This window comes from Hemiscyllium ocellatum, chromosome 22, assembly GCF_020745735.1.
Source record: "Hemiscyllium ocellatum isolate sHemOce1 chromosome 22, sHemOce1.pat.X.cur, whole genome shotgun sequence".
Lineage (NCBI taxonomy): Eukaryota > Metazoa > Chordata > Chondrichthyes > Orectolobiformes > Hemiscylliidae > Hemiscyllium > Hemiscyllium ocellatum.
This window is the reverse complement of record NC_083422.1, coordinates 56428980-56573158: the sequence shown is the minus strand read 5'-3', so window position 1 is coordinate 56573158 and position 144179 is coordinate 56428980. Positions and strand designations below refer to the sequence as shown.

The window sequence follows — 144179 nt, the reverse complement described above, 5'->3', positions numbered from 1 at the left end:
AACATGGTCTGCATGGATTGGTTGGACCAAAGGGTCCGTTTCTGTGTGGCATGACTCTGACTCATAATGATGTGAGTATTAGAGAATAAGATGAAAAATCTTGCTAGTGCTTTCAGGGAGAACTCCTCCATGAAACTAAACAAAACTCACACTTAAGCACTGGTAAAATTTGCCCCAAAATGTTTTAGATTAGATTACTTACAGTGTTGAAACTGTAACAAATCCACACTGATCTTCTGAAGAGCAACCCACCCAGACCCATTCCCCTACATTTACCCCTTCACCTAACACTACGGGCAATTTAGCATGACCAATTCACCTTACTTGCACATTTTTGGACTGTGGGAGGAAACCCACGCAGACAATGTGCAAACTTCACACAGACAATTGCCTGAGGCGGGAATTGAACCCAGGTCTCTGGCGCTGTGAGGCAGCAGTGCTAACCATTGTGCCCCTATGCCACCTGGAAGCTAAGCTGAAATACAGTAGAATACATGTCAGATTGTTATTTAGAAACCCAATTTGTTCACGGATGTTCATCAAGGAAGGGAAACTCTGTTTATCTAGCCTAAACGTGATTTTCATCCCTACTGTGCAGTTGATTCTTGGTGCTCAGTCAAATGGCCCAACCAGAAAGTAATTTCTAAATAAATCACTTCAAAAGTTTAATAAAATTATGAAAACAAACTAAAATATGGTCTCCTCTACATTAGTTAGGCTAAACACATACTGGATGGTCACTTTACAGAAAGCCTCTGCTGTCTCCACAACAATGATACTGACCTTCCAGATGTTTGCCAGGAAAATGCACCATCTTGGCCCTGTGCCCGTTTCTGTGCAGGGCTTGCTGTAGCGCCCTACTGAAGCTCAACACAAGCTGAAGAAGCAGCATCTCACTTCTCCAGTTAGGTGCTTTACAGCTTTCAGGACTCGGCATTAAGCTCAGACCATGAACATTGATCTCCATTCTGCTTTGAGCCCTTCATACCTTCCCCTCCTCCCCTCGCTCTTCCCCCCATGTTTTGTTTGCTCTCAGCAAAGCTGGCCTATTTTCGATTATTGACACCTACCTGTTTTGCATCTTTATCCAAGTTCTACTACCATTAGCACCACAGTTGTCTTTTATTCTGGGCAGCTTCACAATCAGTTCCACTCTTTACTTTTCTTCTTTTGTCAGCAACTCTAAAACAATTTTTTTTCTCAGCCCCCTTCACTTTTGAAGAAGATTCATACCAGATTTGAGACATTCACTTGGTTTCTGTTTCCATAGATGTTTTGGAGGTGCCGGTGTTGGACTGGGATGAACAAAGTCAAAAATCACACAACACCTGTTGGACTATAACTTGGTGTTGCGTGATTTTTAAACTTTGTCCACCCCAGTCCAACACCGGGTCCTCCAAATCATTAAATAAATCAGGCAGCTCTGTCTCATACTATAGCAGGACCAACATCACCATTAGAACTGCAGTGGTTTAAGGAGTCAGGCCACCATCATTCTGGGACTTTATATGGAAGTTCTGGGATTTACATATTAATGAATTGAAACCTGCAACCCATTCTAAAAAGATGAAAGACATAACAACATTCTAGGTTTGTTCAAAATATCGTATCAGTTGTAAGACACTATGATCTTTTGCTATAAATTCTGTGTCCTATGGTCCTGCCCCACTAGCTATCTGACAAAGGAGCAGCACTTCGACAGCTTGTACTTCCAAGTAAACCTATTGGACTATAACCTGGTGATGAGTGACTTTTAACTTTGTCCACCCAGTCCAACACCAGTACCGCCATATCATGACCATCAGCATTGTAGCACAACTAAAATTAGAAAAACATGACATTTGAGCTGGAAAGACCTGAAGTGGTTAACCTCAACACACAGGAGGATGAAATAACTGAAGCCTTGGCTCGCTCTAGATTGAGAGAACAAGTCCAATAGGAAGGGTCATTGCATCCGAAACATTAACTCTGATTTTTCTTCTTGATGCTGCCAGACCTGCTGATTTGTTTATATCCAATAGGCAACTGAAATTGCAAAGTGTGATTGAGGGGGTATGAGAGGAGTATTTACACCTCAATCAGCTTTGACCCAAGTGACCCTTATCATGGGGAGAGGATCATATTTTGCTCTGCAAACAGCAAAACAATTGTCCATGCTTTTGCCTAGGCCAAGTTATTAAAAAGGCCAAAGGCAAAGAGATGAAGGAAGCCAGACAATACAGCAGAAAATTAATAGAATCTCTGCCTGAGGCCTGGCTGTGTGATAGTGTGACTTGAACACAATGAAAAGAGTCAGTAAAAGGTAAAGTCACCATAGTCCTGCTCTGGTTTAACCAGAGGCCACAGCACCTTGGGTGAGGGGAGAGATTGAGGAGAGTGTTTCACAGTAACCTCAGTTGGTGCAGCAATCGAACCCAGGCTGCTGACATCACTTTGCATTGCAAACAAGCTGTCCATATAGCTAACAAGAAAATGGTGGCTGCCACAGTCAGGCTAGGAAGACCATTCATCTCCAGATCCAGGCATGATATCAACTCCAGTATCAAGTCAGTGATTGTAAGTATCAGTCAAATCACAGAGGGATTTGTACTGTGGTTTTTGCGGCTTCAATAAATGAGCAAGCTGAAGCTTGAGCCAAATCTTCTTGTTTCATGCATTTTAATCTTGTAATTTGAGGGTCCAAGAAACACGAAGTCAGAAGTGGGTGGAATCTATTGTAGGTTGGACAACAAGTATGGCCTTGTGCAAATCCTGAGAGCAGTCATTCAAATGTCAGTGCCTTAAAATTATCTGTAATGATTATAGTGCCAAAAATAAATAGATCTAAAGTGGGAGGTAAATATCAGTTCTATTATCAAAGCAATTAAACAGCCATTTATTATTAATGCACAAATAATACATTCTTTGGAAGCTAAAATACAATTTCCCCTCAAGTAATCTTGTAATTGTTTTCCCATCCTTTGTCACCTCACTTAGAATGCGTAGCCGCATGAAATTACAAAGCAGCAATGTAAAGCTGCTGAAATTGAACAGCAAAGGTCTTACAGAGTCATTTGTGGTCCTGATTACTATTGTTACTCCAATATTTCACATGATTGCGATCTGGAGTCACTTAACAACAGATGCAATTAACTCTGTCTCTTGCTAGATTGCTGCAGAGCCCCAAACCACCACGTTACCTTCAGCCAGATCTCGTAGTAGCTTCAAGTTAAAGAGCTGAAAACAACTAACTGAATTAAGATATGAAGCAACAAAGTTTAAGAATAATACAATGTCTTAACTCATCCCCTCATTGACTAAACTCTAATGATTATTTCACTTTGATCCCTGAAAACATAAAAGGCCCTAATCAGATTGATTTTTTTTGCATTGCTATATCATGTTTTGCAATTTAATATATAATTTGATATTAAATTGGGAGTGTTTTGCAGAATTCCAAGGTATAAAGGGATCTAGGTGTTCTCATGCATGAATCACAAAGGCTTAGACAAAGTCATTATAGTCCCAGAGGACCATAGAGTTATTCTCTCATTAGAGAGCGACAATTAGTGGCGATTTAAATCTAAGGGTCACCGCAGGCCCAGACGAGGGAAGAGATTGAGAAGGTGGGACCTTCATGGTGACCTCCGCTAGTGCAGGAATTAAACATATCACTCAGCTGTCTGGACAACTGGGCTAGTCAACCTTCAAAGGCTTAGTATGTAAGAGTAAAAAAGAATCATGAAGGTTAATAGAATTTCCCATAGAAGGCAGGCATTAGACAACTCTGAGTAAAGAAATTTCTCCTTATCTCACTCCTAGCTCTCTCTCTCTAACAGTCCTGAAGTTGTGGAGCTTACTTACTGATAAACTGACTAGTTGAAACAGACTGTTCTTCTCTACCCTGTCAAAATTATTCATAGTTTTGAACACCTCAATAAAGGTCACCACTTAACCTTTTCTGCTCTAAGGAGAATAATAATAATATCAAGCCCACTCTCTCCAATCTTTCCTTGTATCTAAAATCCCTCATTCCTGATATCATTCCACTAAATCTCCTTTGAACTCTCTCTAGGGCTTTAACATCTTTTCCTAAATAAGGTGCCCAGAACTGAACACAATATTCCAAATGTGGTCTGACCAATGACTTGTGGAGGTGTAGTATCAGTTCCTTGCTTTATACTCCAAGCCTCCATTTATAAACCCAAGGATCCTATCAGCCTTCTTAACGACTGTTTCAACTTGCCTGGCCACCTTTGGAGAATGATGTATGTGAAGCCTGAGGTCCCTCTTCTCCTGTGCTTCCCTCAACGTTGTACCCTTGAGCCTGGGGTTGTGTCTCCATGTTTCTTCTACCAAAATATATTACCTCACATTTCTCCACATTGAAATGCATTTGCCAGCTACCTGCCCATTTGGCCAACTTATCAATATCTCTTTTAAGTCACTCAACATCATCCTCACAATTCATTGATCTCCCAAGCTTTGTATCATTGGCAAATTTAGAGATTTTGCCCTCAACACCCATCTTCAAATCATTTAAATAAATCAACAATGAAGGGCCTCAACACTGATCTCTGGGGAACACCAGTTTCAACTTATTTTTTCCCAAGTGCATATTTACCTTATTCTGTGTATGGCCTCAATCAGTTTTCCTACTATTGATGTCAAATTGACAGGTGTGTAGTTTCCTGGGTTATCCTTTTCACTTTTCTTAAATCACAATGTCAGATTTGCAATTCTCCAGTCCCTTGTTTAGAAAGGCCTGGAAAATTTCTATCAATGCCTTTGTGATGTGCTCCCTTAATTCCCTAAGCAATCTAGAGAGCATCCCATGCCAGCCTGGTGGCTTCTCTACCTAGAATGTTAGCCTTTCACACCTATTCTTTATCCATCACTGCTCTACAGCCATGTTCTCAATCAGGCCATTGTCACCATCTTCTAATGGGATGCTATCCTTAATTACAAAATGAATGAATATATAAAAAAAAGAATGTTATGCTTCAGTTATGTAGGACATTGGTGAAAGCACAACTCGAATACACTGTGCAGTTTTGGTCTTCTTATTTAAAGATGAATGCAAATGCTTTGGAATTGGCTAAGAGGAGATTCACAAGATTGTTACGTGAAATGAGAGGGCTGTCATATGAGGAAATTTTGGAAACTGGGCTGGTTTGCTCTCAAGTTTGGAAGAGTGAGGGGTGATTTGATTGACACGTATAAGATCCTGAATACACCTCTGCATACCTCGACACGGTCCTGTCACCCTTAGTCCAAGAACTCCCCACCTACGTTCGGGACACCATCCACGCCCTCCAGCTCCTCCATGATTTTCACTTCCCTGGCCCCCAAAGCCTTATCTTCACCATGGACATCCAGTCCCTACACACCTCCATTCCCCATCACAAAGGCCTCAAAGCCCTCTGCTTTTTCCTTTCCTGCCGAACCAACCAGTATCCTTCCACGGACACCCGCCTTCAACTGACTGAACTGGTCCTCACTCTGAACAACTTCTCTTTCCAATCCTCCCACTTCCTCCAAACCAAAGGAGTAGCCATGGGCACCCAGATGGGCCCCAGCTATGCCTGCCTCTTTGTCAGATATGTGGAACAGTCCATCTTCCGCAGCTACACTGCCACCACCCCCACCTTTGCTTCCGCTGTATCGATGACTGTATTGGCGCTACCTTGTGCTCCCACAAGGAGGTTGAACAGTTCGTCCACTTGATCAACACCTTCCACTCCAACCTCAAATTTACCTGGACCGTCTCAGACTCCTCCCTCCCATTCCTAGACCTCTCCATTTCTAATTTGGGCGACCGACTCAACACGGACATTTACTATAAACCGACAGACTCCCGCAGCTACCTAGACTACACCTCCTCCCACCCTGCACCCTGTAAAAACGCCATCCCATATTCCTAATTTCTTCACCTCCGCCGCATCTGCTCCCATGAGGACCAATTCCAATACCGAACAACCCAGATGGCCTCCTTCTTCAAAGACTGCAATTTCCCCTCAGATATGGTTGATTATGCTCTTCACTGCATCTCCTACACTTCCCGCTCCTCTGCCCTTGAACCCTGCCCCTCCAATCGCCACCAGGACAGAACCCCACTGGTCCTCACCTACCACCCCACCACCCTTCAGATACATTGTTTCATCCTTCGTCATTTCCGCCACCTCCAAACAGACCCCACCACCAGAGATATATTTTCCTCCCCTATCAGTGTTCCAGAAAGACCACTCCCTCGTCAGGTCCACACCCCCACCAACCCAACCTCCACTCCCGGCACCTTCCTCCGCAACCGCAAGAAATGCAAAACTTGCTCCCACACCTTCCCCCTTACTTCCCTCCAAGGCCCCAAGGGATCCTTCCATATCTGTCACAAATTCACCTGCACCTCCACACACATCATTTACTGCATCCGCTGCACCCGATGTGGCCTCCTCTACATTGGGGAGGCAGGCCGCCTACTTGCGAAACGGTTCAGAGAACACCTCTGGGACATCAGCATCAACCAACCCAACCGCCCCGTGGCTGAATACTTTAACTCCCCCCTCCCACTCCGCCAAGGACAGGCAGGTCCTTGGCCTCCTCCATCATCAGACCATGGCAACACAACACCTGGAGGAAGAGTGCTTCATCTTCCGCCTAGGAATCCTCCAACCACAAGGGACGAATGCAGATTTCTCCAGCTTCCTCATTTCCTCTCCCCCCCTACCTTATCTCAGTCCCAACCCTCGGACTCAGCACTGTCTTCTTCCCGACCTCTCCGCCCCCACCCCCTCACCTTAACCTCCTTCTACCTATCGCATTCCCAACACCTCTCCCCCAAGTCCCTCCTCCCTACCTTTTATCTTAGCCTGCTTGGCACACCTTCCACATTCCTGAAGAAGGGTCTATGCCCGAAACGTTGATTCTCCTGCTCCTTGGATGCTGCCTGAACTGCTGCGCTTTTCCAGCAACACATTTTTCAGCGATATAGAAAGGATGTTTACTTTTGTACTTAAGTCCGAAACTAGAGGGCACTGTTTAAAATCAGCTCTTCTTGGACAGAGGAAGGAATTTTTTTCTGAGGGTTGTGAGACATTGGAACCCTGCTTCAGAAGATAGTGAAAGTGGGACTGTTAATTTTTTTTTCAGGCAGATCTAGGTTGATTCTCCTCTCTAACAAGAATCAAAGGTTATCAGGGATCAATGGGAATGTGACGTTCATACATAAACAGAGCAGCCATGATCTTATTGTATAGCAGAATAGGTTTGAAGGGATGAACAGGCTACTTCACCTCCCATTTCAGATGTTCCTCTGTTTCGGGGGTAGAACTCGGTGAAGCAACATATTGAATGGATTTTCCAGAGGGAAGCTGCAAGTGGTTGATAGTCGGCACAATTCCTTACGGTTTGTGAAAGATCCCAGCACCCAATGCCTGATGAAGAAGACTTTCCAATGCTGCCTTAAGTGCATTTGGGATGCTCTGAGGCTGTGAAAGTGGTACAAGTACCGCTCACCTCAGTTGAGATATCCTACATGTCATTTGAAGGTTTGTTTAAAAACCATAAAATTTTGACTTAGGGTCACATTTGACTTGAGACACACTTTTTTTAATTTCACAATTATTTTACAATTCATACGGTTCTACTTTCAAATTGATTGATTGGAAAATTTACCTCAATGTGACCCCTTGCTATAATGCATGTTGATTTTAAATGAACCTTTAATAATATAAATTATAACCTTTGAAAGTACAAATGCAAGCAACAAAGACAACTTTGGGTGTCAACAAAGTTAACTTAGGATGAACGACTAAGAAGGTTGAACATGTCCTCTTTGGAAAAGAGGTGGTAACCTCATTAAATTCAACAGAATCATACTGAAGATTATCAAAGGCAAATAGTGTATTCCGGCATAAGGTTCAAATGTCAAGTTGCCCAAGTTAAAAATTAATAAGTAGGAGTAAGAAGGGATGTCAGGTGAAACCATTTCGCTCAAAAGATAATAAGGTTGTTGAATAAGTTACTAGGAGGGCTATTGAAGCAATCAGTGTAAATAGTTAATTATGAATGAGATAGGATCATATTCAGCTTTGATGCCTTTGTAGTCATTTAACTGGCTGGTACTGGAAGATTCAGACATGAATAGTAGTCAGATGGCAGAAGTGATTTATGACAACAGGCAGCTGTGGAACCATATTCCATCAAAAATAACAAAACTGAGGTGAATATATATTTTAAATATGAGACGGGGAAGAGGATTAATGAAAGAAATTAGGGTCTGCTGCAGCGGCATATTGTAGGCACTATTACTGACCACATGGTGGCAGCTTCAACCAGAAACAAACTGTTTTAATACATGTTGCAGTTTTGGATAAATATATTGTACTGTATCAGAAAGATATTTCGATAGATTCTTGGCAGTTGCCTTTTTATGGAGCTGTTACTCTTTTCCGGGTGAAAATTTTACTTGTGGAAGTAAATGTTTGACGACACAGAGCAAATAAAAGATGCATTCATCATAAGGTGCCAGCCTTAAGTAATACATAATGTACATCCATAAGAATGTGCATTTACAATGGAGGCACTTTTTTTGTATGCAAACATGGCAGCCAGTTTGTGTACAATAAGATCCCACAAAAAAGCATTGGACTGCAGATGATGGAGATCTGAAATAAAAAGAGAAAGTGTTGGAGAAACTTAGCGAGACTGGAGGAGGCAATGGCTTAGTGGAAATATCGCTAGACTGTTAGATCAGAAACTCAGCTATTGTTCTGGAAACCCTGATTTGAATCCCTGTATGGTAGGTAGTGGAATTAGAATTCAATGAAAATCGGGAATTAAGAGTCTAATGACGACCATGAATCCATCGATTGTTGGAAAAACCCATCTGGTTCACAAGCGTCCTTTTGGGAAGGAAACTGCCATCCTAACCTGGTGTGGCTTACATGTGACTCCAGACTCTCAGCAATATGTTTGACTCTTCACTGCCCTCTGGGTAATTAGGGATGTGCAATAAATGGTGCCTAGCCAGAGCTGCACACATACCGTAAGTGAATAAATGGAAAACAAAACTGGCTACATCAGTGGAGAGAGAAGCAGAGTTAACATTTAAAGTCCAATATGACCCTTCTTTGGAATCCTAGGAAAGTCATTTCAAACTTGAAATGTTAATTTGTTTTCCTCTTCACAGCTCGAGAGATTGGAGTTCTCCCACATATTCTGTTTCTATCCCACAAAAGGCAACTTAGGTAAATGACCATGATACATTTCTGGTGTTGCTTCAGGTAAGAATGTTGGCCTAGGTATTGAGATCTCTCCTTCTTACTCTTTTTCAAACAGCACTACTAACTGGACCTTTGAAATCCATTTGAACAGATAGTTGGTGTGTCTCCCAAAAGCTAATAGTGCTTCAGTGTTGGAACAGAGATATCAGTCCAGATTGTAAACTTGAACATAGAATCTTCTCACTCAAAGCCTAACACTGATTGAAATTCTCACCTACTCATTTGCCCGACTTTGAAAAGTAGTCATGCAAATACCACAAACTGTCTGACTTTACATGAAGCTTTCACAAAGAAAATCTTTTACATCACCATAAAAGTGTCATGGAGAAGGAAGTAAAGAAAACATTGCATACTCATACTTATGACATCAGGACATTGCAAAGTCTTTACATCCTGTAAGTTAATGGTGAAATATTTTCATTATTGTGTGGCATTTCTTCTCTATTCCTAAAAAGTAGGAAACTTTGTGTTGCTAGGCACCGTAATAGAAAAATATAAATCATTTGGAAAAAAGTATATATCAGTAATGAAGGATGCAGGAAGTGAAACAATCTCAACTGTAAGTGGACACCATGGGGGCTGGAGTGCATTATAACTCAACTAGGTTGAAGGTTAATAGAGCTGAACAGCTGCTTAGGAATACTAATATTGGATGACATTAGAATGCAGGTAGCCCTAGTAACCTGAAATTCTATGTGAACCAGTGGAGCACTGCAATTTTACTTGGTCAAGATATTTAAACTGTTCTCCAGGTGTTGAGTTAGACAGCAAAAGCTGTTCAGCGATATGTAAAGATTTTATTAAAAATCTAGTATAACACAAACACTGGTCTCCAACCTTTGCTTTTGGACCCTACCCATACTGGGGAAGGACTCAAGCTCTTTTCCTTAAAATAAACCCAATTTCCAAATTAAAAACTATTGTCCACAAGGGGCTATGTGACAAGAACCAAAATAAACATCAAAAACTAATATGCCAGAGAGCAGAAAATAAACAATGGTGGGGCTAAATCAAAAAATTGTATTGGAGGGAATAATAATGCACCCCAGTCCCAGTGCACCCACCCATACAGATAGGATTCCAGTGAGCACAGTGTGCTCCCTCTCCATGGACACCATGAGCAGACATAACAGTGAAGAGAGACAGGTGAGTTACAACCTTCTTCATGGCCTGCTGGACTTACTGATGGCTACTTTGGACAGGCTCATAAGGAGTTCCTCTGACCTGCCTGTACTCCTCACCCCCTGCATCTGGTGCCCAAAGATCAGAGGGTGGGGCTGAAAATGCAACCAAAAAAAAACGCAATTTTTTTTAAGTAACCGAAAAGGTGGTCCAATTTCCGACAACCAAACTAGGCGTTGTCCACAGCTCTATCCCACATCCCTGATGAAAAAGGAGAGGACTCCTGTGTAGAGAGCACTCACACAAAAAAAGAAATGCCAAGGTGTGTCTAGGTGGTGAATAAAAGTCAAGTGAAGGCTAAGAACTCTGTTTATCTTAGATAAATAAATTAACCATCCAGTTAATGAAACACTTAATAAATGGGCTCCAGGACATCTCTGCAGGAGTTCCTCAGGGTAGTGTCCTAGGCCCAACCATCTTCAGTTGCTTCATCAATGACCTTCCCTCCATCATAAACTCAGAAGTGGGGATGTTCAATGATTGTGCAATGTTCAGCACTATTCACTACTCAGACACTGAAGCAGTCTGTGTCCAAATATAACAAGATCTGGATAATATCCAGGCTTGGGCTGACAATTGGCAATTAACATTCACACCACACAAATACCAGTCAAGACCACCACCGACAAGAGACAATCTAACTGCCATCCCTTGACATTCAATGATGTTAACATCAATGAATCCACCACTATCAACATCCATTGAGTTATCATTGATCAGAAACTCAACTGGACTTACTCCATAATTGCAGTGGCTAGAAGGTCAGACGCTAGGAATACTGCAGCAATTAACTCACCTTCTGATTTCTGAAATCCTGTTCACCATCTATAAAGTCAGGAGTGTCATGGAATACTCCCCGCTTGCAGCCCCAATAACACCCAAGAAGCTTGACACCATCCAGGACAAAGCTGCCCACTTGATTGGTACCATGGCCATTCCCTCCACCATTGAGACTCAGTACTAGCAGTGTGTACTAGCTACACAGGTGCAATGCAGAAATCCATCAAAGATCTTCAGCACCTTCCAACCCCATGACCACTTATATCTAGAAGGACATGGGTAGCAGATAAATGGGGACAGCACCACCTTCAAGTTTCCCTCCAAGCCACTCACCATCCTGACTTAGAAATATAATTGCTGTTCCTTCACTCTCACTAGATCAAAATTCTGCAATTCCCTTCCTAATGCCATTGTGGTCAACCCACAGCAGGTGGACTGCAGCAGTTCAAGAAGGCAGCTTACCACCACCCTCTGAAGGAGCCACAAAATGACTAAATAAAAAACATTAACAAATAGCAAACCCTGCAGTGGGATTTTAAAAAAATTACATTCAAAACAGGAGCAGTTAAGTAGGCTTAGCCAAAATGGTGTGGGTGAGGGGAAGGAAAAAGAGAGAGAGAATCTACCTCATCCCACCTAAGTGTAAAAGGTTCAAGGATGGTTCTGAACACCAGATGCTCCCTCTCCAAGGACAAATGCACTCAACCCTTTATTTCATATAAACTAGCACTACCAAATTAACAAGTAACCCAATTAACAAATTATAAACAGGGACACAATGCTTTTTTTAAAAAACTAGACACATCAAATTAAAAAAAACATTTCAATTAACAAATTACCAACACTCCCCACCAGGGGCAGTGTGCCAATAACAAAAAGTATGGGGAGAGATAAATATAAAATGGTTTTAGTGGAAGAGATCACAAACTTCATGCCCCGTGGCACCCACCTCTAAAAGGTTCAAAGAACTCTGCTCATCTTAGAAACACACTACAAACTGAACCACTCACTTATAACCACTACCCAGCCAATGAATAAACTCAAAACAGAAGAGACAGTCTAACAATAACACAACTCAACAAGGTGGAGAAACAATGGAAAAAAATATCAAAACAGTATTGGAGGTGGAGTACCCACCACTTGCTAGGTATTTTCTAATCAACCTGTTCAGAAATGTTATTGCACCCCTCTAGAGCAGGTGGGGCTTGAACCCCTCCTCTCTCTAAATGCCAGATCTAGTTTTGTTTAAATAATCCATCAACAAATCACCCAATTAAAACAACTAACAATTAACAATTTACAAGCTCTGCAACAAGAACTAAAGTGAAGGAAGCTTAATAAGAGAGGAAGGGACTAAATTAAAATGGTGTTGGAGGGGGTGATAATGCACTCCAGCTCCTGTGGTACCTGCTTCTCTCCAAAAGCTTTGACAGTGTTGGTGGATACTGCATGTTCCCTTTCCAAGGGCACCTGAGCACAGATGTAGCTGCAGAAGAGAGGCATCAATTTACCCAATGATCGAATTTTAAAAAACAGCAATTTTCACATTCCCCAGAATTGGAAACAGAGAACTCAGAAAAGGAGAGGGCAGAGATGGTCCATGTGAAAGGCAGTTCTATCCTTACCCTTGACCTCCTTCCTAAACAACAAGAGGGTTCCCCATTTTTAAAATTTATCCTTCCACTAGTCTTCATATTCACTGGGTCATCCACTGTCACTTTCATCACCACCAGCCCTATCTTACCCTCCATTCCACAGGGACTGTTCTGTCTGTGACACCCATGTCCACTCCTCCATCACTACTGACACCTCCTGACTCCCCCGTAGCATCATCTCATGGAATTGCAGAAAGTGTTACAGTTGCTCATTCACTTCTTCCCTCACTGTCCAAAGCTCCAAACACACTGTCCAACTGAAACAACATTGTATTTGTACCACTTTCAATCTCGTCTACCATATTCACTCCTCACAATGCGATCTGTTTTATGTTGTCGAATCCAAACACAGACTGAGTGACTGCTTTGCAGACCTCCACTCTGTCTGTCAGATTGACCTCCTACCTCCAGACCTTGCCATTTCAAAGCACCTTCTTGATCTCATGCTAACATTTTTATCCTGGGTCTGCTACAAGGTTCCAATGAATCACAACACAACCTCGAGGAACAAGACTACATTTATAGGCACTTTACAGCCTCTGGACTTCTATATTGAATTCCACAACTTTAGAATTGTTACAGGACATCTGTCCTCATTATTCTTATATTCTTTCCCTCCATCCCCCAAATATGGTCTTGTCTCATTTGTGACATGTTTTCTTTGCTGTCTGTAGAGAAGGCCCATTCACCCCATTTTACACCTTAATTTCCATAATTTTACATCTCTTATTTTTCTTTCACCAGAATTAGCAACCTCTTTGTCTTGCATCAAACCGCAAAGCCACCTGTCCTCCTCGATCTTCCTCTTCCAAAAGTGTAGAAAACACAATCTTCCAATACTGTTCAGTTCCAAAGAAGAGTCTTTAAGGCTCAAAATGTTAACTCTGTTTCTCTCTCCATAAGCTGCCAGACCTGCTGATTATCTCCAACATTTTCTGTGTTTGTTTCCAATAGATTTGTGTTGAGTGAAGACATCATTCATTGACTGTAACTTTATTGCTGCATGAATTACAAGCAGTTCCTGTTTAGTCCCAGGGGCAAATGCAGATTTTTTTTGTTTATTCTTTCTTCACTTTTCTTGATTTTTAAATAAATGTTAACATTAACAACTCCATTTGAAGGCTTCACAGCATCTTATGTTTTCACAGTCAAGAATGGCAAACAGAAATTGCTGGAAAAACTCAGCAGGTCTGGCAGCAACTGTGGAGAGAAATCAGAGTTAATGTTTTAGATCGACCCTTCCTTGTCAACACTGATTTCTCCCCACGCATGCTGCCAGATGCACTGTGCTTTTCCAGCAATTTCTGTTTTTTGTTACTGGTTTACAGCATCTGCAGATCTTTTGGTTTTTATTTGGCAGAACGTTATGTTCTGATGGGCATTAAGGAAAGAGGAGCACTCCTTCAGATAGAGTTCCAACATCATATGGTGCTAAGGAAGATCATATTGTAATTTATTCTTGGTCCTATAGTTAAACTGATAGTAAGGCAGGTGATGTGGTATTTCATCTACAATAAAATGATATCTGTGCCACTCATGTGCCCCCAGCAGCTTTTCTTTACCTTGCCCTCTCTAACAATGTCATGGTACAGCCCTGAGGTCCACAGATGGGGGAAGGAACCTTCCCTATAAAGGAGTCTGTTGATTGTGAAGGCCAAGATCATTTGTGTTCAGACCATCAGACATGATGAGTGCTCTGCCCAGACGCACCTTCCTCTGCGCCAACGTCCACAGGGTTAGAATCAGCGTGCCTGGTCACCTTTGGAGTGTCCTGAGAGGAGACTGCTAGCAACCCATTGTCTCCTCAAGAGAAAGGGGGATCCAGTATGATGCCAAGTTCTCTATTCCCCTTGTTGTTGATGCAATGCAGCAATGACTAAGGAAATACAGGACTGTGTGCAACTCTTGCAGCTACTGAGTGTTCTGTTAGACCTGGTTGTCCACACCAGACTATCCATGGAGACAGTCTGACCCATAGAGTCATAGAGTCTTCGAGATGCACAGCATGGAAACACCCTTTGATCCAACTCGTCCATGCTGACCAGATAGCTTAAATTAATCTCATCCCATTTGCCAGCCCCAAAATGGAGTTTCTATTGATATGTAAGAAAGAGTGCAAGTCCTTCTGGCCCATCAAATAACGGCTGTACTAACTATTGTGGATTGACAATATTTTATTACCTGTGTTTATAAACCAAAGATAAATTAATAAGTAAGATCTTATTGGATAAGACAACAGCAGGTTGACGATGCATGCTGTTATAAAGAGATATACTTGGAATTGTGAATCTTCAGAGCCAATGCTCACTTTACTCTGGTTCACTATTTGTTTTGTGCGAATGATATTATGATAACAATATACTGGATTTGCATAATATTTGCCTAGTTTCGCTATAGGAAAGTAAGTCTGCAATGCCAATCATCCTCACTGACTCAAAAATTAAAGAAGTTAGCTAGCAAATTCTCATTTCTTCAGGTGGTAATATGTTACTGATTTTAAAAATGTATTTTAATTTTCTTGCCTAGTTTTCTTTATCAAAAACACTGCAGATGCTGGAATGCAAAGTAGGGTATTGAAGAAGGGTTACACCCGAAACATCGACTTCTCCACCTCCTGATGCTGCTTGGCTTGTTGTGTTCTTCCAGCCTCCTGCCTATCTACTTCGCTTTTCTTTGTCACCTTCTTCTTTCTCTCTTTTTTAATTCATTTTTCTTTCTTTCACTTAATTTCACTTTTTAATTTTATCTTATTTTACTCACCTTTTCTATTCCTCTGTTTCTTACTGAAATCACATTGATCACAGTGTTCCCACCATTGGATTCCCAAGTGCCATTATCAGCTGGTACATCTTTTGAGCTGAAGGATGTAGAAAAAGTATAATTAAAGGCATGATGCAACCATGACATACAACCATGTAAAAAGTGTGAATGGTCATCAAATAAAAGCAAAATACTGTGAATGTTGGAAATCTGAAACAAACACACAATGGAATGCTGGAGACACTCAGCAAGATTAGGCAGCATTTGTGGATAGAGAAACATGATAACATTTTGAATTATGGTATAACTTCTGTAAAAAGAATCTTACCCCGTATCCTTCCACACAAAATCCCCTTCACTTCACCCTTTTAGCGTAAACAAATGGGCTGTGTGTTATGGGGTTCATTCTACTGATTTTATGACCTTGTTTCACAATCCTTGTTTCTTCAAGCCTGTCCTCACTAACCTGTAGCCTGGTGGTTACCCCAAAAGCAGTCCTTTTCTTCTGTTTGGCATGGTTACAGCCTTCCTCCTCTTTTGGTCTGACAGACTCTCAGATTCTGAATCCGCACATAGCTATTTGTCTGCTTCTCCCCTTCTGGAAGGTACCTATGTCTTCTAATAAGGCTTGACTTGAGCCTCCCTTCTGCACAGCAATCAGATCATGTGAGCATGTTACCAGTAAATTGCTGTACAACTTCACAGGGAGACCTAGGGGTTCAGGTATATAATTCTTTGAAGTTTGCCTCAGTTATGGATAGGGTGGTTAAGCATTTAACATACTTGCCTTCACTCTTCACACCTTTGAGTATGTGAGCTGGGATGTCATGTGGAGATTATACAGGATATTGGTGAGGCCTTTTCTGGAGTACTGTTTCCAGTTCTGTTATAGGAAAAATATTATTCAGCTGGAGAGAATTCAGAAGAGATTTAACAATATGTTGCCAGGAGTGGATGGTTTGAGTTATGGGGAGAGGCTGGATAGGCTGGGTAACTTTTTTGATTGAAGCTTAGGAGGTTGGGAAATGACATTATAGAAGTTTATGAGGGTATGTATAAGGTGAATCACAGACGTCTTTTCCCTAGATGAGGGATTTTAAGACTGAGAGCATTTTTTAAGGTGAGAGGAGAAAGACTTAAAAGAGCCACAAGGGACAATTTGTTTTGTACAGAAATAAACTTCCCAAGGAAGTGGTGGATGCAGGTATAGTTATAACATTTAAAAGACATTTAGATAAGTACATGAATAACAAATAACAAGTTTTGAGAAGATTTGTAGTTCATGTTGAGGTTCTGGATGTAAGTTTGCTCACTGAGCTGGAAGATTCATTTTTAGACATTTTGACACCATACTAGGTAACATCATAAGTGAGCCTCTGGTGAAGCGCTGGTGTTCTGACCTGCTTTCTATTTATGCGTTTAGGTTTCCTTGGGTTGGTGAAGTCATTTCCTGTTCTTTTTCTCGGAGGGGGTAGTTGGGGTCTAAGGTGATGTGTTTGTTGAAAGCGTTCCGGTTGGAATGCCATGCCTCTAGGAATTCTCGTACGTGTCTCTGGCTTGTCCGAGGATGGATGTACTGTTCCAGTCAAAGTGGTGTCCTTCTGCACTTATGTAAGAATACTAGTGAGAGAGGGTCATGTCTTTTTGTGGCTAGCTGATGTTCATGTATCCTGGTGGCTAGTTTTCTGCCTGTTTGTCCAATGTAGTGTTTGTTGCAGTTCTTGCAAGGTATTTTGTAAATTACGTTTGTTTTGTGTTTTGTCTGTACTGGGTCTTTTCAGTTCTTTAGCTGCTGTTTTAATGTTGTTGGGTTTGTGGGCTATCATGATGCCAAAAGATCTAAGTAGTCTGGCAGTCATTTCCGAGATGTCTTTGATGTAGGGGTGAGTGGCTAGGGTTTCTGGGTGTGTTTTATCTGCTTGTTTGGGTTTGTTGCTGAAAAATTAGTGGACTGTATTCATTGGGCACCAGCTCTTTTTGAATACGCTGTATAGGTGATTTTCATCTGCTCTTCATAGTTCCTCTGTGCTGTAGCATGGTGGCTTGTTGAGCTTTGTTTGTATCCTTACACACAGAGGAGGAAGGACACCACTTTGACTAGGACAACACATCCATCCTCAGACAAGCCAAACAGAGACACACACGAGAATTCCAACCAGAACTCTATCAACAAACACATCAACTTGGACCCCATCTACCAACTTTGGAGAAAAAGAACAGGAAATGACATCACCAAGAAGGAAATGACATCAACACAGTAAATGGTGTCACCAACCCAAGGAAACCTGAACACAATGCTCTGAAAGCTTGTGATTTTAAATAAATCTGTTGGACTTTAATCTGGAGTTGTGGGACTTCCGACTGTGTAAATTCAAGTGGCTGCTCTTGTCATATATACTGTAAAGATCATCTATCATGGGGCTCATGCAGTGCAGTTGTGTCCATACCTATGGGCCAGGAATCATCAGTTCATGCCCCACTTATTCAGGGATGTATAACAACATTTCTGAACAGATTGATTTGAAAATACCGAGACATACTTCTACCCACAGGCTGAAAGATCAAGCACACTGCTCTGCCCCTACCCTCACCTCAAAGTACCTACATTTGCTGGATTATTGTGCAGAATAATTACTCTTGAATTCAAATCCCAGTCCACTGCCAATATAAGCCCAAATCTGAGGAACACATGAAGTCCAGTTGCAAGAATACCTAAACTTGGCCTCAGTATGTAAATATATTCAACTTCTAGTTTCAGCCTCTTTACCTTCGAGCCAGAAATGTTCAGTTCTATTTTGGACCTGAGGAAGACCTCCAACTAGTATCTTGGACCCTGGATTGCTGGTCCCATATGCCAATTAAACATAAGTGTCTCCACTCCCAACATGCCTCTCATGTCTTACATTTCCCAATATTCCAAACAGTCACATGTCCAATTGGTGCTTGATTCCAGTACAACAATCATTAGACACAAGCCACCACTCACCATCCTGACTTGGAAATGTATCGTTGTTCCTTCAGTGTCACTGACTTAAAGTCCTCACATTCCTTCTCAAGGGCATTGTGGGTCAACTGACAGCACATAGACTTCAGTGGTTCAGGAAGGCAGTAAATCACTACCTTCTCAAGAGCAACTAGGGATGGCAATAAATGCCGGGCTCAGTGAGCAACAACCATGACCCATGAGAAAATAAAAATTAAAATTACAAGTGCATGTACAAATAGCTAGTATGCACCCTGATTCTGAATTTGAGTGTGACTTTTTAACAGCATATTGGGAAATATCTTCTTGCAGTGGTTCCATGCAAGTGAATGACACTAGAATTTGTTGAATAAGGTGTTAGGTTCTGGAAGGATTAATGCTGAGGAATGCAATATGATGATCCCATAAGGACTTGAGTGGGAGAACAGCCTTTGACGTAGCAAGAGCTACCAGTGAGGTCTCTTCATAGACTTAGTAATGATATGTATTATATTGATGTGACTTGGACTTGATTGCTGTTATAAAATAAACAATATCTTGTTTAAGACAAGAGCCTCTTCTCATTAGACTATCCAATGGTTTCTGTTTAAACAAAGCAGACAGTGTAGATTCTAACCTAAAGAGACCAGATGGGCCAATGGGCTGAGAAGTGACAGATGGAGTTTAATTCAGATAAATGCAAGGTGCTGTATTTTGGGAAAGCAAATCTTAGCAGGACTTATACACTTAATGGTAAGGTCCTAGGGAGTATTGCTGAACAAACAGATCTTGGAGTGCAGGTTCATAGCTCCTTGAAAGTGGAGTCGCTGGTAGACAGGATAGTGAAGAAGACATTTGGTATGCTTTCCTTCATTGGTCAGAGTATTGAGTACAGGTGTTGGGAGGTCATGTTGCGGCTCTACAGGACATTGGTTAGGCCACTGTTGGAATATTGCATGCAATTCTGGTCTCCTTCCTATTGGAATGATGTTGTGAAACTTGAAAGGGTTCAGAAAAGATTTACAAGGATGTTGCCGGGGTTGGAGGATCTGAGCTACAGGGAGAGGCTGAACAGGCCGGGGCTGTTTTCCCTGGAGCATCGGAGGCTAAGGGGTGACCTTATAGATGTTTACAAAATTATGAGGGGCATGGGTAGGATAAATAGACAAAGTGTTTTCCCTGGGGTCGGGGAGTCCAGAACTAGAGGGCATAGATTTAGGGTGAGAGGGGAAAGATATAAAAGATATAAAAGGGGCAACTTTTTCACGCAGAGGGTGGTACGTGTATGGAATGAGCTGCCAGAGGATATTGTGGAGGCTGGTACAATTGCAACATTTAAGAGACATTTGGATGGGAATATGAATAGGAAGGGTTTGGAGGGATATGAGCCAGGTGCTGGCGGGTGGGACTAGATTGGGTTGAGATATCTGGTCGGCATGGATGGGTTGGACCGAAGGGTCTGTTCCATGCGGTACATCTCTATGACTCTATGACTCTGGTGACCAAGAATCCAGCTAGCTCACCCCACATGATCAACTGTGGAAAGGATCTATCATAGAACAGGTGCCAGTTGTGGACATTGCTTCATCTTACAACAAAGAATTACAGTTTTATACTTTAATTCAGTGAGTTTCTAAATTGAGCCACACTGCCACACTTATGAGGACCTCAATGAACTGCTTTCACACTGTTTATGGGCAACTAACCAAGAGCAATATGAGTGGCATCTGGAAACACGTTGCTCATCTTTCCCTCTTGGGCATATGATAGGTGAAAAGAAGTTGAAGATCAGTGAAATGAGAGAACCAAGATTACCATGAGAATGGGCAAAAATTCACAACACACAAATATGTTCTGTGTCTTTCTAACTTACATTACAAAGGCTAGGGAGCTTGAATTTAAGGCTTCACTTTAAGTCTGTTGACGTATTTATAGATTTAATGAAAATATTGACTAAGTTTCACCTTTGGAGTTTTTTCTATTCTTCTGAAATAAGATTGCTGATTTGGCACTCAAGTACTCTAATGCATATGCGATCATGTTTCAGTATCTTTCTCTCTGTTTTCCTGGACAATTAATACCTACAAAGATTTACCTGATCATTACCAAAGTGCTGCTTATAGGACTTTGCAGCGTTCACATTGGCTGCTCTGTGATGAAATTGTCTGACAGTCCTTCATTGTCTATTCATTGCTAATAAGAATAAATGTTTAATATGTATATGATTGGTGCATTACACCATAAAGGTATTTCATGCAATCTCAGACCCACTGGCGCCAACAGCTGACAGTTTTAGGCAGTGATGCAATAATTGAATAGAAAGAGAAGCAAAACAATTAAAAGACAATAATAACTAGACTGGGTAGAATTACATGAAAAAGTCAGCTTTCAACAGAAGTGGGGGAAAATTGAATAGTAAATGGAGGCAGCTATGTTAGTTTTTTAACAAAGAATAGACATGTAAATTATCGATTTTAGATGTGATCAAAAGAATCAAACTTTACATCGTGAAGATTCTTTATACTACAATAGCTCTATTGGTTAATCAATTTAGATGCCATCAGAACAATCCAAAGTTCTTCTTTTGTAGAGTGATTGTTTTTATAATAGGACACTGCATTGGTAACAGTCCCTATGGTTAAAAAAAAGTGAGCAAAACTCAAGCAAGCATGGCATTGTTTATTGGTTTTTCTGTGATTGGAAAGTGATATGATGGGTATGGATTAATGATTGCTTTGGCAGAGCTCATTGGTTTTGAATTATAGAAAAGGGTATGAAAACGGGATGTGAACAGTAAAATGTAGAGAACTTCAGGAAGAAAGACACACCAAGAAGTTAGTGTTTTGAGGTATGGGTCAGAGGCATGTTGTGAATGCTCATTATGTATCATTATTAATTGAGAACTTTGGTTTTAAAGTGGAAAAATTGATTTTAGTTTTCAGTTTTGTGAAGACTTCACTTGTCTTAAAGTTCAGAAAGTCATTTTGAACACTGAGTTACTCCAGTGTCTTAGGAGTCACAGATTGTGTTGAACATTGTGCAATCATCAGTGAATGTCCTCACCTCTGAATCTTATGATGAAGATAACTAGATTATTGAAACAACTGAAAGACAGTACCTTGAAGAACTCCTGCAGTGATATCCCGAGATGTCTAACTTCCAACAATGACAACCATCATCCTTTGTGTTAGGTAAGACTCCAACCAGTGAACAACCAGTATTGCTAGGGTTCCTTGATGCCACACTGAGCCAAATTCAGCCTTTGTTGTCAAGGACCATTACCCTAATGTCCTCCTTCAGATTAGTACCTTCTTCCATGTTTGGACCAAATCTGTAATGAGATCAAGAGCTGAATGGGCCTGGCAAAAACCAAACTATGCATCAATGTGCAGGTTAATGTTGATTAAGTGACATTTGATAGTACTGTTGATGATGCCTTTCATCACTTTGTTGATGACTGAAGGTAGACTGCTGTGACTGTAATTGGCCAGGTAGGATGTGTCATTTTTTTTGTGGACAGGATATTTATCCTGCGCAATTACACTATTATTTCCATCTGCATCTCTTCTCATCACACATTACCAAGACTTTTTGCCTTACACAACTTTAATTGTCAGCCATACTGTGCACTTCTCTTATGAATTAGGATGTTGTGGCTTCAAGGCCAACTCAGAAGATGTTGGTTAGCTACACATTGCACGCCCACATGCTGTGTGGATTCATTAACAACTCAGATCATCCGATACAAAGACTAAGTGAACCACTTGATTAATATCATTGCAAAATACAAGTCACTGCTGTCACCTCTAACCAGATTCCATGGAGACTGCAGTTGAATTAACTATTTTCTAATGCAATTGAGAGCTCTGCTGTTGATTCAGATCAACTGTGAAACTGCATGGCTCAGAAGCTATTGTTATTAATAAAACTTTCCAACATTGAGTTACATATAAACCATTTATGTCAGCTAATCCAATGCTAATGCAATTGAAGTATATTTTGAAGTAATCAGTTACTTTTCTTTACCATAGTTGATTAACCCCAATGGTTAATTGGCTTGACTACAATTTAAAAATGTGTCAAAATATACAGTACCATTAAGTTAACCAGTAGAAAATTCTGGAATTTTGTGTCAGCAATGACTCAGATGTTAACACTTCACCTTTTGAGTCAGGAATTTGGGGATTCACATCCTACTCCATGACTTGAGCAGTTTGAGACTCCTGTGCAGTGCTGAGGGAGTGCTACTTTGTTCAAGCTATCAGCTTGCTGCTGAGATATTAAACTGAGGCCCCTTCCACCAACTTTCTGGCCTATGTGAATGAACTATAGGACAATTATTTCAATACTTATCTCTCAATCAACCTTACAACAAAACTTTGTCACATGTAGGGGTTTGATGTGTGCAAATCAGTTTACACATTTCCTACACTTGAAAAAAAGTAATTTATTGACTACAAAGTGCTTTGGAAATAATGAAAGGCATCATATAAATGCAATTAATTTTGAAACATTTCACAAATGCAAGATAGATTAACATATCTGGTATTTGATATTGATCCTTGTCCTACATTTTAATGCCTCATCAGTAAAACAGATTATTTGGTGAATATAATATTCCTGTGTGCAAATTCTCTTAACTTTGCCATGTTATATCAGTTTGGATTGTATGTTGGTCAAGAAAGATGCAAGTTATTGTTTCTTTTCTCAGACTTGGTATAAAATTACCACTTCACAGCATTAATTTGAAAGTGTATAAAACACTGAATAATATAGAATGGCCATCTCAGTCAACCTATTGGACAGGATCAGGAAGACAAAAGTCAAGCAAAACAGCTCTGAGATGGTAGGGAGTTTAATGGACTATGAACAGAAAAATTAAGTAGAGAAACTTGGGAGGCAGCTGTTCAAACACGTAGATACTTACACCCACACACTCTCAAGCTGCAAATCCTTCCCACAAATTGTGGTGTACAGATATTTTGAACAACCTGTTCAGACACATTGTGACATATCTTGGGCAGGTGAGACTTTAACAGACTTTTTGGCCTAGAATTAGGGACACTAGGACAGTGCCAAGAATCCTTACTTGTGGTCAAGTGGTTTTCGACTAATGTCCTGCAACAAAGTGAGTAGTATGCTGCAAACTTTTCAGGAAGCATCATCGCTTTACGTGAGTGTTGAGGCTGTATGCATGCTTCTGATCCCTTCCAGAGTGCAAGTATATATTATTGAAAGCAGTATGTACTAACACTAGGTGCCCTAATCAATTGTACATGCACAAGCCTCCAGCGCTACACGTGTAGACTCATGTGGTATGAAACAGTCAATGTGCCATGACATTATTTGTCTCCTTGAAATGTGCCTTGATATTGCAAAGATTGGGAATTGCTGGCTTATACTATCAGTGTAACTAGTTGATTTCTCTGGCCTGACTTAAAGTTTTGTACATCCCATTTGTTGGGCTTGTGTGTATAATCATTTCCAATAATAAGGTATTATATTTGTCACAAATAAGAAAAATAAAAGTAGTTCAAGATAGGACTTGTAATTGCCAGAATACCACAATTAGTAAATTTCTTGGACCAAACAGTAAATAAAGAAAGCCTTGCAGTTACATTTTTGCATTTTCACATTCAACAGACCAGAAGCAATGTTTTCATTCTGCATTAGAGGTTTTAGTGTTTTTAATAGTAATAATTAGATGTTACTATGGAAGGCTAATGGAATACGGACATTTATTTCAAGGGCGTTGGAGTGTAAGTGTAGGGAAATCTTACTGCAACTGTACAAGGTGCTGCTGAGATCACATCTGGAGTACTGTGAGTGTAAAGATTTAAAAGGGACTGAAAAGGCAATATTTTCACACAGAGGGTGGTACGTGTATGGAATCAGCTGCCAGAGGAAATGGTGGAGGCTGGTACAATTACAACATTTATAAGACATCTTGATGGGTACATGACGAGGAAGGGTTTACAGGGAAATGGGAATGGGACTAGATTAATTTAGGATATCAGGTCAGCATAGATGAGTTGGACCTAAGGGTCTGTTTCCATGCTGTAAAGGTCTATGACTCTACTGTGAGCAGTTGTGGTCCCCTTAGGCGTAGAGTCATAGAGATGTACAGCACGGAATCAGACCCTTCAGTCCAACTCATCCATGCTGACCAGATATCCCAACCCAATCTAGTCCCGCCTGCCAGCACCCAGCCCATATCCATATAAACTCTTCCTGTTCACATACCCATCCAGATGCCTCTGAAATGTTGCAATTGTACCAGACTCCACCACTTCCTCTGGCAGCCCATTCCACACATGTACCACCCTCTGCATGACAAATATGCCCTTAGGTCCCTTTTCTATCTTTCCCCTCTCACCCTAAACCTATGCCCTCTAGTTCTGGGCTCCCCGACCCCAGGAAAAAGATTTTATCTATTTATCCTATCCATGTCCTTTACGATTTTACAAACCTCTATGAAGTCACCCCTCAGCCTCTGACCCTCCAGAGAAAACAGCCACAGCATATTCAATCTCTCCCTCTAGCTCTAATCCTCCAACCCTGGCAATATCCTTGTAAATCTTTTCTGAACCCTTTCAAGTTTCACAACATCATTCCAATAGGAAGGAGACCAGAATTGCATGCAATATTCCAACAGTGGGCTAACCAATGTCCTGTACAGCCACAACATGACCTCCCAAATCCTGTACTCAATACACTGTCCAATAAAGGAAAGCATACCAAATGTCTTCTTTGCTATCCTATCTACCTGCGACTCTACTTTCAAGGAGCTATGAACCTGCACTCAAAGGTCTCTTTGTTCAGCCAAACCCCTAGGACCTTACCATTAAGTGTATTAATCCTGCTAAAATTTGCTTTCCCATTTGCAGCATTTTGCATTTATCTGAATTAAACTCCATCTGCCACTTCTCAGCCCATTGGCCCATCTGGTCCAGATCCTGTTGTAATCTGAGGTAACCTTCTTCGCTGTCCACTACACCTCCAATTTTGGATACATCTGCAAACTTGCTAACTAAGCCTCTCATGCTCACATCCAAATCATTTATATAAATGATGAAAATAGTGGACCCAGCACCGATCCTTGTGGCACTCCACTGGTCACAGGCCTCCAGTCTGAAAATCAATCCTCCACCAACAGCCTCTATCTTCTACCTTTGAGCCAGTTCTGTATCCAAATGGCTAGATTTCCCTGTATTCCATAAGATCTAACCTTGCTAACCAATCTCCCATGAGGAACCTTGTCGAAAGCCTTACTGAGCTCCATATAGATCACGTCTACCGCTCTGCCTGCATTTGGCCCATATCTCTTCAAACCTTACCTATTCATGTACCTATCTAAATGTCTTTTAAATATTGTAACTGTATCCGCATCCATCACTTCCTCTGGAAGTTCATTCCACACACAAACTACTCTGTGAAAAAGAATTCTCCTCTCACCTTACAAATATGCACCCTAGTCTCGAAACCCCCAACTCGAGGGAAAAGACACTTGACACTCACCTTATCTATACCCCTCATGATTTTATGAACCTCTATAGGGTCACCTCTCAACCTTCAGTAAAAAAAGTCCCAGCCTATGCAGCGTCTCCTTATAGCTTAAAACCTCCATTGCCGGTAAATCTCTTCTGAACTTTCTCTAGCTTAATAATATCCTTCCAATAACAGGAAGACCAGAACTGGACATAGTACCTGTACCCCTGAAGAGGCCTCACTAACATCCTGTACAACCTTAATAACATCCCAACTCCTATACTCAAAGGTCTGAGCAATGACAATAAGCATGCTAAATGTGGTTTTTTAAACAAATATTTTTATTGAAAACCTTTTAAAATCATTTACCAAACACTTATATACAAACAAAAGAATAACACTATCAAAACAGAAAAAAAGGCAGTACAAAAAAAGCCATAACACAGTACTATTGTTAATAAACTACCTACAATTCTACCAGAACAAGTATATGTACTTAACTTAAACTAAACTACAAACATATTAAACAAATACTAATTTAAACTAAATTCAAATAACTTAAATTAAATTATATCCCTCTCCTTTATTCCATCTCACTCATCACACCTCCACTGAGGCTTCCATCCCTGGGAGCACCATCTACAGTACCCGTATTCTCTTTCCCCCAGTCTCCTCCTGGGGCCCCACAGGTACCCATACTGATATCACAGCTATACCACGGCCCTAATTAATATTGCTAAAAAAGGCCACCACGTCTTGTAAAAGCTAAATGCATTTTTAACCATCCTATCTATATTTGATGCAAACTTCAAAGAATTATGTACATGAAGTGAAGGTGCCGGTGTTGGACTGGGGTGGATAAACTAAAGAATACATACAGACTAACCTCAACTTTAATGCATTGTCTGAGCTGAGATGCCTTTTTTTCATAAAACCTGAAATTATCTCCGGAGTGTGACTTGAAAGATGTTCCGGTATTTACATATTAGTGAATCAAAACCTGCAACCCATTCTAAAAGACAAAAGATTTAACAGCAATCTATCAATATATCGCATCAGTGTATGACACTATGATCTTTTGCAATAAATTCTGTCTTCTATGATCATACTCCACTAGCTACGTGATGAAGGAGCAGCGCTGTGAAAGTTTGTACTTCCAAACAAACCTGTTGGACTTTATCCTGGAGTCGTGTGATTTTTAACTATGTACATGAACCACTAGTCCTCTGTTCTACAGCACTACCCAAGGCCCTACTTTTTGCACAGTGAGAGCCAAGGGACATTGAGAGGGTTGGGTTTGGCAGTAAGAGGGCAGTTGACAGGTCAAGGGGGGGAACAAAAGACAGTGTGGAAGGGGACAGTTTGCAGCACAGACAGGACAATTAGTTGTGATAAGGGGGCAGTTGGCAGTGTGAGAGGGCAGTCAGTAGCTGCAGCAGCACAGGAGGGGCAATTGGGAATATGAGGGAACAGTGTGGGGGGGAGGTCAGTTGGTAGGGAGGAGTTACAGAAAGCAGTTGGTAATATGAGAGGAGGACAATGTGAAGGGGGCAGTTAGCAGTGTGAGGAGAGGACATTGTGAAGTGAGGGGCAGTTGGCAGTGTGAGGGGAGGACAGTAAAGGGCAGTTGGCAGTATAAGGTGAGGGGAGGACAGTGAAGGGGCAGTTGGCAGTGTGAGGGGAGGACAGTAAAGGGGCAGTTGGTAGTGTGGAAGAGGGACAGTGGGCAATGTGAGGAGAGGACATTGTGAAGTGGGGGGCAGTTGGCAGTGTGAGGGGAGGAAGTAAAGGGGCAGTTGGCAGTGTGAGGGGAGGGCAGTTGACAGTGTGAGGGGAGGACATTGTGAAGTGGGGGGCAGTTGGCAGTGTGAGGGGAGGAAGTAAAGGGGCAGTTGGCAGTGTGAGGGGAGGACAGTAAAGGGGCAATTGGCAGTTAGCAGTGTGGGCAATTGGCAGTGTGAGGGGAGGGCAGTTGGCAGTGTGGGGGAAGGGCAGTGTTATGGGGGCAGTTGGCAGTGTGAGGGGAGGGCAGTAAAGCGGCAGTTGGCAGTGTGAGGGGAGGACAGTAAAGGGGCAATTGGCAGTTGGCAGTGTGGGGGAAGGGCAGTTGGCAGTGTGAGGGGACGGCAGTTGGCGGTGTGGGGGAAGGGCAGTTGGCAGTGTGAGGGGACGGCAGTTGGCAGTGAGGGGAGGACAGTAAAGGGGCAGTTGGTAGTGTGGAGGCAGGCAGTTAGTAGTGTGGGCAATTGGCAGTGTGAGGGGAGGTCAGTTGGCAGTGTGGGGGAAGGGCAGTGTTATGGGGGCAGTTGGCAGTGTGGGGGAGGGGCAGTTGGCAGTGTGAGGGGAGGGCAGTGTTATGGGGGCAGTTGGCAGTGTGGGGGAGGGGCAGTGTTGTGGGGGCAGTTGGCAGTGTGGGGGAGGGGCAGTTGGCAGCTGCGGCAGCGCGAGCGGGTGGCGGTTACGGAGCGAATCAGAGCGAGCGCGGGCGGAGGGGGGGTGAGTGGGAGTGGGGGAGGGGGAGATCGTGGACGCTCCGGACGAAGTGGATACGGAGTTAATGCTGCGCTTGGGCCGAGTGCGGTAGACGCCCAAATTCCACAGACAGACAGGACCGACCCTCGGGACGAGGGACACTTGCAGCATTCCCGGTCGCGAAGCCTGTAAACCGGCGCCGGGTTATAGCCGAGTCAATGGAGGAGTTGCGGCCTAGCGGCCCCGGCATTGCGGCGCTCCTGCCCCCGGGCTTGCACGCTATCTATCAGGAATGCAGACGACTTTACTCGGACCAGCCGAACCCGCTGCAGGTCACCGCCATCGTAAAGTACTGGTAAGTCCCCGCCTCCTTCACCCACTCTTCACCAGTTGGTCTCCAGCCCGTTTCCCGAGGCCCCATGTCTGAGAAGCATTAACTTACTTTAAAAATCGTTTCATTTCGGAAATGTAAACGCACACTTTTTATTCGCAATATTTGAAGTTTGCCTCATTCACTTTGTTTGAAAACGTTTGTGGCAGCTTCGAAAATGAAGTTTTCATTATTTTGTGTTTTGATGATGGGGGTGGGGGCTGTACTGTTTACCTTTTACAGACTCAATATTTTGCAGAAAATGCTATTTGAGTAATCATCTATTGAACATCTTTGAAAACAACTGGATCCACAGCAAAACTATAAACAAACAACGGCAATTTTAAACATGAGAATTTGAAGCTTGCTATGCACATTGTTGTGGAAGAACTTTTGTTTGTCGTACTGAGTTTATTTCAACGTGAAATGGTCTTATGAAGTCGGAACGAAGAGGGGTAGTCGATTTAATCCTTTCAAGTCATTTTTTCCACAACAAAAACGGTAGTCAGCAAACCTTTTTACCATCAGCACTCACGCCAATCCAATCATTTTTTCTAATTCCAAAAAAACTATATGCTTTAAGAATTTTCAGCTTGAATTGGTAAAACTGTCAGTAACTTTGCTGCATTTCTTTTAAACATGAAAAATACATAGCCCAAAATTTAACTTGTTTAAGAGTATTTCACTATACTTTTTAACTATATGTGATAGAAATATTGAATCCATTCACAGCCGACTAAGAATAAATTAAGATTTCATAAAAGTTGATTTTGAATTTTAAACTGCCACGTATTTTCATTGACTGTTGTTCAAATACCAATTTGTGCTATGTTATCATAATATAGTTGTTCCGTGCTGCAGTATAACATTCAACACTTGTGAATTTGATCGGGGAGAAGTTTTGATTCATTTCAGTAGCTTTGCATCTAATGCAGGTTCACTTGTGGTTTTATGTTTGGGACATAGCTCCCTACGCAGGTCAAGGATGGTGTATCCATTGATGGCATTTAATTTTGAATTTTAGTGTTTCCATATGCTAAGACATCCTACACAGCATGTGTGCTATTCCATAGTTTTGGGTAATCTTGTCTTTTTATACTAGGCTATATATATATATATATTCAGAAAACATTGGGAAGTTTGATTACTTTGGAAATTCACTGAATATATACAAGGAAATTGTGATGAATGATTCTAACCTCTTTGTACACAAATCTACCTAAATTTGTTTCTGTCTGATTTTCCTCTTATTGTTGGTTTCTGCATTGTCTTTATCTTTAGTGACCTTTCTCTTACATCAAGGCCTAGCATGAGCACCTAACTAACAGAGAACAAAGAGTTTTTGTTAGGGTAGCATAGATCATGAATTCTGTTAGATGTTATGGAAAGTTTTATGATGGGGGGGAAAAAATGACTGCATAGTTAATGGTGGGGAAGAAATTTGTAGACTTTCACAAAGTCCCTGGTGAATGTAATTTTCTCAAGTCCCTCCTTCCTTTTCCAATTTCAAATTCAATGAGACTGATGTCTGTTGTTAATTTCCAAGACGCACACAATATAGGACCAACACTCACTTTAGCTATTTTTTTTCCATAAGATCTATAGAATCTGTTGTAATCTACATTTATACTTCTAGCTAGCTTTCTCTCGAAATCCTTTTTCCCGAATTACTTTTTAAGTTTTCTTATGTTCTGTCCAGTCTTTTGACGTGCCATCCATATTTGCATAAGTTAATGATTTTTCACGTTTTGTTTAATTACAAGTGGTGGGTGTCCCCTTGTAATTTTTCTTTTTTGGTTGAATGTACCTATTCTTTGTATTCTGAAATACCCTGTTAAATGTCTGCAACTGTATTTGTTTTGAGTAAACCCTTATTCTATGTTTGTTAGTTCACTTTAGACTGGTCCTTCTTTCATTCCCTTATTTAAGTTTGAAATGCTGCTCTTGGACTTGCTCTTCTCTCCGTTAAACTGAATGCAAAATTCAATCATGTTATGATCACTGGTACCAAGTGGATCCCTTCCTACAAGGCCAATAATTAATTCTATCTCATTGAACAATATCAGGTTCAAAACGTGCTGTTCTAAAAAAAAAACTAACCTGCAAATATTCTCTGAACTCCCTCTTTAGGCTACTACTGCTTATCTGAATTGTTAATTGTGTGTAATTTTGGTTTCCTTGCTTGAGCAAGGATGTCTGTTGAGGGAGTGCAAAGGAGATTTACCAGACTGATTCCTGCGATGGTGGGACTGATGTACGGGGGAGAGGCTGGATTATTTGGAACTGTATTCACTGGAATTTAGACGATTGAGGGGATCTCGCAGAAACCTATGAAATTCTAACAGGATTAGACAGTTTAGATGCAGGAAAGATGTTCTTGATAATTGTATAGCTCAAAACCAGGGGTCACAGTTGAAAGGGTAGGCTTTTTAGAACACAAATGAGGAAAACTTTCTTCATCTGGTGAGTGTTGAGCCTGTGGAATTCTTTACCATAGGAAACTGTGCAGGCCTTTCAAGAAAGATATAAATATTGTTCGTAGGATGAAAGGGAGTATGGAGAGAAAATGAGAACTGGGTAACGAGTTTGATGATCAGACATGATCATATTGAATGATGGAGCAGGCTTGAAGGGGTGAATGGCTTGCGTCATAGAGATCTACAACACAGAAACAGACCCTTCGTCCAACTCGTTCATGCCAACCAGATATCCCAACCCAATCTATTCCCACCTGCCTATTCCCCGTCCGAATCACTCCAAACCCTTCCTATTCATATACCCATCCAGATGCCTTTTAAATGTTTAAAATCACACAACACTAGGTGATCGTCCAACAGGTTTAATTGGAAGCACACTAGCTTTCGGAGCGCTAATCCTTCATGAGGTGGTTGTGGAGGACACAATTGTAAGGCACAGAATTTATAGCAAAAATTTACAGTGTAATGTAACTGAAATTATACATTGAAAAATACCTTGATAGTCTGTTGAGTCTTTCATCTGTTCAAATACCATGATAGTTTCACTTCTTTACACTTCTTTAATGTGTAAATGACAAAACATTTTTTTTAAAAGTTGCATTCTCAGGTTAACTGAGTAATTTGGTGTTAGCTAGACAATATGTTGAACGTGTTAGCCCCCTGTGTTCTCTGTATATGCCATGGTGTAACTCTGCAGAGTTACATTGTACTTTGCTCAAATCCTGCATGAATTCATGTAAAACTCTGATTCTAATCTAAAAAGTGAGAACAATCTAAACATCATGAGACGATAGGATGGCCGGGGTTAGTCAGACCTGTGGATTTTGGGTAGGAGGTAGAATCGGGTGGTGCGGGGTTCCCGAACTATGAGGTTGGAACTGTGGGTGGGAGATCCCCTGAGGTGATGAGGTTGTGTTTGGTCTGGGAAATGATGGTTTGCTGCTGGGGGTTGAGGTCATGGTCGAGGGGGGCGGTAAGAGTAGGTGCCTTTGAGTTGGAGGTCACTGTGCCAAACTACCACTGCACTCCCTTTGTCCACTGGTTTGATGGTGAGGTTGGGGTTGGAGCGGAGGAAGTAGAGGGCTTCGTGTTGTGAGGGCCAGAGTTTGGAGTGGGTGAGGCAGTTGGACAGGTTGAGGCGGTCGATGTCACGGCAGCAGTTTGAAATGAAGTGGTCAAGGGTAGATGTCCAAGTGGATGAGGTGTATTGGAGGCAGGAGAAGGGGTCCTCAGTGGGTAGGTGGGTGAGTGGGTGTCTTATTTAAAAAGTAGGCACGGAGACAGAGATGGCGGAAGAAATGTTCAAGATTGCAGTATGTGTCGAACTCACTCATTAATCTGAAACCGTAGAGGGATAAAGGTGAAGCCTTTACTGAGGACTAACTGGTTGTCCTCAGTGAGGGGGAGGTCTGGGGGAAATGGTAAAGACACGTCAGGGAATGGTGCTGGGACCTGGAGTGGGACTGGAGTTGGAGGTGGGATGGCATCTGGGACCTGGACTGGGGCTGGGGTTCGAGGTGGGGGCGGTGCAGTGGGCATGGTTATGGGGTCAGTCGTGACATGCCCAAAGGTGGTGACGCTGGCCTGGTTATGGGGTCAGTAGTGACCTCCCGACAGAGGTGATGCCTTTTTGTTTGAGTCCACTTCAGTGTTGGCTGAAAACGCCAAAATAAATATTTGATGTGAGTATAATTTTTGCAGGAGGCTTTCTGTTGATACAGGATAATTTGAGGTTATGAATATGAAATCATCAAAAAATAACTTGAGCCTACTGTTGACAATTTGTAAAATTGCCAAGAAACTGCTTTTCACACACACTTTCATGTTAGTCTTAAAAGAACACAAACCTTTCACTAAGTTGAATAAGTTTATGGTTTTAGTATTGTATTTGTAAAGTTAAAGTTTTGTTGCTAAATTAGAAAGATAAAGATGCTAAATTAATGAAGCTCTGGTGGCAAATAGATCACTGTCTTTTAAGGGGAGGCAATGGCCTAGTGGTATCATTGCTAGACAATTAATCCAGAAACTCAGCTAATGTTCTGGGGACCTTTCCAGTCCCACTATGGCAATGATGGAATTTGAATTCAATATAAAATGTCTCGAATTAAGAATCTACTGATATGGAGATGCTGGTGTTGGACCGGGGTGTAGAAAGTTAAAAATCACACAACACGAGGTTCTTGACCAATAGGTTTGATTGGAAGCACTAGCTTTCGAAGCACTTCTTCGTCAGGTGGTTGTGGAGTATAAGATCGTAGGACACAGAATTTATAGCAAAAGTTTACAGTGTGATGTAACTGAAATCATACATTAAAAAATACCTTGATTATTTGTTAAGTCTCTCATCTGTTAGAATGATCATGTTAGTTTCACTTCTTTCATTTGTAAATCACAAAACTTTTCTTTAAAAGTTACATTCTCGAGTAAACTTTAACAATTGGTGTCAGACCAAACAATATATTGTGTATTAGCACCCCTCTGTGTTGTTGTCTGTGCCATAATGTTTAGACTGATTCTAATCTAAAAAATGAATTAACAGAATCTTACATGGACTCATGCAGTTTTTGAGAAAAGTACAATGTAACTGTGCAAGTACAAATTCACCCCACAAGATGACCGTGAAACCATTGTGACTGTTGAAAAACCCATATGGCTCACTAATGTCCTTTTAGGGAAAGAAATTGGCCATCCTTAACTTGCCTGGCCTGTATGTGACTCCAGAGCCACAGCAACATAGTTGTCTCTCAACTCCTGTGAGAAACAGCTGAGCAAATGACGCAGTTGTATCAGTTGCTTTGAAGTTTCAGCGACAAAATGAAACTGGACTCACCACTTGGTACTGATCTCGGCACTGGAAAAGACAACAACAAAAACAGCCCTGTTGATCCTACAAGTTCCTCCTTACCAACATCTGAGAGCATGTGCCAAAATTGAGAAAGCTGTCACATAGATAGGTCAAGCAACTGCTGGACATAGTAATACTTATGGAATTGTACCTTACAAACAATGTTCTCGACACCACCCTGATATGTCCTGTCCCAGTGGTGCAGTGATATACAGTTGGGAGGGAGTTGCTGTGTGAGTCTTCAATATTGACTACGGGCCCCATGAAGTCTCATGGCCTCTGGTTAAATATAGGGAAGGAAGCCTGCTGATTATCATGTACTGCCCTGCCTCAGCCCCCATGTTGAACAACACTGTGAAGAAGCACTGAGAGTTGCAAGGGTGCAAAAAGTACTTTGGGGATTTCAGTGTCCCAATTGATCGAACTGGTCGAGTCCTAAAGGACGTAGCTGCCATACTGGGTTGGCAGCAGGTGGGGAGGGAAACAACATACTTGACCTCATCCTTACCAATCTGCCCACATGCATATGTCCATAACAGTATTGGGAAGTGACCACTACACAATAGACAATAGGTGCAGGAGTAGACCTTGTGAAGATTAGGTCCTGCCTTCACTTTGAGAAATCCTTCCATCACATTGTATGGTTTTATTGCCCATGCAAACTTGAACAGATCGAGCAACTCCAGACTGGGCTTCCATGAGGAGATGTGGGCTCTCAACAGCAGCAAAATTGTACTCCTGCACAATTCGCAACCTCTTGTCCTGGCATATCCCCTGCTCCAACATTGCCATCAAGCCAAGGAAACTACCTGGTTTCGTGGAGTGTGCAGGAGGGCATGTGAGGAGCACCATGAGGCATACCATGATGAAGCTATCAAACAGGACTAGTGAATGGAAGTGGACAATTAAACAACTCCCAGGAGGAGGTGGCTCCACAAATATCCCCATCGTCAATGATGGAAGAGCCCAAAACAACTGTACAGAAGATAAGTCTGCAACATTCACAGCAATCTTCAACCAGAAGTGTCAAGTGGATGATTAAACAAATTGGTCCCCAGTAATATAGATTTCAGCCTTTAGTCAATTTGATTCACTCCATGTGATTATTAACAAACATTTGGATATGCTGGATACTTCAAAATCTATGAGCCCTGACTATGTTCTGGCAATAGTACTGAAGATGTGCTCCAGAACTCACCGCTCCCCTAGCTAAACCCTTCCTGTACAGTAACAGCACTGGTATCTACCTGACAATATGGAAAATTTGCTTGGTATTTCTTGTATATTAAACAGGACAAATCCAACCTGGCTAATTACTGCCCCATACGTCTGCTCTGTCATCAGTAAATGTTGGAATGTGTCTTCAACAACGCTATCAAGCAGCGTCTACTCAGCAATAACCTACTCATTGATGCCAAGTTTGGGTTCCACCATCAGGGCCACTCAGCTCCTGATGTCATTACAGCCTTGGTTCAAACATAGACAAAAGCTCAGAATTCCAGAGATGAGGTGAGGGTGACATCCCTTGATGTCAAAACCGCATTTAACTGAGTGTGGCATCAAGAAGCCCTAGCAAAACTCAAATCAGTAGGTATCGGGGCAAACGTTCTGCTAGTTGGAATCATGTTTGGCACATAGGAAGATGGTTGTGGTTGGTAGGGGTCAGTCATCTCAGCTCCAGGATATCTGCAGGAGTTCCTTAGCATAGTGTCCCAGGCCTAACCATCTTCAGCTGCTTCATCAATGACCTTCTTTCCATCATAATGTCAGAAGTGTGGATATTTACTGTGCAATGTTCAGCATAATTTGTTGACTTCTCAAGATACTGAAGCAGTACATATTAAAATGCAACAACATCTGGACACACTCCAGGCTTATGCTGACAAGTGGCAAGTAACATTTGCAATGCACAAATAGCAGGCAATGATTATCTTCATTTAGAGACAATCTAACCACCACCCCTTGACATTCAATAGTGTTACCATCACCGAATCCTCCATTATCAACATCCTTGGGGTTATCATTGGTCAGAACAGTGGCTACAAGAGCAGGCCAGAGGCTAGGAGTATTGCAACGAGTAATGCACCTCCTGAATCCCCAAAGTCTGTCCACCATTTACAGGCACTAGTCAGAGTGTGATGGATTAAATTAGATTACTTAGTGTGGAAACAGGCCCTTCGGCCCAACAAGTCCACACCGACCTGCCGAAACGCAACCCACCCATACCCCTACATTTACCCCTTACTTAACACTACGGGCAATTTAGCATGGCCAATTCACCTGACCCGCACATCTTTGGACTGTGGGAGGAAACCGAAGGACCCGGAGTAAACCCACGCAGACACGGGGAGAACGTGCAAACTCCACACAGTCAGTCGCCTGAGTTGGGAATTGAACCCGGGTCTCAGGCGCTGTGAGGCAGCAGTGCTAACCACTGTGCCACCGTGCCGCCCGTAAATACTCCCTACTTGCCTGGATGGGTGCAGCTCAAATCACACTCAAGCTTGACACCATTCAGGACAAAGCAGCCCGCTTAATGACCATAGATCTATAAGCATCCACTCCCTTCACCACCAATGTTCAGTAGCAGCAGTCTGTACTATTTACAAGATGCAGTGCAGAAATTCTCCAAAGATCCTTTTGAGAGCACCTCCCAACCTCACGACCACTTATATTTAGAAGGTCAGCAGATATGTGGGAACAGCCTCCCTACCTTTTATCTTAGCCTGCTGGACACACTTTCCTCATTCCTGATGAAGGGCTTATGCCCGAAACGTCGAATTTCCTGTTCCTTGGATGCTGCCTGACCTGCGCTTTTCCAGCAACACATTTTCAGTTCAGATATGTGGGAACACCACCACATCCAAGTTCCCCTCCAAGCCAGTCACCTTGCTGACCTGGAAATATATTGTCGTTCTGTCACTGTTGCTGAGTCAATCTTGGAATTCCTTCCAAGGGCATTGTGGGTCAACCTACAGCATGCAAACGTTTAGTGGTTCAAGAAAGTTTTCACTACCCACCTTGCAGGCAACTAGGGATGGGCAATAAATGCTGGTAGCTGAAAATGTGTTGCTGGTCAAAGCACAGCAGGCCAGGCAGCATCTCAGGAACTTATGCTCGAAACGTCGAATTCCCTGTTCCTGAGATGCTGCCTGGCCTGCTGTGCTTTGACCAGCAACACATTTTCAGCTGTGATCTCCAGCATCTGCAGACCTCATTTTTTACTCTAATAAATGCTGGTAGAACCAGCGAAGTCCACCCAAGTCCCATGAGTGATTTATTTTAAAAAAAACTTTAACATGACCAAGTATTCTCTACTTCATGCTACTTCATTCTTCTACTTCTCTTTTGCAGTTATACTGCAGTATAATGTAAATATAAATGACCATGAGAGTCAGATACAAAGAATAACAGTGGACCTGGGTTAGAAGAATTGTAAACCTGAAAATGTCACCAGTTTTCTAACAAAAGCAAAATGCCACTGAACATCTGTTGTGCAGAATTGCAATGAGAATAGGATACAGGAGTGGGCATTAAATTTTTTTGAAGCAAGAATCTATTGGCTTTCACTAAGCAATAGCAATGTAGTTCAAATAGACAATTGACAGAATTTTTGATTTTTGGGCTGAGGCTGCATGTGAATATTCTGCATTCACCAAGAAAAAAATCAGTTTAATGTGATCGTGTTAAACTTCTGTGACAGTACTGTTTCCAGATGCCCTCACCACCTGAAATTCTGCTGCTTAAATTTTAAAGTTATTCAACTTTGATTGTTGAAGCGGTTTATGCTCACACCAATTCTTATGATATCTTGTTCTTTGACCTTTAAAGCCCACTAACTAATTTACCAGATACTAGCTTAACTTATTTCTTGATCACTTATTTGGTCTGATTGAATGTAGGCCAACAGATTTAGGAAAGACTGTGGTTAATATAGCTGATTTATTAATGGAATACATTCTGAATCAGAACTGCAAAGTCTAATGGTCACAGTTAAATACATATATAAGTTAGTGAGATACTGTGACTGGCATGAGAGGTTTTATACTAGACATGTAAGTGCCCTGTGAAGCCAAAACAATTCACCATCTCTTCCCTGAAATCTCCCTGTACCACCAGCACTAAAAGATGTCTGGGAAATTTCTGTTCTGACTTTTGATTTTATATTGGCGTTTTATTAGGTGTTACTGGATTAAGAATTTATCCACATGAATCTGATTTTATTGTTGTAGCTTTGTCTTATTATAGCTGTTATGCAAAATAATCTCTTAAATTAAAGAGTCATAGAGATGTACAGCACAAAAACAGACTCTTCAGTCCAACTCTTCCTTGCTGCCCAGATATCCTAAATTAATATACTCCCATTTGCCAGTACTCAGCCCTCTAAACCCCTCCTATTCATATACCTATCCAGATGCCTTTTAAATGTTGTAATTGTACTCTCCTCCACCCTTTCCTCTGGCAGCTCATTCCATACACACACCACACTCTGCGTGAAAACGTTGCCCTTCAGGTCCTTTTTAAATCTTTCCCCTCTCACCCACCACAGGAAAAAGACCATGTCTTAATTACTCTCTCCATGCCCCTCATGATTCTATAAATCTCAAAGGTCACCCCTCGGCCTCTGATGCTCCAGGGAAAAACAGCCCCAACCTATTCAGCCTCTCCCTTTAGCTCAAACCCTCGAACTCTGCAAAATCCTTATAGATCTTTTCTGAACCCTTTCAAGTTTCACAAGTTTCTTATAGGAGGGAGACCAGAATTGCACATGATATTTCAAAAATGGCCTAACCAATGTCCTATAGAGCCACAACATGAGCTCCCTACTCCAATACTCAGTGCTCTGATCAATAAAATACCAAATGCCACCTTCACTATCCAATCTACCTGCCACTTCACTTTCAATGAGCTATGAACCTGCACTTCAACATCTTTGTTCAGCAACACTCTGCAGGACTTTACCATTAATTGTGTAAGTCCTGCTCTGATTTGCCTTTCCAAAATGCAGCATCTCACATTTATCTAAATTAAACTCCATCTGCCACTCCTCAGCCCATTAGCCCATTTGATTAAGATTCCGTCATACTCTGAGGTAACTTTTGCTGTCCATTACACTTTCAATTTGGTGTCATCTGCAAACTTAGGAATATACCTCCTTTGTTCACATCCAAATCATTTATATAAATTACGAAAAGCAGTGGACCTGGTATTGATCTTTGTGGCACATGACTGGTCACAGGCCTCCACCACCCTCTGTCTTCTACGCTTGAGCCAGTTCTGAATGCAAATGTCTAGTTCTCCCTGTATTCCATGTGATCGAACCTTATTTTTGGACCTGATTGTTTTTTCTCCTTCATGTATTTGACTGGAAGGTGCCACTAGGTTTTAATATTCTGACTGAAATTATCTCAACAATATTTTAGTGACTTAAAAATAATACGGTTTTAAAAAATTTGCTTGACTAAGCATAATCTTGCTTTAAATGTATTTTATCCAGGCTCCCAAGCCAGGTTTTATTTATTTCTTAACTCCCCATGCCCTGCCTTTTCAAGTGCATTTGCAATCAATGAGTAAAATCCATTCTCAGTTCTCTTGTTTTTGCTGTCTGAAGGTTGGGAGGACCAGATCCACTGGATTACATCAGCATGTACAGAAATCCGGGGAGCCCAACACAGGATGTTCCAGAACACTGGCATTATGTCAGCTTTGGATTGAGTGACTTGTATGGTGACAATAGAGTCCATGAGTAAGTACCAGAAAATAAAAATCTCTATTTTGGAATGCCAGTATTTAAGGAAAAGTTATTGAAGGTTCGATCCAAATAATTGGTTCATTTTTGTGAATGTGGATTAATCTATTCACTATTCCAAGTATACTCTGTTTTATAGCTAAGTGGTTACAATGAGTTAAAGTAGGGAAGTTTTTATTTGAATGCATTTCAGAAAAAAATCTGAAAAATGAACGCTATTTTTCATTTATATATATGTTAAAGGTGTCCGTGAAATTGACAAGAAATCAGTTTTCGTGTTAATAATGTATGTGCTGCATATCTCATGTTTATGAAAGTTCTGAAGATTCATTCAGCACAGTGGATTGCTTAACCAAAATCGTCAAGGGAAGAGACTTCAAATCTGATTTGTTGTTGATTAAGACACCTGAAACTAAATGTAATAGCATTAACTCCTTCAAGAATTGACCTATGGAAATGGGCTGAAAAATGTGTTGCTGGAAAAGCGCAGCAGTTCAGGCAGCATCCAAGGAGCAGGAGAATCGATGTTTCGGGCATAAGCCCTTCTTCAGGAATGAGGAAGGTGTGCCAAGCAGGCTAAAATAAAAGGTAGGGAGGTGGAACTTGGGGGAGGGGCGTTGGGAATGCGATAGGTGGAAGGAGGTTAAGGTGAGGATGATAGGCAGGAGAAGGGGTGGGGGCAGAGAGGTCAGGAAGAAGATTGCAAATCAAGAAGGTGGTGTTGGGACTGAGATAAGGTGGGGGGAGGGGAAATGAGAAAGCTGGAGAAATCTGCATTCATCCCTTGTGGTTGGAGGCTTCCTAGGCGAAAGATGAGGCGCTCTTCCTCCAGGTGTCGTGTTGCCATGGTCTGATGATGGTGGAGGCCAAGGACCTGCATGTCCTTGGCAGAGTGGGAGGGGGAGTTAAAGTGTTCAGCCACGGGGTGGTTGGGTTGGTTGGTGCGGGTGTCCCAGAGGTGTTCTCTGAAACATTTCGCAAGTAGGCGGCCTGTCTCCCCAATGTAGAGGAGGCCCTCTCGGGTGAGCGGATGCAGTAAATGATGTGTGTGGAGGTGCAGGTGAATTTGTGATGGGTATGGAAGGAATCCTTGGGGCCTTGGAGGGAAGTGAGGGGGAAGGTGTGGGAGCAAGTTTTGCATTTCTTGCGGTTGCAGGGGAAGGTGCCGGGAGTGGAGGTTGGGTTGGTGGGGGGTGTGGACCTGACGAGGGAGTCACAGAGGGAGTGGTCTTTTTGGAATGCTGATAGGGGAGGGGAAGGAAATATATCCTTGGTGGTGGGGTCTGTTTGGAGGTAGCGGAAATGACGAAGGATGCTACAATGTATCTGGAGGTTGGTGGGGTGGTAGGTGAGGGCCAGTGGGGTTCTGTCCTGGTGGCGATTGGAGGGGCGGGGTTCAAGGGCAGAGGAGCGGGAAGTGGAGGAGATGCGGTGGAGAGCATAATCATGTCTGAGGGGAAATTGCGGTCTTTGAAGAAGGAGGCTATCTGGGTTGTTCGGTATTGGAATTGGTCTTCCTAGGAGCAGATGCGGCGGAGGCGAAGGAATTGGGAATATGGGATGGTGTTTTTACAGGGGGCAGGGTGGGAGGAGGTGTAATCTAGGTAGCTGTGGGAGTCGGTTGGTTTATAGTAAATGTCCGTGTTGAGTCGGTTGCCCGAGATAGAAATGGAGAGGTCTAGGAAGGGGAGGGAGGAGTCTGAGACGGTCCAGGTAAATTTGAGGTCGGGGTAGAAGATGTTGGTAAAGTGGATGAACTGTTCAACCTCCTTGTGGAAGCACGAGGTAGTGCCGATACAGTCATCGATGTAGTGGAGGAAAAGGTGGGGTTGGTGCCAGTGTGGCTATGGAAGATGGACTATTCCACATATCTGACGAAGAGGCAGGCATAGCTGGGGCCCATGTGGGTGCCCGTGGCTACTCCTTTGGTTTGGAGGAAGTGGGAGGATTGGAAAGAGATGTTGTACAGAGTGAGGACCAGTTCAGTCAGTCAAAGGAGGGTGTCAGTGGAAGGATACTGGTTGGTTCAGCAGGAAAGGAAGAAGCAGAGGGCTTTGAGGTCTTCGTGATGGGGGATGGAGTTGTATTGGGACTGGATGTCCATGGTGAAGATAAGGTGTTGGGGTTTGGGGAAACGAAAATCATGGAGGTGGTGGAGGGCATGGGTGGTGTCCCGAACGTAGGTGGGGAGGTCTTGGTCTAAGAGGGACAGGACTGTGTCAAGGTATGCAGAGATGAGTTCGGTGGGACAGGAGCAGGCTGAGACAATGGGCCAGCCGGGGCAGTCAGGTTTGTAGATTTTGGGCAGGAGGTAGAAACAGGCGGTGTGGGGTTGTGGGAATCAGGTTGGAGGCAGTGGTTGGGAGATCCCCTGAGGTGATGAGGTTATGGATGGTCTGGGAGATGATGGTTTGATGGTGGGTGGACAGGTTGAGGCGGTTAATGTCGCGGCGGCAGTTGGCTATGAAGGGATCGACGGCAGGTAAGAGGCCAGCACGGGGTGTCCAGGTGGATGGGGTGTATTGGAGGTGGGAGAAGGGGTCGTCAGAGGGTGGGCGAGAATCCTGATTGCTCTTTACACAAATGTACATTGTGTAAAGAATATGCTGTTTACACAAATGCACATAGTATTTGGAACAAAATAAAGAAATTAATGGCACATATACAGGTTAATGGGAATGATTTTAAACCTGCTACAGTGGCATGGTTATAAGGATATCAAAGCTAGGAACAAAATATTCTGGGTTTTTAAAAGGACAGACTGGGTGGGTAAGTTGATGAGGAAGCTTTGTTATTACAGGATAGAATAAGTATGACAGCATAAAGTGATCTTGGATTGGTTAATGTGAAATCCATATGAGTGGAAGTCAGGAATAACCAGAGAAGAACTACTGGTGGGTGTAGTCTATAGGTCCTCAGGAAAAAAATAATCAGGAGATGATGAGGACATGTAAAAATGGCATTAATCATTGGGAAAATAAAGTTGGCAAAGGTAGACATCAGAAAGCATTCATAGAGTATATTAAAAATACTTTCCTGGAACAATGTTATGGATCCAACCAGGGATCAGCTTATTTTGGATCTGATGATGAGGCAGATTTAATAAATCATCTCGGAGTAAAAGATCTTCTTTTAGGGATCAGTGACCATGAAATTGGTGGAATATAGCATTTAAGTTGAGTGCGAATCTTAGATCAGGTATAACTGAGCTAAACTTAAATAAATATAATTAATAGGGATGACAGCAGAGTTGGTTGGTGTGGACTGTAGAAGGAGTTCAGAAAAGTTCAGTTCAGGAACAATGCAGACTTCTAAGAATATACTTCATTCCTCACTGGGATACATCTTTTCTGAGTAATGAGGATTCTAGGAAGGAAAGAATCAATGACGATTAACCAAGGAAGTTAAAGATGGTATCAAACTGAAGCAAAAAAATAGAATGTGGCAACGATTACTGATAAACCAGAGGATTGGGAAACTTGTAAAAGTCAACAAAAGATGATTGAAAAGTAATTAAAATTGACAAAATAAATTGAAGCTGAAAATGTGTTGCTGGTCAAAGCACAGCAGGCCAGGCAGCATCTCAGGAATAGAGAATTCGACGTTTCGAGCATAAGCCCTTCATCAGGAATGAGAGAGAGTAGCCAAGCAGGCTAAGATAAAAGGTAGGGAGGAGGGACTTGGGGGAGGGGCGATGGAGGTGGGGTAGGTGGAAGGAGGTCAAGGTGAGGGTGATAGGCCGGAGTGGGGTGGGGGCGGAGAGGTCAGGAAGAAGATTGCAGGTTAGGAGGGCGGTGCTGAGTTGAGGGAACCGACTGAGACAAGGTGGGGGGAGGGGAAATGAGGAAACTGGAGAAATCTGAATTCATACCTTGTGGTTGGAGGGTTCCCAGGCGGAAGATGAGGCGCTCCTCCTCCAGCCGTCGTGTTGTTATGTTCTGCCGGTGGAGGAGTCCAAGGACCTGCATGTCCTCGGTGGAGTGGGAGGGAGAGTTAAAGCGTTGAGCCACGGGGTGGTTGGGTTGGTTGGTCCGGGCGTCCCTGAGGTGTTCTCTGAAGCGTTCCGCAAGTAAGCGGCCTGTCTCACCAATATAGAGGAGGCCACATCGGGTGCAGCGGATGCAATAGATGATGTGTGTGGAGGTACAGGTGAACTTGTGGATATGGAAGGATCCCTTGGGGCCTTGGAGGGAAGTGAGTGTGGAGGTGTGGGCGCAAGTTTTACATTTCCTGCGGTTGCAGGGGAAGGTGCCGGGGGTGGAGGTTGGGTTGGTGGGGGGTGTGGATCTGACGAGGGAGTCACGAAGGGAGTGGTCCTTGCGGAACGCTGATAGGGGAGGGAAATATATCCTTGGTGGTGGGGTCCGTTTGGAGGTGGCGGAAATGACGGCGGATGATACGTTGTATGCGGAGGTTGGTGGGGTGGTAGGTGAGAACCAGTGGGGTTCTGTCTTGGTGGCGGTTGGAGGAGCGGGGCTCAAGGGCGGAGGAGCGGGAAGTGGAGGAGATGCGGTGGAGGGCATCGTCGATCACGTCTGGGGGGAATCTGCGGTCCTCGAAGAAGGAGGCCATCTGGGCTGTGCGGTGTTGGAACTGGTCCTCCTGGGAGCAGATGCGGCGGAGACGAACGAATTGGGAATATGGGATGGCGTTTTTGCAGGGGGCAGGGTGGGAGGAGGTGTAGTCCAGGTAGCTGTGGGAGTCAGTCGGTTTATAATAGATGTCTGTGTTGAGTCGGTCACCCGAGATAGAGATGGAAAGGTCTAGGAAGGGGAGGGAGGAGTCTGAGACAGTCCAGGTGAATTTCAGGTCGGGATGGAAGGTGTTAGTAAAGTTGATGAACTGTTCAACCTCCTCGTGGGAGCACGAGGCAGCGCCGATACAGTCATCGATGTAGCGGAGGAAAAGGTGGGGGGTGGTGCCAGTGTAGTTGCGGAAGATGGACTGTTCCACATATCCTACGAAGAGGCAGGCATAGCTGGGGCCCATGCGGGTGCCCATGGCAACTCCTTTAGTTTGGAGGAAGTGGGAGGATTGAAAAGAGAAGTTATTCAGGGTGAGTTCCAAAGAATCTCAACCCTTTGAGGGAAGAAATCTCAGTCTTAAATTAGCAACCTTTGTTCTGAGACTATACCCTCTGGTCCTAGACTCTCCCGTGAGGGGAAATATCCTCTCAATATTTAACCTGTCAAGCCCCTTCAGAATTCTATATGTTTCAACGAAATTAGCTTTTGTCCTTCTAAACTCCAGTGAGTAGAGCCCTAGCATGTTTAGATGTCACTCAGGATAATTCCTCCATACTAAAGATCATCCTGATGAAGGGCTTATGCCCAAAACGTCGAATTTCCTATTCCTTGGATGCTGCCTAACCTGCTGTGCTTTAACCAGCAACACATTTTCAGCTGTGATCTCCAGCATCTGCAGACCTCATTTTTCACTCGAAAATAAATTGAAGGCAAACTAGCAAGTAAACTAAAAATGGAAAATAAGAGCTTCTTTAAATGTATAGAAAGGAATTAGGGCCAAAATAAACATATGCCCCTTAGAGGTTGAGGCTGGTGAACTAATAATAAAGAATCAGGAATTGAAAGAGGATTTGAACAAACACTTTGTATCAGTCTTCACGGTAGAGGACATGACTAGCATTCCAAAAATACTAAATAATCAATAGGACCAAGAGAAGGTAGGATGGGGGAGGATGTGGCGAATAAACACGATGATAGTCACTAGAAAAGAGTACTTAGGAAATTAGCGGGACTCAATGCTGGTAAGTCCCTTGGACCTGAAATGTTGCATCTTCAGATTTCAAATGAAGTAACTACAGAGATAATGGGGGAATGCACTGGCAGTAATCTTTCAAGAATCTTTAATTTTGGGGAAAGGTCCCAGTGCTTTGCATAACTGCCAAAGTGATGCCCTTTCTCAAAAAGGAAGAGAAACACAGCAGATAACCATAACACAATTAGCTTAACATCTGTCATTGGTAAAATGCAAGAGTCTATTGTGAAGGATTAATAATGGAGCATTTAGAAATATATATTATAAGCAAGTAGGGTTGTGAAGAGAGCCAGTGGATGTAATATATTTGGATTTCCAAAAGATGTTCAATAAGGTACTGTATGTCAGGCTACTTTATAAGATAAGAGCCTATTGTGTTGAGAGTAGTACATTAGCACGGATGGAAGATGGTAAGTTCCACCACAGAACACACCAGATGGCCTCCTTCTTTAGAGACCGCATTTTCCCATCCCACGTGGTTAAAGATGCCCTCCAACGCATCTCGTCCATATCCTATACCTCTGCCCTCAGACCCCATCACTCCAACCGTAACAAGGATAGAACGCCCCTGGTGATCAGCTTCCACCCTACTAAACTTCGCATAAGCCAAATCATCCGCTGACATTTCCGCCACCTCCAAATGGACCCCACCACCAGAGATATATTTCCCTCCCCACTCCTTTCCGCCTTCCGCAAAGACCGTTCCTTCTATGACTACCTGGCCAGTTCCACGCCCCCACCCACAGCCCACCCTCCCATCCTGGCACCTTCCCCTGCCACCGCAGGAATTGCAAAACCTGCGCCCCTACCTCCTCCCTCACCTCCATCCAAGGCCCTAAAGGATCCTTCCACATCCATCGAGGTTTTACCTGCACATCCACCAATATCATTTATTGCATCCATTGCTCCCGATGCGGTCTCCTCTACATTGGGGAGACTGGATGCCTCCTAGCAGAGTGCTTTCGGGAACATCTCTGGGACACCCGCACCAATCAACTACACCGCCCTGTGGCCCAACATTTCAACTCTCCCTCCCACTCTGCCGAGGACATGGAGGTCCTGGGCCGCCTCCACCGCCACCCTCACCACCTGACACCTGGAGGAAGAACGCCTCATCTTCCGCCTCGGAACACCTCAACCCCAGGGCATCAATGTGGACTTCAACAGTTTCCTCATTTCCCCTTCCTCCACCTCACCCCAGTTCCAAATGTCCAGCTCAGCACTGTCCCCATGACCTGTCCTACCTGCTTATCTTCTTTTCCAGCTATCCACTCCACCCTCGTCCCTAACCTATCACCTTCATCCCCTCCCCCACTCACCTATTGTACTCTATGCTACTTTCTCCCCATCCCCACCCTCCTCTCATTTATCTCTCCACCCTTCAGGCACTCTGTCTGTATTCCTGATGAAGGGCTTTTGCCAGAAACGTCGATTTTACTGCTCCTCAGATGCTGTCTGAACTGCTGTGCTTTTCCAGCACTAATCCAGAATCTGGTTTCCAGCATCTGCAGTCATTGTTTTTACCTGATAGTAGAAGGAGAAGGAGAAGGAGAAGGAGACGACTTAGCGTGGCGTTTGAATTAACCAGTGGAGTGCCACAGAGACCGGTGCCGGGTCATAATTATTTATGATATATAATAATGAGGAAGATTAATGTGCTATCGCCCAGATTGCAGGTGATACAAGATTAGGTGGGAAGGCAAGGAATTAGAATGACATCAGGTCTGTAGAGGGATATAGACAGGTTAAGTGAGTGGGCAGAAACTTAGCAGGTGGAATATAATATGGGAAAATGGGGTGTTTTGTGCTTTGACTAGAAGAGCTGAATATCATTTATTCTGCAGAAGTTCTGCAGAAGTTCTGCAGAAAGCACGGAGGGAATTGGTGGTCCTCGAGCATAAATCCCAGAAAGCTTGCATCCATGTTCAATGGGCAGTAGGCAAAGCAAATGGACTATTTTTGTTTCAAATGGAGTGGAATGTAAAAATAGGAAAGTCTAGCTAAAAATATATAAGGCACTAGTCAAACCACAGTTGAAATACTGAGAACAGTTTTGGTCCCCTTACCTAAGAAAACACATACTGGCATTGCAGGCAGTCCAGAGCAGATTCACAGTACAAACAGATCTTTCTTATGAAGATAGTTGAATAGATTAGTTTGTATTCATTGGAGTTTTGAGAGAGGAGTGGTGCTCTTATTGAAATATAAAGTTTTTGGGGGGCTTGACGAGGTAGATGCACAGAGCCTATTTCCCCAAAGTTTAGGACCAGACAACATAATTTCAGAATAAGGGTTCACCCATTTAAAATAGAAAATATAGAAAATAGAGAATTTCTTTAGGGGTAGTAAATCTCTGGAATTCTTAACCGCAGGATGCTGTAGAAGCTGAGATGGACAAATTTTTAACTACTAAGGAAATTAAAGGTTATGTAGGTAAAGCAGAAATGTGATGTTGAAGATCTCATTGAATGACAGAACAGGGTTAAAGGCTCCTGTTCTTATTTTGTGTTTCTGCTCCTGTGTCTTATGATCTAACCATTTCTTCAGGTTTTAGATTCTCTGGTTGAACTAAATTTACAATTGAAGCAAAGTTTATTCAAATCTGGATTGAGATGCTGCTTGTGGATGAAATTAGTTTTTAAAAAATGGTTTTGTGTTCTATTTGTCATTCATTGAATTGAAGTAATCTGTTGTGCCTTTGTATACACTTGAGACAGAATTTTTAAAATGTTCTTATGCGATGAGTGCTTAACTGACAAGACCAGCTTTTGTTGCCCATCCATAATTGCTCTTGTAACTGAGGGGCTTGTGGAGCCATTTCAGAGGGCATTAAGGGTCAGCCACACTGCTGTGAGTCTGAACTAAAATCTAGGCCAAACCAGGCAATAATGGTAGAATTCCTTCCCTAAAGGGAAGCAGATTGGTTTTTTACAACCATTATGCTCCTCTTTACTGATGTTAATTTTCAATCCTGGAATTTGTTAATTGTATTAAATCTACAGAGATGGGGTTCAAAACCATGTTCCCAGATCTTTAATCTGAGCCTCTGGATTACTCGGCAAATGACATTATTGCTATGTCACCATCTCCCCATTTGTCTTTGTATCTCCTGACGTCTTCAATATTTTGTTTGTGATCCATATAACTGCTGTGAAACAAATTAATTTCTAGTGCAGACCATTCTGAATTTATTTTTTTTTAAAGATATTTTTATTAGAAATTTAATATTTTGACAGATTTACAAAAATAAACAGAACTTTCAAGCACAAACATTAATATAAAAATAGATCTTAAATATATAATCATCAAAATTCAAAGGAATGATACTAAAGAAGAAAGAAAAACAATGAAACTCAGTTAACTACTAATCTAATCCACAATTATCCAGAGTGTATAGTTGAGTCACTTACATCCTTCAAACAAGAGAAAATGTTCTCTAATACACTCATAACAGTATAATAAAAAGGAAACTATTTCCAAACAATAAGAACAAAAAAAAACATGTTTGAATGGAGATCCTCCCCCTTGTTCTCAGGGGGCCTTACTTCCTTTCTAAAGGTCCACCATATCCTCTCCCAAACAGTGTCCCACCCTTGACCCGGGCGCTCCTTAATAGGATTTAGATATAATACCGAGCTAGAGTTAACAGTGAGCGCCCCACCCCCACCCCTCCCCACCCATACCTGAGTATATCTAATAGCATCAATGCCACGTACAAACACACATAACTATAAAATTACAACTCCAACAAATTACAATTAAGTATAATAACATAAAATAGCAAGGGAAGACAACCCTGCTCCCAGAAGCAAAAGTAAAGTAGAGTAAAGTATCCACTTCTCCCCACGGAGTGTGGGAGAGGCAAGCCAACATAAATTGTCTCTTACGATTTATTTAAACGAGTCTAAAAGTTCCTTAGCCTCTTCTGGTGATCTAAAATTATACTCGGATCCTTCGTGGTTAAAGCATAACGTCGCTGGGTAGCGTAAGGTGTATTGAATATTTAAGTTCCTTAGACATTTTTTCACCTCATCAAACGCCTTCCTCCTTCGGGCCAAAGCCGGGGAGAAGTCCTGAAATAACATAATCTTGGATCCTTCATGGATCATGGCTTTAGGATCCTTTCCAAGATTTCTGGAGGCATCCAGGAGTATCTGCCTCTCCCTATAACTCTGCAGCCGGAACAGGACCGGGCGTGGGCGCTGGTTTGGGCCAGATCCGCGTACTGCGACCCGGTAGGCCCACTCCACCCTTACCCGGTCAGTTTCAGCCCCCAGGTTTAAAAGCTGGGGCAGCCATCGCTCCAGAAATACTGCTAACTGTCCCTTCTCTTCTTGTTCAGGGAGGCCCAGAAGACGGATATTCTTTCTCCGATTTCTATTATCCAGGTCATCCATGTAGATTTCAAAGGCCCGGACTCTCTGCTCCAGAGCTCGCACCTGTTCTGCAGCGGTTTGTGCTGCAGCCTCGGAGGTCGTGGCCTTTAGCTCCGCCCCCTTCACTCGGCCCTGTAATTCCTCAATAGCCTGGCTGTGCTTTTGTAACTTTTCTTCGAATGAGTTCCATCTCTGTCGGGATTCTGCGATGAAATTGACGAGTGTCGTTTCCAGCCTGGCAATCATCTCTTCAAGGCCTGTTTTTACATCAGCTGCAGCAGGAGGAGGAGAGGAGGGTGGGGGAGGGGTCTTTGTTTTCTGAGAGCTGCGGGATCCCTTTGGTTTACTCATTATCCACTTAATATTAAACTGCTTAAATATAATAGTAAGCAGCTAATTAAGGTTAGAAAATTTTTTTGGGTGGTTTGGTAAGTGTGGTGGGGGTGAGTAACTCACTTTACCCAGGCTTTGGGAAGAGCACTGTAAACTCAGACTTGCTGAGTCGCCGCCATCTTGGATCCCCTGAATTTATTTTTAAATATGCTGATTTTCCTAGTTTCAAGGTACATCATATTTTTACCAGCAGTGGATCTTCCCTCAGGCTGATGTTTGGTCTTTTTCTAGATTTTAGTCACTTGCTCACAGCATTTCTGATTAAATACACGTGTTCAAAAATTTAGTACTTCCCTGTTTAGGGAAGTAAAAATAACGAATAGATTATGACATTGCAACATTTTTGAACTTTTAAAATGAAGGAAACAGCCAAAATATTCATGTCTAATTTTATTGCATATTCATGTCTTTTGTGTATTTTTAGAGTTAAGCCATTTTATGTATATCTATAGTACAGTTGTGGTTATTGAAAATAATAATTGTTGTATAAAGGTCTGAAATGATTATTACTTGATTGAATGTAGTAAGCATCGCCCATTGTGATTATGCCACTGGAGTTTGGTTAAGGTAAAGAAGGAGTTTGCAGGAGACAGACCTGGGGCTAGTGTGCTCTAAGCATCTCTATGGTAATCTGGGTTATAGTCATATAAACTGGAAATTGTTGCAGTAATGCAATAAACCTCACATTATGTACTCAGCAAGAGTCTTCTAGTTAAACCACAAAGTTGGCTATCCTCATCAGAGCTAGATCACTTCAAACAATAATTAGTAATTAATAATTTAATAATTGGAGGAGGAGCAACACAGGTGATTATATTTTCTTAATGAACTATCCTTCTAAATCCATGAAAGATCCTAATTTAGAACATTGATTTTGCAAGATCATAGTTACATTGTGCTTCTTGTTAAAAGAGTGGGGTATTGCTTGGGTTGCCATCTCATTTGCAAAATGGCTAAGACTTAATTGTATCTAAAACTAGCCTAATTTTGTTGTCCACACTCTGTTTTTGAGAATCACACATTGTCTGACTTTATATCGATTGCACCTTTAAGTTACCTTGGGATAGCAAATTGAAAGAAATTCTTGGACTTGCATATTAATCAATTAAAACCATAAACACATAAGTATACCATAAACATACCCTTGGCAAAGGCAAATTCAGTAAATCAGATTTTCTCACATGCAATCACCAGTCCAGGAGAAAAGAACACTGAAAGAAACAATCTAACAGCAGAGAAAGAACTCAAACTTTTAACTGCAGCAGAGAGAGACCTGCATCTAGCAGCTTCAACTCTTTTTTAAAAAAATCCTCAATTTTCCAATGAAAGCAAAACAAAACCCCGAGTCTGTGAGAGCCTGACTCCACTCAATCATTAATTTAAAATAACTCTGTGCTTAAAACTCTTTAACTACTGCTTTTGAAGTAGACGTTCCAGCATCACTGGCAAAATCTCTCTACAATAGAAACAGCACAGAATAAATCTCTCAAAGGCACAGTACTGTTACAGGTGGGATGATCTTTAGTAGGTCAGTGCAGACTTAATGGGCTAAATCTCTGCTCTGCAGGGATTCTATGATTCATTTGAGGAGCAATTGAGGAGTCCGGGTCTGTACTTGGAACTTAGAAGGTTTGAGATTGGGGTGGAAGGGGATATCCGCTTGAAACTTTGAGTATACTGAAAGGTTTGGATAGAGTGGACGTGGATAAGATGTTTCCACAAGTAGCAGAAATTGACCCAAGGGCACAGCTTCAAGATGAAGGGACTCTTTAGAACTGAGATGAGGAGGAATTTCTTCAACCAGAAGGTTGTTAATCTGTAGAACTCATTCCTGAAGAGAGCTGTGGAGGCCAAGTCATTTAGTGTATGTAAGACAGAGATACATGGATCCTTGATTAGTAAGGAAATCAAGGGGTGCTGGGAGAAGGTTGGAGAATAAGGTTGAGGAAGCTATCAGCCATGATCAAACGGCAGACTTGATGAGCCGAATAGCCTAATTCTGCTCTTATATCTTATGGTCTTATATTTCATTGTTGATTGACTAATAGTTCATAGCGTTCAAGAGGGAATCCTCTGACCCAATACCCTTGATCATAGGGGAGATCTGATATTGGTCATTTAATATGATAGGCACTCCTCAATGAAGACAATATGGTGTTCTCGATGGCAGGAAAGCCCCGGTCATGTGGACTAAATTGGTGTGGGATAGGAAACTGGCTGCAGAGTTCTGAATGAGGATTGAAGTTTTGTTACATATGAGGTGTTGGCATTTTTGTTTGGACCGTTCATTTACTTCTATTAAAAGTACATTCCTTGTGACATAGGAATATTTTCTTGTTCGATGTGCATGTTATCCATCCCACAACTTGGGATAGAGTCATATAGATTAGATTAGATTACTTAGTGTGGAAACAGGCCCTTCGGCCTAACAAGTCCACACCAACCTTCCAAAGAGCAACCCACCCAGACCCATTCCCCTACATTTACCCGTTCACCTAACACCATGCTAAACACAGTTTAGCATGGCTATTTAACCTAACCTGCACATCTTTGGATTGTGGGAGGAAACCCACGCAGACACGGGGAAAATGTGCAAACTCCACACAGACAGTTGCCTGAGACGGGAATTGAACCCGGGTCTCTGGTGCTGTTTAAGCAACAGTGCTAACCACTGTGCCGCCGGTGCGGACCAGACATCCCAATCTGACCTAGTTCCATTTGCCAGCATTTGGCCCATATCCCTTTAAACTCTTCCTATTCATATACCCATCCAGATGCCTCTTAAATGTTATAATTGTACAAGCCCTCGGCACTTCCTATGGCAGCTTGTTTCATAAGTACACCACCCTCTGCTTGGAGAAGTTACCCCTCATATCCTTTTTAAATCTTTCACTCTTATCTTAAACCTATGCACTTTAATTTTGGCCTACTCCACTCTCGAAAAAAGACCTTGGCTATTTGACCCATCCATGCCTCCCCGATTTTATAAACTTTCATAAAGTCACCCCAATAGCCTCCGATACTCTGGGGGGGGGGGGCGGGGGGAGGAATACCCAGCCTGTTCAGCCTCTTCCCTATAAGTTAAACACTCCAGTCCTGGCAACATTCTTGTAAACTTTTCTGCACCCACTCAAGTTTAGCAACAATCTTCCTGTAGAAGGGTAACTACAATTAGAGTCATTGAGATGTACAGAATGGAAACAGACACTTCAGTACAACCCATCCACGCTGACCAGACATCCCAACCCAATCTAGTCCCACTTGCCAGCACCCGGCTCATATCCCACCAAACCCTTCCTATTCATAAACCTGTCCAAATGCCTCTTAAATGTTGTAATTGTACCAGCTTCCACCACATCCTCTGGCAGCTTATTCTATACATGTACTACCCTCTGCATGGAAAAAGTTGCCCCTTAGGTCTCTTTTATATCTTTCCCCTCTCACCCTAAACGGTGACACAGTGGTTAGCACTGCTGCTTCACAGCACCAGAGACCTGGGTTCAATTCCCGCCTCAGGCGACTGTCTGTGTGGAGTTTGCACATTCTCCCTGTGTCTGCGTGGGTTTCCTCCGGGTGCTCCGGTTTCCTCCCACAACCCAAAAGATGTGCGGGTCAGGTGAATTGGCCATGCTAAATTGCCCGTAGTGTTAGGTAAGGGGTAAATGTAGGGGTATGGGTGGGTTGCGCTTCGGCGGGTCGGTGTGGACTTGTTGGGCCGGAGGGCCTGTTTCCACACTGTAAGGAATCTAATCTAAACCTATGCCCTCTAGTTCTGGACTCCCCAACCCCAGGGAAAAGACTTTGTCTATTTATCCTATCCATGCCCCTCATAATTCTGTAAACCTCTATAAGGTCATCCCTCAGCCTCCGACGCTGCCGGGAAAACAGCCCCAGCCTGTTCAGCCTCTCCCTATAGCTCAAACCTTTCCAACCCTGGCAACATCCTTGTAAATCTTTTCTGAACCCTTTCAAGCTTCACAACATATTTCCGATAGGAAGGAGACCAGAATTGCAGGCAATATTCCAACAGTGGCTTAACCAATGTCCTGTACAGCCACAACATGACCTTCCAACTCCTGTACTCAATACTCTGACCAATAAAGGAACCGCCTTCTTCACTATCCTATCTACTTGCGATTCCACTTTCAAGGAGCAATGAACCTGCACTCCAAGGTTCAGCAACACTCCCTCGAACCTTACCATTAAGTGTATAAGTCCTGCTAAGATTTGCTTTCCCAAAATGCAGCACCTCGCATTTATCTGAATTAAACTCCATCTGCCACTTCTCAGCCCATTGGCCCATCTGGTCCAGATCCTGTTGTAATCTGAGGTAACCCTCTTCGCTGTCCACTACACCTTCAATTCTAAAAGTGGCCTCACATTTATCTCTCCAACTCCAAAGCTCCCAGCCTCAATCCTGGCGAAGGGCTTTTGCCCAGAACATTGATTTTCCTGCTTCTCAGATGCTATCTGACCTGCTGTGCTTTTCCAGCACCACTCTGATCTTGACTTTAAAATAATCAAGTCCATTCAGTGTCATGAAAGTCGAAATTTCCTTTGCTCTTTCAGATAAAGGTACATGCCAGTATCCTCTGAGTAAACTAGGATTAGAAAAATAAATTGATTGTCTCACCTCCTCAACGCTGTCTTCCAAAACTGACATAAGGTACGAATTGGATTTTGTAACTGACGTTTTGGTAGCCCACAAACAGTCATTGGATAGCCATCTGGTTTTCGTACCGTCACTATGGGTGAGCTCCATTTGCTGCAACTCACTTTGATGGAATGTTCCCTTTCTGTCTTGCAACCCCCAGCTGGTCAAATGTAAGTTTCAGTATTTAGTGATACTGAGGAAAGAGAAATTGCGGTTAGCCGTGTTTTGTGTTTGATTCCTTGATACCTGATATATAAAAATATACACATGCTAATTAATAATTCCTCAACAGTGCTTACTCAACAAGACTGAGGTGATTAGTACAACATTCAGTTAGCTTCTTTCTGGAAATGTGTCAAAAGATTGTTTAATTTATTATGGATAGCTGTTAAAGCTTAAATGTTTACATTTGTAAGAGAGTTGTCATTTAGATATTGCTGTAAATGCTACTTTTATGATGCAAAGATTGACTCAAGTATAAACATTGAGGTTAACTTGTGAGTTTATCAAACATAAACAGAAAAAGTAATTATTAGATTACTTACAGTGTGGAAACAGGCCCTTCGGCCCAACAAGTCCACACCGACCCGCCGAAGCGCAACCCACCCATACCCCTACATTTACCCCTTACCTAACACTACGGGCAATTTTAGCATGGCCAATTCACCTGAATTCACCTGACCCGCACATCTTTGGACTGTGGGAGGAAACTGGAGCACCCGGAGGATACCCACGCAGAGACGGGGAGAACGTGCAAACTCCACACAGTCAGTTGCCTGAGTCGGGAATTGAACCCGGGTCTCAGGCGCTGTGAGGCAGCAGTGCTAACCACTGTGCCACTGTGTCGCCCACTTATAGTACCAGTATTTATTCAACTTCTCTATTTTAAAAATGATATAATTTTTAATTAAATAAAAAACTTATTTTGTGAAAGATGGTTTAAAATCTTTGAGAAGGAATACTACTTCAGTATGCCTGACTGACACTATCTTGGAGTTCAATATATACTGCAAATGCTGTCAAAGTGCATTTGAAATTAAGCCCACCTTTTGAGCGTATGGCAGTTATATCAATTTAACAGAGGTGTAGGTTGTAAAGCTCTCAATAAAGAATTAAAAATACAAATGATGGTTAGGTTTAATCATGTAATTGTGAAATATGCAATTTAAAAATGTTTCTGCACTTAAAGCTTTATACTAGAATTTTTAGAACTAAAAGTGTAGCGATTGGATGGGGGAAGGTAGGTGATAGATTAGGGATGTGTTTTGAGCTACTTCTTGGAGCTTTATAACCCCAGCTGTGACTGAATATACTTGTGTATGGTGGAGAACTGTTGCAGTTTTAACACTCAAAAGAAACCTGTTACATTGTTACTATATGCTTCATGGGCTTTGCCATATTTAAAATAATGTGAAGTGCATCTATGTACCGGATCATGTGTACAACAAAAAAATTGATTTTTTAATTTGTTTTTTTTATTCTCTAGGATTGCTAAGTGTACTGAAGACATTGTGCATGTTGACAGTTTGTGGCTTCTTTTTAGAATTTGTGGGTTGCTTATTTGTTGAAGTGTAACCTTGGCATTTAAAAAAAGTTTTTGGATTTGTGTTTTTGCCGCTCAGCTGAGTTCCTCAAGTTGTTGTTTAGCATATTTTGTATCTGATTCTTGGATTAAGAATGCGTAGTTATGACATTATAGACTTTTGTAACAGACTAGAAGCACATTTTAAATATTGACACTATGGACCTTTAAAAAGTGGCTTGCAAATGTCACTTGACTTCTATTTTAGATTTAGCTACAATTGGAACCAGAATGAGTACTGATCAGAAGAGGTACATGAAATTTACTGACCTTATCCAAAGGTAAATAGAAACTCGTTGACATGACTTCTCTGGAGGTGTGAATGGCTCTTTATTATCTCCCCAGAAGAAAATAAAATCAACAGAAATTGGTAGAAAACCATGTCTGCCGTTAACAAGAATAATCACTTTATTCTGAGAGCAGCGAGAAGAACCAGGAACTCCAACCAGAATTAACTTTGCCTAAATATAAAGCATTGGAGTATGGGATGCTCATTAAACAAGTTGGCGCAGATAGGATAGGTTGAATGACCTCTTTTCTTTTAATAATAATTGATTCTCTGATTCAAGTCTTCCCCATCAATGCCCCAGGCCTCACCTCTTCTTTCCAGTCAGCTTCTCATAGACCTCAGCTTCTTGATATTTCAAAAATCTGCCTACTTCCTTTTTAACTATTTACGATCTAGCTTTCATAACTCTCTGGGATAAAGGATTCAGATATTCACTACCTTCTGAAAGAAAAATTTCACGCACGTCTCAGTTTGAATGAGCGTCCTGTTATTTTCCGACTGTGTTCCCTAATTTGAGATTCCCTTATTGGTGGAAACACTATCTCAACGTTTACCCTGTCAAGCCCCCTCAGAGTCTTGTACATTTCAAGAAGATCATCCCTCATTCTTATAAATTCTAATGACATGATGCCTAACATAAGACCTTAAGGAATAGGAACAAGAGTAAGCCATTTGGCTCCTTGAGTCTGCTCAGCCATTCAGTAGGATCATGGCTGATCGGGCAATCTTTACATGCCTTTTTCAATAATCCTTGACTCCCCTGATGATCAAGAATCGATCTATTTCAACCTTGAATATACACAAGGATTCTGCCCCCATAGCTGTCTGCGGCAAAAGTTCCAAAGAATCTCAACCCTTTGAGGGAAGAAATCTCAGTCTTAAATTAGCAACCTTTGTTCTGAGACTATACCCTCTGGTCCTAGACTCTCCCGTGAGGGGAAATATCCTCTCAATATTTAACCTGTCAAGCCCCTTCAGAATTCTATATGTTTCAACGAAATTAGCTTTTGTCCTTCTAAACTCCAGTGAGTAGAGCCCTAGCATGTTTAGACGTCACTCAGGATAATTCCTCCATACTAAAGATCATCCTGATGAAGGGCTTATGCCTGAAACGTCGAATTTCCTATTCCTTGGATGCTGCCTAACCTGCTGTGCTTTAACCAGCAACACATTTTCAGCTGTGATCTCCAGCATCTGCAGACCTCATTTTTTACCCCATCATCCTGGTGGATCCTAGCAATAATTTTATGTGGTAACTCATTGAATAACTTTGGGAAATGCAAATGCATTACATCTACCTGTTCTCCTTTATCAACTTTTCTTGTTGTGCTCTTAAAGATCTATGCACATTTGTGAAACATGATTTACCTTTCACAAAGCAATGTTTAATATGATTATATTAATTAAAATTCCTTCGGCCCAGCAAGTCCACACTGACCCTCCAAATAGTAAGCCACCCAGACCCATGCCTCGACCTTCTATTTGCCCCTGACTAATGCACCTAACCTACACATCCCAGAACACTTTGGGCAGTTTAGCATGGCTAAATCATCTAACCTGCACATTTTTTGGATTGTGGGAGGAAACCCACACAGACACTGGGAGAATGTGCAAACTCCACACATAGTCACCCGAGGCTGGAATTGAAAACGGATCCCTGGCTCTGTGAGGCAACAGAGTTAACCACTGAGCCACTATGCCGCCCCATGCTTTAAGCTTTTCTAAACGCTCTATTTCCTCAATAATGGATTTTAGCATTTTCACAGCCATTGATGTTAGGCTCACTGGTTTATAGTTTACTGCTTTTTTTCCTCTCTCTCCTTTCTTTAATAGGATCTCACATTAACAGTTTTCTAAACTACTGGAAGCCACCTGAAATGTAGTTAAATTTGGAATATTTCGATCAATGGCTCTACTATTTCTGCAACCACTTCCTTTAGAAGCCTTTAAAGTCCCATGAGTTTCTCAAAATGTTTTGTTCCTCGTGATAGAGTGTATGAGACCCTCCCTCCCATTGGCATCTTGCTTGTCTGATCCTTTGGATGTTTAAAATGTCTTCCATAGTGAAGATTATTGCAAAATGTAGGTTTAGATCTTCCATTTCTCTGCTACTCATTAGCAATTCCTCAGTTACATCCTCTAAAGAGCCAACATTCACTTTAGCTGCTGTCTTTCTTTTCATATACCCGTAGAAGCTCTTGCTGTTTGTTTTTATACTTGTTGCTAATTTACCTTCATAATCAAGTTCTTCCTTTTTTATTAGCTTTTTAGCCATCTGTTTTTGGTTCTTAAATATTCCCAACCCTCAGGCCTACTGCTGGTTTTGCTGCTTTGTGTACTGTAGTTTTTGATTGGATACTGTCCTTGACAGCCTTGCAGACCATAGGTGATTCATTCTTCTCATTGATTCCTTCTTTTTGACTGGAATATTGGTGCAAGTGTCCCATGAATCAGCAATCCTTTCTCTCATCTTTTGAGCCACGTATTTACCTCTCTAATCTTATTTACTGTAAATGCCAATTTATACATGGCTTAGTTAGTAACCTGAGATTATTATCTTGTAGTTTTGCTTTTAAATTAAGCCTTGTTATGCTTGTAATTCCTTACTGCAGCCTCTTTCTTAGTCCCACGATGTCATTGGTGGATTATGATGTCTGGATCCTTCCTCTCCCAGTCCAAGTTCCCCACCAGCCCTGAAGAGATATCTTGAACCTACCTTTGCACTAGGTAGGCAATGCAGCCTTCTCGACTCTGTCCTCGCTGCAGAGAACAGAATTTTCTTCCCTTTATTAGTTACTACATTTCTCTTTTCTTTCCTAACTTGAATGGAGCTCTGTACCATAGTACATTGGTCTGTTTGTTCATCTTCCCTGCATTCTTTGCCATGCCCACACTGGGAACAAAAACCTTATACTCATTGGACAAGGGAATGGAATGAGACTCTTCCAAAGCTAAAATTTTCACTTGTAGTCACACCATCTTGTCTTAGAGTCATAGAGATTAACAGCATGAAAATAGACACTTAGTCCGACTCATCTATGCTGACCAGATATCCTAAACTAATCTAGTCCCATTTACCAGCATTTAGCCCATATCCCTGTAAAACCTTCCTATTCGTATACACATTACCCTTTGCGTTGAAACGTTGCCCCTTAGGTCTCTTTTCAATTTTTATCCTCTCATCCTAAACCTATGCCTTCTAGTTCTGGACTTTCCCACCCCAGGAAAAAGGCCTTGTCTATTTACCTTATCCATTCCCCTCATGATTTTATAAACCTGTTATAAGGTCACCCCCTCAGCTTCTGATGCTCAAGGGAAAATAACCCCAGCCTATTCAGCCTCTCCCTATAGCTCACACCCTTCAATTCTGGCAACATCGTCGTAAATCTTTTCTGAACCCTTTCAAGTTTCACAACATCTTTCCGATAGGAAGGAGACCAGAATTGCACGCAGTATTCCAAAAGTGGCCATGACCATGGACAAAATTTGATACAGTTAATCTAAGGTGTGTAATGCATCAAGTCCAGATAGTGTAATGTATAATTTTCTTCAAGGTAGTACTGTGCAATGAAATAAAACTGGGTCTCACATGTCTTTATACTGTACACTGACAATAACTCTGTTTGAATTTGGTAAATAATTTGAATAAATACTGTATACAGTGCAACTCCGTCACAATCGCAAAAGTGTCTGAAGTTTTTTTTGTTTTATCCATTTTAAATAAATTGTGGCATTTAAACTTTAACTATTTAGATTAGGTTTTGAATGGCTATACAGTTTTGGAATTCATTATTGTGGCAACACTGAATGGTCGCAATAGCCATTGGAAGCTGGCAAAATGGATTTCACAAATTTCTACTTTAAGTGGTAGGTCCTGTGTCAGATCAGCATACCTTTTGTGATGGCAAGAAGAAATGTGCAGTATTTGTTATTTGTGCACTCTGTCAGGGAAGAAAATAATTGACAAATGTGCGTGATAGTGTAGGAATTTCTGCCACTTATCTTTACTGCTTGCTTTTACTGATGTACGATTTTTAAAACAAATTTTGCATCAAAAATAATTTCACTGATGAATTGTTTTTCTTAAGTACCCCAAACCTCCTACATTACAAATGCCATCGTAAAAATAATGGTTTCTGTAAATAGCAGTTTTCAGTATCTTTGTACTAAGTACAAGCAAAATTTGGATTGTCTTTTTCACTTAAACTTTTTTTAATATAACTTCAGCTCCATGCTCAGTAACAGTTTTGCCTTGTAACAGTTATAATGATTAGATGGATAAAGAATTATTACGTTTCTTAAAGACTGTTGTATTTTGTTTAGATTTACAGGACTGGAAGGGCCAAGTGGCTTTGGTTTTGAACTGACCTTCCGGCTGAGAAGAGAAACTGGGGAAACAGCGCCACCAACCTGGCCAGCTGAGCTGATGCAAGGTCTGGCGAGATACGTGTTCCAATCAGGTAAAATTCATTTAGAGTTAATTTGTTGATTTGTGTAAATTGAGGTAATATTGTATCCAGATTTTGCTTTTGACAAAACAATGCACCTTCTTCATGAAGAACTCAATTTTTAAAACATACTAAATTTTTGTTCTTTCTACTTTGAAGTGTCCAATTGAGCTACTTACTGGTGTGCCTAAACAGTAATTCCTCCTGCCTCTCATATAGTTGGGAACCCTCATGAAGGACTCCTTACTATCTAAGTCAAATGTGATCTCTTGTGAACTTATTTTATCCTGTAAAACAAAAAGAAAGGCAACGAGAAATGTTGTAACAGATGAGGAAACATAATAATTTGGAATTTTCAAGTAGTTAGACTGTGAAATCATTGCTCCTTTCAACAGATTTGGTCGAGTGATGATTTAAGGCTCTCAGGATATATATAGTAAAATATATTGTAACAAAACACAAAGCAACATGGCCAGTCTAAACCAACTTTTCTCCCATAAATGAGGTCAGTATGTTTTTGGTACTGCATTGGTATGCTATAAACGGTTTAACATTTTACTAGTTTTTCTGATGGCTGATATGCTTCACATACAACTTTTTGATGCTTTGTTTGCCTGATACAGTGTGCAATGCCAACTTTTGCTTCTCTGCAATCTACCGGAATACTTGAGTTCCTCATCAAATTTCATAATCGTTTGCCCTTTCTCAAGTTCTTGCTGTTCTCTCACAGAGAAGCAGAAAGCCAAAATTAAGGGATAGAATTTTGGAAATGAGGAAGATCACAAATTTCAGGGCAAAGTTTGGTATGTGGCAGTTTTACTAAGGCCTTCAATCACTTCTTAAACCCACATACATCTTAAGTGTTAAAGCAGCTCAAACACACTTGGCATCCTGTTAGAAAATTCAGCTTGCAAACAATTATTTCCGTTTCTTTTAGTTTAGTTTCTTAATCCCTTTGCTTCTTTAGGAAGTCATAAAACTTTATTTTCATTCTTAGCCTGTGAACACCTATGTACAGGCCACCATTTATTGCCCATCCCTAATTAGCTGTCCTTTTTTTACTAGATAGTAGAGGTTACAAGGCTGGAAGGTGCTGCCAGAGATGGCTTGGCGATGCTTTCTGCAATGTGCAGGCCATCTCTAGAAGTTCCCATCATCACACATGCCAATCAGCGGCCGACTTGATTCACTCCACGTGCAAATACCACACATGCTATGGACAACATTCTGGTAGTAGCACTGAAGACTTGTTCTTCAGAATCTGCACTGTGTCTAGCCAAGCTGCTCCATTATAGCTACAAAACTGGCATTTACTTGAAGATGTGGAAAGTTGTCTGGGAATATCATGTACACAAAAAGCAAGACAAATCCAACCTGGCCAAGTACTGCCCTAACAGTCCACTCTCGATCATCAGTAAAATGAGGGGTGTTGTTAACAAAAGTGCTATCAAGCAGCACCTACTTAGTAATAACATGTTCACTGATACCCAGTTTGGATTCTGCCAGGACCACTGATTTCTTGACTTCATTACAGCCTTCAGTCAAACATGACAAATAAGGTGAAGTCCAGAGGTCAGGTGTGAGCAACTGCTGTTGGCAACAAGGCTATGTTTGACAGTATGGCATCAAGGAGCACTAACAAAACTGAAGTCAACAAGAATTGGGGACAATCTTTGTTGGTTGGATTCATATCTGGCACATAGGTAAATGGTTGCAGTTGTCGGTGGCCAAGACATCTCTGCAGGAGTTTCTAGGGATAGTGCTCTAGGCCCAACCATCTTCAGCTGCTTCTTCAATGACCTTCCCTCCATCTTAAAATCAAAAGTGAGAATATTCAGCACTATTTGTAACTCCTCGGGTAGTGAGCAGTCCATGTCCAAATGCAGACAATATCCAGGCTTGGGCTGACAAGTGGCAGATAAAATGTGTACCACCCATATGCCTGACAATGACCATCTCCAAAAAGAGACAACTAAACATTTGCCCCTTCACATCCAGTAGAGTTTTCATCACCAAGTTCCCCACTGTCAAAATCCTGGGAGTTACCATTGACCAGAAATTAAACTGCACTGGCCGTTTCTGTGCTATATATCTCTATGACGATAACTCCATCTACAGTGGCTACAAGAATAGATCAGAGGCCAGACTTATTTCCTGAGTCTTCAACATTTTTCCACATTTACAAGGCACAGGTTAGGGTTATAATGGAATGCACCCCAATTGTACGGATGTGTGTAGCATCAACAACACTCAAGCTTGACATCATCCAGGATAAAACAGCCCACTTGATTGGCACACGCTCTCCACTTTTGATACTTAGTAGCAGCAGTCCGTCTATAAGAAACACCACAGAAATCCACAAAGGCTGCACCAACTGCTGGTTCCCCTCTAAGCCATTCACCATCCTGACTTGGAAATAGATTGCTGTTCTTTCAGTGTTATTGGGTCAAAATTCTGGAATTCCTTCCCTAATGGCATTGTTAATTGGCCTACATCACACTGATATTAAAGAAAAATTGAAACTGCAACTATGTTTATGATTAACCACTGTTAATTAAAACTAAAAATAAACATATGATCTGACAAACTAGGAATCATGATGGAATCCACCTTGTCTAGTGGTACCCTTAGCTGGGAACATAACAATTGCTATTTAGATTGTTCTGCTAGAATGTGCACTTCGTCAGTATGAAATGGCTATAATGTGATTGATGAATTGTGGACATTGTTTGTATAACTTAAACTTTCTGCTCAATGGTATGACAGGTTTTCCATAGCGCGATCTTCTAAAGCGCAACTTCTATAGCAGTTTCCCATTCTGTGATTTTCTATAGTGTGAGGTTGCAGAGGAACACATTGTGGTGTTATAGCAGAATGACCTGTACCTAAATACTAATGTTTTGCAATTCAAACATTAGAACATCCAGATCTCTCTGCATTCTCTTACCATTTTAATAATATACTTTTAAAATTTTTATTTTGTTTTCTATAATGGGCAATTTCATGGTTTCCCATGTTATACTTGATCTATCAGATTATTGCTCATCCACTTGGCCTATCTACGCTTTTCCTCATGCTCTTGAAAAATTACTTTCCTACTAGCATCATTGGTATATTTAGCACCTCGGCCCTCTTTCCCTTAATTCAAATCATTTATATCACTTGTAAATACTGATCCCTCTGGCACCTACCAACCATTCTTTACATCTTGCCAACTAGATAAATATTTACTTATGCCTACTGTCTGTTTCCTGTTAGCTAGGTAATCTTCTATGCCCATGCCAATATATTCAAGTTACATTATATCTTACTTTCCATTACTAATTATCCAGACTGACTGACTTTGGAACCAGTATTCACTTACTCTTTCCTTTTTAAACTCTGATGCAAACTTTGTACCTGTTTTCATATTTAAAACTAGCTTTCTTAATTTATTACCTCCGTTTTAGTCCTTTCATCACTGTTTTATGTATTCTGTCCAACGTTTTACCTGCCATCCATCATTGTGCAATTTATATGCTTTTTAGTTAACCACAGATGGTGCAACTTCTGCTTGGAATATTTCTTGCTCATTAGAGTGCATCTATTCTGTGAATTATGAAATATCACCTTAAAGACTATGATTGCATTTCTGTTAACCTATTCCTTAACCTATGGGTTAGTTGAGTTAATCAGTTATGATTGCTGAGACTTGGGGGCTCCTTCGTTCTGTGGTCATTAATTAATCATATCCTGAGCCTTTCTTTCTAGCAGTTTTCTGCTGCCGCCTCCTCTCTCACTGTTTAAACCCATCTCCCTCTGTTTTTCTCTCTCTCCACCCCCTCATCACATCAGTCTCTCTCTCTCTCTCTCACACACACACACTCACACACACACACACACACACACACACACACACACACACACACACACACACACGCTTTTCACCCAGCCCTCACATAACTGCACAATTCCTCCAAATCTTCTGCAGGCAACTTCTCTTCTCCCTCTCTCTACCCCCATTTCTTCCCTCTATTTTCAGGCATTCTCTCTGTTCCACCCTCGCCCATCCGCTCTACAGCCTCCCACTTTCCTGCCTCCCCACCTTGTAAGACCAGCAAAGTGGAAGTCTTTCTGAAATATAGTTGATTTTTTATGTTGGGTTGTAATGTCATTAATGTATTGAATAATTCTGTATATCAAAAGCTTGCTGAGATATTGATGTGAAAGTTGAAATGCATTCCTTAATAGGGTATAAATACCAACTGCTGTGAAACTAATATAAATAGATAAAATGTTAAGTGTTTCTTCGTAGAAATCGGAAAAGTTTGTACGGAAGCCTTTGTGGAATATTTATAACCCTGAACAGTAATAGTGCAGCTTTAACAGTGTTGGAATTCCAATTACTTATAAGAAATGTGAGCTTGCTGAAGTAGCCAAAATTCTTGAGCCATTGTAGAAATACAGTGGAAAGAAAATTTTAGTTTTTCAGCAGAGATCACATTGTGCCATTTGTTGGAATTTAATAACCTGGAGCTCTGGAAAACTTGGAGAATGTCATATTGCACAATTTTGCTGATCTATCTGTAGACATTTATGACACAATATTGATTTCATCACTCATTATTTCGTTTCTGATAAATGGTGCTCTGAATCAAGTATTACCTGGCAAATGATTTATTACAGGGCGTCTTTAAAAAATACATAACCAAAAATAGAGAGATGACCAAAATGGTAAATGTGTAAATTCAGTTGTGAGTCACTTCTTTATAGATGCCGAGAACAGATTGAGGTCTGAAACTTTGTAGCTGAAAATGCATGTTAGAATCTGGAATTCAGTTAGTGTGAGAAAACTTCCTTTCCACAATTATTCATTTAATCATAGAATCCCTACAGTGTGGAAGCAGGCCGTTTAGCCCATCGAGTCTACACCGACCCTCCGAAGAGCTGCTGAGAAAACTAACAGTGTAGTTTCTATTGAATATTCCTCAGCTGTAAAAATGAAACAAGAATACCCCCTCGTCGCTTAATGTTACCACGTGCTCACTGGAACAGATTTTTTCTTTGTTGGTCTCTCGATGTTCTGAGCATTAACACCTAATAAGGTTATTAACATGAATTAGCTTTACATAGACTTTTTCTTTCCAGCAGTGACTCTATCCAGGTTTCATTGTGTGCTTTTAGGCTAGTAATTTGAAAAGAAATATGCTCTTTGTTCAAAAATACGTTTCCAAAACTCAACTATTGTAAACAGATGATTAGAATGGATAATAGAAAGCAAGAACACACAGTCGTTTTTTTGAGAAGGTAAGAACTATATTAACAGAGTGGTAAGTGCCTGGAATGCACTGCCAGAGAAGGTGGTGGAGGTAGATCCAATAGCAATGTTTAAGAGGCACTTTGACAGACATTCGCTTCTCTATCTCCCTCTTGATTGTCAGGAAATATGTAGCATAATTGCAACAAAGTGATCATCCCTTTTTTATTTCTAAGCTGTAATATCAGATGGCTTCATTTGAAGACGTCCTTCTAAGACATCCTCCCACATTAATGCAGTGATGGTTTCCTTTATCGATTAAAGCAATGGCCTACCTCTCTCGTGCCCAAACTTCGATACCTCGGAATGTTGGGCTGCCAGTCCTGTGCGCGCACACAGGCACGCGCTCACACTGGCACGCGCTCACACTCTCTCCCCCTCTCACGCTCCCGCACCCTCGCGCTGTCTCTCTCTCTCTCTGTCGCGCGCTCTCTCTCGCGCGCTCTCACTCTGTCTCCCTGTCTGACTCTCACGCTCTCTCTCTCTCGCGCGCGCGCTCTCTGTCTGTCTCTCGCGCGCGCTCTCTGTCGCATCCCCCGTCCCCCTCCCGGCCCAAACTTGTGTTGAATGCCAAGTCAGGAGGTACTTATTCACTATCCAGTTAAGGAAATTCAGTGTTGCTCTTCAGTGAAGCCTTTGAAGCTAACTCTTCAGACATAAGCTATTTTCTTGGCTGTGTGTGAGTTGCGTTAGAATGATTCTTACTGTGAGACCTAAGGAGATTTCTCACCATATGTTTACCAAAAGAAACTTATTAACTCTCGTTTCCCCACCCGTCCTATGTGTACCTCATGTTCCTATGTTACCAAGTATTGCTCCTGGAATAATTTGCCACACCAGGATATCCACTGAGAGACTGGCATCCCTTATGCCCGCATCATCTTTAAACCCAGATAAGCACTGTTAGTCTGGAATTGCTGTGTGCAATTCCTGACATTTGCCCAGGACATTACAGACAGGGGAAATGAGTGCCCCATTTTGCAGGCTGAAACAGGCAAACCTTGCTGCATCAGGTGATGTAGATGCAGAACATCCTCAGGACTGAAAGTGGGGGCCACAAAACCAGACCGTACCAGCTTGGTCCAAAGTTGCCATCTGAAGCATTGAACAGCAGTGCAAGAAGAACATCAATGATTTCTCCTCTTTGCCAGCCTAAGTGCTATCACCTTCTCTTAGATACCTCACACACTCACTATCTCTGCTATTGTTGCCACCTTCATCCAGGGTTCACAGTCAAACATGCTCACTATTGCCTGCAATATCTTCTCTCACTTGTCATCCATACCAACCCCTGACGCCACTAATTCTGCATGCCTTCTGCCAACTCATTCACTCAGGACACCTTACCTGCACCATAATGAACAGCTGTGCCATCCACTTTGATTTACATAATTACTTGCCAGTCCTTCATTCTAGGAGGAAAAGAACTTACAATAAGGCAGAATGTGACAAGAAAGGTGGTGGGTTGTCTGACCTTTGATTCCTCACCCCTTATGGAGAGAGGACTGGTATCAGACGCTTCCTTTGATTTACTGTGTCTGGACACTTTGACTAAAGGCTTTCTCCACTGACTTGACTGAGGACTTCTGAAACTATGAAAGCTTCCTAGTTTTGTTCTGTGCTAAATTGCAAAACAAGGCAAGGCATGGCATGGATGCTGTAAGCATCCAAATAGGCTTAATGGTTCAAGCAATAAGCTTGTTGCAATATTACAGTGATGTTTGCTGATGTGTCTGAGTGCAGCATTGAAGAGCAGAAGCATACTGTGAGTGGATCATGGTTGTACCATGAGGTTGGCAAATGTTGGAAACCAATGTCCGTAGATGTTGCATGTGCGTATGAGTATGCCCATGCAGTGTTGGTACCCAGTGTCCAACATGGAGACTGTTCACAGCCAGTAGGAAGCTGAGGTCACCACGTACTCACTCTGACTTGCATGTTGATAATTCTTGGCATCCAGCTTGTTCACCGCTTTTGGTAAGAGAGGAGCCTGAATATTAAGGAGGCTAATTGCAGCCTCAAGGTGTGTAACAAGCTCTAATCTCCTTAATTTGTTACTTACTGCTGCCTAGCAAGAAATCTGCCTTGCCACTCAGCAAAAGTGCAGAAGATGCGGCAAGATGTTCCCTTCATCGCGATAAGCCTTAGCAGAATTCTTAGCCAAATTGGCACAAGTCTGACCATAACCTTGTCCCTCAAACCCCGATAAAATTCCACCCATTATTTGGGAGGGTGTGGAGGAACAGTCTGAACTTTCCTGAATTGATATTTTTCAAAGATCTGTAACCCGCAATGAGTACATGCGATCAACTATTAGCAGTAGACAAGGAAATACACTTTAAGCCCTCTCTTTTTTAAAATCTCACAGAAAACACCTTATGCAGTGGTGATCATGTTTCTTGGCACAGTCCCTTGGACAACAGTGAATCCAGAATCCAACATATGTTGCTGACAGAGGACCCACAGCTGCAACCAGTGCATACACCCTTTGGAACAGTTGCATTTCTCCAGGTACTGTCTCAACCAAATAATTTGTTCCAATATTGCCTATGATGAGTGCTCTGCAATTGAAAACTGTGACGTCTGTAAGAAGAACATAATGGTTTTTTTTTTATGTACCCTTTCTCCTGACTCTCGCTTAGAATTGGTGTTCATGCTTCCTTTAAAAAGTTTAATGAAACAAATTGTGCCAAAAAAAGTGTGACTTTTCAAAGTTTAAGAAATCTCAAACAATTGAGTTTCTGAAAACGCTGGAGTATCTGGCATCATCTCACCGTTTACTTTCAGAAAATAAGCTGACTGTTGAATAATAGAATTCTTTGTCATCAGAATAGAAGGTAATGGTTTCCAAAGCATCCCAGTAAAATATTGAGCTGAATTTTAGATGGTGTTCATTAAGATAATCAGCTAATGTGCTCAACTATAGAATTGGGGATGATCATTATTTTACTTTATTATTTGCATGGATATTTGTTTTAATCTGCAAGAAATTCTGTTAATTTTCATGCTTAATATATGCTACATATTCAAGAGGATTTATGGCAATAATTTACATTAATCTATTGTTTTTCCTATGGATTATTCTCTAAGGTGATTTGTGAGGTGGGGTAATGGACATAAATGCATGAAATAATGAAATGGGAGATCAATGTAAGGTGGGAGATGACCAAAAAGTTAAAGCAGGTTCTTCATTCTGGAAATGGCTATTAAGAGTAGAGCTGAAGGTTTTGTTACATATAATGGGGTAAGTGGAAAGGGGGCGAGAAATAGTTGAAGTTGGAGGACCGAAGGATAGAGTGCCAACAATGCTGGTGGGTTTTATGTCAGTTGGAACAGAAATGATAAATTAATTTAGGATATCAGCAATTGAGTTTGGACAAGTTGACATCAACAGTTAAGAGACTGATATAACATAATTGTGTCTATAAGTGATGCAGTTATGTTTTTGAGGGGTTGAGACATTTTAGACAGAAAATGTTTGGTTTGAGATAAATGATGAACTGGATTTTGGTTCAAGGCTATGGGTGTGAATGGCTTGGGAAATTCCTTTACTGATTTTTGAGTTGTGTTCACTTTTCACAAGAGGAGAACTTGACCTTTACCTGTATCGTCTTACAACTGCAATTCGCTGTGTCAAGAATATCAAGCATAAAACATTGTGGAAAATAGCTGCCTTTGCAACATAGAATATTACAGCACAGTACAGGCCCTTCAGCCCTTGATGTTGCCTAATTTTATTTTTTGAGTTTTAGCAATAATTTAATCTCCTAGTACTAGTTAACTTAATCAAGCAGGAGCATGGTTATATCTGTAGCACTGAGAGTGCCTTTATATACTCTGTGGCTTTTCAAACAACTCTCCACTGGGGTGATCGAGTGAACAAAATATACTTTTGGGAGTTTTTGAAAAGGTCAAAACATGGATAGTCTTACGGAGGACTGAAGATTCCTGTTGCAGTACTTGCTGACAATTAGCTGCCTGAGCAAATGATAACATAACCCTCTGAAGTGTTAAGATTTTAGGGAACTTTACTAAGTTATTCTAACTTATTCCAAGATTACTTGAAAATGCTGTTATTGACATGAAATTTATTTAACAGTTGCTTTGTGGCTGGAATTTAATGTGAAAATATTTTAACAGTAGGACAAATTGTGATTTGACTCATTAGAAGCGGATTTATTTTGTTGGTTGTGCGATTAATTCAGGTTTTGTAGAAGCAGTAATGCATAGCACCACAAAGTGGTGAGATGTGGGTTTTACAACTATGATGTTGCATTACCATAGGGAAGCAGAATTTGAGGAACTCATTTGGAAGGAAGTGGGAGCAGAATTCTTTTCTTGTGCATGTAGTTGTTTATCGTTCTGCATTTGTTTTGGAATAGATTGGCAGAGGTTTATCTCCAGTTTCTCTTACTTGTATGCTTTCTGCATTTGTTCTTTCAAATGCAGTCTGGTGCTGTATAAGGTTGAGATGAAGATAAAATAGTACAACCTTTAGTTTTTGAAGTTCCTTTGAATGTCCTTTTCAAAATAGAAATTTAGCAAGGTGTGATTGTCTTTACCTAACATTACAATGATTACAGATGCTGGAAACTAGATACTAGATTAGACTGGTGATGGAAAAGCACAGCAGTTCAGGCAGCATCCGAGGAGCAGTAAAATCGACGTTTCTGCCAACAGCCCTTCAACAGGAATACAGACAGAGTGCTTGAAGGGTGGAGAGATAAATGAGAGGAGGGTGGGGGTGGGGAGAACGTAGCATAGAGTACAATAGATGAATGGAGGAGGGGATGAAGGTGATAGGTCAGGGATGAGGGTGGAGTGGATAGCTGGAAAAGATAGCAGGTAGTACAAGTCATGGGGACAGTGCTGAGCTGGAAGTTTGGAACTGGGGTGAGGTGGGGGAAGGGGAAATGAGGAAACCGTTGAAGTGTTCCGAGGCAGAAGATGAGGTGTTCTTCCTCCAGGTGAAGGAGGCCCAGGGCCTCCATGTCCTTAGCAGAGTGGGAAGAGGAATTGAAATGGTGGGCCACAGGGCGGTGTAGTTGATTGGTGCGAGTGTCCCAGAGATGTTCCCTAAAGTGCTCTGCTAAGAGATGTCAGTCTCCCCAACGTAGAGGAGATCGCACCGGGAACAACGGATACAATAAATGATATGGGTGGATGTGCAGGTAAAACTTGTGGAAGCGGAAGGCTCCTTTAGGGCCTTGGATGGAGTTGAGGGAGGAGGTGTGGGCACAGGTTTTGCAATTCCTGCAGTGGCAGGGGAAGGTGCCAGGACGGGAGGGTGGGTTGTAGGGGGGGCAAAGACCTGACCAGGTAGTCACAGAGGGAACGGTCTTTGCGGAAGGCGGAAAGGGGTGGGGAGGGAAATATATCCCTGGTGGCGGGGTCCATTTGGAGTGGCGGAAATGTCAGCGGATGATTTGGTTTATGCGAAGGTTGGTCGGGTGGAAGGTGAGCACCAAGGGCGTTCTGTCCTTGTTATGGTTGGAGGGATGGGGTCTGAGGGCAGAGGTGCGGGATGTGGACGAGATGCGTTGGAGGGCATCTTTAACCACGTGGGATGGGAAATTGCAGTCTCTAAAGAAGGAGGCCATCTGGTGTGTTCTGTGGTGGGATTGGTCCTCCTGGGAGCAGATACGGTGGAGGCGGAGGAATTGGGAATACGGGATGGCATTTTTGCAGGAGGTAGGGTGGGAAGAGGTGTAATCCAGGTAGCTGTGGGAGTCGGTGGGTTTGTAAAAAATGTCTGTGTCAAGTCGGTCGTCAGTAATGGAGATGGGGAGGGAGGTGTCAGAGATGGTCCAGGTAAATTTAAGGTCAGGGTGGAATGTGTTGGTGAAGTTGATGAATTGAGTAAAAAGTGAGGTCTGCAGATGCTGGAGATCAGAGCTGAAAATGTGTTGCTGGTTAAAGCACAGCAGGTCAGGCAATATCCAAGGAACAGGAAATTCGACGTTTCGGGCCAGAGCCCTTCATCAGGAATGAGGAGAGGGTTCCAAGGAACAGGAAATTCTCCTCATTCCTGATGAAGGGCTCTGGCCCGAAACATTGAATTTCCTGTTCCTTGGATGCTGCCTGACCTGCTGTGCTTTAACCAGCAACACATTTTCAAGTTGATGAATTGCTCAACCTCCTCGCAGGAGCACGAGGTGTCGCCAATGCAGTCATCAATGTAGCGGAGGAGGAGGTGGGGAGTGGTGCCGGTGTAATTACGGAAGATGGACTGTTCTACGTATCCAATAAAGAGACAGGCATAGCTGGGGCCCATACGTGTGCCCATGGCTACCCCTTTGGTCTGGAGGGAGTGGGAGGATTCGAAGGAGAAAATTGTTAAGGTGAGGACCAGTTTGGCCAAATGAATGAGTGTCGGTGGAAGGGTACTGTTGGGGACGTTGGGAGAGGAAGAAACGGAGGGTTTGGAGGCCCTGATCATAGCAGATGGAGGTGTAGAGTGATTGTTGCAGAAACTGGCTCAGCAACCTTACTGATAAAAACATCTTAATGCATCTGCTGTTTTAAGAATCGTCAAAGTTGTTATCCAAATTCCTACATGCAAAGTTCTAAATTCCTAGTCCTCACCTGCATGTAAATTAATCTATCCACCCTGTCTTCCATGAAGAGATGGGCTTCCAAATGTGCAATATTTGGTGTTCTCTATATGTCTTCTCCAAAAATTGAAGGCAAATGTTCAATTTATGAATGACTGAATTGTACAGAATTAATACTGTGTAAGTAATAATCTTGTCACTGTAAATCTGTATGCTGTAGAAACTTGTAATTTTAAAGCATGCAGGTTCTCATGAGTTCCTATTAATATTGTAACAACTTGCATCAAGTTAAAATCTTCTTGAAGGCAGGAAATGTGTGGGAAGGAAAGATGTGTACAGTATTTGACTTGAAAGATTATTTCTGATTCTAGAATGTCTTAACAATGAAATATTATGCTTTTAACAATTGCATTATGTCATGAAGTTTTAAAAGATATTCTCTATTGTTTACATTTCTTTTTGTTATGTCATTCTGGTAGCAAATCAGTCAGCAAAATGCAACCTTAATTCTACTCTTCTTAATTTGTCGTTTTAAAAAAATGAGCATTGTGACCACAATATTGTTTATCAAGACCATTTTAAAAATTGAGATAATTTTGCTTTCAGATAATTTTCTGTTCAAAGTCTAGCCCTTTTGATTATCTTTGGGAACACACCTGATGACATTTCTAGATTTGACCTTGTTGCTGAAATTTTTTACATTGTTTTCATGGAATGTTGGCATTTGTTGCTCTTGAACAGGAAGTATGGCTTAGCCATTTCAGAGGGCAGTTTGTGGATTTGGAAGTAGCACCAGATTTCCTCAAGAATATTAGTGAACCAGTTAGGACATTTTCTGTTATCATTATCTGAGTCATCATTACTGTCTTCAGTTCCAGATATTGAATTCAAATTCCACTTGTAGCCCTCGTGGCATTTTAAACTGGAGTCTTTAGAGCATTTGCCTTGTGCCCCTTGTTTTTTTTCGTCCATTGATACATGATCTCTAGTTAAGTTTGCTGCAGCCCTCCATTTTGAAATTTTTGGATTTTAAATAATGTTTGCAGTCCTAATGTTTAAATAACTGATATATAGATTTCGTTTAGGGATTCCAAAATTCAATTGGTTAGAAAAAGTCTTTCTAGTAACGTTACTGCTGATGTCTGTAAAGTCTAGAATATTGATTACCGATTTGATTGTTCTAAACTGAGATATAGTTTATTTTTGCAATATTTACATACAATGAAACACATGTACAATTTCTCTAATCCTTCTTTAAAAATTTGTAATCCCGATCAGATTGTTGGAGTTTGTACAGAAGAACTTCAAGCAGCGCAGCAATGGAATGGCCAAGGGATCTTGGAGCTTCTCCGGACTGTTCCAATGTAAGCAATTTGTAAACCTTCCGTGCTCAATTTGCAATGATTATACAGGGTCAGCAAAAAGTGACATGGCTTATCGTTTGTTTGATAGACTTAGAGAGTTGGCTAGATTTGGCTGGATGCTTTAAGAAATCCTGAAATATGGTGGGAATTTAAGGATCTCCATGGCAAATCTAGCTTAAGGGGTCATGTGGTCATCTGCTTTTTTGTGTTCATGAAACGTTTAGAAAAGACATTTACATATTCTACCCATTTACATGAAAGTAAATTAGGTTCGGGATTTTTATTTAGATGAATTCTGTAAATACGTTTGTCATGTGCATGTTCTTTGGTTTTTACCTTCTGGCTTTAGTTCAAGACTGTTTACTAGGATGGGTGAATAGAATGTATTATACATAGTACTACTTGTTTCCCAGTTTCCATCGTTTAAAACAACGAGGAGAAAGTGAGAACTGCAGATGCCGGAGAATCAGAGTCGAAAAGAGTGGCACTGGAAAAGCACAGCAGATATGGCAGAATCCGAGGAGCAGGAGAGTCGAAGTTTCAAGCATAAGCCTTTCATCAGGAATTATTAAAGGCTTATGCCTCAAACGTCGATTCTCCTACTCCTCAGATGCTGCCCAACCTGTCGTGCTTTTCCAGCGCCTCCTTTTTTGACCTTGGTTTAATGCAGTACCTTTTCTCATTTTTGGTGCACATTTTCAAAAAAGGTGGTCGTGGTGCTACTAATATTTCTTAGTCACCTTCTCCAACTTTATTGGATTATGCATGTGAGAAAATGTTTGATTTTTGTTTAATGTTTAAGATGTGATATGAATCAAGATCATTGCTGTGGTAAAATTCTGTCTTTATGGAGAACTTCTTTTTCAAAAGATTGAGAAAAATAATTTTTGTTGGACAATCTAACAGTCTGGTGATTTTCTATATCTTAAATTTTAAATCACTCATTCTATACCTAATATCATGAGAGCAAACTGTTTGGAATACCATTGCCATAAAAATCAATGTTTTTATCAGTGATGTATTGGATAACATTACAAGACACGGAGCATCATTTGCTATTCCTAAAGTATTGATGATGCTGTCCAATTAGTATACTCGTCTGAGAATCTAGTGCATTCTTCACCATCTTGATCAATGAGCAAGCCAGTGTAATTGTGATGGTAAGTGCAGCAATATTGATTTGCATAGCTAAAGAAGTGATCTTAGAGCTATTGATCTGATGGCACAAGATATCTGTTGCAGTTGTTGATTTGAATCTGATATTCTGGTGAATGCGACACTCCTAAGTTCTTCTGGCATTCATCCGCTTTTCTCTTTTTGCAACAATTGATTGCATTCTGTTAAATACCATAATGCCATTTTTTCATGCTATATGTAAGGATTATCTTCTGTGTCGAAGAGCACAACTAAAGTAACCTTGACATATAAATTAGGTTTGTCCAACAGATGGCCTGTGGGCCAAAATACCATCTGCTAAGGGGTCCTATCCAGTGACCCATAATTCAAATACAGGTAAGTACCTTTGTGAAAGTTTTGCAAGATGCTCCCCCACTCAGAGACTACTACTGTCCCATGTTTGCTGTTGATTGATTGATTGGCTCAAGGGGTTAGGATCAGTAAGTCTATTAGCAGCAAACATGCATGAGAAACTCTCTTTGGCTAGAGGTACGCTGGGTTGTGCAACCGACCATAACTACTTTCACTCTGAGGCCTAGACAAAAGGAGTGGCAGGGAGTCTGCTGGTCTTGTAATATCAAGTCAGAGAGCAAGAACTTCTTTACATTTAAAGAAGGGAAAAGAAAAGCTAATGTGAACATAGGCTCCTTAGAGAATAAAGCTAGGGAAATAATTGGGAACTTGGAAATGGCAGTGAAGTTGAACAAATACTCTAGCAGTCTTCACGGTGGAAGACACTAATAGTATTACAAAGGTACTAAATGTTCAAAGGCACAAGAAGGAGAGGCAATGAATACAATAACTATCACTAGAGAAACTAATGGGGCTAAAGACAGTTATGTATGCTGGACCTTAAAAGATGCATCCTAAGAGATTAAAGAAAGTAACTTACAGAGATAGTGGGTGTAGACTGGTAACAGTCTTTAAGGAATCCTTAGATTCTGGAAAAGTCCCAAAATTGCCAATGGAGCGCCTTCATTTCGAAAGGGAAAGAGACAAAAAAGGTAACTGTAGGCCAGTTAACTTAATGTCTGTTATTGGGAAAATATTAGAGTCTATTCTAAAGGGTGTAATAGCAGAACATTTCGAAATGCATAATATGATCAAGCAGCGTCACCATGGCTGTACGAAGGGGCAATAATGTCTGACAAATTTACTAGAATTGTTTGATGAGGTAGCAAGTGGATGACACTAAAATAGGTGGCAAGGCAAGTGGTAGGTTGACACAAAGAGCATGCACAGGTGTATAAACAGGTTCAACAAGTTGGGAAAAAGCCTTGGTAAATGGAATATAATGTGGGGAAATGGTAGGTTATGCACTTTCACAGGAAGAATGTAGGAGCTGAACATTAATTAAATGAAGAAATACTCCAGAAAACTACATAAGAGGCATTTGGAAATTCTTGGAGCAGGAAAATTGACGCTTCAGATAAAGGCCCTTGTTTTTGCCCGAAACGTCGATTTTCTTGCTCCTCAGATGTTGCCTGACCTGCTGTGCTTTTCTAGCACCACTCTAATCTAGACTCTGATTTCCAGCATCTGTAGTCCTCACTTTTGCCTATTTGTGAATTCTTGTCCATGAATCACAAAAAGCTCTCATACAAGTTCAGCAAGTATGGAAAGTTGGCCTTTATTTTAAAGGGAATGGGATATAATGGTAGGGAGTTTTGCTGTAATTAATCAATGCACAGTTTTGGGCCACTTATCTAAAGAGAGATATTTTAATGTTTAAAATAGTTGGTTCACTAGGGACTGCCTTATGAGGAGAGATTAAATAGGTTGAGCCTGAACTCATTGGAATTTGGAAGGACAAGAGACGACCTGTTGAAATGTACAAGATTTTTGGGGAATGTGACATGGGGAAAAATTGAAATGTTCATCATAGTGCATTTCTTTTGCCTATGAATCAGCAGTCATCTCTGAGGATGGGACTTCTAGTTATCACTTCAACTCAATCTGGCAATAGTGACAAATATAAGTGTTGATGTAAGCCATTTTTATCTTTTATGGTCTAATTATAATTAAGCAGAATTTGCAGTGGTAAAATCCTTGGTTAGGTCAGTAAAGATATATTTGAAAACACACCATGTGTAGTTCCCTTTTAATGCAGAATTTGTCACCGAAAATGACACAGCTAAAGATGTCAAAAATGTCACTGCTTTCATTTTGAGGGTATATGGAATGTATCATATTGATAGGGAAATATTTTGAATCTGTTTTTATTTTAGAATTAACTGTAATGCAAAATTGATCAGATAGTAAATTAAATATTAATTTTCACACTTGAAAAGCTGAAATGTAATATTCAATTTTTGATCACCTGTACTTGAAGTCAGCAAGTTTTGGAATCCTGAAAATGCAGTAACTATTGAACAAAGGATCGCTATCACAATTTTGACAGCCAAATGATGTGCCATGGAGATGTCTGGGGATATAAAAACAAAGAAAATTACAGCACAGCAACAGACCAATCAGCCCTCCAATCCTGCGCTGGTCCAGACCCTCTATCTAAACGTGTCGCCTATTTTCTAGGGATCTGGATCCCTCTGCTCTTTGCTCACTCCCTGTCTAGATACCTCTTAAATGACACTATCCTGCCTGCTTCTACCACCTCCGCTGGCAACGCGTTCCAGGCACACACCATTCTCTGTGTAAAGAACTTTCCATGCATATCTCTCTCAAACTTTGCCCCTCTCACCTTGAACTCGTGACCCCTAGTAATTGACTCCTCCACTCTATGGAAAAGCTCTTGCTATCCACCCTGTCTATACCCGTCATGATTTTGTAGACCTCAATATGGTCCTTCCCAACCTCCCTCTTTCTAATGAAAATAATCCTAATCTACTCAACCTCTTAAGTTTTTCAGGAAGGTCTATGGACTGTCAAAGGAGTCAAGGCAATTTTGCATGTTGGCCAGGAAGCAATTCCACAATTCTGCAAAGTCCACCTCGTGCCATTTGTCTTATGTGCAAAAGTAGAGGCAGAAATTAGGAGGCTGTAAAGCGAATGAACCATCAAATCTGTACAGTTTGCGGATGAACAGCACCAGTCATACCAATAATAAAGCATGATGGATCAGTTCGCCTTTGTGGGGACTTTAAACAAATAATAAACCACTTTTCACAGGTGGATAAATACTCGATCCCTCGCATAGAGGAACTATATGCAAAGCTGACAAGGGGGCTGTCCTTCACAAAACTGGACATGAGCCATTAGTAACTGCAAGGGCAGTTAGATGAGAATTCCCAGAGTATGCCACACTTAATAACCATTTTTCAGCAGATGATGGAGAACATTTTACAAGTTTCACCCCAAGTCACCATTTATCTGAATGACATGCTAGTGACAGGGAAGAGCAATAAAGAGTACTTAGATAACTCAGAAATAGTTCTTAAATGTTTCTTGAAAGTGGGTGTACACTTTAAAAGGGAAAATGTGTGTTCCAGGCACCACAAGTGACCTACTTGGAATACAGAGTCGACATAAACAGGTTACAGCCGTTGGAAGACAAAGTGCAAGCAACCAGAGGTGCCCTGGCTCTGTACTGGAGTTAAAGTCTTTCCATTGGATGGTGAATTATAGCTCTAGCAGGAATTTGTGGTCTGTTATTATTACAAATTAATATCCATAAAGATACGGGTGGTGCTTCCTTACACCAAAGATGACCACCAAATCTTCCTTCTCTATTTAGGTGTATTTGGCATCAGGCAAAGTCCAAGAAGCAAATGCTTTTGAGTGTTCCTCTCCTTTGGACCATCTGTGAGCCAACACTACCCTGTTACTGGACGGGGAGGCATCGCATATCAGCATCAGATCTCACTTGGGGTCATAGTGTGCCAACACCTTAGATGATCACAGCTGCTTCTTCACTCTCTAAAGGCTGCGCCTTGGCTGTGAGACCATTTCCAAGGTTGATGCTTTTTCAATAGCAAATACAAGGGTGCCAAGATGGAGGCCAGATTACTAAAGATTTTGTGAAAATGCTGTTCAATCATGCTTCTGATTAAATTATTATTTTAATCTAGCTCATAACCAAATCAATGTGTACACATGATGGTGCCATTTTGTAAAATGGCTACTCAAATTTGAGACAGGCCTAAATTTAAATTCATTGCAGCGTGCATTTGACAAAGTGTAGTGTAAGGATAAACTTTATCAAGCAATTTTACGAATTTTACACACTTGTACACTATTATTCAGTTAAATCAATTGTAATTAATTTGTTAAATGTTTGCTTTTCAAGATTGCAATAAATATGAGTCAGATTCTAGATATTAAGTATGGATATCTAAAATATACATTGCTTTACAGTGCAGGTGGCTCTTGGCTAATCACAGACATGCGAAGAGGAGAGACAATATTTGAAACTGACCCCCATCTGCAAGTAACTAATTACCTGTATCAATTATATTTTTCCTTTTTCTCAGATTTCACGCATTCCCAAAAATACTTTAGTTTGATCTGTAAGGTGTTAACTTCAGAATTAGTATATGATAAGCCTTCCACTTAAAGTGCGATTTCTTTTTAACTTGTAAGTAAGTCTTACTTATGACAATAGTTATTCACAACAGAAAGAATAACATTCATTTCTTTAAATGGTAAATATGGATTATTGGTTTTGTTTTTGTTTTCACTTTTTGTTATCCTATGGCAGCAAACGCTCCACTATTCACTCGTTCTGACCAAGTGCCTCCCTACACTGGCACAGTTTTGCTGAAAATATTGTGAGAAAATCACAGGAACGAGGCAGTGTTCAACATCTTGTGATGCAATATGTTGGATCACAATGTCAATCTTTATTTTTATAATTTTAAGAAGTATTTAAATCAAATGATTCCCTGAATTATTGCAAAGATATAATATTAAATGTTTTAGCGGTTCTTTCTTTGGACATTATATTCTGAAATACAGTGCAAATGAGCATAATTTGGATAAAATGCTCACCGCTTAGGAATTAACACTTTTGAAGTACAATACACTAATATACAACAGATGTAATGTACAGACAATGATTTTTCAGGATCATTGCTTTATAATGAATCATCTTAATATAAAACGTTAAACGTTTTACAATTTCTGTAACAATAAAACATATCATCTGACTGAAATTTAATTGTTGTGATTCGTATAATCAGCATATTTTACTGCTTTTATTTTCCCCTCATAGGAAAGAGTAGACAAAGGCATAGAGACTGATGGTTCAAACCTGAGTGGTGTGAGTGCAAAATGTGCTTGGGTGGATCTAAGCCACCCACCAGAAGACGAAGAAGATAGCAGGAGTATTTATCTTGAAATGCAACCAAGACGTTTGTCAGACAAAGGTAAACCTTGAATTTGCATGTGATTCCCTGTTCAGAAGAAAGAGGTAGAGCTCAAGTACACTTCTTGCAGCTGTCAGAGATTTCCTGCCATCTTACACCTTCCACCATCTCCTTTTGAGCACTTCACACCACCATATCCTGGACACAACAAATGCATGTTGTGATCTCCATACCAATAGCTTCCCAATGCCTGTACAAGTAGCCACAGTAGGACAAATCCCAAAGTCACTCGTTGACAACTTGGCATGTCTTAAAAGGTGACCAACCCTAAGTCAGTACATGACAGAGTTGTGTGGTTGCCGAATGGCCTGTAATCAAAATATCACAACCTCAAAATGCCACTTGGACATATAGCCTGGATGGTTCGGCACAGAACTTTCATAATTGTCCAACTTTTATGTGTGTGTATAGACCTCTGCAACACAACTTTGAAAGGCAATACCAACTAAAACATCTGATTTCATGTTTCATTGAAGGCGAGGAAGTGTAAGCTTAAACGGTCTATCAACTGAGATAATTTAATCAAAATTAACAATCAAGAATGCTGCAATAATATTTGCATCTTTAGCATTTTGGAAGTTTAGAGCAATAGTTAATGGAGAGGAGCTGTGTTGTTAAGCAGCTTAGTTCACTGCATTGGAGACTTGTATAGTGATTCCAGCAGTGGTTTGATTATAGATTCAGGACATGCATCAACAAGTTGAACCTGTTCAATGTTTTTATACTCTTTCCCCTCGCCAAGGCAGAATAGAAGCGTAGTGTTTCTAATTTCAGCCTGAATACTTCTCTCTCAAAACCATTAATCAATTCCTTGAAATTCTTATTCAAAAAACTGAGGTGTAGCATACCCCTTTCAGATTATCTACACACAATAGTCTTGTGTGCAGGATTGGATAAAATAATGATTAGAAACTAATAATCTCTTCCTGCTGAGGATTTCTGATGACTGCTTGAAGCAGGGTCTTTTTCTAATTTCAGATACAGAGCAGATCAGAGAGGTCTTGCGTAGGGGTCTTGAGATGAACACCAAGCCAATCTTGCCACCAATCAGTTCCCAGAAACCACAACAACAGAATGGAATGAACCATGATCGAGCATCGTAAGATTTTTTTTTACAGTTTATAGTTTAAGTAATGCATTTTGCATGAGTTTTTGAGTTTAGGTGGGGAGGGAATGTACTGCATTGTTAAAATTGTTGAAACCTCCCATTTGACATTCCTCAATCCTAATTCTGCTTAGTTTTTTTTCTAAAGGCTTTATCCTTAAAATAAACAAATGGTTTTGAAATTGATTTTATAGTGTAATACGTACTGTTTACAAAATTTAGCAAAAGCCTAATTATATCTTAGGTGATAAGATGGCTCAAGCTAGTTTCATGGTAGATTAGAAGGAACAAATTGTCTTCTAAACAAAAGAAAACACAAAGTAAAGCAAATATAAATTCCCTTTTAAAACCATTCGATTTCCTTTTGTCATGTTATATACTATCTGGGTGTGTACTTCATAATAATCTCATTTTTCTTAAGAGGGTAGTGCACTCATTTCAGTTAACACATAATGCTGTGTTATAAAAGGGCTATGTGTTGTCAGAGACAGCTGGGAATCAGATGTTTGAATGATTTTAAGTTGAAGCAGTTTTCCACAGGCTTCCATTTCCAGCTGTGATAATATCAGATAAAATCTGCATTAAGGCTGCTTCTCCCCAGCAGCATTTAAATGATAAAATAGAAGAAAGTATAACTGAAAAGCCCCAGTTAACATTGTGTTAAAGAATTGTGCCCCTCACACAGAGTAATTTTTATGAAGAAATTATTTTCAGAAGTAACTTGTGGACTTCACTTTTTCAATGAAGCAAAATAGATATTTTACAATGGAACGATTAATGTATTGTTAGCTCAACTGCTCGATATGTTATCCAGTGCGTGATTTTAAGGCACTTTACAGTTTTGGATGTTGTCTACCTCAAAGGGCTGTGGAAGATGAATCATTAAGTATGTTCAAGACAGAGATCAATAGATTTCTAGATACTAATGACATTAGAGGATATGTGAATAGTGCAGGAATATTGAGGGACATGATCAGCAACAATCTAGAATGGTAAAGCAGGCTCAAGGGAATGAACTGCTTATTCCTCCTCCTGTGTTTCTCAAATGTGAGACATATTTTCTGTTCCCTTTGCAGCAAGGTGTGAGTTTAATAAGATATATTTGCTAAATTGAAACAAAAGATGTAAGAGAAACACAAGCCAGAATATCTGAAAGATTAACTAATGTTAAGCTGTGATTTCATCTGAACTTGTGCTATTTCCAGTTCTGGTGAGGCCTGTTGTACTCTTCTAGCTTCTAAATTTCTCATTTTTGCAAGCAACTTGGACAAAATGCTTCTCTGGAGGAAAGGGAGTAAAAATTGCCAATTATTCCTGGGCACCAGCCACTTCTTATTACATTATCAGCTTCAACTTATTGGGTCTGAACCTGAATTTATACTCTTAAAATGAGTCTATTCAGAATGCTTCAGTTTTCTTCAGTGTTATTTCAGTATTGGTACTTAAAGCACGAGTGATTCAATCTATGGTCATGTGGTGTTAAGCATATTATTGGATTAATTTCTACCTAAGCCTCGTTCCACTGTTAGTTCATGGATTACACTATGTGGACAAAGAGTTTTATTGTTGCAAAGGGTGTTATTTATTTAATTGTATGCCTGTTAAAGTCTGGGCCATGCTTCCAATCGAGCCTTAATTTACATTTTGTACATTGACTTCCACACAGATGTTCCAAAGCATTTCAAAGCCCAGAGCATTTTGAACTGTTGTATTGCATGGCAGCAGGGCAGCTACTCTTTCCTCAGCAAAGTTCCTACAAATAACCTGAAAATTTGGGCAAGAGAGTTTTGGATGAAATAGTGTACAAGGGATGGAAAGTGAAAGGCTAGCCAGAAGAAGATTGGGGATAGTTGACTCTGGCAGTGACAAAGGCATGGATTAGGGTTTCACAGCAGTTGAGGTGCTTGCAGAATCTGGTATGGTGCATATTGAAGTTGATGGATTTTCTGATGGAAAGGCTGCTATATTTGGAATCTCTGCTCCCAGGAGAATAGGATGCCCATGATGCAAATAGCCTCATTCAACCTGGATGTTAGCAGTGGAGGAGGATAGAATTCATGGCCTTTATGGGGTAAACTGGGCATATTCCTAACTATTATTTTAAATGTTTAGTTGAAGGCGCTTGTGGCCCATCCAAGATCAAATGTTGGACAGTCTGACAGCACAAAGCCAATTAAGTAATAGAAGGAGATTGTGGACTGATGGAGTTAGGCTTTTGTCAGCATACATATAGAAGGTAGCCCTAAGGACATCCTCTAACTCTAATTATATTGTAGTAGACCTCCTTGACCTGTAGACTAATGAAATAAAACACCTTCATATTTATGCAGCACTTTGTCATTCCATGACATCCTTTTACACTTTACACCAAACACATTTGAAGTAATGTAGGAGACAGTGGTTGATTAATAAAGTGTAGTGTACAAAGTTCCAGAACAATAAGGCTAGAATTGGCCAGTTAATCAGTTTTGATTATGTTGATTGAAGGATAAACTTGTGCTTGGACCCTGTGAGAACACATTTGCTCTTCCTCGCATATAATTTTGGATCTTTTCTATGCCATTGAAAGAGCAGATGAGGTTTAATTTTAAAGTGCCATCTAACGAATACTGGACTTGTGCCTCTGAAGTTCTAATTCAGTTAAGAATGCTACAATGCAGTCAAGGCTGACTCTTTAAGCAGCACAGTTTCATTTAATGCCTTTCTTCTGTTGGACTTGAAGTGTAGATGGGAGCCATAGGAGGGTAAAGAGAAAATATACACTGGGAATGAGAAAGGATTTCATTGGATCAAGGGCATCAAAGCTGAAGGTGAGAGAATAGAATGTGTGTCAGTAACAATTTGTCATGATTAAAGAAGAACCAAAGGCCAGACAATTGGATCTTTTAAAAATGCAATTGCATTGAGTGGAAATTGTGTTTTTCCAGGGAACATAAAGCAAGTGAGATTAGAGAGGAATAGTTGGATGTTTAATCCATAGTCAGAGACAAGAGTGTGTGATTGCATGTGAGGCTGCAGTGGGGATTCAGACATTGCAATGGCAGAACCTCTGCTCTTGCAATTGTCCAATAGGTTTGAAGTTCTTGCAGCTTGTGTGTACAAGCAAAACTAATCAGCAAATTGACCACTGTGATGCAAAGGTCCATTCAGGTTGGAATAATTAAATTGGAGTGTATTAGTAATAGGGGAATCATAGTTAAGGGAATAAATGTGATTTTCTTAGTCCATGAGAGTGCCTGTGTTGCTTGCCTGATGTCAGGGATGAGAGCAGCTTTTTGGAAGCTGGAGATGAAATTGGAATGGGAGCAGAAGGATCCAATTGTTATTGGCCACATGGGTACCAGCATTGTAGGTAGGACTGATAAAGCGGTTTTTCTAAGGGAGTATGAACAATTCAAAATTTAAGACAAGTAATTTCTGCATTACTACCTGAGCCACAAGCAAATAGATGTGGATAAATAAGATCAGAGAATCAAATGTGTGACTGAGAGGTTGATGTGGGATAGAAGAACTTTTATTCATGGGGTACTAGCTAAGTACAGGAAAATGACAGAGTTGTATGAGCCTATAGAGAGGGAACAATGAGCTTTTGAAGTTTTCAGTTTTAGTAGTAGCAATTTCATTTTAATTTATTCAGTATTTTACCATTTATACAATGAATTCATTACTTTATTCTGTAATCTATGATGGTGCCGGAAGTGGTGACATTATTTGCTTTTCGCTGTACTGAGGTACCAGTGGCACTATTAAATAAATCTAAATTATTTGGTGGCATTCACATGAGCTATGCTGAGATCAGTGCCCTGGTGAATTGTGTAATTTAGGAGAGACTTTTAAACTAGATGGATGGTGAAGAAGGATTCACGGTACGGGGACATTCACAAAGTTAAAGGGAACGGACAAGGCAACAGTATTGGGTACTTATAACCAGCATGTGATAGCATGTGCATATGTGTGCACTACAGCATGAGGTCAGAGCAGGTAAAAGGCTCTTTTTCTGAATGGTTGCAGCATTCCTAATAAAGTAGATCAACTGATAGCACAAATGGAAGTTAATGAGTGTGATGTAATAGCCATTACAGACATATGATTGCAATGTGACCAAGAGACCTTGGGGCTATCTTCACGGCATTCAGTGATCTGATTATTTAAAATTATGCATGATTTTTAAGGTAAATGAGGAGAAAAAAAATCTAAGTAAAAGTTTAAGAATCTTTTCAATGCTGTATCAGAAACTGCATTTCATCAGCTAGATGTAATAGCTTTAAAAAATTCAGTAGATAAGTATTTGGAAAATAGAAAATTAAAGAGAATGTCAACTGACTCTCTGAATATGTGATCAGTATGCATGGGAAAAGTGTGCAGTATCCCTTCCAGTACTGCTAGTGACTTCATTCTGCCTTGTTCCATCATATTTAACATGCTTATTTTAGCATTGCCATGTATTTTACTGGCAGGGTATTTCGCAAAGTGTGCATGTGCAGAAATTTTACATGCGCAATGTGAACTTTTTAGGGCTATCAGGCAACACTGCAAAGGGCTGCATAGTGGAACTGAGTTGACCTGAAAATAGGTTAGCATGAGCCACATATCACAAAGAAGCTCACCCCGCATGCAGTGGGTCTGCCACAAAAGTCCCACTCTTGGGATCCACTGACTAATCTGCAGCAATTCTAGCCATACCAGTATGCTGCAAGCTCAGTATTGGACACAACCAGTACAGTAGACAGGACAATTAGCTGGACAATGTGGATCTTGGAGTGTGGTAAATCATGGTTTGCGGTTGGTGAGGGTTTAGGTTGTCCAATTAGACCAGTGGACAGGAAGAAGGCTAGAACCTTCAATAGGCTGTGTTTTACATATGCCCATCCAGAAAACACTTTGGACTCTTAAACATTTACATGCACTATATTAGTGGAAGTTCTGGCTGGATTGTTGTTGCATGTTCTGCCTATAATTTTGCTATCTTGTTGCCATGTTCTTTAAGGTAGAGGACTGTAAGGAGAACATGTTTGCTGAAGGTCATAATTCAAGAGAGAAACTTCAAGGGATATGGGGAGATAGTGGGAGAATGGCATTGAGGTAGAAAATCAGCCATGATCATTTTGAATGGTAGAGTTAGTTTGATGGCCAAATGACCTACTCCTGCTCCTATTTTCTATTTCAAAGGTATGGATCAATCCTTATTTCTCATGTGAGCTCCTCTAATGGCTGCAAAGTGGCATTAGCCAAAAGCTGGACACAGATTCTTGTACTTTTATACTTTTTTTCCATGAGAAACTTTCTACAACAATTATTTTGAAAAGTATAAATGGAAGTTTAAGGAATAACAAAAGATAGCATGGTGTTCTATTTGAAATGTGATATGTCACTCAAACATTAAATTCCAAATAGATTTTTGTTTGTAGGTACATACTTCAAGTTAGGTACTTGCCTAACCATGATAGCCTTTTAGAATCAGCTACTCCTAGCTGTGTTTGAGTCATCATGTCCACTTTGTTCACATTTTAAAGCAAGATTCAAAGAATGATGCTGAAAGTTGAAGTTATTCAACTTTTCTGCTGATGAGAAACTTGTAATCCTTGAATCAGACATCCTTTGGCGTTGACTATATAAATTAGGGGTAATTGCGTAATTCAAATTAATTGTCCAAGAAAGGAGACATTTATCCCATTATTTTGTACAGAGTAGAGTTCTAGATCTTGATGTGTCAGCTTGCTATGGTGTTCCATGTCCATATTCACTCACTCAGGCTAATGAAACTGTTGAACTGTCAAAAGAAGTGTGTTCCAAAACACTTAATATGTTTTGAATGTGGAAACTGTCTTGAGAAACCAGTAGGAATTGGAGAAATGTGCACTTAACAATGAATAAGTGTAGCGGTGGGTAAGTTGATGTGTGATTATTGTGTAACAAAAGAAATACTTGTTGAAAAATTAATGCAATAATTGATAATTTGATCTTGAAATGGCTTGAAGTAATTTATAATTTTTAAATTTGGCTCAACTTGAGTATCTCTTAAGACCCAATAATTATTATTGTCCATGTTGACTAACTTGTCCAGCTGAAAGTAGTTATAAGGTAGCTCTCAGAACAAATCTTATATTGGTAAGTTTTGTCAACAAAGTTGTGGTTCTCTAGAGATTGAGATCAGATATTTTAATGGGACTAATCAAATTAATTCTTTACATAAGCTGTCCTTTTAAATGGCCTTATTTTCAAAAGCCTTTCTTAGTTTAATTTTACTTGAGAGACTTTTATTGTTTTCCAAAAATATGCTGGAAATGGCTTTTCTCAGAAGATAAACTTAATGGTTGAGGAATGAATATTTTCATTATTGTTCTCTTTAGATGATTTAACTTTCCTACAATCTAAGCTTTTAAGAAACATCTGCTGTTACATTTTCCAATTATTTGTCTCTCAACCATATTGGCATTTCAGATTCAGAGTTGTTTCCTTAAATAAAGCGAAATATTCTGGATGCTGGAAAAACAAAGTGTTAGAGAAACTCAGCAGGTATGGCAGCTTCTGTAGAGAGAAACAGGTTAACATTTTGACTGCTGTGACCACCTCTACAGATGCTGCCAGACCTGTTAAATTTCTCCAGCACTTTGTTTCAAGATTGTTTCCTTGATGTCTTCAGACATGTATGCTCCCTGGTTTACTAATTTACTGGTCTCAGATGTCACGACTTGCCACCCAAGTAGATTATCTTGGCTGATTTTCAAATAAGTTAAGAAAGCAGAAATCTGAGCTCTCTGTTCAACTCGGAACAATGACATTAAATTACAAATAGATTTAACAAAATAACTGCAGTGAAGTGGGAAGTTATTTCATTTTTTCATTTTGTATTAATTATTACTGAATATTTTGCTCCTTTCATTGCAATTTGATTGTCAGTGAATTTCAAAGGTGTGCTTTGATTATAAATGTCTCTCCTGATAATGCAACATATTAAACAGGTATCAAGTGTTCTCATTTGGCTCTTTGAATTTACTGCTTTAACTTTCTTCCGTGTTATCGGCTTTGCTATTAAATTACTAAAATGTATCATGAATATGACCATTGTCTGAACTTAAATTTGAGTGTAGTTATTTAGTATGAGGCACTCACACTTTATTAAGGCAAATATCTGCGGCACAACACGTGAGTTAGAATGGTATTTTTCTAAAATTAATCTAATAGTACAATGAATTATAAAATAATTTTGACATCAAAATGCACAACAGCACAATTTTGTAATTTTCTCTAATTTAAGGTTGCGAAGATTGATCTTGGCTCCCAAATGGACATGGTGGAATAATTATTTTGCTAGACAGAGGCCTGTACTATTGATTCAGATGCGGATTGAAATCCGACCTTGATAGTTTTCAGGATTTTAATTCAATTTAAGGATTATGACACATTGTTGTGGAAGTCAAACTGGTTCACTAATTCTGTCAAAACCTAGTCCCTTTACATGGTCTGGCCTCAAGTCCACACCAACTGTGCTGATTCCTGGCTGCTCTCGAAAGTGCCAGTTCTACTAGGACAATTTAAGATGGCACAACATGTATTTTGCCAGCAATGACTTGGAGAACCTGAAAGTGACGTTGCTTCCATGTATCAGCTCCCTTTGCCGTCCTAGGTAGTAGTGTCTATCAAAGGAGCCTTTGAGTTGTTGCAATGCTTGCAGTAGATGATACACACTGCTGCCACTGTGTGTCTATATGGAAGGTCAATGTATTGAAGGTGTTGGATGGGGTGGCAGTCAGGTAGCTTGCTTTTTTCTCGATGGTGTTGAGTTTCTTGAATGTTGTTGGAATCGTATCCAGAGCTGAAAATGTGTTGCTGGAAAAGTGCAGCAGGTCAGGCAGCATCCAAGGAGCAGGAGAATCAACATTTCGGACATGAGCCCTTCTTCATTCAGTCAAGTGAAGAATATTCATCACTCATTTGACTAGTGCCTTCTAGAAGATGGGCAGGGTGTGAGGAGTTAGGGGCTGAACTACATCCCATGCATTCCCAGCCTCTGATCTGCTCTTATACTCAGTATGGCTCACTTGGTTTAGTTCTGGTCAGTGGTAGCTTCCAGCATGTTGATAATGGGTGATTCAGTGTTGGTAGAGTGGCATTGAGTATTCTTCACCACTTCTCAGCCCAAGTCTGGATGTTTTCCGTGTCTTGTTATTTTTAGACTTAGACTGTTTCAGTATCGGAAGAGCCATAATGCTGCTGAAAGTTATGCAATCATCAGTGAACATACTGAATTGCAAGCCTCAGTCTTGAACCCAACCTGAAATACTCCTATAGTGAAGTCCTATGGTTGGGGTAATTCTCCTCTGTTATGGACCTGCCAGACCCCCTCAAAATATATTTAAGAAGGTAGCCAAAACCTAATTTTTCTTATTTGTAAGGCAACTGTAAAGTGCTTTGTTCCAGGGGCAGTGTGACTTGTCAAACTACTTGACCTAAACAAAACCACAATTTATTTAACACTATAGTTAAAATGCAGACAAAAGAAAGAAAATCTTAACTTTGTTGGAAAACTTAACCAAATAGTAGCTGGAGTAACTATTACTAATTAACTTATACAGTATAGTAACATCCCATAAACACACTCCAGGACAAAAAGGCAAATTCATAAAATTAGATTTGTATCACCAGTATCTCAGCAGCAGAGAGAAACCCCAGCTTCTAGCTGTAACTAGGGGAGGAAAAAATAGCTTCTACTTCTTCAAGCCCAGAATAGCAACTACTTAAAGCTAAACCTGAAAAGAAAAAAAAAATTAGACTAGTCTGTGAGAGCTGATCACACTCAGTCAGGCTGTGTCTATTGTTCCCATTTAAAAAAAACTCAAAGCCTCTTCCCCTCTTATTCTCTTTAAAAAGAAACAGGACAAAGGACAAAGTAACCTCTTAAAGCCACATCATCGTCAGACCTCCAATAACCACAAAAATCTACCCCTTTGTGCTAGGTATGACTTCAACAATGGGGAGTTTTCCCTTGGTTTCCATTGACTTCAACTTTACTATGGCTGTTATGCTGTGACATTGTACAGTGAGCACAATGCCACCTTCTGTCAAATACTGCCTTGGTGGCAAGGCCTGTCATCTTCGCTTCCATTCTAAAGTTAAGATATTTTGTCCACATTTGAATGAAGCTTGTAATTAAATTTGGATTTAACTACCCCGACAGAACCTAAACTGTACATTTTGTTGTTGGATAAGTGCTGCAGGGTAACACTGATGACCCCTTCCATTATTTTGTTGATGATCAATAGTAAACTGATGGGGTGGTATTCGGCCAGGTTGGATTAGTTCTGCTTTATTGTAGACTGGGCATGCCTTCGCAAATTTCTACATTGCCAAGTAGATGCCAATATTGTAACTATGCAATATATGGAACAGCTTGGTAGAAACTTGGCTAGTTCTAAAGAACAGGACCTCAGTGCAATTAATGGAGTGTTGTCAGGGCCAGTAGCCTTTGCAGTATCTAGCACCTTCAGCATCTCATCATTTCACTTGGAGCAAATTGAATTGATTGAAGGCTGGCACCTGAAGGAGGCAGAGATGGATCATCTGCTGCACATTTCTAACAAAGGTGGTTGTAAATGCATCAGTTTTGTCTTATGCACTGATGTGCTGTGCTCCTCCATTGTTGAGGAAAGAGCTATTTGTGGACTTCTTGCTCCAGTGAGCTATTTTCTTGTACATCATCACTCACACACCTGGATGTGGCAACACTACGTAGCTAAGATCTGATCCATTGGTTGTGGGATAACATTCTGTTTGGCATGCAAGTATTCTTGTGTTGTAGTTTTACCGGGTTGATACTTTTAAGAATGTCCAGTGCTGCTCCTGACATACCCTCCTATATTCATTGACCCAGGGTTGATACTATTATCATCAAGTTAGGGGAGAGTGAGGGATGTACCAGTTCATAAGGTTGCAAATTGCATTTAAGTATAATTCTCTTGGAGCTGATGGCACACAATGCCTCATGGCTGGTCAGTTTTGAGTGGTTAGATTTGTTCCAAGTCCCATTTAGCATCGTGGCCATGTCATGCACCTTGGCAGAGATTATCCTCAATGTGAAAATGGAACTTTGTATCTACGAGAATTATGCTGTGGTTATTCCTCCTGATATTGTCATGGAATAATGCATCTGTAGCAGTTAAATTCAACAAGAAAGTTTTTCCAGTTATTGGTTCTCCAGAAATCCACAAACTCAACCTAGTAGAATTTGGACTGTGCAAACTCAGTAATGGTGCTCCTGAACCACTCTTGAAGTCCCCAACTGGAATAATTTCTGTGCTCTTACCACCTTCAGTGCGTGCTCCAAATTGTATTTGTCATGGAACAGAACAGATTCATCAGCCAAGGAAGAGGCAGTAGGTGGTAATCAGCATGTTTGATCTAATGTTACAAGACTTCATTGGGTCTGAAGCCAATGTTGGGGGCACAGGGGCAACTCCTTTGTGTCTGTATTCTGTTTTCACCTCTGGTGGGATAGGACATATCCAGAAATTGTGATTGTATCTGGGAGTTTGTAAGGTATAATTCCACGAGAATGACCAAATCAGACAGTTACTTTTCTTGTCTGTGGGATGGCGCTCCCAATTTCTTTACAAGCTTGCAGGTCGAAGTAAGGAGGACTTTGCAGGGTTTATGAGGTCTTGTGTACCATTATTATTTCTAGAGCCATGGTCAAAACCAGGTCATCTGTCTGATCTGATTCTTTTTATCAGAGTTTGTAATGGTTAGATAAAACTAAGGGCTTACTAGGTTATTTCAGAGTCAATCATGTTGCTGTGGATCTGGAATGACGTGGGCTAGATGACTGGATGGTAATGGCAGATTATCATTCTCTGAAGTGAAACAGATGTGTTTTTGTGTCAATTGACTCCTGGTCACCATTAGGCTAGTTTTTGATTCTCGCTCTATTAATTGTATCATGGATCTGCCATGATAGAATTTGAATCAATGTTCCCAATAAGCCTGGCTTGTGGATTATTACTCAAGTAGATACAAAATACTATGGATGTTGAAAATCCAAAACAAAATACTGGCAAAACTTCTGTGGAATGAGAAATAATTTTTACAATTTGAGTTCAAAGTGGTTTTTCAAGTCCATATTGAACGCAATATTAGCTTTGTTTCTCTCCCTGCAGATGCTACCAGACCTGCTGAGTTTCTCCAGCACTGTCCCTAATAGTTTCATGTCTTTCCTAAAATGTGGCATTCAGACTGAGGACACTACTCCATTTGAGGTTGAATCACTGTTTCATGCATGTTTAACATAACTTGCATGAACTTGTGCTCTATGCCTTTATTAGCAAGTCGGGGGTTGCTGAATGGTTTGTTGGCAGTTTTTTCAACCTGTTCTGCTACCTTCAATGACTTATGTAGATATCTATTCCGATATATTATGACACATGTCTAGGGCAAGACTGTTGAACCCATACTTTTCTGGCCCATGAGGTAGGAACACTTACACTGTGCCATAAGAGTCCTTTCAGTAGCTTGTCTACGTATGCATCTTGGTCCTTTTGCACCTATCACCCTTAAAACCCCATTACTTTACATTGTCTCTCTACCTTCTTTCTACCTGCATTGTGTTATCTGCTACTTGTTTGCCCACTCCAGCAACTTGTGTATGCCTTTTTGAAGTTCTGCACTATTCTCTCTGCACAATGTTTCCAAATTTGTTTCATCTACAAATTTGTTTCTTGTAAACACAAGTCTAGTTCATTAATATACATCAGGAAGATGTGGGATGACTGTGGTATTGTGACTGGAAATTAATCATGTATTCAAACATGAAATGTCGGTGTTGTGTAACCTATTGGCACATTGCTATTATAGTGATTTAAGATTATGCTGCATTCGGTTTGCCTGTACCCATGTTGATAGTTCCAATGTAGCACTTCTCATTTTCATACTATATTAAGCTATAAAGATAATCACTAAACTATGCAGAATTTTGAAAGGATGGGGATGTCGGTGTGTGTGGTTCCGGTTATATGGATTGTTTCTGAATGCAGTTTATTGGGAATGAGATTGAGAATATGTTAAAGTATTTATTTAAAAAATCGTGGGGAAATAAATTTGATATGTGCTGGAGGTGGTGTGTTTCTGAAATCTGTGAAAGTACATAACTCTCAATTCCCCTAAAAGCTTTTTGATATCCTAATGACCCCAATTAACCCCCAGTGGAATGAGACTTTCTCCCACAAATTGTTCTTAAATGTTGAAGTACAGCAGTCTATGTGCTTAATGATGTCTTGGATTTACCACAGACACTCAGCACTTCATTTTAACAGCTCTGTAAAGTAAATATTGCAGTGCATGTATCATGATTTTTTTTCACTTCTTTTCCTTCCTTTTCTCTAGGATTTAAGACTGTCTAAATTCAAATAATATCAAGAACAAATGTAGGAAATATTTTAATCACTGATAATGCTTTGGCACTAAAATCTATACATCAGTGTCAAATTGAAAATACCACATTAGAGCGGTCTCATATCAAAGATTAATTTTGTCTGTATATCTGAGTAGATTTGTTTTTAAATTATGATTGTGATACTTTTGGTACAAATCTACCCATAATTTCTCCATAGACTAGTGCAATCAGTGGGCCATTTCCAGAGCAAGCAAACTGAAAGGTAAGAATATAATGCACAGTTCATCTTACCCCTTCCCAGTCTCTATGGGTTTGTGAAGCCCAAATTGTACTTCTATATTAAAAAAAATCCTGTCTCTTCTGACTAAATCCTAGATAAAAATAATCCGAAAGTGAAGTTTTCCCATTTTGTAGCATACATATATATTCATGTAAGAGTTCAGCATTACTAAGCAAAGAACATATTTAAATGTAGTGTTTTTACATTTTTTATAGATTTTAATTATTACCAATGCAGTTGAATTAGAATGACTAAAACATGCACTTCAGTTGATAAGTTAACGCAATGAATTTGCTTCTAGTTTTGTCACAGTCATTGTTTCATTGGTTCTGTTTGAGAAATTAGAATGCTTGTAGTGCCAAAGTGCACAGACTAAATGCAATTTGTCAGATGACAACTTCTCTGAAATAATTCGGACTGATTTTTTCATGATATTATAATGGCTATTTATTCATGACTCTGGAGTACTTTGGTATTGTGCTTATATTTGAAGTTTACTTGTCTATTTAGGTTAGGAATGCAAACCATTTCAAAAGAAATTTTTGCCATGGTGTATTTTCTTTTCACATTGTAATGGAAAGCTAGAATTAATACTCTGAGCTGGAAGTTAAAGAAAACAGTCATAAGACTTTTTACAGTTTTAACTTCTTTGTATTGAATTTGTTAGTACTCAATTAGACTGCGGCAAGATACCCTCAAAAGAAAATGAGATTTTCAGTGGAGTCAAGCATGCTGAAAATATCGTCATTTGATTCTTGGTTTGCAGTGAATAAGCTAATAAATCATTGTAAGAATAGAATGCTGCACCTCACTGTTGTCTCCATGGTTTAGAATGCCTCACTTGTACTACTACAGGGTTAGTGCATTGGAAAATCAAGTGATGCTATGTCCTCAGCAAATAACCTGCAACATTCCAACTGCTTCCATGTATAAAAATGTGACGACTTGGATAAAATAGAATTGGAGAGAAGATAAACATTCTTCACTGATCTTAATTGAATTATGCCCTGTGCCTGCTTTTATTTATATTCTTATCATATGTGTACACTAAGATGAGTATTGTATCCTCAATTTTCCACATATATCTGTATGAGGAGAAATTGGAATTTCAAGCTTACGGCACAAGCTCTAGTGGCATAGATCAATTTGGAATCATAGGCTTATACAGCATGAAGAGAAGCTTTGATGTTCATATTAGTGCCAGCTGTTTACTAGAGCTAGCATAGAGCAATACAGCGCAGAACACGCTCTTCGGCCCTCGGTGTTGTGCTGACCTGTGAACTCATCTAAGTCCATCCCTTTACACTATCCCATCATCATCCATACGCTTATCTAAGGATTGTTTAAATGCCCCTGATGTGGCTGAGTTAACTACATTGACAGGCGGGGCATTCCACACCCTTACCACTCACTGATTAAAGAACCTGCCTCTCACGTCTGTCTTAAATCTATCACCCCTCAATTTGCAGCTATGTCCCCTCGGACAAGCCACCATCCGAGGAAAAAGACTCTCGCTGTCCACCTTAACTAATCCTCTGATCATCTTGTATGTCTCTCTTAAATTCACTCTTTGTCGCCTCCTCTTCAATGAGAACAGACCCAGATTCCTCAGCCTTTCCTTATAATGCCTTCCCTCCAGACCACGCAACATCCTGGTAAATCTCCTCTCCACTTTTTCATTGTTTCCACATCCTTCCTGTAATGAGGCGACTAGAATTGTACTCAATATTCCAAGTGAAGCCGCACTAGGGCTTTGTACAGTTGCAGCATGACGTCACTGCTCCAGAACTTAACCCTCTACCGATAAAACCTAACACACCATATGCCTTCTTGACAGCACTATCAACCTGTGTGGCAACTTTCAGGGGTCTATGTACATGGACACCAAGATCCCTCTGCACATCCACACTACCAAGGATCTTTCCATTAACCCAGTATTCTGCTTTCCTGTTATTCTTCCCAAAGTGAATCACCTCACATTTATCTGCATTGAACTTCATTTGTCAGCTCTCGGCCTAATTCTGCACCATTCTTCCACACTGTCCACCACTCCACCCACTTTAGTGTCATCTGCAAACTTACTAACCCATCCACCTATGCCTGCATCCAAGTCATTTATAAAACTGGCAAACAGCAGTGGTCCCACAAGTAACTGGACTCCAGGCTCAAGATTTTCCATCAACCACCACACTCTGCCTTCTCACAGAAAGCCAGTTTCTAATCCAAACTGCTAAATCACCCTCAATCCCATGTCTCTGCATTTTCTCCAAAAGCCTACCATGTGGAATCTTATCAAAGGCTTTACTGAAGTCCATGTACACCATGTCAACAGCCCAACCCTCATCCACATACCTGGACACCTTCTCAAAAAACTCAGAAGTTTAAGAGACATGATCTGCCCTTGACTAAACTATGTTGACTATCTCCAATCAAATTTTTGCTTGCTAGATGATTATAAAGCACATCTCTTCTAATCCTTTCCAAAATTTTTCCTGACATAAGGCTCACTGGTCTATAATTACCTGGGTCATCTCCACTGGCCTCCTTGAACAAGGACACAATATTTGCAATCCTCCGGTCCTCTGGTCCTAAACCTGTAGACGATGACGACTCAAAGATCAAGGTTCTGCTATCTTCTCCATAGCTTCCCAGAGAATCCTCTGATAAATCCCATCCGGTCCAGAGGATCTATCTACTTTCACACCTTCTAGACTCGATAACACCACGTCCTTACTAACCTCAGACCTGTCTAGTCTAATAGCCCGTATCTCAGTCTTCTCCTCTGCAATATTCTCTTTTTTCCTGAGTGAAAACAGATGTTTAGCGCCTCTCCGATCTCCGCAGGGTCCATACACAACTTCCCACTTCTGTCTTTGACGTGCCCTAATCCTACCCTAGTCATCCTTTTATTCCTCACATACCTATAGAAAGCTATCGGATTCTCCTTTATTCTACCTGCTAAAGATTGCTCATGTCCTCTCCTTGCTCTTCTTAACTGTCTCTTTAAATCCTTCCTAGCTAATCTGTAACTCTCCACCGTCTCATCTGAACTATCTCATCTCAATGTCACATAAGCCTCCCTCTTCCACTTAACAAGAGATACAATTTCTTTAGTAAACCTAGTTCCATTACCTTATCACTTCCTCCCTGCCTGACAGGGACATACCTATCAAGGACACGCAATATCTATTCCTTAAACTAGCTCCATATTTCGATTGTCCCCAGCCCTTGCATTTTGCTACCCCGTTTTATGCCTTGTACGTCTTGCCTAATCGCATTATAATTGCCCTTCCTCCATCTATAACTCTTGCCCTGTGTCATGTGCCTATCCCTTTGCATCGCTAAACTGAACGTAACCGAATTATGGTCACTGTCTCCAAAGTGCCCACCTAAATCAAACACCTGGCCAAGTATAAGATCCAGTGTGGCCTCCCCTTTGATATACTGTGTCAGGAAACCTTTCTGCACACAGACAAAATCTGACATACTAGAGTTATAGTATTTCCAGTCAAAGTTGGGAAAGTTAAAGTCCCCCATAATGACCACCCTGTTCCTTTCACTCCTATCCAAAATTGTTTTGCCAATCCTCTCCTTGACATCCCTGGAACTTTGCAGAGACATATAAAAATCTCCCAGCAATGTGACCTCTCCTTTCCTGTTCCTAACCTCAGCCATACCACTTCAGTGGCCAAGTCCTCGTCAAAAGTTTTTCAGCCATCGTTATACTGTCCTTGACTAATAAAGCCACACCTTCCCCTCTTTTACCACTTTCCCTGATCTTAATGAAAAATCTAATCCCTGGAACCTGCAACATCCATTCCTGACCCTGCTCTATCCATGTCTCCAAAATGGTCACAACATCAAAGGCCCAGGTACCTATCCATGCTGCAAGCTCACCTATCTTATTCAAAATACTCCTGACGTTGAAGTAGACACACTTCAAACCAGCTTGCTGTCTGCCAGCACACTCCTGTGATCATGAAATTCTGTCCATGTCCTCCCTACTCTCATCCTCCTGTGCACTAGAACTACACCACACGTTCCCATCTCCCTGATGAGCTAGTTTAAATCCACCCGAATAGCACTAGCAAATTTTCCACCCAGGATATTAGTATTCATCTGGTTCAAGTGAAGACCGTTCTTTTCATAGAGGTCCCACCTTCCCCAGTATGAGCCCCAATTATCCATATACCTGAAACTCTTCCCTCCTGCACCATCCCTGCAGCCACGTGTTCAGCTGATATCTCTCCCAGTTCCTCACCTCGCTATCGTGTGGCACAAGTAACAAACCAGTGATGATAACTCTGTTCTATCTGACAAATTCCAATACCTGTTCCTTCTTGTCCTTGCAAGATCTTGTTTGCATTTGGAAATTATCTAATTCCCTGAATTTTATAATTTCTACTGAGCTTTAAGGCAGTTCATTCCAGATCACAAGTTGTTGTATAAATAAAGTTTCATGCTGCCTCTGGTTCTTTTGCCAATCACCTTAATTCAGTCTGTCCTTTAGCAACCAAACTTTCGTCTGCAGAAACGCATCTCTATCAAAGTCTACTTTTAATTTTGTTCTTTCAAGAGAATAACCTCAAATTGCCCGCATAGCTGAAGTTCTTTATCCCTTGTACCATTCTTGTAAATATCTCCTATTTTGTTTCTAAGGCATTTGTTTATGAACCATCAATTCTTATAAGAATTATAATTCTTTATAAAGCATAAACAGCTCTGAAGAAGAGTCATACTGAACTCAAACGGTGTAACTCTATTTCTCTCTCCTCATGCTGCCAGACCTACTGAGTTTCTCCACCACTTTTTTTTAATGAAGTATGATGTCCAGAATTGAACACACTACTCCACCTGAAGCACAACCTCTGTTTTATGAAGGTTTAGTATAAACTTATTGTTTTAGATTATTGTTTGACTACTGAGATCTGTATCCAAATACCTCCAGTTAAATGTTCTTGGCTTATTCTGTTCCCTTTGGCTGGATATTGGATGGCTCAAATGGTATTTTATGTTTTTGGTTTGCATTGAAGCATTTTTATGTGATGTCCAGTTTCTCTTTTGTACACCAGATTTCCATCTCAATGTAGTTAGTTACCAAAAGATTTTAAAATGTGATTTTCATTGCTGTTTGCTTTCCAACGCAGCATTTAGCCTATGCTTCATTTTTCTTTCTTTCTTTACATTTTCGGTCACTAAGATGCTTGAAGTGAGGTTTTAAAAAAAGTCTAATTTAGACCTGAAAGTTTACTGGGTCGATAAAATGTGGAGCTGGAAAAAGCACAGCAGTTCAAGCAGCACCAAAAGAGCAGGGGAGTCCATGTTTCAGGCAGGACCCTTCATCAGGACTGAGGAGAGGGAAGGGAGCTGACAACTAATTAGAGGGGGGTAGGGTAGGGCAGGGCTGGGGGAAAGGTGCATGGGATGGCAATAGGTGAATGCAGAGGGAGGTGAATATGATTGGTCAGTGGGAAGGGTGGAGCAGATAGGTGGGAAGGAAGATGGACACATTGGTCAGGCCAAGGGGTCAGGGTGGAGAGGGGGGTCCTCAACATAGAAGTCACCAGCTTCCAAATCTCCCCATCCCTCCACCTCTTCCCAGGTCCAACCCTCCCTCTCCACCCTGCCCCCTTGACCTGACCAAGTCTGTCCATTTTCCTTCCCACCTGCCTGCTCCACCCTTCCCTCCGATCAATCCCATTCACCTCCTGCATGCATCCTACCTTTTCCCCCAACCTCAGGCCCCTCCCTCTATTTATTTCTCAGCAATCGCCCTCAACCTCAGCCAGTCCTGATGAAAGGTCCTGCACAAATCGTCGACTCTCCTGCTCTTCTGATGCTGCTTGGCCTGCTGTGCTTTTTCCAGCTCCACATTTTATCAGCCCTGATAGTTGACTTGAAATCCTTGATGCGATAAAAGGGTAAAAGGTGGTCATTGTCCAGTAAACGTTTTTAATTACTTCTTATTTGGTTTATTTGGTGGCGTAGTGGTTAGCACTGCTGCCTCACAGTACAAGGAACTGGGTTCGATTCCAAACCTCGGGTGACTGTCTGTGTGGAGTTTGCACGTTCTCCCCGTGTCAGCATGGATTTTCTCCGGGTACTCTGGTTTCCTCCCACAATCCAAAGATGTGCAGACTAGGTGAATTGGCCAAGCTAAATTGCCCGTAGTGTTCAGAGATGTGAGGTCAGGTGCATTAGTCAAGGGTAAATATAGGATAATAGGGGAGGGGAATGGGTCTGGGTGGGTTACTGTCTGGTGGGTCGGTGTGGACTTGCTGGGCTGAAGGGCCTGTTTCCAACTGCAGGGATTCTAAGATATTGTATGCTCATCAACAACTATCCCCACTTCTGATCTTATGATGGATGGAAGACCATTGATGAAGCATCTGAAGGTGTTTGGGCATACACACTAACTTGAGGAACTCTTGCAGTGTCCTGAAGTTGAGATGATTTACATCCAGCAGCCACCAGCTGTCATCCTTTATGCTCAGTCCAACTCCAACCAATGGAAAGTTCTCACCCGATCCTCATTGCCTTCAATTTTGTCTGGACTCTTTGTCAGACTTGATTAAATACTACTTTGACGCCAAGGGCAGTCAGTCTTACCTCACAACCAGAATTCAGCTCTTTTTCGTCCATAGAAATGTATAAATTAATAAAAGAACATCCCAATCCAGCCCCTCAAGCCTCATCTGCCATTCAATAAAATCATGGCTCATCTAATTATAATCTCAACGCTTCATTGCTGCCTATCCCTTTCTAACCTTTCAGCCCCTTCCTTAACAAGAATTTCTCTATCTCTGCCTTAAAAATATTCAAGGGTTCTGCTTCAACCACCTTCCCAGGAAGAACGTTCCAATGAAACATGAGCCTCATAGAATTTCTTTTGCCTCAGCTGCTTTAAATGAGCATCTCCTGAGTTTTAAATATTGAGCCCAACTCTAAGTTTTCCCACAAGTGGAAACATCCACTCTACATCTACTGTCAAGATCCCTCAGGATCTTTAAACAAAAACAGAACTTGCTCAAAGCTCAGTAGGTTTGGCAGCGTTTGTGGAGAGAAATCAAAGTTAACATTTTTCAACCAAGTTGCTTCTTACTTTTCTAAACTCCGGTGGATACAAGCCTGGTCTTTCCTAATAAGACAAGTGACCCATTCCAGGTATTAGTTCAGTAAATCTTTGAAATGCCCCTCCAATGCATTTGCATCCTTCCTTTAAATAAGATCATCATTGACCAAAAACTATGCAGTGTATTCAGTCTCATCAGTGTCCTGTATAACTGAAGCATAACCTCTTTTACTATTTTATTCAATCCACCTTGCAATAAGTAATAACATGTTATTAGATTTCCTATTGATATCCTGTTCCTGCATGCTAGCCTTTTATAATTAATGAATGAGGGCACCAAAATTCTTCTGTATCTTATAGCACTGCAATATCTCACCATTCAGTAGTATACTTATATTTATTCTTCCTGTCAAAATGGACCATTTCACATGTTCCCATGTTATGCTCCATTTTCCAGTTCTCTACCCACTTAGACAACGTATCTTTGTCTTTTTGGCAGTCCCTTATCATCTGCATCATTTATATAAATTAAAAAGTTAATGTCCTAGCACCAACCCCTTTGGCATACCACTCGTTGCAACTTATCAACCTGAAAGAAGACTCCTATAAACTCTCTGCTTTCTGATATCCAGGTAATCTTCTATCCATGCCAATTTTACCTCCTGCATCATGAGGTTTTACTTTGCACAATGACCTTTTGTTGTGTCACCTTACTGAATCTGAATTAGTCCACATGACCTCATAGAAGAATCTCAACAAATTGATCAACCATAATTTCCCTTCCACCAGACCATGTGGACTCTATCTGATTCCTTTGAACTTATCTAAATGTCCTGCTTAAGTTCTTAAATAATAGCTTCTACCATTTTCTACATGACACATGTTAAGCTAACAAATCTGCTTTCTGTCTCCCTATTTGAATAATTTAATTACATTTGCCATCTTCCAATCCAATGAGATCATCCCTGAATTGAGTGTTGTGGAAAATTAAAACCAGTGTATCGTCTATGTCACTAGCTACTTCTGTCTGAAATCCATCAGGACCAGAACATGTCAGCCAACAGCTCTAATAATCAACTTCATACCAGTTCTCTGGTGTATGTAATTTTTCTGAGTTCCTCTTTTCCTCCCTGCTTCTGTGATGTTACTTGTAGCTTTATAATGAAGATTATTGCAAAATACCTGTTCAATTCATCTATGAGCTTCTTATTTTCCATTGCTAATTTTCCAGTCCCCCTTTCAACAGGAACAATGCTCACTGTAACTCTTTTAAATGTGAAATCTTTTCTTTAGATATTATAGAAACTCTTATCTGCTTTTATTTCTGGCTAGCTTTCTCATATTCTCATTTTCCTTCTATTAATTTGTTTAGTATGTATTCTGTCCTGAAACCTACCTTTGCACAATTACATGTTTTTACTTTTAGTTTGATACTATCTTTAACATTTCTAATTAACCGTGGATGGTGGGTCTTGGAATTTTTCTCACTCATTGGCATGTTATGTATTCTATATATTTTGAAATCCCATTGTAAATATCTGCCACTGCGTTTCTGTTGATCCATTGTTTAATTAATTCACTAGTTAATTTTAGCTGTCTCTGCTTTCATGCCTTTATAATTACCCTTAAATTTAAACATAATCTCAGTCCCATTTTATTTTCTCTCTCTGTTTCTTTGTTTCTCTGTCTCTGTGTGTCTCTCTCTCTATAAGATCATTAATTAGTCCTATCTTATTTCGCAACACCAGATCCAGTAAAGCCTCCTTTCTGGCTGGCTTCGGAGCATGATGTTCTTAAAAACTTATCTTGAAAGCATTCTATGAACTCTCTTCTTCCTATTACCTTTGCCCAATCTGACATTCCCAGTCTATTTTTAGATTAGGAATTCCGATGATTAGAATAGAAATGTAGAAGTTAGGAGCAAAAGTAAGCCATTTGGCTGCTCCACCGTTCAATATCATTATGGCTGATCATTGAGCTCAATATCCTAAATCTGCACCCCCCACCCAATATTCCTTGATCCCTTCAGCTACAGGAGCTCTATCTTCCTCCTTCTTGAAAACAGTGTTTTAGTGGTAGTGAATTCCAGAGGCTCACCACTCTGGGTGAAAAATGTTCTTCATCACAGTCCTAAGAAGGTTTAGCCCTCACCTTCAACTATAACCTCTCGTTCTGGAATCCTTCTTCCCCCCCCCCCCAAAGTAGGGCACATCTTCTCTGCATCGAACCTCTTTAGTCCCATAAGTTTCTATGACATCCCTCACATTCTTCTAAATTTCAGTGAATACAATCCTAACCAACTCAACCTCTTCTCATACATCAATCCTGCCATCCCATAAATCAATTGGATTAATCTTTGTTGCACTCCCTCTATAGCAAGATCATCCTTCCTCCAATTAGGAAATCAAAACTGCAGACAGTATTCAAGGAGTGACCTCACCAGTGCCCTGTATAATTACAGCAAGATATTTTTCCTCCCATACTTGCATCCTCTTGCTGTGAAGGCCAACATATTGTTTGCATTCTTTACTGTCTGCTGCGCATGTGGATTTGCTTTCAGCAGCTGGTGCATGAGAACACCTAGATCTTATTGAACGTTTCTTTCTGTCAATTTACAGCCATTCAAATAATAATCTGACTTGCTGTCTTTGCTATCAAAATGGATAACCTCACATTTATCCATAATATACTGCGTCCTCCCACTCAGTTAGCCTTTCCATATCACACTGCAACAGCTCTACATACTCCTCATATTCAATCCTTCCACTGATTATTACTGTCTCTTTCTGATAAGCTCTTATTATTTCTTCTTTTATTCTCCAACCTATTATGTGTTTCCCATGAGGGCCTGCACACCACTCCCACAAGTGATGTCTTGCCTTTAAGCCTTTATCATTTTTCATTTCTACCCAGTCTATTTCTACATCTTGGTTTCCTGAGTTTATACCATCATTAATGGAGCCTTCCCTAGTTTCCTGATATTCCTAAATTCCTATCCTGCACTGTTCATGATTCAGGTCCCAATCAGTGTCATCTGCAGCCAAGTCTCCGTAATGCCTACCAGAGCATGCTTATTCGTTTCTGTTTCTGCTCTCAGTTTATCTGTTTTCAGCCTCCAGCTCAAACTAAGCTGATGCTGCTTGAACTTCAAATACTTGCAGCAGACATGTTTGCTTTGAGCCACTCTAGCATCTAGCAACTTGCACATACTATAACAATGAGCACAGCTTATCCTGACATCCTCAATGTGTTTAAAGGAACTGGTCAGTTACTCTGTTCAGTTTCACATTTCGTTATGTTTTCACATGTTTTATTAACCTTAGCAAGACAATAGACTGTAGTCACTTATCAGATACTCACCAAATAACCAATTTCTCCTACAGAGATGTAAGGATCAATTCCTGAAATGTTTAGGAAAAGTAAAAGCAACAGGATACCTCTCCCCTTTCCACCCTGTAAGGCATATTAAGGTTTGAAATTGCACTAAGTTGGCTAGTTTTATGTACTGTTCAGACAAAAGGCCTAGTTGACACATAGTGAGGATCCAGTTCATAATTAAGCTGCTCTTAAAATCGAAGTCTTACTAAAACACTGCTCTAGGCTGACAGCTAGAGAATTTAATATGGGTTTCAGTCTAAGTCCAAGAATAAACTACAAACTAATTTAAATTTGTACAAAGTAAAAGCTAGATTTTCTTACCAAATGGATGAGTGCATTCAGTTCATGCTTAGACCAAGGCAGTAATGAGCTTGCAAATGAAGTGATCCTAACTGAATTAGAGCTAGTGAGCTTGGTAGCACTGACAAAAGCATCTGCATCACTTTGCTGCTGATAGTTGACTGAAAAAGCTTTAATTTGTTGGATTAGATTTGTCTTATGCTTTTTGGACAGGACATGTCAGGTCATTACCAAATATTTGTGCAATTTTCATATTGTCAGAGAGATACCATATCTACTGATCAGCTGAGCCATGAGTGCAGCTAGTTGTGGAGCACAAGTTTCTAGCACTATAGCCAAGATGTTGTTAAGGCCAATCTTTTGCTATAACCTGTGTCTTAACCATTTCTTGATATCATTTGGATTGAATCAAATTAGTTGAAGACTGGCAACTTTGCAGGGGCTCTCAGCAGTAGGTCAGTATGAATCATCCATTTGGCACTTTGGGCTTCAGTCTTGCCTTTTTGCTGGGCTTCTCCATCATTGAAGATGGTGGATATTTGTAGGTTCTTCTCCTCTACTTAGCAAATTTTGGTAGGCATTTAAATAACTATTAGATGTGGTAGGACTGCAGAGCCTTGACCTAATCTATTGAATGTGGTTTCACTTAGTTCTGTCTGTTGCATGCTATGTTGACAGATTGGCAGGCACAATAGTCCTGTTTTGTATCTTGCATCAGTTTGACTCTTCATGCCTAGTGCCACTCCTGAAATGTAGACCTACATTCCTCGATTAATCCCGTGATGATAGAGGAGGGACATCCTTGGTCGTGAGATTACTGATTGTGGTGCTCTGATGATTCACAGCACCTTATGGATGCCCAGTTTTGAGCTGCTAGTTTTGTTCTATACCAATCCCATTTAATATAGTGCCAGTGTTGTGTGGCACAGTGGATGGTAATCTTAGTGTGAAGATAATACTTCAGTTCCACAAGGACTCTGTCCAGTGTTGTCATGGTTGGATTGGTGAGGGGGAGGTCAAATATATTTTTCTTTTTGTTGGTTCCACCATCATACACTATCCTGAACTTCCAGATATACCCTTCAGGATGTAGTAGCTCAGTTCATAATTCTTGGTAGTGGGTTTTGAAGTCTCTGTTGCATTCTATGCCAATACCACTCTCCGTTCTTAATCTAAGTGTTATTCAACATCGGCAAGTACTAATCGTGAGCAGTATGTGATAATTAGCACGAGATTTCCTTGCCCATAGTTTGATCTAGTTTGAAAATATCCAGGGAAGGAAATGAAAGTATCTGGGATTTTGGATTTAGGGTATGATTCAGTGAGTATGACTGTGTTAGGCAATGACTGTGGAACAGCTCTTCCAATTTTGGACCATGGTCTCATGTCAGTAAAGTGGACCTTATATGATTGACTGTTCCTATAATAATTCCTGAAGCAGCCAGAAAAATAAATTGTTTACTGATACAAAGTGAGTTTTATTTGGGGAAACAAAAGCAGCTAATACTTCCTAATGTGGTAATCAATCATTGCTCAGGTGTTTTGGTGAATAGTAAATCATGACAAACATGTCATTTGAGAAAACAGGATTCAGAAGTGAAATTAACACATTATACTGTAGCATTTTACGTTGTGGTGAATCAAGACTTCATCCACATTTTTGTTACATGATTACCAAACCCAAGTATTCACAATAAATGTCTGAAGCAAATTTCTACTCAATAATTTAATGCTGATTTTTTTTTTGGCTACTATGGAAACAAAATCCATGTAACCCAACCACCTACTTACTCCCTAGCTTAATTATGGATGACCTATGTAATCCACCATGGATGTGGGTTGTTTCAATTCAAATTGGCTGCATTTTGAAATTTTTTACAATTTTAAATTTTCTCTTGCCAGTAAAATTAACAATCAGCTGGGGCACATTTAATATGCTTTTATCCTCACTTTAGTGATTAGTATTTCTCTCCCCCTCCCTCCCTCTGGTGTTTCCTTTCATTGTCTGTCTGGTGTGCTGTCTCTTGCTATCTAGTCCGCTGCCACTACCTAGCACACTCTTGTTCACACCTGCTATCTAGTCGGCCACAGGTTGTTGCTGCTGCTGCCTAGCTCCCTGTAGCTTGCTCCCGCTATCTAACTCACTATGACTTGCTCCCACTGCTTAGCTTGCTGTCGCTCACTCCCACTGCCCAGCTTGCTGTAACTCAATCCTGCTGCCAAGCTTGCTCTTGTTATCAAGCTCCTACTCAACAGCTCTATGGCGTGCTCCCGTTATCAAGCTTGTACTGTCTGTCTGGCATGCTCACTTTCTTGCTGTTTCTTCAGTTCGTTGTCTCCTCCACATACACACACGCGTACGTGTGTACACACACACGCGCGCGCACACACACACACACACACACACACCACAAAAAAATCTCCTCCTTAGCTAGAATGCAGTCTCCCGCCCACCTTTCATCCAGCTCTCAGCTCTCACTCTCCCTCTGGCCTGTGTTCTCTCACCCGCCCCTCTGGTGATCATCTAATCTTTTGACCGTGGTTCCAGTATTTTTGTCCCTGACTTCAAATCCTTGTATTTCTTGCTTGTCTGCTCCTGGTTTACCATCGCCTGAAATCCAACGACTCCATTTATACTGTACATATTTTTGACGAATGTGTGTTTCCCTCTCCAGGCATAGTTTTGTTGGGGGAAGGGTCAGTTAGCTCAGTTTGCTGGATGGCCAGTTGATGCAGTCATGCCAGCCACATGGCTTTTATTCTCGCACCATTTGAAGTTACCATGAAGGACTCTACTTCTCAACCTTTTCCCTTGCCTGAGACATGGACCCTTGGGTTAAACCACCACCAGTCATGTCTCTCTAATGAAAGAGCAGTCTTTTGGTCTGGTAGGATTATGGTGACTTTGCAGTAAATATACCTCCTGGAGTTAAATGTCTTCTTTACACTACATCTGTCCTAACCTTTAACAGCCTCTGTAAAATGCAAATCTGCACCTGTACTTCAGTTGTACTCCTCTCACAAACCCCTCCTACCCAAAATTAATTACCATTTATAAAGAACCTGGTGATATTTGTTGCATAAAGGCCATCCACACATGCAGTCCGTGGTGGTATCACTATTGGGGTCCCACAAAGGAGTTGTTATGAATCTGCCCAGGTTAGGTGGAGAAAAATCAGGCAAGTTAATCAGTACATGACTGCATCTGCTTAAACTGTATGCTAGTAAAATAATTGAATGTGGTTACAATGCTATCCATGATCAAATAGCCTAATGTTTCCAACTTTTAAAAACACAAATGAATAATGTTCATTTCACTCGGGTACTAGAAGTAAAGATGCTTTCAGGAAAGGTGTAGCAGAAAATAATTATAACAAATTCACTTACAAGTTTAAGTCAGATTGGCACAAACTACTTTGAGTGGAGATGAGTGTCTCTAAACAAAAAAAAACAAGATTTATTTTTAGAGGATTGCACTATCAATTGTATTACACTGATCTCACTAATTTTAATCTTGTTGAAAGTCTTTACTGGTCTTTACTTTGCATTCAACATTGCAATTGTTTATTTCATTTATGCTTTTGTTTCAAAACTGTACCAATCTTCCATGAAGAACAATAGAATAAACTAATACATGAGTGTAATATGTTCTGTGTTCTTCGATTGCTTTCTTTGTGGAAGAGGGGGAAGAAAGTATTCTGTTTACATTGGTCATTCAGTCTTTTAAATTTAAGCATTTTTTTGTTCCACTCTTGTTACTCCATTCATGCCCCCATTTTTGCAAATATAATAAATGGTAATGCTTATGTAGCATTTCAGGCAAAGTATCTAAAGCACATATTTGTATATGACTCACATTTTGAAATTCTGCACAAGTGTTTTTATAATCCACTTGTCCAGTAGGTTGATCATGTATTCTGATACAAATTCCCACAAAAACAAATCCTTTTAGTTAGTGTGACCTGAGTTGCAAACTTGAGGTTTGGTTTATCACAATTCATTTTTATCACACCTAGCAGAAAAGTAATATCCAAGAGAATTGATAAATGTATTATAGTTTGGGATATTATGAAGTTTAGACCATCAGACCATAAGATATAGGAGTAGAATTAGGCCATTTGGCCCATCGAATCTGTTCACCAATCAATCGTGGCTGATATGTTTCTAACTTAATTCACTTGCTTTCTCCCCGTAACCTTTGATCCTCTTACCAGTCAAGAACCTATCTTTGTCTTAAATGCAGTCAGTGACTTGATTTCCACAACTTTCCATGGCAATGAAGTCCACAAATTCACTACCCTCTGAAGAAATTCCTCCTTCTCTCAGTTCTAAACGGTCGTCCCTTCCCTCCTACAAGTGGACACATTATCACTGTATTCTGAGAGTTTCAATGAGATCCTTCCCTCATCCTTCTAAATTTCATTGAGTACAGACCCACAGTCCTCAACCGCTTCTCAAATGACAAGACCTTCATCCACAGGATCATTCTTGTAAACGTCCTCTGCATCGCATTCAAGACCAGCACAACCTACCTTAAATGTGGAACTGAAAACTGCTCTCAATATTCTAGATGAGGTCTGACCAGTGCCTTATACAGTCTTAGCAGTGCATCCCTGCTCTTGTATTCCAGTCCTCTCAAAATGAATGCTAATATTGCATTTGCCTTTCTAACTGCCAACTGAACTTGCATGTTAACCTTAAGAGAATCCTGAACTAGGACTCCTTTTATTTATGCACCACATTAAACCAGTGAGTATTGTGTTTTTTACTGGAGCTGCTTTAAATGAGAGCACTTGGATATAATTTGGTTATTTAGAGACAGTATTCTCATCATTGTAATCTGCACATATTTACTGATTTGTTGTTCTTGTCTTTTGCCACTACATTCATGTCAAAACCTCAGTATTCTGAAATAGAAGTAACTTCACAAAAGTTTTGACTTGTAGCAAAATTAATTTTAATCCTTTATTATGTTTTCGTTCAAATTTTTCCCTTGAATTTTGATTTGTTTTCCTATTTTTTTCCTAGGACTAGGAAAGATAGTTTGGAAAGTGAAAGTTCTGCTGCTATTGTTCCTCATGAATTGATTCGCACCAGGCAGCTGGAGAGTGTACATCTTAAATTCAACCAGGAATCTGGAACTCTTATTCCACTGTCACTGAGGTGAACAGTTATTAAGTTTTATGGGCAAAGAAATGAAATCCAGAAAACCTGAGCTTTGCATCTTATTTGAACTAGCAATAAGCAGGATCAAAGGAAGTATCTAAAATAAAAATGCAAGTATTAAAATGTCAAACAATTGCAACAATTAGTTCTCAAGTTTAGCAATTCTGAGGTCGAAACCATCTCCAAAGGCCAGGAACATTGGAGGGCCAGTCTCACTCATGATATTGTATTTGTAGCGTAACTAGCAACTTTCTGATCCATAACATCAACACTCAATGCTTATTGCATGGGGATATTGCAGGAACGAATGGAAAAGTAAATGGTGTTCACAAAGCATAGGTAGAAAACAAATCGAGCTGAAGTGTTGAAACTGCGTAGCAGATAATAAACCTGGAAGATATTATTGTTTCTGCTATGTGATCCTTTTTTATGACTGCCAACACACTGACTTGTTATTTCTCTTTTTGCTACTAGTTGACTAGTAATGCAGTTCCCACATATTTGGGGGTGTTATTTGCATAACAATAACAAATGTAACACACTAACATGCATTCTAACTTGCAGTAAAACAATAAAGAATCCTTTATAATTAGTTTTACCACTTCCTTTTACATTCCTTTTAAAATATTTAGAATGTTTGGCTGGCTGCTACTTGTTTGTAGCACATAAACAGCAGTGGTGTAACAGTATTTCTAGAAAGTGCATTAATACATTTGGCTGATAATCACTAGCTGACCATTTTGACTTTCAACTCTCACTTGGAGGGGAAATAGAGGGAGAATGTAATAAATAATTTCAGCAAAACTGCAAACAGGTAAGCTTGATTTTTAATTCGGGTTTCATTTTTAAAATACAAGAATTGTAAGGATCGAAATCATGTTGGTTAATAATCTCTGAACAAGTGTTCTTAGTGTAATATTTCCCCAGTTTAACAATAGTTTGATATTGTGTTTATCTGACATTGCATAGCTTCATTGGGTTCTAGTGGTGTTTGCATAATACATATATACAGTCATAATTCCACAACCTCATGAAGAGTTTACTCTTTTGGACTTGCATTGCCTCAACAAATCATTGCTTGTACCCTGCTTTAGTTCCTCCAAAATTAAGTTAGAATTTTATTAGCTCAGTAAATTTATAGTATTCAGCCATAACTTGATGAATTCCATCGTATTTGGAAATGTACTGCTCATGTCCCTTAAATAAAAAATAAAGTTTGAACTAGAAAACAAATTGGTTTTATCTTTAGACTGCACATAAAATTAGGTTAACTATTTTGTAGTTTCTCAGCTCACCTATATAGGATGCAGAGAGTACTGGTATCATACAGAAATAAAGCTACTCAAACATAGTCATAGAGACGTACAGCATGGAAACAGACCCTCCGGTCCAACCCGTCCATGCCAACCAGATATCCCAACCCAATCTAGTCCCACCTGCCAGCACCCGGCCTATATTCCTCCAAACCCGTCCTATTCATATACCCATCCAAATGCCTTTTAAATGGTGCAATTGTACCAGCCTCCACCACTTCCTCGGGCAGCTCATTCCATACACGTACCACCCTGTGTGTGAAAAAGTTGCCCCTGAGGTCTCTTTTATGTCTTTCCCCTGTCACCTTAAACCTACGCCCTCTAGTTCTGGACTCCCTGACCCCAGGGAAAAGACTTTGCCTATTTACTCTATCCATGCCCCTCATAATTTTGTAAACCTCTAGAAGGTCACCCCTCAGCCCCAGGGAAAACAGCCCCAGCCTGTTCAGCCTCTCCCTATACCTCAAACCCTCCAACCCTGGCAACATCCTTGTAAATCTTTTCTGATGCCTTTCAAGTTTCACAACATCTTTCCGATAGGAAGGCGACCAGAATTGCACGCAATATTCCAACAGTGGCCTAACCAACGTCATGTACAGCCGCAACATGACCTCCCAACTCCTGTACTCAATACTCTGACCAATAAAGGAAAGCATACCAAACGCCAGCTTCACTGTCTTCTCTACCTGCGATTCCATTTTCAAGGAGATATGGACCTGTACTCCAAGGTCTCTTTGTTCAGCAACACTCCCTAGGACCTTACCATTAAGTGTATAAGTCCTGTGAAGATTTGCTTTCCCAAAGCGTAGCACTTCGAGTTTATCTGAATTAAACTCCTTCTGCCACTTCTTAGCCCATTGGCCCATCTTGTCAAGATCCTGGTGTAATCTGAGGTAACTCTCTCAGCTGTCCACTACATCTCCTGTTTTGGTGTAATCTGCAAACTTACTAACTGTACCTCTTATGCTCGCATCCAAATCATTTATGTAAATGACAAAAAGTAGAGGACCCAGCACCGATCCTTGTGGCACTCCACTGGTCACAGGCCTCCATTCTGAAAAACAACCCTCCAGCACCACCATCTGTCTTCCACCTTTGAGCCAGTTCTGTATCCAAATGGCTAATTCTTCATGTATTCAATGAGATCTAATCTTGCTAATCAGTCTCCCATGGAGAATCTTGTCAAACGCCTTACTGAAGTCCATTTAGATCACATCTACCGCTCTGCCCTCATCAATTTTCTTTGTTACTTCCTCAAAAAACTCAATCAAGTTTGAGAGACATGATTTCCCACGCACAAAGCCATGTTGACTATGTCTAATCAGTCCTTGCCTTTCCAAATACATGCACAATCTGTCCCTCAAGATTCCCTCCAACAACTTGCCCACCACCGACGTCAGGCTCACCGGTCCATAGTTCCCTGGCTTATCCTTACCACCCTTCTTTAAACAGTGACACCACGTTTGCCAACCTTCAGTCTTCCGGCACCTCACCTATGATTATCGATGATACAAATGTGTCAGCAAGAGGCCCAGCAATCACTTCTCTAGCTTCCCACAGAGTTCTAGGGTACACTTGATCAGGTCCTGGGGATTTATCCACCTTTACCCCTTTCAAGACATCCAACACTTCCTCCTCTGTAATATGAACATTTTGCAAGATGTCACCATCTATTTCCCTACATTCTATATCTTCCATATTCTTTTCCACAGTAAATATATCCTTACTTTTTACTAAGAAGTACAAACATTTTCACTTAAAGTATTTGTCTGTGTTTTCCATGAAATCCAAATTTTCTGTTATTGTCATAGGATCATACAACACAGAAACAGACGAACCAATCTATACCGAACATAATCCAAATTAAACTAGTCCCATTTGTCTGCTCCTGGCCCATATCCCTCCAAATCTTTCCTATTCATATACCAATCCAGTTGTTTTTAAACGTTGAAATTGTACCAACATCCACCGCTTCCTCAAGAAGTTCATCCACACATGAACTACCCTCTATATAAAACATTTGCCCCTCATGTCTTTTTTAAAATTTTTCTCCTCTCACCTTAACAATGTGCCCTCTCATCTTGAAGTTCCCCGTCCGAGGGAAAAGACAACTCCATTAACCCTGTCATTATTTTATAAATTGCTTAATACTATATAACTGAGCGATCAGAACTGGACACAGTATCCCAGAAGAAGTCTCACTAATGTCCTACAAAACCTCAACATGACTTCCCAACTCCTACAGCCAAAGGACTGAGCAATGAAGGCAAATGTGCCAAACGCCTTTATAACCATTCTGTCTATATGTGACTCAAACTTCAAAGAGTTATCTACCTGCACCTTGGGTCCTTCTGTTCTACAATACTACCCAAGGCCCTACCATTAATTGTATAAGGCCTACCCTTGTTTGTTGTATTAAATTGTAATACAATACATTTATCGAGATTGAACTCCATCTGCCATTTCTCAGTCCATTGACCTGTTTGACCAAAATCCCTTTGTAATCTTAGAAAATGTTCTTCACTGTCTACTGTGCCACCAGTTTTGATGTCATCCATAACCTTACTAACCATTCCCTGTATATGCTCATCCAGATCAGTTATATCAATGACAAACAAAAGAGGACCCAAAATCGATCCCCATGGAACACCACTGCTTACAGGTCATCAGTCTGAAAGGCAGCCCCCCCCCGCCACCACTCTGTCTCCTGACGTTAAGCCAATTTTGTATCCAATTGGCAAGCTCACCCTGAATTCCATGTTACCTAACTTTACTGATTAGTCCACCAAGCGGAACTTGTCGAAAGCTTTACTAACATCTAAATAAACAACTTCTTCTGCTCTCCCATTATCGATCATTTTGGTAACTTCCACAAAAAACTCAATCAAGTTTGTGAGATGTGATTTTCTTCGCACAAAACCAAACTGACTATCCCCAATCTAAATGTCTATAAGTCTTATCTTTTGTTATCACCTCCAGCAATTTACCCACAACCGAAGTCAGACTCTCAGATCAATAGTTCCCTGGGTTCTCCTTACAATCTTTCTTAAACAAAGGTACAGAATTAGCCACCCTCTAGTCATCAGGTACGTCATATGTAGTTATAGATATTGCAAATATTTCTTCAAGGTGTCTCACGGTCTTCTCACTTACTTCCCACAACATTTTGGGATACAAGAACAAAGAAAATTTACAGGCCAGGAACAGGCCCTTCAGCCCTCCAAGCCTGAGCCAATCAAAATGTAATGTCTAAACCTGTTAATCAATTCCTAAGCATCTGTATCCCTCTACTCCCCACCTACTCTGCATTTATTCAGACGCATCTTAAAAGAATCTACGTGCCTGCCTCTACCACCTCTGCTGGCAACGCGTTCCAAATGCCCACCACCCTCTGTGTGACGTACTTTCCAAGTGAATCCCCTTAAACTTTCCACCCCTCACCTTGAAAGCGTGCCCTCTCGTTATTGAATCCTTCATCCTGAGAAAAAGCTTGTCTCTATACGCCCTGTCTATACCCTTCATGATTTTGTAAACCTCAGTCAGGTCCCCCCTCAATCTCCTTTTTTTTAATGAAAATAAACCTAACCTACTCAACCTCTCTTCATAGCTAGCACCTTCTATACCAGGCAACATCCTCATAAACCTTCCACGCACCCACTCCAAAGCATCCACATCCTTTGGTAATGTGGCGACCAGAACTGTACACAGTATTCTAAATGCGGCCGAACCAATGTCTTGTACAATTTTAACATGACCTGCCAGCTCCTATATTCAATACCCCGTCCAATGAAAGCAAGCTTATTATATGTCGTCTTGACCACTCTATCCACCTGAAGTAAAATGTTCAATCTTTTTACTGCCTGGTTTACTTTTAGCCCTCATTCACCCCTTGAAAATGGAAACAGTTTTCCTTGCCTAAAAGATTTTACTGGAAAATGGTCTTTAATTTAGTTAATCAGCTAAAAATCAGGAAGGTGTCTGCAAATCCATTTGTCATTTGTCAAATGGCTCATAAGACCTTACAGCTGTTCTACAGCATTTCTATTAAATAGAAATATGGTTTCTCAATTTTGAGGTGAACAGAAGCTTGTATGAATGCTTGGCAAAACTTCTTGGACTTAAAAAATATTCTTGCCTGTTTAGTGCAAGGTGATTTAAGGAATATGCTTATTCTCTTTAGAGGTAGATTGTTGCACGGAAGGCACTTTACTTACAAAAGCATCACAGGAGATACAGCAATTACATTTGTTTCTACTGGAGTTGAAGGAGCCTTTGCTACAGAAGAACACCCATATGCAGCTCATGGCCCATGGTTGCAGGTAGGTATTTGCTTTTACTGTCTTTTAGTTTCTATATAGTCAAATATGTCACCAATTGCCAGTATGCAAGTAGCACTAAAGGAAGAACCATAGAATCCCTACAGTGCGAAAGAGGTCATTTGGCCCATCGACCCTCCAAAGAGCAATCCACCAGATTCCATTCCATCCCTGTAACCTCACATTTAACATGACTAATATATCTGACTATTCATCTGCAGACTCTAAGGAGCAATTTAGCATTGTTCATCCATGTAACCCCTACATGTCTTTCAGGGGTTCAGAGGGATGGGAAGATTCCACTGATAGAGTTTATGGAGTATTAAAGCACTGTACAGTTTAAATGGTGGCCGCGTAGTGGTAATGTCACTGAGTTACTGATTTAGATCCCAGGATAATCCTCTGGGGATTTGAGTTCAAATCCCATCATGGAAGATCATACAATAATGTAACTATTGTCATCAATTTATTTTTCTTTGAAAATGTAATTAACATATCAGTAGTACTTTTTCTTAATAAGGTCTATGCAAGCACGTCAGAAAGGAATATTCAAGTTAAAAATCTTAAAATCCACATATGTACATCAGAAGTTTTCGGGAGAGTTTTATTGTGTTTTCTTCTGAAGGAACATTCTAAATTCATTTTCTGTCAATGTTTCACATGTACAAAAATGCTGTACTGACCTTTTATTGTGTAACTTTGTTCAAACTGCTCAATTTAAGCAAGTACAATCTTTAATTAAAACAAAGTGATGTTTAATTAGAAAAATTCTCAAATATCTTCTTAGTTTTAAACTACTGATCTTTCAGGCTGCACCAATGATACAACAACAAATTATGATGATTGTCAAAAAACACTTAGAAATGAATAGTGTGTGAATTTAAACATTACGTCATAACAACTTGCTGCATGGAAAAAGGCCATTCAATCATCTCTCCTGTGCTAATGATCAGCTTTAATACACTTTCCCTCTCATAGAAACATAATGGTTTACAGCACAGAAAAATGCCCTTCAGCCCATTGAGTCTGTGCTGGTCAAAAATAGCCACTTAAATATTCTAATCCTGATTTCCAGCTCAAGGTTCATAATCTTATATGAATATACAGCTCAATACTACTTAAACGTTATGAGATTTTCACCCTTACATACATTTGAACCCTAACAACCTCTGGGTATAAAAAGTTTAGTTCACATCCCTTCTAAACTCCCTGCCTCTTATTTTAAATTTGTGCCCCCTGGACTTGATCCCTTCACCAAGTGGAAAGGTTTCTTCCTTTCTACCCTACCTATGCCCTGCATAATTTTATACATCTCCATCATATCTCTTGTCAATCTTCTCCATTCCATGGAAAACAACCTCAGTCTGTTCAAATAAAAGCCAAAGAACTGCAGACGCTGTACATCAGGAGCAAAAAACAGAAATTATTGGAAGCATCTATGAAGAGAAATCAGAGTTAACATTTCGGGTCTGGTGATCCTTCCTCAGAACTGATGGTAGCTAGGAAAATATCGGTTTTATGCAGAAGATAGGGTGGGAGGAGTGGGTAAGGAGTAAACGATAAGTGGGAATAGAGCCCAAAGAGAGAGAAGTGTAGTTGGACAGAAAAAGGAATGGATAATGATCTGGCTGGGAGGGTGGATAGCTGTTAATGGAGACTTTGGAGGTTAATAATGGGTTGTTTGTAATAGCAGACCTGATAACAAGGCCTGATGTGTCGGGGTGGGTTCTAAGACATAGAGTTCAAGCCCTAAAGTTATTGAACTTGATATTGAGTCCAGAAGGCTGCAGGGTTTCCAAGAAGAAAATGAGGAGTTGTTCTTCAAGCTTATGCTGACCTTTGCTGGAGCAAGCCTGAGAGAGAGATTGCCCTGGGAACAGGGTGGTGTGTGAAAGGCAACTGATAGCTCAGGTCATTCTTGCAAGCAGAACGTAGCTCTACACTTTGTTTCCCCAATGTAGAGAAGACCACATTGTGAGCAGCGAATGCAAAAGACTAGATTGTGTTGAATGCAGGTAAAATGCTGCTTCACCTGGAAGGTATTTTTGGACCCTTGGATACTGAGGAGGAAGGAGGTAAATGAACAGGTGTGACACCGTCCCATTGAAGAAGGTGCCATTGGGCTGTGGATGGTTGTTAGGAGTGAAAGGAGAATGATCAGGGCGTGTCAGAGGGAATGATCCCTGTGGAAGTGGACAAGGGAGTGAAGGGGAATATGTGTGTAGAGATGGTGGCTGATCTTTTGGATGGGATCGTGCGCAAGGACAAGGGGAACCCTATCACTGTTGTGTCAGGGAAATGAGGGTCTGAGGGCCAAAGTGCGCAAGATAAGTTGAACCTGGTTGAGGGCGCTGTCAACAATGGTGTTGGGCAATCCTCGTTTGAGCAAGAAGGTGGACATTTCAGAGGCTCCCTTTTTGAAGTTGACATCATGCGATGGAGACAAAGGAACTGTAAGAATGGAATAGAACCTTTACAGGAAGCAAGGTGTAAGGATATAAAGTCCAGGTAACTGAAGGATTCAGTGGGTTTATAGTGGATATTAGTGGCCAATCTATCCCCAGAAAGAGAAACAGATGTTCAGGAGGGGAAGGGAGGAGTCAAAGACGGACCAAATGAAAGTGAGGGCGGGGTTGAAATTGGAAGCGAAATCGATAAATCTTTCCAATTCAGATGAGAGAGGGAAGCAGCTCCAATGATATCATTGATATATCAGAGAAAAAGTTGTTGGTGGGGGCCGGAACAGGACACAAACAAGGAATGTTCCACAAAGAGACAGGCATCACATGTGGATATCCTTGACCACCCCTCTGACCTGAAGAAAATGAGAGGAGTCTGTTCAATCTCTCTTTCCTAACTACAACTCTCCAGCTCAGGCAACATTTTGGTAAATCTCCTTTCTACCCTCTTCAATGCAATTGCATCCCTTTTATAATGTGGATTCCAGAATTTCTTCCTGAGTGAAGTCCTAAATAAATACCCAGAAGTTTTTCGGGAGAGTATAGGAACTATCAGAGGAGCAAAGGTCACCTTGCACTTTGAGCAGAAGCAATCCCACAGTTCTGCAAGACTTGCCCAGTGCCATTTGCCTTACAGATAAAAGTAGAAGCAGAAATCTGAAGGCAAGAAAGCAAAGGATTTATCAAACCAATCCAATTTGTGGATTGGACAACACTGGTCATGCCAATTGTGAGGCCCAACAGATTGGTTTGCCTTTGTGGGGATTTTTAATAAACGGTACACTGCTTTTCGCAGCTGCTATATATCTCTAGGAATAAATACTCATCCCTTGCATAGAGGATTTGTACGCAAAGCTGGCAAGGAGGCGGTCCTTCACGAAGCTGAACATAAGCCATGTGTACTTGCAGTTACAATTAGATGAAGGTTCCCTACAATTAATACCCATAAGGGTTTATACAAATATACATAACTGCCGTTTATGCAACGTTTCAGCAGTTGATGAAGAATAAGATCTCCCCCCCGCCCCCCCAGGTTGCCATTTATCTAGATGACATGCTAATAACAAGGGAAGACCAATAAAGAACACTTAGAGAAGTTGGACATAGATGTTTCTCCGAGGCAGGTGTGTGCCTTAGAAGAGAAAAATGTGTGTTCTAGGCACCCCAAGTGACGTACTTGGGCTACAGAGTCAACAAGACCTGGTTACACCCATTGGAAGATAGTGAGGGCAATTAAAGATGCCCCAGCCCACATGTCTGTACTGAAGCTTTGGTCTTTCCTTGGATGGTGACCTATTATGGAATGTTCATATGTACCTGGCCTCCAATCTGGCACCTTTGCAGCAGCCCTTAAAAGAAAGGATCAGCCTTGGACATGATTACATAGCCAAGCCATAGTTTTCAGGGAAGTGAAGAAACAGCTGTCTTCCTCTAAGACGTTGACATACTATGATCCCAAGCAAGATCTGGCTTGGTTGCAATGTCTCCCTCTGAGATCGGTGTAGTTTTGGCTGATAGGTGGCCCAACAGAAAGCAACGGCTGATAACGTATATGTTCAGGAATTTGGCTAATGCAGAGTGTAAATGCGCCCAGAGAGAACGGAGGTTTGGTAGTCATATTTGGAGGCAGGAAGATTCACCAACACCTGTATGGATGTAAATTTATAATAACAGATCTCACCCCCCTGTTAGGTCTACTTAAAGAGCACAAGGGAGTACCACCAATTGCTTCAGGCTGAATTCAGTGGTGGGCTTAATATCAAGTGTATATACTTAGAAGTTGGAACACTGTCTGGGAGGCCAAGTAGCAAATGTGGATGAAGTGAACTACTTCCCATTGGCAGATACAATGTTATGATTTAATTTTTCTGGACACATTTCCAGTCACAGCTGACTATCAGACTTTGGACACAGAAAAATCAATTCCTGGCAAATATGAAACAGCTGCTGGAGAAGGGGGAAACTAAAGGGCCCTTCATAACCAGAATTGAAACCTTTTTTGGACATTGAGAGACCAGATCACAGTAGAGGATGGCATTATTATGGGGACCAATTGTGATTGCCCCGATCAAAGATCACGACTAGATACTGGCTGAACTACTGATTAGGATGGAGGGCCGGCACAGCATCGAGGGCCAAAGGGCCTGTACTATGCTGTACTGTTCCATGTTCTAACTCCACCAGGTTCATTCAGGAGATTCCAAAATGAAGATATTGATGAGAGGTTATGTCTGGTGGCCGGAATTGGATTCAGACATAGCTGCATTGGTGGGGCAGTGCCCAGAGTGCCAACGAAAACAAAAGTTACCATCAGCTCCCCACGTTCATGGGAATGGCCGAGTAAAGCGTGGATTCGGTGACACATCAGCTATACATATCCTTTCACCAGTACAATGACAGAAAAACTGCACGCATCGTTTGCAAAATATGGATTCCCAGAAGTGTTGGTCACAGGTTGGCCATCGTTTACCAGCAAGGAATTTGGGTATTTCCTAAAGTCGAATGGTATTCATCATGTAAGGACAGCTCCGTACCATCCATCATCCATCATAAAAGATCAGCCCAAACTTTGAAAGCAGGCTTAAAGAAATAGCCTTCTGCTCCACTAGATACCAAACTACATGGTTTCTGTTTGATTGTAAAGGACCCTTCATACAACTACAGGAATGGCTCCAGCAGAGTTGCTAATTAGGAGAAGACTCCACGTCAGGTTAAAACTGATCTTCCCAGACCTGGGATGGGAAGAGTGTAACTGCATCAGGAATGCCAGTGCCGGACACAAGACTTCACTAAGCAAAAGAGAGAGTTTATTTCAGGGGATGAAGTTTGTGTAGGAGCCACTGAAATGGCTCTGCATGGGTAAGAGGCATGGTTGATGCGAGGTCAAGTCCAGTGGCATATATAGTTTGGATAGGAGTGATGGTCCTGAACAAGTATGTGAACCATATGAAAGGTGCAAACTTGCAAAATGGTGCGGGAGCAGAATGTGCCCAGAGCCTTTCCCACTGTACCAGAAATTGTGGGTTCTCTCTATCCGTCAAGCTAACAGGCTTGTTGGCTGAATATACCGCAGAACCTGAAGTCGATGTGACAGATGTTGCTGCCTTTGCAGCCTGAAGAGGAGAATGAATTTCTTCTGAGATGTTGAGTGAAAGAGAGGAGCTAATGTGAGCTACATGCTGCCCATATCAAAGGCACAATTAGAGGAACCTGAGCCAGTGCTAAACTGCCCCAGAAGGAGAAGAAGAGGGGAAGTAATGTAGTGATTCTGACAAGGTCAGCCAGGTGGACTTCATAGAATGTGAGTTTCCTTATTGGGGAAGTTAATCTGATCCAATTAGGGAGAGCTAGGTGACAGATTTAAACAAGGACTACACTACCGCAGTTAGGCGGTAGTGTGGGGGTTAATTAAAAATAAAAAAGGATAAACAGGACCGTCCCTTTGATGTGAAGGGCACTGCTTGTCACAGGCCACTCGGGTGTTTTCCCAAAAAAAAATAAACAGGAGTGTGAGCATTGCCCTTTGATGTGAAGGGCACTGCTTGTCACAGGCCACTCGGGTGTTTTCCTACTTTTCCTGGTGGTGGAAATTGAATAAAGATTTGTACACCTTGTCTCTCACTGTGTCTCACACCTGCGCACACACACCATGGGTGCTGGGGTTAAAAATAATAAGCACTACCGCAGTTAGGCGGTAGTGTGGGGGTTAATTTAAAAAAGAAAAAAAAAAAAAGAAAATAAAAGAAAAAGAAAAAAAAGATTTAAACAAGGACTTCCTACATGTATATAGAGTGGCTTGGCCGGATACCAGCCTCTGTGGAATTACTTCACATTCCTCACACCTTTGCAGGTGCTTCTATGCCCTGGAGACTGCAGCTGTTTAAGATGTTCACTACCACCTTCACCAGGGTAATTGGTGATATGCAATAAATGCTGGCCTAACCAGTAACTCTCATTTTATGAATGATTTTTTTAAAAATGTGCAATTACCTTTTGAAAGTAATAATAATATATGATTCCACCCCATTTTCACGTTATGATCCAAATCCTTAAACCTCAGTGTGAATCAAATTTTCAGTCTCTTTCTAGCGCTTTTGCTTATTATTTAATATATATCATATCTGGTTAGTAATCCATTTGGCAAAGGAAATAGGGAGAAGTTATCAAAATTATTCATAAATTTGAATTCCTTATATATTCCTTAATTTTTGCTCGAAGGAAAATAAATCCAACTTTTTTCTAATCTTTCTTCATAACTGAACTCCCAAATCTTTGGTGTCCTCCTGGTAAGTGTCTTCTAAACCATTTTCCAGTAGCCATAATTGCAAACAATATTCCATCTGAGGCCTAACTGGGATTCCTGATGAAGGGCTTATGCCCGAAATGTCGAATTTCCTGTTCCTTGGATGCTGCCTGACCTGCACTTTTCCAGCAACACATTTTCAGCTAACTGGGATTTACTAAAGATTTAGCAGGACTTCCTTGTTTATGTATTCAGTGTCCCTATTTACAAAGCTGTGCATTTTCTCATCTTGCCAGCATCAAGGATTTATGGATGTGTGCCTCCTCAAAGTAGTACCATTGCGTTTATACTACCCATGTTGTGTTGCTTCCAAAATGCTTTGCTTCACATACATCCTCAATAAATTGCATCTGCCATTTTTGTATCTGAAATAGATTTTTAAAAATCTTGTCATGTTGAATTTCAAATAACTAATGATCCATATTTAACGGCATCTGATTTTTCACATCTATACTTAAATGGCCTGTAATTCAAATGTGTTTTTGTGCTGAAAATTTACTTTCAGTAAATAATTACTTTCCTTTTGCCCAGTATCAAAAATGAACCAACCTTCCTGTGGTCTGTTATAGATAGTTAACATCCTAACGGGTAGAGTTGATCACTCAATTGGATTAATTTACAAATGCAATTTGAAATGGTTGAGCCAAGAGAGATTAAAATACGTTTTGGCTCTGATGCCAGTTATTGCCCATATTGTGTATAAAAATTGACCACAATATTGAGAGGGCAACTGGTTGAGACCCAGTCTATTACATCAATGGAAGCATCTGTTTAGAAAAGAGGATTTCATGAAAATGTGACATGATAACGATATTGTTTCAAGATAGTTAAAGGGGTATCACTTCCTGAAAGTCGCGAAAACAATTTGCTATTAGTAATTTACCTTCAGCTGTTTACTTGACGTTCCTGATAGATTAGTGTACCTAGTTGTGAAAGAGAATATGCAGGAAGAATTCTTCCAGTAGATTTTGAATGTTTCAGTTTCTCTTAGGTATATTAGTTTAACTTTTGTGTACTTCTGTTTTTAAACTGTTTAATGTTTATTGAATTAGATACATTTGTGAGGACTGTGGAAGATGCTTTCAGAAATATCAACTTCTGCACAGGTCTAAAAGACTAAGATTGCTACTTGTTCTAAGGATCACTAAAATAATTTAGATAGACGTGGGTAAATATTCTGTATTGGAGATGTTGGAAATTCTTAAATTATTTTATGCAGTCTTTCTTGAAATTTGGTAAGAGTTTACAAAAACAGCAAGTGTTAATTGTTATCATTATTAATGTATGTCACCAGTTCAAGAACTATTGCCTTAGATTACTCTTGGCCAGCTGAATCCAGAGGGAGGACTGTCTGGACATGTTCGTTATGCCTACAGAGGAGAGAGTACTGAATATTAATATATATAACTTTCAGTACCCACCAGTGTGCTCCAATGAGACTGGTTGTCAGTGTAATTCTTAGCACACTTAAGATTATTTAGCAAATATTGTCCAATTGCAGAGTCACATCTAATGTTAAGCCACTTTTCAGTTTTGTTAAGTGTGGGGAGGTTAGGGATGGTAAGTACTTATTGTGAAAAATCAAATGGATATGCTTTTTGATATTAACATCTCACAGAAGTTCCATAGTGTGCTGAATGCATTGTAGTATGACGAACAATATGGAGTAAATACCTAAATGTTTTTGATTGTGATATCTGTGCATTTTTGTTTACAGATTCTGCTAAATGAAGAGTTTGTGGAAAAAATGCTAGAGGATTTAGAAGACTTGACCTCTCCGAAAGAAGTAAGATTTCTTAAATAAGTTGGCATGATTTCAGGGATGTTGCTGTTCAGATGTATTTTATATACATTTGCATGTATTTAGAGAACGAGACAGAAATGTATAAACAAGCAGGGTTTCAGTTTATAATGACATTTAGACTTTAATTATGTTAACATAAGATTGGATTTTGTATTTCAGGTGAAGCACCATAATTTGCTACTGACCTCAAAGAATGCTGTCCCCAAAGATCTAGCTACCTTTGTAGTGTAGATTTCTTCTGTACTGATGGTAATTCAAATCCAGCATCAAGTCAAACTGATCTCTAGATATTCAGCAGCAGTGATGTCAGAAGCAGAGTAAACTGCCAATTACATTGAAGTATTCCAGAAAGCTACAAATACTAATTATCATCTTTAATACTTTTAATAACAAAATAAATCATTATGATCAGATTAACATAGCTGAAAAATCAAAATTTTAATTAAGAGAATGTTTATCACATAGAGAAATTTGGCATTCCACAAAATGAAATCCTCTGGGCCAGTGAAGCTGGATAGGACTAATTATGAACTTAGAACGTCACTGGGAGCACAGTTACACATCATTCAACAAAGAATAGCTTTTCCAATGTTTTTATGATATTACAGCATCAAATTGGATGTTTTCATCAATTCACTGATTATTCAGAGATTGCACTCTGAGAGAATCTTATCAGTGCACCACCTGTAGAATGACAGGCAGCAGTATTTCCTGTATATGCAAGGACTCCTTTCAGTTGCAGTGGAATAATGATGCATTTGACTGTTGCTTTGTCTTTACTACTACAGAATCCAGGCCGTTTTGTTGCGTTCTGACAGTTTTGGAATCATGTTTCAATATTTAGATATAAATGGATAAATCGTTCCAAACTGGGATTTTGATTTGGAATTCTTCAGCCACCTAGACTTGCTTTCATTTGTACCATGGATCATCGATAGAGCATTTTAAAAATAACACCTTTGAGAACTTGCTTTCATTGCTCTGCTGATTTATGGTTAGGAGTTGAAATTGGTCTTTGTAATAAATCTTTACTTTTCAGTAGTAAAATATGCTTTAAAAAGTAAGTAGAGAAGAAATGTCATTGTTTTTACTAGCTCTAATTAATTGTGGTAATGTTTTATACACTTCGGTTTATGTTTGGTATCTACAAGAACTTTTAATACTATTTTAAGGAAATTGGATGACTGAGTTGCACTGACATTTACTCACTGACATTTAGATTCTAATTCGTTTAGACTCATCGAATTAATGTCCTCAGTCTTCTAGCTGGTAAAATGCAGCACTAGTGTTAATTAGTAATCTAACTAAGTGATGGGAAGGTTCATTGACAGTGCAATCTGGTGGTACTTGGAAAGGAATAATTTGCTCACTGACACTCAGCTTAGGTTCTGCAACAAGCAGTCTGTTTCTGACCTCATTACAGCCTCACTCAAAAGTTGGGCAAAAGAGCCCAATTCCAGAAGTGAGGTAAGAGTAACTGCCTTTGGCATCAAGGCAGCATTAGTTGAGTATGACATCAAGGAGCCAGAGCAAAACTGGAATTTATTAGCGGAAACTTTCTGCCAGTTGGTGTCGTACCTAACTTAATAGAAAATGGTTGGATGTCAATCATCTCAGTCCAACCAAGTTTCCTCAAGGTAGTGTCCAAGATCCAGTCATCTTCAGTTGTATCATCAATGATCTTGCTTCTTTGCTGGGTCAGAAGTAGGGATATTTGCTGTTTGCACAATGTTCAGCACCATTTGCGAGTCTCAGATATTGAAGGAGTTGGTCTCCATATGCAACAAAATTTGTACAACTTTTGGGTTGTACTGATATAGGCCAAGAACATCTGTGCCATGCAAGTGCCAGGCAACTACCATCTCCCAGAAGGGAATCTAATCCTTTATTCCTTGACATTTCAATCGCACTACCATCATTCAGTTCTCTGTAGAAACATCCTGGAGTTACCATTGACCAGAAACTGAATTGGACAAACCATAAAAAGACAGTAGCTACAAGGGCAGGTCAGAGGCTAAGAATTCTGCAGTCAGTAACTCATCCTGTGACTCCACAATTCCTGTCCCTTCCACAAGGTATATGTAAGGAGTATGATCTACAAGGCATATGTCAGGAGTATTCTCCACTTGTCTAGATGTGTACAGCTGCAACAGCATTCTGAAAACTTGATACCATCTAGGTCAAAGCAGCCTGCTACTTGTAGCATTTACTCCTTTTGTGGCTAACGCACAGTGGCATTAATGAGTACAGTCTACAAGGTACACTACAGTAACCTGCCCATGCTGCTTCACCTGTGCCTTCCAAATGCCTTAACCTCTACTACCTAGAATGGTAAAGGGAGTCGAAGCATGGGAACCCCAACACCTGCAGATTTCCCTCCAAACCACACACCGTCCTGTCTTGGAAATATATCCATGGTGCATGTGCTCAAACAATGAGATTTGAGAATTGAAATAGGATCATAAAATGGTTGCAGCATATTGTCGATTGTCCCACTATGTCTGTATTGGTCCCCTGCAGGAACGATTCGCCCAAATGAAAACAAGGAAGGACTGAGAAGAGAAGTACAATGGGCAAAGTTAGGGTTAAATCAGATATTGCAGAGAAATAAGGGAAGGAAAATTTGGACTAGGTGTGAAAATGGGAGGGAACAATGGAAAATAAATCATGGGACATTAAGGGTCAAATGCTGTTTTCACAAAGCAGATAGTTGTACAGAGCAAGTCATCCAGCAGCTTGTAGAATCATACAATTCTCAAGATATTTGCTCCTTGTCAAATGTTTTGATCAATGTGCACTTTAGTAATGATGTTTGATGTGTACATGCCGTTATTTTCTTTCTTAAAATTTGCGCCATTAACGTTGCAGTTTCCTTCAAAGGCTAATGGATTTACTAATTATTCAAGGGACATGGATGTCATGATGATTGAGATCATGGGTTTAGAAGGTGCTGTCAAAGATGGCTTGCGACCATAGGACCATGAGAAATAGGAAAATAAGTAGGCTGTTTGGCCCCTTTAGTCTGCTCCACCATTCATGGTTGATCCAACATTCTTCATATCCACTTTACTGCCCTTTCCTGGCAACTTGATTCTCCTGCTGATTGAGAATTTAATCTATCTCAGCCTTAAATGTACACAATGTCTCGCCCCCATAGTGCTGTGTAACAAGGAATTCCAAAGACACTCAGCCCTCTGAGAGAAGAAATCATCTCTACCTCAGACTTAAATTGGCGCCCCTTTATTCTGAGGCTATGCCCCCTGGTCTTTGTCTCTCAGCATTTACCCTGTCAAGCCCCTTCAGAATCCTATATCCTTCAATAAGATCACCTCTCGTTCTTCTAAACTTGAGTGGAGTCTCAACTTGTTGAGCCTTTGCTCATAAGACAATTCCTCTATACCAAGGATCATCCCAGTGGACCTTCTTTGAACTGCCTCCAATGAAACAATATTTTTCCTTAAATAAAGGGACCAAAACTGCTCACAGTACTCGAGATGTGGTCTCACCTTCATCTTGTACCATTGCACCAAGACTTCCCTACTCTAATACTGCAATTCCCTTGAAATCAGTGCCAACATTCCATTAGCTTTCCTGATTAACTGCTGCACCCATGTGCTGCCATTGAGAGTCAGTAGTGGAGAGGCAATGTTTAAAACAATTCCATTCAAGCAGTATAGTTTTACCTGGATGGTATCAAGCTTTTTGAGTATTGTTGGAGCAGCACTCATCCAGACTAATAAAAAGTATGCCCTTGTACTCTTCTTATGTCTTATAACTGGTTGACAGGAAGACGGAATTATGAGGGCAGTTAGTGCACAATTCCTAGTTTCTGACCTAATCTTACAGGCACCCTATTTATGTGGCTGATCTAGTTCAATTTTTGGACAGTGTTTGAACCACCATCACCACCAATCATACAACCCAATATTACTGATATTGGGAAATTTAGCAAAGATAATACCAATGTCAAACAAGATAGTCCAGTTCTGGCTTGCTGAAGATGGTGACCACCTAATGGTTGCAAGTCCTGAATGTTATTTGCTGCTTATCAATTCGAGCCTGAATGTTATTCGGGTTAAGGTGCATATGGAAACTTGTAAAATATTTTATTTTAATTTAATTTATGGTATTTTCAGTGCATATATTTAATGTTCAACTCTTTTTTCATAGGTGAAACTGCCAAAGGAGTACAGCTGGCCAGAGAAAAAACTGAAAATTACAATTTTACCTGAATCAGCATTTGACAGTCCACTGCAGTAGCCAGGAACACTAAGATTAGTTGTTATCAATGTAAAATACCTTGCATTTACTTCTTAGCTTGCAAAAGTAATTTTGCAGTATGAGACAGTCTGAAAGGTTGGCTACATAGTCATTGTAGCTTCAAGCTGTACAAGAAGTAACATTAATATTACATCCATTCCAATTAAACTGGAGACTGTATTTTAGCTCACTATGCCTAATATATTAAAACAGTGTGGGGGCAGGAAATCAGTTGCACATTTTTTTGTAGCTTATCATGCCTGTCTTATCTCTGTTGACTGAAGTGCTGACCAAGTACTGCGTCGTAGAATTGTCCTGTTGTTGCGTGGATCATGCCAAAGATGTATTCCACTGGCAGGTAACTTATTTTACATTTGTTCAGATGAGTTTTGTATTTTTACATTATTTCCCCATAAGATTGAGGTTTTTTTAAATGAAACAGCAAAGATGAGTGGGCAAGAACAAAGGTAATTCATTAAAACGTGAAATGTTCACACATTTATGTTTAACTTTTTCCTTTTATATTTGTGATAAATCAATTTTATCATTGCTCTGTTTAAACAAATATTTGGAAGTGCCTTTGTATTTTTACCTTTGCTTCCTAAAGATTAAGTTTTAGCAATTTTAATCATTATGGAAGTTACTTAATTTTGCTCACTGCATAGAATTGTGAACTCTAACATTACATAAATGGGCCATTCAGCCCATCAAATGTCTGCTGTAAGTCTGTTGAAAGAGCCATCAAGTTAATCCCCATCTGATGCTTTTTCCTATGGTCTTATAAATTTCTCATTCAAGTAAACATCTAATTCCTTTTGTAAGATACTATTGAATTTGCATCCACTTCTCTTTCAGGCAGTGCCTTCCATTGCCAAACAATTTGATAAAAAAAGCATAATCTCCTAATTTCTCTATTGGTTCGTTTATCAATTAACCAAATATGAGCCTTCTGATTATCAACTCTGCATCAGGAAATATTGTCGCCCCATTTTTCTCCATAGAAACTCATCACAATAGTGAATACAGCTAATATATTTCCCCTTTGCTTTCTTGCTATAAAGAGATCAATCCCAATTTCTTCAGTATGTCAGAAACCTGAAGTCCCTATGCTCTCTCCAAGTTCATGGCAACCTTCCTGAAGTACTGTGCCCAGATATTCTACCATTATAATTGGTGATTTATCAATGTTTATCACTCTCATAACTTCTGAGATAATTGGAAATGTATGAAAATTTTAGACAAAAGGTAAGATGGATATTTCTTGCATTGTGATTTAGTGGCTGTTCCTTTTTAATGACCAGTTACTTAAAATAAAAACATATGCTGTACTTAAATTCAGCTGAAAGATGGTAAGTCCTAAATAAAATTGTTAGTTAATGGATGAATATATGGAAACTTGTATCAGTCTTCAGTCATGATTGACAACCTTAAACTTGATTTACCTTCCAAGGCAAAAGCCTGTTTGTGAATACAAGTGTATGGGATGATCCTGTGTCCAATGACCAATGTTTGAAGGGCTCTTGTGATGCAGTGGTAGTGTCCCTACCCCGGACCAAGAGGTCCAAGTTCAAATCTCACCTGTTCCAGAGCTATGCAATGACATCTTTGAACAGTTTGATTAGTAAAATCGATTGTACAATGTTAAACAAACTTTTAACAGATGTCCCAAATACAACAATTTGGAAGTTAATGTGATACTGGCATGCTTAATGATGATTTGAACGATACTTCAACAATTGTGGTTCTATTTCTTGAATTGATTTACTAAATGCCATTCTTTTCTGAATCTTTAAGGTTGAGCATGAGATATAATTCAGTATTTCCACTTGCTTTCAAAGGTGATTGATTCAGGTTGGCAATTGAGATTTAATAGGTTTAATCAAATAGTCACTAGTATCAAAGGACGTTTTAATCAGTTCTACATTTTAATGAGAGTTTGCCTGAATAAGGAGTGAGAATCTGACAATGCCCTGCCTCTGGAAGTGGTTAAAGCCAGTTTTTGTAACGGTTTGATTGAAAGACAAGTTTAAATTTGCTACAACTGTAGCATGCAATCAGCATTCTAGGTGAACATTTTTGTAGTTCATCCCTTCTTTTTGTGTGCAGTGTTTCATTTTACATAGAATCTTGAGTCACTCTACAGATTTGATTTGAAGACCCCTGCAGACCAGCAGTTTAGCACATGGTTCTTAGATACCTTTTTTAAAAATGAAGATTTTTAGCACAGGATTTTAAAAATTGTTTTTATTGTAGTTATCTATTGTAAATTTTTAACTCATGTAGTGCAGCTTGGCTTGCACTGACTTTTGTAATATTTTTGTGAATCACTAAACTGTCAGTAATCTTGAAGTGTATTAAAATTTACTTGATAACAAATCAAATGTTTTGAAATTTTCTCTGTATACATTTACCCACATTTACCAACAAATAAATGTTTACTCTGCATAACCATATTTCATACTTTTCTCACTCCCTATACATTTGCACTGAGGTATTTTATCTGGTCAGTTTACAGATGAAGTTATGAATTTCATACGTTGGATTATTGTTTTTACCATGTTCTACTCAGAATAATTTTATTTTGGATTCGCTTAATTTTTTTTCCTTTCTCATGATGAGGCCATTGAGAACTGGGATTTTTTTCACTTTTTTTTTGTCATTGCTAGATACAGTCAAAAAGTCTGCGTTGCTGGCCTGGGTCTCTTATTTGCAATTCACGATTTTTTTTTCTTTGAGGTCTGTTAAAAGAGAAGTACATAATTGCTCTTTCAGCTAACTGACAAGGTAGCCTTACAGGTTTTACCAGCAATAGTAACTTTTAGTATTCAGGAATGATGACTACTATTAACACTATCTGCCTTTTACACTTTTTTGTTTTCTATCCTGTAACCTCGTAGCAACTTGAAATTATCTCCCTCAACAGAAATAAAAAATAGATGTTGGGACTGCTGACTAAACCACCAATTGTGGTTACCTTATACCTTTTTAATTTGGATTTTTTTTAGTTTAAACCTGTTATTGATAAATTTATTTATTTGTAATGGAAACAAAAAAAGTTTCAAAGACCTTTCAGCCTTTTCAATTTTTTTGGAAACTACAGTTCATAAATTCTGTCTTGAAAGTATTAACAATTTATGAAATATTTACTTTTTAAAAAAAAGCCATTTATTTGATTCAATGCAAACTTAATTTGCAAACTAAAATGCAAACAAGTGGAACATATACCTGAAATTGCTGTACATAATTATCATATTTTTAAAACTGAAGGCCAGACTCACTGAGACAGCTGAACTTTCTATCCTTAGAACTTATATTACTTTGAACCTCTTCCCTTCAACCTCTCCAAAATGTTGTTTCAATGTCCTCCACCCTAGTTTTGCATGTGTATTTTGCTAATAGTCATACCAATAAGCGGTTGCTTTGTAGTAATATAATTCTGCAATCTATTCAGTATAATCACTTAGTGAAAATATTAATATGGAATTGTTAAAACCTCATTCATGTGTTGTACTATTCCTTGTATGTGATGTTACATATTTCTAATCAAAACAGAAATAGCTGGTAAACATTTCTGGAGAGAACACTATCAATATTTTGGTGTGCACCATTCAGAACTTAAAAAGAAGAAATTGATAAGCGGAACATATACCTGAAATAGCAACTTGTCTAAAACGATATCTGTTCGTGAAACTACAACCTTATTAGAATGATTCCTGATGAAGGTCTCTGGCCTGAATCATCGATTCTTCTGCTCCTCGGATGCTCCTGACCTGTTGTGCTTTTCTAGCAACACACTCTGGACTACGATTAATGACAGTTGAGCTCAGCTGTGTTCTTCAGGATTGAATGCCCTGTCCACTGTTTAGAATCCCCATTCAAAACAACTAGTTAGGCAAGGTACCCAGATTACTGATATGCTAATTGAACTATATTCTTGCACAGTATATACAACAGTAATCCGGTAATCCACAAGTGCATAAAAGGAATCTCAAGGGCTGCATATCAATCTTAAATTAACGTTTCCCTTTATTTGACTACATCACAAGTTGCATCTTAGTTGTCTGATTTTGAATTGATTCTGTATTGGTTCTACATGGTTGAATGGTTAGCAAGATTAGACCGCATGGAATCCAGGGAGAGCTAGCTACTTGGATGCAAAATTGCCTTGAAGATAGGAAACAGCGGGTGGTGGTGGTGGTAGATTGCATTTCAGACTGGAGACATGTGAGCAGGGGTGTGTCGCAAGGATCGATGCTGGGTCCACTGTTTTTATTTATACAAAATGATTTGAATATGAATATAGGAGGAATGATTAACATAACGTAAGAACTAGAAGCAGGCATAGGTCATCTGGCCCTTCGAGCCTGCTCTGTCATTCAATAACATCATGGCTGATCGTTTTGTGGCCTCAGCTCCATTTACCCGCCCTCTTCCCATAACCCTTACTTTTTTTTTGAACAGTAGAGGAATTATCTATCTTATTTGGTCAGTGCATTGAGTATAGAAGTTGGGATGTCATGTTGTGGCTGTACAGGAATTGGTTAGGCCATTTTTGGAATACTGCGTGCAGTTCTGGTGTGCCTGCTATAGGAAAGATGTTTCAACTTGAAAGGGTGCAAAAAAAGATTTACGAAGATGTTGCCAGGGTTGAAGGGTTTGAGCCATAGGGCGAGGCTAGATGGACGGGCTATTTTCCCTGGAGCATCGAGGCTGAGAGTTGATCTTAAGAGTTTATAAAATCATGAGGGGCATGGATAGGGTGAATAGCCAAGTGGTTTTCCCAGATTAGGGAAGTCCAAACTAGAGGGCATAGGTTTAAAGTGAGATGGGAAAGATATAGAAGGGACCTAAGGGCCAAGTTTTTCATGCAGAGAGTGGTGCATATATGGAATGGGCAGCCAGAGGAAGTGGTGAAGGCTGGTACAATTACAAGGTGTCAGGATGGGTATGTGAATAAGAAGTGTTTGGAGGGATATGGGTCAAATGCTGGCAAATGGGACTAGATTAATTTAGGATATCTGGTCAGCATGGACAAGTTAGATCGAAGGGTTTGTTTCCATGCTGTATGACTCTATTTTTGTTCATCAATCATAGCTTTTTCCAAACCCCAGTATTTTAAAACAGCACAGATAAGCAAATATAAAATGGAAACACAAATAGTTTCGTTCCTTGGACTTCAATGGATTGAAATATTTTAGGCAGTTATAGGCCAAATACCTGAGCCAGCAAAACAATTGGTGCATTAAGCGCAATTGGCAAAAAAAAATTGGAGCAGTAAGAAATGAATGTGTACTTTTTTGTGAGCAGGTCTTCGCTGGACTGCTGGAAAACATACCATCCCACAGCTCCAGTGCCATAACATTGGAGAAAGATCAGAACTCTGGCTTACAGTGAATGAGTTATTTTGGCACATTTAAACCTGTGATGGCTTTTGTTTGACTGAAAATTGATTACGTTCATATTTCATAGGATGACATCGACTGATGGAAACCTTTTCTACACTATCCCACTTCAAAAGAAAGATTTTTTTTTACAGTGGCTGCAACCAGTGAACTATTGCCATCTGTTTGACATGGAACAGGGTTGGCATGTGTGGAAGCAGAAAATGTTTTTACATCTATGCAAAAAAAATGTTTTACTTACAAAAGAACATGCTAGCTCATTCAAGTACTTGCCGAATATCTAGATTGTTCAGAAGGTTATTTTTAATTTAAAGCCTTATTCTTAATATGAGCATTCAAATGAATATTTAACACACTTTTTTTTATAATCTGGTGGTGTTTCAATTTAGTTCTGATGGCCTCGGACTAATAGTTTGTTGAGAATTTCCCTTCTGAATGCCAGTTCCTGACATGGTGTGGCGACCTTCCTGCCCCGAACAGCAGTCTCCTGGTATGGTGTGGAGCCAGGGCCCGGTGTGGACTGAAAACTAGGTACCAGCGTGGCCTGTTGTACTGAACTTCTGTTTCTGTAATGCTGGACATTTTATTTCTCTATCATCTAAAATCCTGTAACTAAAGCTATACTGAGGTACTTTTGTATCTAAGTCGGCGCTGTAACTGGCAGTGTATAAACTTTTCACTATACTCTTTGAGTATATGTGACAATAAAGGCTATTCTATTCCAAGCTCTATATGATATAAATTCCAGTACACACTTTTGCCATGCATGGGAAATTCTATGCAGCTGATTTATCATCTTAAAACTCAAATAAGGAAGGATGCAAGGGTTCGTCACATTTCAAATGTAGTAAATTTATAACTCAACTTATCTGTTTAAGAATAAGAGGATCTGAAAAAAAAACAACCTTTTTAAGAAGTTCTCTATGAAAGCAGTTGTAACTTTTTTGAATAAGTGGTTTTCCCTACACATTCCATGTACTTTCCCTGCTGTACATCATTGTACTATGTTGGTGTCACACCTACAGCATCCACCAGCAGTTTATGTGGTAAAACGTACTGTGTCTGCGTCAACCCAATGACCATGTCTCAGTCTAAGTAGTGTAAGCCATAGTCGAGCCAAAGGGGAACTCTAATTAGTCAGCAGGTACAGGCACTGGAGATCAAGGTTGCTATGTGATATCAATCCTGGGACTTGGGCATGATCAGTTGGAAACAGCCATCAGAATCTGGGAGTCTATATCATTACAGTCAGTCAGTGGGTTACAGTCAGTCCTGCAGAACCTGTGCCACTAAGGAGTAACAGTAAGCTAGTTGGGGGCCTGTCTAGATATCACTCTGGTCTTGTTAGTCATCAGTTTTGACTGTTCTAAGTTTTTTAAATGAATTGTGCGATATGGGTTTTGCTGACCTTGCCACTAGATATTGTTCATCCCATATTGTTTTCTTCTAAAAGATGGGTGTGATCTTCCTCCTTGAACCGCTGGGGTCTATTACTCTAGGTGGATCAACAATGCCATTAGGAAGGGAGTGCTAGGATTTGGTCCAGCGATACTGAAGGAATGTAATGCCAAGTCAGGATGGCGAGTGGTTTGGAGAGAAACTTGCAGGTGGTTGTGTTTCCATTTATCTGAACCCCTTGACTTCTAGATGGTTGTACTCATGGGTTTGGAAAGTTCTGTCCAAGGAGTCTGAGTAATGGTGTAGGACACTGTCAGTCCAGGGGATTGCTCACTGAAGTCACAGAGGGTATGAGGAGCTACTGCAAGGGTGGACAATTTGGGGAAAGAAGGCAGCATACTTTGAAGCAGAGGAGATACTTAGTTTTAATCACTCATGGGGCATGGGTTTCACTGGCTGGCAAGCATTTCTTGCTAATCTCCACTTGCCCTTGAGAAGGTGATAGTGAGCTGTCATCTTAAACCACAGCTTTCCAGTTGCCATATGTTGATGCACAGTGCCCTTATGGAAGGAATTCCAGGATTTTGACCCAACAACACTGAAGGAATGATTTATGATGAGTGCCTTGGAGGGGACCATGCACGTAGTGGCATTCCTGTGTATTTTATCCTTCTAAATGGAAGTAGTCATGGGTTTGAAAAGTGATATCAAAGGATCTTTAATGAATTTCTGCAGTACATCTTATACATACTGCAAATACTGAGCATCGGTGGTCTAGGGAATGAATAATTGTGGATGTGGTGTCAATTATGTGGGTAGCTTAGTCCTGAATGGTGTCAAGCACCTTGAGTGTTGTTTGAGCCACACCCATCCAGGCAAATGGGGAGTATTCCATGACACTTCTGACAAATCTTGTTTTGTTTGAACATAGACTACTTCAGTATCTGAGGAATCATGAAAGCTACTGAGCATTGTGCAATTATTGGCCCATTTAGCCCCTAAAGAAGGAAGGTCATTTATGAAACAGCTGAAGATAGTTGGGTCTAGAACACTCCCCTGAGGAAGTCCTGCAGAGGTGCCCTGGAGTCAGGGTGATTGATCTGCAAGAATCACAACCATCTTCCTTTCCGGCAGGTATGACTACATTCAGCAGAGAGTTTGCCTTCTGATACTCATTAGTTTCAGTTTTTCTCAGGCTGCTTAATGCAAATGTGGCCTTGATGTCAAGAGCCTACCTGGAATCCAGCTCTTTTGTCCATGTTTGTACCAAGGCTGTAATGAGATCAGGAGCTGGGTGGCTTTGGCAGAGCCCAAACTGGCTGTCACTGAGCAGATTATTGCAAAGCAGATGCTGCTTGATAGCACTGTTGATGGCTTCCATCAATTTATGGATGATGAAGAGTGGACTGATGGGATGGTAACTGGCAAGGTTGGATTTCTCCTGATTTTTGTGTGCAGGATATACCTGAGCAATTTTCCACATAGTTGGGTAGATGCCAGTATTGTAACTGCTCTGAAAGAGCTTGGCTACAGGAGCAGCACGTTCTGGGGCACAAGTCTTCAGTACAACTGTTGAAATGTTGTCAGGGCCCAAAGTCTTTGAAGTATCCAGAGCCTCCAACCATTTCCTGAGATCAGATGGAGTGAATGGATTTGGCTGAAGACTATTAGAAGTGACAGAAATGGATCTCCTACTTGGCTGTGAATGCTTCAGCCTTGTTGAGTTTTGAGAAGATTTGTCTTTTGTCTTCAGCCTTGTCTTTTGCACTGATTTGTTAGGCTCTTCTCTGAAGATGGGGATAATTGTGGAGGCTCCTCCTGCAATGCTAATTGTGAAGACTAACTATTATAAAGGTTGGATATGGTAGTTTTGGGAGGGCAAGGGGTACTGCATGAGATTTGTGGGGATGGGGGTTTATCAGTCAGAAAGACATAACCTAACTCTGTTTTGCAGAACTAAGCTGTGTGGCTGGAGCTTGGATAAAGTGGAGAGTTTGTCATTAAATTAAAGAGTTGGGTGGAAATGTAGCAAAGATGAAGGTCAGTAGGTTGGTGTAGAGGGCCAGGCAGAAAGGAACATGAAGAGTTTGTGGTTCATGTGGACTGACTGGCTGAGCCTGTGACTCATTTCATGAAGCGCCAACCTGTGTTGTCTTACATCCTTATCCAAATCGCAAGTGTACAATCAAAATGAAAAATGGCTGCTACCATAAATGGAGCAGACAGAACAAGAACTTATTTTTCCTCCGAGGGTGCAGGTTCTACTTGTGAGCAATATGAGGCTCTTCAAAGGCAATAGCATCAAGCAGATATGCAGTTAAAGACAGTTGTTGTCACACAATTCTGTATGTGAACCTCATGTATTAACTGATTAAGTTGACTAAAAATTCCTGTCCACAAGAAATCTTGACAATTTCGTTCAACATTGCAATTCAATCCTAATAATGGCTGTGAAGCACAAGTAATTTCAGGAATGCTGTAAAGATTCACTTTAGTTCCACAATTCTCAAATATCACTCAAGGTTTGATAACCTGCATAATGTCCAGGAGCTGTTCATTCATGCTTTGAACTAAAATGTCCTCGCATTGCTGCTTTTCTTGGATCGTTTGCGGGTCATGGTAGGGGTTAGAAGTTATTGTTATTGTTACTGTTTGCAAACTTGCATCTCCTAAAATATGTGTTCCAAATGGCTTGAGCAGCATACATCTGAATCAGATCGATGACGTGATAGGAAGAAGCATCCCATTATCATCTTGTTGGAAGCTTCCATGTCTCAGTGTTTCAAGGATGCTATTTAAATGTCATTTGTGTGTACTGTGACTGTTGTGTGATGATATTTACTGAGGAGCTGCTTTGTTTCTGATATTACCCAATGAATGTTAGTTCATTGGACCCATTCAGAGCTGAAAATGTGCTCCCTACCTTTTATCTTAGCCTGTTTGGCACACTCCTCCTCATTCCTGAAGAAGAGCTCATGCCCAAAACGTCGATTCTCCTGCTCCTTGGATGCTGCCTGACCTGCTGTGCCTTTCCAGCAACACATTTTCAGCTCTGATCTCCAGCATCTGCAGTCCTCACTTTCTCCACTGGACCCATTCAATCATGAGTGCTGTTGCTTCACTGACAAAGTTCAACTCACGATATTTAGTGGCTATAGTTGATCCCGTTAAATATTTAGACAATAACTTCACATGGAATTCCGAAGTATTCAGCTGCATTCTAAGTAACAAATTATATAGACATGTTATTGGTAAGAAATTATTTGTTTGTTTCTAAATATTTGTAAAGGTGCTGTTGAACCAAAGCAAAATACTGTAGATCTTGGATATTGAATAGCATAGTAGAATTGAAAAGCAAAATGCTATTTCATGCTAGTGCAGGGAGAGAGCATACTTTTGAGTCTGGACTGTATCAGGTTTTTGAAATTAAGCAGAGCTCACTTTGTTCTATCTAAATTAGGGTTTCTTAAAATTGAGTGCCAAAATGTGTCATACCTAACTCTGATGTTTCTCGTGTTAAATATCAAAGCAACAGGAAGAATTTCAACTTGTGTTACATAGTGGTTTTCTAGGTTTTTCCCTGTATTTCTTTGTATTGCTATCAGTGCTCTTGGTTCTATTAACCTGGATTTTATAGTTAGAATGATAATGAAACTATCTAGGTTTAATAGAACATAGAACAGTACAGCACAGAACAGGCCCTTCAGCCCACGATGTTGTGCCGACCACTGATCCTCATGGATGCACCCTCAAATTTCTGTGACCATATGCTTGTCCAGTAGTCTCTTAAATGTCCTCAATGACCTTGCTTCCACAGCTGCTGCTAGCAAAGCATTCCATGCTCTCTCAACTCTGTGTAAAGAACCTGCCTCTGACATCCCCTCTATGCTTTCCTCCAACCAGCTTAAAACTATGACCCCTCGTGTTAGTCATTTCTGCCCTGGGAAATAATAGGTTTATTATCATTATTCTGCAAAACTGATGGCAATTTCTGATGTCTGCACGTTTACAGTTAAAGACATCTATTAATAAGGAAGTCTTACCAAAGCACTTAGAAAATTGTACTGTGATGAGTTTTCTGAAAAGGCCAATTGAAAATTTATCAGAATTTTGATCATGTTATGAACAAGCATACTGAAAGAGGAACAAGTGGTATACCTGGATTTCCAAAAGACATTCGATAAAGTGCCACGCAAAAGGTTATAATGCAAAATAAGGGCATAAGCATTTGGAGATAATATATTAGCAAGGATAAAGGATCAGTTAATGGATAGGAAGCTAAGGGTAAGGATAAATGAAGCATTTTCAAGTTGGCAGACTGTAACTAATGGAATTCCGGAAGGATTATTGCTGGGACATCAACTATTTATAATCTATATTAATTACTTAGGTGAAGATAACCAGAATAAAGCATCCAAAACTAGGTGGAAATGAAAGCTGGTAGGAAGACAAGAAGTTGCAAAGAAAAATGTCTATGTTAACTGAGTAGACAACAAATTGGTCAATGACTTATGATCTTGGAAAGTATGAAATTGTTCGGCAGTGGGAGCAGAAAAGCTGAATTTTTTTAAAAGCTTGAATCTTGTAAGTGTTAATAATCAGAGATACTGGAGTGTAGTTGTGAAAGGAATGAAGAAAGTAAGCATGCAGATGTACCAAGCAATTAGGAATGCAAATATCATGTTGACTTTCCTTGCAAGGGGATTGGGGTACAGAGTCCGAGGTTTTGTGAAACCTCATTAGTTCTGTGATTGAGGGGTTGCCCCTAATGACAGTCTAAATAAATTGCATCTATACTCCACGGAGTTTAGAGGAATAGGAGATACCTTCATTGAACATAATGAGGATCTGAATGAGCTTGATGTGGTAATTCCCAGCTGGAGAAACTGCATCATAGGCACAATTTCAGTGTCATGTAGTACTGATGAGAAATTTCTTTGTTCAAGGTTTAGGAATCTTTGAAATTCCCTCCCTTAGAGGGCTGTAGATGGTCTGTTATTGGACATATTTGAGGAGGTGATAAGCAGATTTTTCATCTCAGAGAATTAAAGGTATGAGGACTAATCAGTCATAGTCCTATTGAGTGGCAGATCTGGTTTGAAGGACTGTGTGGTCTACTTCTGTTTTCTGTGTTTGTTTTTCCTTCAGTTGTTGCCAGTGATTTCCTGTTGTTGCACAAGACGCACTAAAGAAGTTCTGGAAGGTAGCAGGCCTAGAAATCACTGAATAGGTAAGAACTGTCCTCTATGCTCTAATTTAAGTTTTTATCTGTACATGTTTTGTGAGTCTATTTAGTAATATTACCATTTGCTACCCATCCCCAATTATCCATCTGGTTCACTAATGGGAAAAGAAATCTGCTGTCCCTCACTTGGTCTTTCTTATGCGTGGTTCCTGATTCACAGCAATATGGTTGACTCTTAAATGCTCTCTGATATGCCACAACAAAGTTACTCAGTTATATTTACCTGCTACAAAGACCAGTAGATATGAATCCAGGTGAAACATAGGAGGATTGATTTGTAATTTTATGGATAATATGAAAATTAATCGGTGGTATATAGTGAGGAGGATAGCTTTAAATTGTAGGAAGATATGGACTGACTAGTCAGTGGCATATGGAATTAAATCCAGATAAGTGTGAAGCAATGCACTTGGGCAGGACAGACAAGGCAAGGGAATACATGATGAACAGTAGGACCCTAAGGAGGCACTGAGAATCTGAGGAACCTTGGTTTGAATGTAGGTATCAAGACAGGTGGAGAAAGTCATTAGTGAGGCATAAAGGATATTTGCCTTTTAGCTGGAGCATAGAGTTTAAGAGCAGGGAAATTTTGCTGTATAAAATGTTGGTTAGGCCACAATTAAAGTATTATGTGCAATTCTGGAGTCACACTTTGGGAAATATGTGATTGTACAGGACAGGATGCAGAGGAGATTGATCAGAATGTTGCCCTGAGCTGGAGTGCTTTAATTATGAAGAGAGATTGAATAAACTCTGGTTGTATTCCTTGGAGCAGAGGAACATGATTGAGATGTATAAAATTATGAGGAACATAGATAGGGTAGACAGGAAGGTATGTATTCCCTGGTAAAGGGATCATTGACCAGGGATCTTAGATTTAAAGTTAAGGGGCAGGAAGTTTAGAGGGGATAAAAACGTAAGACCGTAAGAAATAGATGCAGATCATTCAGCCCCTTGAGTGTGCTCTGGCATTCAATAGGATTATGGCTAATCAGATATTCTTCATGTCCGGGTGCTGGTAGGTGGGACTAGATTTGGTTGGGATATCTGATCAGCATGGATGAGTTGGACTGAAGGTTCTGTTAGGTAAAACAATGACTGCAGATGCTGGAAACCAGATTCTGGATCAGTGGTGCTGGAAGAGCACAGCAGTTCAGGCAGCATCCAACGAGCAGTGAAATCGACGTTTCGGGCAAAAGCGCTTCATCAGGAATAAAGGCAGTGAGCTGGAAGCATAGAAGGGGGTGGAGTGGGGAGAGAGTAGCATAGAGTACAATGGGTGATTGGGAGAGGAAAGGAAGGTGATAGGTCAGGGAGGAGAGGGTGGAGTGGATAGGTGGAAAAGAAGATAGGCAGGTTGGACCAGTCCGGACAAGTCATGGTGACAGTGCTGAGCTGGAAGTATGAAACTAGGATGAGGTGGGGGAAGGGGAAATGAGGAAGCTGTTGAAGTCCACATGAAGGTTCTGTTTCCATGCTGTACCTCTGTATGACTCTATGCCTCCTGTAACTGTCTGATGGAAGAAATTCCCTTCATTCTGAGACTATGTCCTCTGGGCCCAGTCTCTTCCATGCAGGGAAACATCTCAGTATTTACCCTGTGAAACCCCCGTAAGGATCCTATATGATTCGATGAGATCACTTCTCATTCTTGTTTGGCTTTTGCTCAGAAGACAATCGCTCCGTATCAGGGATCATCCTAATGAACCCTCTCTAAACTGCCTCCAATGAAACAATATCTTTCTTTAACTAAGGGGGTCAAAACTGGTTACAGATGTGGTGTCACCAAACCATATACAATTGCACCACTTCCCTACTCAGATACTCCACCTACCCCCTAGCAATTTATTCCTGATGAAGGGCTTTTGCCCGAAATGTCGATTTCGCTGCTTCTTGGATGCTGCCTGAACTGCTGTGCTCTTCTAGCACCACTAAACCAGAATCTGTTATCCAGCATCTGCAGTCATTGTTTTTACCTTTTAGATACAGCCAACATCCCATTAGCATTCCTGATTACTTTGTGATTTGTGCACCAGTACCCCAAGTCCCTTTGTATTGCACCTTTCTATCGTTTTTTTCTCCATTTAAATAATACTCTTGTTCTTTATTCCAAAAATAACAATTTGCCATTTTCCCACATCATACTGCAGCTTTTCCCCCCACTTTATTAACCTATCAATATCTCTTTGTAAACTATTTGTATCCTCCTTGCGACTTGCCTTTCCACCTATTTTTGTGTCGTCTGCAAATTTGACAAAGTACTTTCACTTTCTTCCTCCAAGTCATTAATATATTGTAAACAGTTGCAGAGCCAACATTGATCCTTATGGAACCTCACTGGTAACAGGCTGACAGCCTAGCAACCTGAAAAAGAGTCCCTTATCCTGACTCACTGTTTCCTGTTCATTAGCCAATTGTCTCTGTAAGCACTGCACCAAATTTGTGGATTGTAGAAATAGTATTGCAGGTTTTGAAGTGGTCAGAGCCGAAAATGTGTTGCTGGAAAAGCGCTGCGCTTTTCAGCTCTGATCTCTAGCATCTGCAGACCTCACTTTCTCTTTGAAGTGGTCAGTCCAAATGTCACTGGCAAATTGGTACTATCCACTGGCAGTACTGGTGGTTCCAACATGAGCATCCTCTCCTATGCCAATGTTGCCAGCTGTGATAGGTGGGTCATACCCTGACACACAACTTGCTAAACAAGTGTTCTACTCTGAACTCTGTAATAATAAGAAATGACTGGGAGGACAGAGGAAATGCTA

General features: G+C 40.5%; 1 protein-coding gene across 2 annotated transcripts; it reads left to right on the top strand.

Annotated features, from left to right (window-relative positions):
• Positions 1 to 28601: 28601 nt before the first annotated feature.
• Positions 28602 to 131778, top strand: sufu (suppressor of fused homolog (Drosophila)). Of its 2 annotated transcripts, XM_060842512.1 has the most exons (13): positions 28602 to 28914; positions 39863 to 39997; positions 61396 to 61532; positions 69185 to 69327; positions 74649 to 74734; positions 80222 to 80294; positions 81078 to 81231; positions 82210 to 82330; positions 94939 to 94983; positions 110780 to 110914; positions 116411 to 116549; positions 125026 to 125094; positions 129283 to 131777. In XM_060842512.1, exons 1-13 carry the CDS (start codon positions 28778 to 28780, stop codon positions 129370 to 129372), a joined length of 1464 nt encoding a protein of 487 aa, XP_060698495.1. In that variant the 5' UTR covers positions 28602 to 28777; the 3' UTR covers positions 129373 to 131777. The 2 variants fall into 2 exon arrangements, with proteins under 2 accessions (XP_060698495.1, XP_060698496.1); XM_060842513.1 differs by lacking the exon at positions 94939 to 94983 and having other exon boundaries at positions 129283 to 131778.
• Positions 131779 to 144179: the final 12401 nt, after the last annotated feature.

Coding starts and splice junctions, on each gene's coding strand:
- sufu (XM_060842512.1), top strand. CDS start 28,778: ATGGAGGAGTTGCGGCCTAGCGGCCCCGGCATTGCGGCGCTCCTGCCC. Junction 74,735..80,221: donor CTTCTCCGGACTGTTCCAAT/GTAAGCAATTTG, acceptor ATTGCTTTACAG/TGCAGGTGGCTCTTGGCTAA. Junction 80,295..81,077: donor AAACTGACCCCCATCTGCAA/GTAACTAATTAC, acceptor TTCCCCTCATAG/GAAAGAGTAGACAAAGGCAT.